The following is a 121,896-nucleotide window of genomic DNA, read 5'->3' on the forward strand; positions in this document are numbered from 1 at the left end:
TTTACAGCTTACTTCCAACTGGTTTGTTCATATTGACATTGCTTCACTTGACATTGTGATGCCAAGTGATGCCAGAAAACCTTCTGGGACGCTACTAAAACGTAAACCCTTCGATCAACCCCAGCAAACAGATGCTGTCTTTAAGAAATGCTGTGTTGGTCACCAGGTGCCTGCAGGCATCATGTTGCCTGACACAGTTATGGATTGTGTGTTAGTGTTACTGCCTGTTACACTCAGTCTTACACTAATGGCTGCAGTTATCCATTAAGTCCATTTGGAATCTCGTTTGCCAAGTCCTAGCTGTAGAACCTTCTCCTCCCTCCTTTCTGGTTTCCTCAGTTGGCAAGAGGAGTCATGACTCCAAGGGCAAAATGGCTTGTGAAGGAGTGACCACCCACTGGGCTTTTTGTAACTGTGTGTGTGTCTGTTGACTTTGATCATTTCCTTTCTCAATGACATGGGAAAATGAAGGCAACTGCAAAGATCATACATAGCCCTCATCTTTTATGTATATATTATCAATGTATGTGGCATCTGTTAAATTGAAATGATTGATATAACAATTATAGAAGAGGTTATCCTTCAAATATCTTTCGGGTAAATTTTATCCAGTAAAATTATTCACTACTCTTACTGAATGACTACATCATCTGGTTCGTTCATGGTGAATTATGCTGAATTAATGAGACAACTGAAACAAAAAGGAAAATACCTAAGTTGTACCTTATGAATTTGGTGGTGGTCTATGAAGCCTTTTTGATTACCCATAAATACGATTTTGGCACAGTAAACAAAACATTAATCAGCATTATAAACAGGGTTTGGGCTTTATAATAAAGTGGTGATGGTTTGTGGTGTTATTACCTTCTCTTTTTTTGTTTGTTTTTGCCAGCTGTGTGCAAGTAAAAACATAAAGCAATAGCAATTTGGACTACTGACATAAGGAGTTATTCCCAAATGTGTAATTCATAATGACAGAAATTGGCGATTAAATGATGACAGTTTTAAGGCATAAAAAGACGAGTTTGTTTTAAACAGAACTTTAGAAGTGTATCTGCTTTTTAAGTGTTAAAAGCAGACCATCTAACTACAATGAAAAATTTAATAGAAAAAGCTTATACATTATTTTACCAATACACTGTGGACAATTATTAGACAACTGATTATTTTGACCATATCATCAGTTCATCCATAATTTCCAACTCCAAACTATATTAACTTCAATGATATTTGGATTTAATGCATATCAGGTGATGTGTATTTGTGTAATGGGGGACGGTATGGCCTAAGGAGATTAACAATCTATATCAAGGTGTGCATAATTATTAGGCAAATTCTTTTCCTCAGGAAAAATGGGCCAAAAATGAGATATAACTGACTCTGAAAAGTCAAAAATTGTAAAAAGTCTTTCAGAGGGATGCAGCACTCTTGAAATATCCAAGATATTTGGGCATGATCACAGAACCATCAAATGTTTTGCTGCAAATAGTCAACAGGGTCGCAAGGACTGTGTTGAGAAGAAAATACGCAAATTAACCGCCAAAGATTTGAAAAGAATCAAATATTAAGCTACTAGGAACCCATTATTCTCCAGTGCTGCCATATTCCACAACTGCAACGTACATGGAGTGTCAAGAAGTATGAGATGTTCAGTTCTCAGAGAAATGGCCAAGGAAAGAAAGGCTGAAACCCAACCACTTCTGAACAGGACACATAAGTTGAAATGTCAATAATGGGCCAAGAAATATCTGGAGACAGATTTTTCAAAGGTTTTGGGGACTGATGAGACGAGAGTGACTCTGGACAGACCAGATGGATGGGCCCGTAGTTGGATTAGTAACAGACACAGAGCTCCAATTCGACTCAGATGCCAGCATGGTGGAGGTGGGGTACTGGTATGGGCAGGTATTATTAAAGATGAGCTAGTTGGACCTTTTCGGGTTGAAAATTGACTCAAAATCAACACTCAGACCTACTACATATTTATAAGACACTTTCTTCAAGCAGTGGTACAGCAAAATGTCTTCATCTTTCAAGAAGACTTTGATTTTTATGCAAGACAACACTCCATCACATGCATCAAAATACTCAAAAATATGCATAAAAAAAAACTGTAAAAATTGTTTATCAACATCACTCACTAATGGAGCTGTATTGTAGGTGTTCAATTTTTGAAATGACTGTCAAGTAAGACATTTTCAACCTAAGATGAGCTATTGTGCAAAATAAATTACATATTTGAAAGGGAAAATTGTCTTTCACTTCTCTTATTATTAATCATGTGAATGAGCCCAGTTTCATTTATTGCATAAATAGGGATTTTACAAATTCTGTCTCTCTCCTTTTTAACACAAACATGTGTCCTTACTTAGTTTGCTGCTTTTTCTTCACTTTCTAGAGAGCACTGGTGTTTCCTCTCCCTTTCACATACCTGAGTGTGTGTGCACAAAGATGCACACACACACATACACACTCTGATAACAGTGTTACCTTAAGGCTACTGAATCAATCACTGCATCATTTCCCATAGAAAAGGCAGCACAATAGTTTCCAGGAGGCAAACCAGTAGCTTTTTAATTACTAGCCCAATGAACCTTTCCTTCCAGCCTTGCTGACCCCACAGAGGGCATGTTGAACATTAATTAGGATGTTCAGTTTTTGATAAGTTTTATTTATACACTTATTTACGCAGCAGGTCATATGGTAACATCGTAATAAGCAATTCTACTCAACATTGCAAGGTTCAAGGTTACATGTACTATAAATTATGGAAATTCATTTCAACATGCAATGCTTATCCTTTATATGAATATTAGCAGAATACACATATTGTCCTGCAAAAAAAAAAAAAAATGTTTATACAGTAACAGGAAATTCAAGGGTCTCTGGGAATTGTGTCTGAATTCTGCTCACAGCTTATTATACCAAATGAAGAATTAAACAATGAGTATGTTACTTTCTTCAGGGTCCTCAGCTATCACATAAATATTGAAAAGCTCTTCTGATTTTGCACAAATAAAAAAAATATATATCTACAGAATATCTTAATTTAATCTCGAACTAAACCTATGCACTTTTACATGATTTTCATCGTTTGTGCTGAACCAGAGTGGTCTTTTCTGTGGATTGTTATGCAACCTGTCTTCTTCTTGTATCAAAAAATGAAGACTGTTATCTAAATACAGCAGACTATATCAATGTGTCATATAAATGTGTTAGAACTGTCAAGGTAAATGTTATTTTCTGATGAGAAAATATAAACTCTTGCCATGTTTTGCTATTGGGCTTTCTGTATTTCAAGAGCAAAGTCAAAAGGCATAATCTGATAGCCTCCTAGATAGGTACTCTCAGGCTGGACAACTTTGGAGTATCTTTTTCCAAAAATGGCTGCTTACAATATTCTTCATACAACAACCTGATGCAAAATTGTACTTTGCTCTTTCTCCTGCTACTACTGCCATTAGATTCCCCCAGGTCCAATTTGGTTTTGAAACATGTTAAGCCAGTTTAAAAGCCCCCATAAAGGTGTCTTCTCCATCAAGGGACAAAAGGGCTGATTCTCTGGGGACCAGCAGCTCCAACTGGTCCATGACCTCCAGTTTGACAATACCTGAGAGATGCACAGAATACAGGTCACATCTTGAACTTTAAAATTCCATATATTTCTCTGCCAGAAATATCAATCCTCAATGCAGCTGAGAAGCGTACACAGCTATCTCACAAATGCACATGCTTGAAAGAGCCTGCATCAAAAGGAAGTTGCATGGATCCACCTTCAGATCAACTGGATGTAGACTGACACAGGCTTACCTCCTGTAAAGCAGGTGTTGAAAGAATCCTGCTCACTCATATTCTGGACACAGCGGAACAGGATCACACTCTGAGGTTCATCTCCGACCACGGTGCTCTTCCTCCGGATCACAACATGGCCCATTGCAAATGTTTTGTCTTTGTAGAAAACCTAGATCAGTAAAAAGGGGATTGAATTATACAATGGATATGTACTTGCCTTTTTTTTCAATGTACATAAATGTACAAGAATTGTACAACAATTATGATTTGCATTTCCATTTTACAACACAGCCTTATTTCAAGGTTCATTAACCGAATGAATGCTTTGACAGAGCACGCCCTTTTTTTCATCCCTTGTACAAGGATTGGTGTTGAGTAGAAGGATTGGTCAGCGGCACCCCCATGTGGATATAGACTGAAATGCTAGAACAAGGTGCCTTACCTGACTATACACGAAGTAGTAGCCACCCTCTCTGACTACCATGCAGTCACCTTCTGTGTCCAAAGAAGACCCTCTTTTCAGACCCGTCAACCAGGGGATACCTGTGTGTATCTCCTCTTCAAAGTCTAATCCATAGCAAAATATGATCAAATATTGATTTTAAGAAAAATGATTAATTCAATGTATGCTTCCTTGAGAAAAGGAAATATAATTTCAACTGGTGAAATGTCAAATGATCACAACATTGCTGTACCTTTACTGAATGTTCTCCTGCTATTGTTTGCCAACATCTGCAAGCATGACTGAGAAACTGTAAAAGAAACAATGTAGAAATGTGGAAAAAATCCAGAATCAATGTCAATTTACATGCTATTGTACCTTGTCTTTTTTCAAGTGGCTCTTCATCTGTGCTAGACAGTAATTAAATTATTAGTAACTGGTACAACAATTGTTGAGTTTGAGCACACAGGATGCTTTTAAACTAATGATTTGGAAGTGTTATCCGTATGGCCACAACAAATGAAGTGTCATTTCTGTTTTAATATTTAGAGGTATATATAGTGACACCTGTATTAACGCTGAATTTGAGAACATTAGAACAAATGAAGTAGAGTTGTGTAATTTTCTTGTCTATGTCCTGTAATTAGATACTTGAGATATTGCAGATCGTGGTGGAATTGTTTTTTTTTTTTTCCAGTTTGTTGAAATAGAATTAATCTGGTTGAAACTGAATTAACCAAACATGACTGAGAAGTAACTTATTCAAATAACTTGTTGAAAGCATAATCAATAAAATCGTACTGGTAAAAGGTCAGATCAGGGATTCTGTGCTCATTGAACACTGCATGCAGAAACATGTGATACTCCAAATCACCATTGTGCTTGAACAGATTTTTATTGTGCATCTGATATGACTTTTCATACATGAGCAAATCAAATTAAGAGATCATTCACTAAAAAATAAATCACTATGCAGAAGCTTCTTACCTGATGTCTCGTGGGACTGTCTTCTCCTCCTTGTCAGAGTGAATGTATCTCGAGAGTCAAGCTGGGTGACATAGTCCTGGCTATTGATGTTCTTGGTCTCAATAACAAAAAATAAAAATAAAGATAAACAAAAAAAGTGAGTTCATTGTGTGCATGACTATAGCTGGTGGGATATTTGATATTTCTCTCACCTGACTTCCTTGTGTGGCCTTTTGTCCCTCCTCTCTTCTGCGACAAGCTTCTGATTTGAGTCCCTCAACCTCAACTCTAAGAGCCATCAGGTGGTACAGTGACAAAGCTGACAGAGAGGAAGAGGTAACAGCAACTAGTGTTAGCAAAAATACCGGCCAGGACAGCCTCCCAACGCCTGCCTTCTGCCCAGTACTGTCATCAAAATCCGTCAATACTGCCATCGCTGGGATGTATAGTATTAACACGAGCTCACAGTGGCAGCCTGAAAGATCTCATGTTTGAACTAGACTGACTGACTGGGAATGGATGCCTCCAGGTTTGTCTTAATTCTGCTCTGTATGCTCAATTGGTAACTGTAGCCCCCGTCCTTCAGCAGTCAGTTCCAGTTCAGTCTGAGGAATTGCGCAGAACAAATACATTACTAAAGAGGGCAGCTTCCCTTCTGTTGTTCCGCTCAGCTAACCACACTAAGCTTCCTGCCCAACTATCAGTCCTGATAATACTCTCCCTCTCCTCATTCTGCTACTTTAACCTGATAAGCCGAGTTTCAGCTTCTCTCTATTGTAGTGAATAACAAAATCATAAAAAAAAGAAACAGATGAAAGAATATGAGGCAAGGACATCTGTATGTTTGGGGACATCTACAGAACTTTTTAGTGTTTCTCAGCAAAACATCAGACGTCAACAAACTAAAAACATAAGAGGTAAGTAATAAAAGAAAAAAAAAGGAAGTACAAATGGAAAGGAACACAAGTGAAATGACAACCAAAAAAACCATACTCAGAATACAGAGGGAACTGATAATGGTAAAAATCACAAAATGTGACAATTATACGCATGTTTCATGTATCAATTTTATTGCATGTTAGAGCACAGAAAATAGAAAGTGAAAATGTGTGCATACAAAAGAAGTCGTATTGTTTTTAAATAGAAAAACTCTAAAATGGACAACCCACCAAACTGATTACTTTGCACCAAGAGAAAGATAATCATTCAGATGTCTGACCATTCATGTATTCTATAAAGGTTTCCTTAATATGGACCCAATGTGTAAGCAATGATAAATGTACAAAATGTCAACACTGTGCAAGTTCAGTACAGACATTTGTCAAGACTCAACGCGATCACATGCCAGCTTCTGAAAGCAGCACATGAATGTAAAATTATGCACTTTCAACTTCATTTGTGTTACTGTATTCATGTCTATGAACATGTGTTTTACAGTCCATTCACACGATACCTTGCAAATGATTTCATTTCTAACTAAATGAAAACAACATTCAGTTTGACTCAATTTCTTTTCAATGGGATTTGCCTGTACCCATATATTAAGCTAATAATCCAATATATGATCTATTATCTTTTCATTTGGCCAGAAACCAAAATCAAATAAACAATGTCAGCTTTCCTTGAGGAAGAGAGTGTGCCAAGCAAAATAAAAGTAAACATAAGCAAAACAAAATAAATACGCACCCACTAGTTTTAATTCAGACTGCACAATGTTCACTGTCAACAAACAGAAGAAAACAAGATAAGTGAATGGATCCAATGCAACTTATGAGTTTGATCACAGGGCACTGTGCAGTGCTACTGGTAGAAATATTTTACACCGAAAAGGGACAAAAGATTATTTGTACATAATTTCTTATAATAAAGACATTGAAAACCAGAATTTACATTCATAGTAGCCAATACACCATTTCTGTAGTTTCACACTGATGCAGACATATTTGGACTTTTGGTCTTCATTTTCATACCGTTTACACACAGTATCAAATATGGCTATGGAATTCTGTTTTTTAATGGCTTTTACAACTGCAGTTTTGTGTTCTGCACTTTAAAAATGAGAGCAGGTAACAGTGTTTGATCAGGCATTTTGCTCCACCCCCTGGAAGACATAAATTAGCTCATTAAAAGCCCTGTATGGATTGATGTGATAGTCTAGAATCCTCCTGTGACAGCTATAATGCAAATGAAAATCAACAATAAATCTATATGATCATTTAAATAAATATTAAGAAACTAAGAAATACATTACTACAATAATATCATGCTGATATGTATCTGCGCTGAAATAATCATTGGTTGGGGAAATCAATGTTCCCCAATGTTCTTAAACTTGAAATGTTAAAACAAAAAAAAATCAAAGTAGTGATGAAAAAATTAAAAAAAAAAAGCTATGGAAAAACAGTGATTCACTTTTTGATTTAGACCTGCTGATTTTTTTTTCCTCTCTCAGGAAGCCTCAATGTTCATGATCATTCTGGAGGGGTGGAGCCTGAGCCAAGGAAGAACACATGAAATTTTGAGCCAGATCTAGATCACAGGGTAACACTGTTGTTCAACGTATCCTTTCATTTCCAGGTGTGTATAGCTAAGGGTTAACAATTGTACAGATTCAGCATAGAACCTGATAAACATTTGGAGCCTGTGGCTTTGGTAGAGGTTGGCACACAACCAGCACCCTTGGTTATATTGTAAGACATTTCGATTGGAGGATTTACACCTTTACTGTAGTTCGGTTTTCACATACTCATTATTTTACTTTCAAATGCCTTAGTTTTGCGCATCAATGACATTTCTCACCATAAGCACGCGTGCTCTGGCCACTAAAAATATTACAAAGCATGCATTCAAGCTGAAAAAACAGTAACTCAGGTGCAATGAGAATGCATCCCTCTTTTAAAACCTTACATTGGTCAATTAGGTCAGAAATAAATGTTAATAGTACATGAAGGGAAAAGTTAAATTAAATCAACAAAAGGAAAAAGGCTTAAAAAAATGTACATTCTTCTGAAAAAAAATTAAGTCAGTCTAATAAATTTTGTCAGAGTATTTCCTGCTACCTGGCAGTAATTTCAGATAATGGTGACACTAGCAGAGGGCTGAGCACTCTCCTCATGGGCATGGCTCTTTAGGAGGTCTTTTATGAACTGCTCCAAAGCAGCAAAGTAGCCCTGACACTGCCATGTGTCATTGTGCGTGCCCTCTGGGAATATAGCGAGACGCTTAGTCCGTGCAGGAGAAAGCTCATACAGTTGTTTCATCATGACTGGTGGGATGAGCTGATCTGAAAGGCCTGACACAAACAGAGAGGACATGCGGCATGATGCCACTTGCCGATAGGACAGGAACTGATTCCTGTAGCACCACAATGGCAACAGCCGCATGGGCAAGAAGGAAAATAATGTTGCTGCCATGTGAGGGATGCTAAGGAAGGTATTTTCAACGATAATGGCAGCAACACGATGGGGGTTGACTGAGGCCAAACGCACAACCACAGCACCCCCAAGTGAGCGTCCAAATAGAATCACTTTCGTTTTGTCCAGATCTGGACGGGTCATGACATAGTCAAGTGTGGCCTCAGCATCCAGATACAGTCCATCCTCACTTGGCTCACCCTCACTCTTTCCATACCCACGATAGTCCACTAGCACCACATTGGCTTTCAGATTAACCAGCATCAGCAAAGCATTTGGCACCCTGTGGCCAATATTACCTGCATTGCCATGGAAATACAGAATAGTTGGTGGTGCGGAGGAGGTGGGATTGCTTTGATTGCCAGAGGTGACACCAGGAGGCATGTCCCCTCCTGTGTAGCGAAGTAGGATAAGGTTTAGCTTCACACCATCTTTGGTGCGAATGTACACATTCTCATGTGGGATTCCTGATGGCATTGGAACATAAAGGCGTGAGGAAGATGGTTGGTCAGGGAAGTAGAGAAGCACATCTTGAAATTTATACAGGATGCCAGCAACAGAGGCGAGTATCAGAGCAAGGAGAAAAAATCCTCCATATAGGTGGAAAGTTAGGATTAAGGCCAGCAGAGAGACACGACAGGCACCCCAGGACCAGGACACCAGTGCCAGGGTACAGCGCTCCATCGCCCCCCACAGCCTCCACGACTTCTCCATAGCTTGACGAGAGCTCAGTCACACTCATACAATCTGTGAATACAGAAAAAGAGCTACTTTTATTAGCCCCTAAGAACTTGTCTGACTAAAAAACAGACATGTAATGTTTTGACAGGGTAAATGGTAATGCAAATTAATATTATAATATGTCAGTTAAGTCATACCAAGTTTGCCTGGAGATTACTTTCTGATTTTGCATAGGGTTTTTTTTCTGAATGATTATACAATTTGTCTCTGCTACTCAGAACGCTTGACTTTTTCCTCGCTCACCCTCAATTTATATATTTCCATCTTAATCTGTCAGGCTAGCAACATTACCCTTACATTTATGTGAAACCAATGCCTGCTATCCAAAGTATGTACTATAGTCTTAATACTTAACCAGAGGCCCAACACAAGCCAAGGGGGTGTACTGAGCTTGCTTTTCATCAGGGGACCGGCGCTATTCTTACATTCGGAGTAGCGGGGGCGCCTGCTTGGTAATGATCAGCTGAAACGCCTTGGATCGCAGAGTGTTCAAAAATACAGGGGGAAAAAACAGCTCTCCGTCATACGAAATTAATACCGTTAGGCACAAAGATGTTGCGACCCCCGACGAGGAATCATAAAATTTCACAACAGCAGAATAAAAGCTTACATGACCGACGTTAGCTTGTAAGATATATGAACGTGCTAGCTGTGGTTTGACGTTGACGTCACACACACACACACCACTTAATGTCTATGTGGATTTCAAATTGATCAAACTAGCCAGTGAACGGCACCTACCCGAGCTTTAATTTTGTGAAAAAACAGCGACCATACCCAGTAAAAATATGACATATTCTCTGCCATGTAGTATATATATATGCTAAATATTAGGCAATTGTTTCTTTTCCTAGAGATGTCAGTGCAGGTCTAGCAATTTTGCTAGCGACCTAGATGTTGCTTATCAGTGGTTAACAAGCTATCAATGTACTCACCCTTCTCTCATTTTTAAGAGTCTCAACTGCAGGAGACGTTTGCAGCACCGTGGCACACAAAGAACACCGTTTCTGTCATCCAGAACGGTTGCACCAACATGAATTAAATTAACTGGGAAAAACAGGCAAGGCGGGTTTGAAAGAACCGGCGAGACTAGCTAGCTACACAGCTGGTTTCACTGTCGCCGTACAGTTCCGTTCCGTCGACCTCAGGAGAAAGAACATGGTTCCGCGATAAAGTAACCCCCCCTCATTTCAATGATATCTCGTACAGGGTTTTTAAATATAGATATAATCACAACAGCGCCCGCCAATGTCTCATATGAATCGGATATAGTTCAAAACATGTTCTATAAGACGATGGGTGTTTAACGCTGTGGATTGATCTATGAAATGTCTTCCATCGCACCTGATGTTCCATTTGTGGCCACAAGATGCCCCTGTAGGAGAGAAAATGATGCAATTAGTGGCCGCAAATTTTCGAGGTTAATATTAACCGATGTTAAACAAGGTTCTTGGAGCATTTATATCGACGTCAGGTTTCAATGCGGGTACTTAACATACGGAACGTATAGTGACGTGCGACCGATGTAATTTTTAGGGTTTAAATAACTCAATGATGATATAAATCTGCGGACAACCTTGTTTGTATGCTATCTCAGAAGTATACAAAATAAGTTGACGCGTTGTAAGTGGTAGTCATTTAAATTTGCTGACTTAAAAGCAAGTAGTTATTTACACTGTTCAGATGAGCTATTGAACACTATTCAGGTGAACAGCTGTGCTGTAAAAGATAAGTTCAACTTAAAAATATTCAGCTGTGGAATTTTAGTAGAGTGCGAAAGCTATTGAATGAACTAAGACATAAAGACTCAACATTAAAAGATATGAAAGTAATTTTAAATATGCCAGCACTCATTTCTTTTGTTTCTAATCAGTATTGGTGTATTTAACGTCTTGTTCACTCTCCGTGTGACCTTGGCAGAGTCAGACAGATAATGTGCAGGCAGCACAGCTGTTGGCCTTTCAGTTCTGCCCTTGACATCCGTTGATTTGATGCTTTCGTGTCACAGTCAATTTCAAATCCTGCCTTAGGTGGTGCAAGCCATTGTTGTCATCCATCAAAATATCACGGAGCAAAATATTAGAGAAAAAAAATCAGTCAAACTACATGTAATGAAAAAAATGAACTAAAATACATGCATCTATTAGAGTTTATGTGTTGATTACTGTTGAGACATGAAAGTGGATATATCTAAACCTTGAAGTCACATTACAACTGTAAGAGGAGGTTGGTTACTTCTACCACGTGCTATACTGTTTGTGAATGTAGTAGTTCATATGCAGTCGATATTTGACATTGGTGTGCGCATTGTAGTAAAGCAAATTGGAAAAAAAAATATTTTGACTAGTTCTTTTTGTCTCTTGTTGTTAAAACATCATAAGATTTTATATTTTGGTTATAAAAGCAAACTGAGAGGGGAAAATTTTCTGTTAAAATTCTTTGGACTACAATGAGAAACTCCATTTTTCTTCTTAAATAGATTGACTTTGCAATCATGTCTGTTTTATTCATCCACTTATTTTTGTGTGTAATTTTTTTTCTATATGGCTCTCTCATACAAACATAAATGCACACACACACACAAATGCAGGCACACACACTTGCATTTATCTCCTTAGTTTACTAGAGATTATTGCATTCTGATGGGCCGAACACATACACACAAACACATGTACCTGTATGCCATTTACACTTACAAATGGCGGCACTCTAATCTTCCACTTAAGTTCAATAACTCAATTATTTTAAGTATGACACTCTAAACAGTTGGGGGACCATAGCTTTACATTCAAAGCTGCTATAGGACAGGTAGTGATTGTGATGACCTGGCTGGGAATATCACATCATCAGGCCAAGGGACATGTTTATCATGCACCTCACACCACCCACTCAGTGCCCTCCTCAGGACACCAACACAGCAGAGTATTTCTACAAGGGACTACTGCCAGATAAATGAGTATTTGCACATTTTCAATGCAGATTCCAAGCAATTGACACATAATATCTGTCAGTCAGCATTTTATGATCAGTGCTGTGACCTTATCTCGTCATGCTCTAGAGTTGACATTATTGCATTTTTGTTGCCTTTGTGAAAGGGATGGCTTATTTTATTTTACATCAGCCTCTTTGATTTGTAAGTAACTAAATGCCATGCCCAAAGTGATGAATTGGGTGTCCATGGCTACAATGTAAATGTGTTGTCACCTTGGAGACAGAGAATTGCTTTGAGTCAGAAAGGACAGCAACAACTTTTTTCTTTTCTGACTTTATTTCATATGCATCACAAATGGTGTCAATGTTTGTTATTGGTCAGGCTATTAGAATATGAAACTAACAGTCTGTGCTCTTATTTTTTCATTATTATTCATAATAAATTAAATACGAGCGCCACCTCTCCTTGTATTTTAGTATCAGTCAGCAAGGTTATCCAATGATGACTACATCACACAGTCAGCTTGTCAAATGAACATACGTACGAGGCATTGTTGGCATGCAGTGAAGCAAACTGGATATACTGTCTCTCAAGAACAAACTGGGCTGAAATGGCTGTATGTTATAGGCAGCAATAAGAAGGCCCTCTGCAGTGAAGAGGCAAACATTTAATAAAACTACATTCCCCTCATTTCCCTTGATAATGAGCCATCCTTTGTACCTATGATGACATTTATCACAGAAATTAACATTGTACATATAGGTTTGTGAGTATAGTTTTGTCATTGCAATCATAAGACTGCATGAAATTTGTGACCTATTTGTCAATTTGCACAGCACAGTGGCGCAATGGTTAGCGTTTCTGTCACACAACATGAATTGTGTGGGGTTTGGATTCTCACCTGGGTTTCCTGCAGGTTCTCCAGTTTCTCCCTACTGTCCAAAAACATACAGAAGGGTATTTGGAAAAAAACATTGGGAAAGTGACACTTGTTTGTGAAAGGGAGAGTGAAAAATTGTTTGTCTCTATATGTAGCCCTGCAATCAACTGGGGACCAGTGTAGGGTACATTTCGCCTCTCACCCAATGACAGCTGGGGTAGGATGAGTGGTAGATAATGAATGATTGCCAGTCTGCACAAAGAAGCCAAGGGGCACCCTTTGGAGCAGATACCACTGTAAAGGTCCTTAAAAATTCTTGATAGTTTCTTGAGGGGATACAACAATGACAACAACAACATCAAATGTTTTAATAAATAAATTAATAGACAATCATCATCATTTAACGCCCATATTTGTGTTTGAAATAAATATTATTCGAAGGTGTGGTTGAGACAAAGGTGTGTTTTTACCAGTTGGATCCTTTTGGGTCCCCAAAAATCTTATAGGACACAACACTTAATTGTCTTGTATCAGGGAAGGTCTTGAACGCCAACATTTTTCTCCAACATTTGTAACATTCATTATTTTTTGAATATTTTTCACTACCTTTATATATGCCTCAAATTTACATGGGACTTAACATACTTGTCTTCCCTTTTAATGATGGTCCAAGGGAGCTGTTCCTACATTGGACACCTGGAATTTGCAATTAAATCTAAAAGCAATTTGCCCTGTGTGTGTACAATTATTATTGTGCAGGTGTGATTTGTGACAAACACACTCTGCATGGGTGGGCAGTAATGGCCAAAAGATTCAGCAGGAACATATGGGAATTGGATTAAAAGAGCCCATGGAGTGCTCTAGCACTTGAGCTATAAGACATTAAATAGATCAGGGCCATAATTAGTTATAGCAATTTTATTGCCATGACATGTCAAAATGGCTGCTGGGAGTGTTTGTCTGAATATAGAGGCAGCTATGCCAGGGCTAACTCCCCACAATGATGTCTTGATTACAAGAACTGGACTTCATTAGACTTGACACATACCTTGTTGTTTGCCAGTGAGGGAATCCCCATTTGACGAGTGTTGTTTCAGCTCTCAGGAAAAGTCAAATGAACTCCTTGATATCGACCATTGTAGTGCAAGGGAGTTTGATCACTGATGGTCACCCAGTGCTTGAGAACATATTTTGCCTTTCTGTTTTTAGCAGTTGTGCTAGATACCTTTTATTTATTTATTAATTTATTTATTACTCCAGTACATATGTGAATTGTAAGCTGTGTGCCTCTTATTTGTAGCTCCCCTTGTACTAATCTTTTTACATATCTCCCAGTATCAAACTGTTCCAATATGGAAAAATTAAGAATAAAAAATTTTTTTATTGTTGTTAACTTTCCCATATCAGGGGATCCTGTATCCCGCATCAACGCACCTATTATCATAATAATTATAGTCACATTAATTTTAGATTCACTGAAAACACCCTCCTGTCTGTGAAGGACACCACTGTTGGAAAAGATGAGGGCCAATACCTGCAGCATGGTGTTTCAAAAAGTAAGATAAGGAGGGCATAATCCAATTGTATTTGATATAGCCTTTGTGTCTATACGGATGCAGAATGCTCTGTCCCAGAAAAAGAGGCAGCAGTGTCTGAGTTAAGCAAAGGGGTTTCTTAAAGTAGGGTAGCTTTGGAATTTGTGCACATACAGGTCCAACCGCTACTCACTTTAAAAAATTCACTTAATCCATTGGAAGTTGGGTACTCTGTTCAAGTCAGCTGGACAACTAATGGTAAATAGTTCGTGTTATTTTGGGAGGGCACCGCTGACTGAGAAGATGACAGAGTACATGTCAACTCTGGTTGTGAGTAGAAACAGACAGGCTCGATATTAAAGGTTACTGTTTTATCCCATGCAGACGGAAAGGCCAGCATTCATTTCTCATTAAATAACAGTGTATGTTTGTGCATATAACTGGGTTTCTGTATATGTGTAATTGTGCGCATATTGGACAGAGATTTTAAACCACTGTAATCCAATCCGAGCTATGTTGATATTTAAGCCCAAACAGAGAGCAAAAATACATAACGTATTCATAACACAGATACATGACACAAGTTCAGATGAACAGGGTGCTTACTAAATGTGTCTTAGCCTTTAAAAATATAATCTCAGTAATAAAGTAAACTTTGTTGACAGAAAAAGATATTCAAGACAACTAACCCCTAACCCTAAACAAAATGTTGATGCTGAGTCTACTCTGACCTTTGGTCAGAGTACAGACCTGAACCTCTTTGGAAGGGCCTGGACTATTGCGTTCTTATAATTATAAACAACCAACCAGGCAAATAAGTGTTGACAGTCAGGCAAAGGTGTGATGCTAATCTTCTAGACTGAAAAATATCAGGTTTGGTGGCTGTTACATCAAGTGAGTGGAATATAATGATGGTTTTATATGAAATAGTTCTGCTATATACAACGTTTTTGTGATTATAACGTTGTCTTTTTTATGCATGTACTTATTAGAGTAAATGTGTTCATGTTCAATTTGCCACTGTCATTCACCTTCACTGAATGAATTGTTAGGTTTAGCCAAATGTAGCATCCATGAAAATGCAGCAACACTTATGGGAGCATAATTAATGGACACACAAGACTGGTTTCTAATACGTCAAAGGTACAGAGCCATTGAATAAGACACACCTAGCAATATCAGTATTACCATTGTTATCATGCTTCTGCTGTCTATCTGGCCATACCCCTGGGTGTATTACATGTGAGCTCAACATCGTGTATGTCGATGGAGTAACAAAATCTTCTTCTTCTTTTCCTTTTGGCTTTCCCTTCAGGGGTCGCCACAGCAAATCAACCGTCTCCTCTCTATTCTCTGTATCCTCTTCTCACACCAACTAACTTCATATCCTCTCCCATCATAGCCTGTTTTTTACATCTCACACAGACTCCTACCCTGTTTAAGAACAATGGGTAGAGATCAATGTATGAATTTCCTGATGCTGACGGGGCCATCTGAAGGTTAGGTGTCAGACCCTTCAACTGCCTCAGTAAACCATCCAAGTCCAAATTCTGGTAATTTATAACTGTTACAAGACAAGGTTGAAACTGTCGCCTAACAATGGTCAAGAGTTGGTTGTTGCATTATGCAAAATGATAAGGTGCTCTGTGGAGCACAGAAGAGAAAACGATGAAGCAACAGCGTGCCACTTCCTTTTACACTGAGGTTGGTGGAAAATCACCTCCTGGCCTACTGGATACATATTTTAGAGTTAGGCGCAATTATGTATTCACTGAATTACTTTTCAGTATTTTGTCCACCTTTGACAATGAGTTGCAAAAGGTTGTGTCTTCCTGTAATTCGAGCATGTAATTTTCAAAACCTGACATATACTTTATAACCATACAGGGTCGATCCTCTAGGTCGATATGGGTGAGAGAAATAGAACCCAGATGTTTGACTCGAAGAGGCAACATACAAACACACATACTATGATATACACATAGGGTATCCCTCGGTTTCAGTCATATGACCCTGTAGTAAGGCAGTGTAATAGCCATTGCTCTGGGAGCCTTGTGATTTACAGATGAGAGTTTCAACCTCTATAATCTGAATAAATCACTGCCTCTCCCACACATCTTTCCCTCTTAATCTCTGCACTTGGCTCTTAGTTGTATTTCTCTTTCTGTCACTCTCTGCCCCTCTTCCAAGTGCATGCACACAGCCAAACACACACACACAGACAAACACAGACCCAGACAAACACACACACACACACACACAAATGCACACAGAGGCAAAAATATACTCCCAGACACATCTCCTCCTCACCCTTGAGGCACACACATAAGAGCTTAATGAAAAGGATGCTGACGGCTGTTCACTGGGGAGATATCTTTAAATGCCACTGTTAATGGAAGGAATTAGCAGAGAGCAGGAGGGTTGTATCTTTGTGGTGATGTGTACATCTTGATGGCAATGTGTGATACCTGGCTAAACGACCCATTGGCCATTTATTCCATTCTCTAGGAGGTGTGTGTGAGTTCACGTCTAATACCCAGTGGTATGCGGTGGCAGTTCAAAGTTGATTTATATCCACCAGTTCCCAGCTGTCTGTTTGATTACAGTGTATGATTGCAGCTACAGCCATGACCCTAACATGACCTCATAAATAACCCCAGTGCATGATGGTAACTTTCAAAATCAGATGATCCTCATATTCTCTGAGGTAATTCATTTAACTGTAGCAAAAATGTTAGCGTATCATTTATTCACTTTAAGTCTCCCTCCTGCAAATCTGGTATCACACTGCTGCCGTGCATCATAGCTCAAGCAAGCCTAGGGGACCATGATGAGAGGGATTGATGCTCGTCCATGGTTCATTGCTAGGAGGGCCTCTAAAATTGTATAGTAATGGTTTACACACTTGAAAGAAAGAGCTGTGAAAAAAATAGCCTCTGATGATGTTAGCCCTGACTCTAATCTTAGCAAAAGAAAACTACGCTAAGGCTGAGCACACTGTATCTTCCCATGCTGGTTTGTGAGACAGTAGGCAAAGTCAGTAAAGATTGTATCACTTTTGACCTTTCACTGCACTTTACTCCTGTCTGTGGCAGATATTTACAGAGGATCACAAACAGGGGCATGACGAATGGAGTGGAAGGGTGGGGTGTAAGTGTCCAACACAAAAAAAGACAATAGTTGTGCAAGACGGGAGGGGATCAAAATGTTTCTGTTGTATATATGTACTGTATTGTTGCTGTAGAGGGGCAGCGCATTTTTCTTCTTAAAGTAGATTTTAAGCTCAGTTACTTATGCTACAAATGGGTATTTAATACATTTTGATATGGATTAATTTGGAATTTGAACATCTCAGATTAACAGATTTCAACAGTGCTTCCTAAAACAAACATGTGAATAGCCACTTCTCTCTCACTTTTGGTGTGTACTTCCTGGAGAAGCAAAGAGGCAATGATCAGAATGAGAGTAAGCCACCCCAGAGAGAGAGGGAGAGATTTGCACATGACCGGTAGACTGCAGAGTGTGTCTGCAAAGTCATCTGAGGTCGGCTGGTCTGTGTGATCAGATAGATGACGCAGAATACGGGCTTAGGCTGAGTACAGCACAGGGCCACACAGGCCCAGACTCACACAAAGAACACCATACCTTGCATACACAATTAGCAAGTCTGTAAACCATAGCTGTGTATGAAAACAAATTGTCCAATGAGAACCCTGAGTTAAGAGCTACTTTATAAAGTCAGGATATCACCAAGTGGAAATTCCAATGTGCTTATGTTTAGGAGATATAATGTATGGTTATGTCCGGATCTCAAATGAAGGTCACAATTGCAATTATTTTTCCATGAATACACTAATGTGTGTGTGGGTATGTGTGTTTGAACTTAAATGGTGGCTTACATGAAGTATGTACTTGTTCATATATTTCTTCTTTTTTCTTTAGACCTCAACCCTCTATTGCCATATTTTGCTGTCAAAGGATGGAGAAACTCAAAGGTTTGACTGAAGAAAAATCAATAAATTGCAAGAGGATTTTCTATGGCACCAAGTCAACTCATACAAGCTATTACTTCCAGAAACGTCTTCGGCATCCAATCTTTCATTTAGCTTTCATTGTCTTTACTCTCACAACCTGTGAATGTAGTGTAATTAAAATGCATGATGTGGATTTACTTCCTCATCCAAATAAGCCTGAAACAGATTTGAAAATCTCAGATTTCATGTTCTTCTTTCTTGATAATATGTTCATGTAGCATATCCAATCTGAGCCCCATGAGGGGGAAAAAAGCAAATTGGGTCAGTTGAACAGTATACTTGAGGTGCATTGTGATGAACGCTACATTGCTTCCATTTGCTACTTGACAATAAATGTCAGCCGAGGGTCATTATGATGCCTGTCTTTTTGCGTACCTGTCAGGGTACCTGTCAGGGTCAGTCTGTTTCTTTTTGTCTGTATACTTCTCTGCTTCCTTTCCGTACCGTATGTTCATGCCTCAACATACCATAGATTCCATAGATCAAGAGCAGAAAATGTTCTCAATCTGTCTGTGTGTGTATTAGGAGATGGACATGTCTATTACCTCATTTAACCTGCACAGTGGGATCTTAGGCAGTAGCATAAACCCCAGTTAATTCATCCAGACTCTTCCAGTAGATCATTATATCAGCTTAGTATTCATATTAGAATTAGAACTTCTCTGTGTGTCATATTTCCTAAGGGTTACTCTGAGTTTCACTTTTCTTCTGTCATACCCTTGATCAACCTGCTCAATTGGATAATGAGTTCTAATGAGCGAAGAGGGAAGATCTCACCACCACACTCTGTCACACCCTTCAGTATTTTGTGAATGTATGTAGAGAAGAACCACATTGTGACAGTAGCTATCTATGTTAAGTTTTGAGCAGTCCTTGACTCAACACAGTCCCAAAATTACCATTATTTTTTTCCTGTCTTTTTTGTTTGTTTTCTGAAAATCACCATCAAAAAATGACTACAGCCTACAGGGTAATTCTTAATGTTTAGAATGGTGTAACATAAAATTCTAATTCTTAATAAACTTCCAGTCATTTTGATTTGAATGTCCTCACCAATTCAGGAAATACTTCTACCTTATAATATAATTTGTATACGTCTACATTCAAAATCATCGAGGTTATCGTTGTTCATCCTGTGGAACCTGTGAATGTCATGTTAATGTAACTGCTAATCATACAAGTACTACATGGCATTTTCATTTTAGAGTATCTTGTTGACCGACCAACCGAGGGATAGCAAAGGCAATATTCTTATAAATGCATGCTACTGTATTTACCCTATAAGTCTTTAGCAGTGAATCTGTAATGCAATGGTGACAGATGTAGAGATTAATAAAAGGGAACTTGTATCGGCACTGTGAGGTATGCTTTAATGCCCAAGCAGGTATTACTTACACATGTGGTAAGGTAAGGCATAATGACAATCTCAACAGAGGATTGGATAAGAAATGAGAGAAAGGAGACTTGGAGATTGGAACAGCAAAACACTGGCCTTTCTCCAGCATCATCCAAGGCACAATCTGGTTAGGAACTACATGTTATTTCTGTGAACACACCACTCCTACTGGATGAGAAATGACAGCACTGCATGCTGCCTGGATTCCACATTAACCAAGATTGGACCTCATTCCTTCTTCTTCAAAGGCTTCACCATACATTTTTCGACTTTCCTGCTGTATCCAGGGCAGGCATATCCTTTCATCATGAGGTGCTTTTCTCTGACAGCACAGATTAGTGCGAGCAAAATGCATTTAGAAATGCCAGGCTCGTTTTCCTTGCTCATACACTGAAGCTTTACCTTTCTCTGCATTACAAAATTGTTCTTCTAAAGTATTTTTTTCTCTGTTCATATCATATCATATCGGGAGTATACAGTAGATATCAACAATTGTGTGAAGGGGCAGTGGGCTACTTAAAATGTTTTGGTATCTATTTTTAAGTCCCCAAAGTAATGTAAGATATCTAAGGGACAGGTAGATAATGGATCGAGAGGATGATATAGTAAGAATAGATCCAGCTCAGCACGGTGTTGAAAGAGGGGATGCTTGGTGACAAAAACCCTTTTGGCTGAGCTTCCTCTCACCGCTGTAGTGTGGAGCCTTGGCCTCAGCCTGTAAATCCTGCCTTCTGCTGTTTGTACTTAGGCTAAAGCTGATGGTACCGGGGTCTGCTCCATCCATCTGGAGGAGGCAGGCCCATGAGTTTGGAGTCTGTTCAAGACAAAACCTACTTCTACTGGGACACATCTTAGATTTTAAAGATTTCAATCTCTAAAAAGAGCAGTCATTAGCTGAAGAGAGGCAAAGCGTGTGTATAACCAAACCATACATGGATGTACTTAATTTCAAGTGTCACAAAATCCAAATAATACAGATTGCCCTTAAGGTCTTGTATAATAAAATAGCATAACTTTAAAGGGGGGTTGTCCTCATTCAGATGTTGACAATGAAATAAATGACAAACTATTTTTAAGGACTTCACAAAAAAAATGTGGAAATTGCCCCGAGTGAGTGAGTGAGTGAGTGAGTGAGTGAGTGAGTGAGTGAGTGAGTGAGTGAGTGAGTGAGTGAGTGAGTGAGTGAGTGAGTGAGTGAGTGTCTGTATATGTGGCCCTGTGACTGACTGGTGACCAGTCCAGGACTTACACCGCCTCTTGCCTGATGATATCTGGTACAGGGTCCAGCACACCCCACCAGCCCCGTGAGTGCAGGATAAGCGGCAGATGATGGTTGGATAGATGGATAGACTTATTTATACTTCATGTTTGACATGTATTCATTGAAACTGTTGGCGGTGTCAATATGACTGCACCCTTTTTAATGAAGCATAAAAATACATGGTGATACAGGTTATGCAAATCATTTTACTTGATGTAAAAATAGGATCAAAGAGAGGAGGAGTCAAACCCATTTGCAGACTAAGAGGGTTGCAGAGACAAAGAGCTTGCAATCTCAATTATGTAACACCAAAAGTAATGATCAACTAATAACGAAAATAACAATGCAAAGGCTTTGAGATGAACCTGTTATTCCAGTATCTGTTTGTTTTCTGGACCAATTCTTATCAGTGCTGCCTTTTCTGGCACTCCTCCACTGAAGCTGAGTGAAATCGCCCAGCAGTTCCAGGCCATTTATGGAGAAAGGCATCATCCATGGGATAGTGAGTTGTGTTGATATGCTGCTAAGGACTTCCTGGAATTGAAATGGGTTGAGTCAATCGATCAGAATAGTCAAGGCCTGAGGCAAAGGGCGGAGAAGCTGGTTGGGATTTTAAGCTTCATGATGGCATCCTGATCATTTGTCCAACCCTCCTAGATTCAAGTTATCAGCTGAGCACTGATCATTCTGAATCTGATACAGTGTCAACATACCTTAGTGTACTCATCCTGCTAGTTTTTCTTAATCCTTTACTTCCAATAACTGGAAATTTTGTATACCTTACCTCAATACTTCCAAATGCTTGCTGCGCATTTGTAAATAATGCCTTTCATCACCTCAAGGCATTATTGCATTCCATTTATTTCTGTGTGGTTGTAAATCAATTGACTCAGCTGTGTAATCCATCATGGTAAACATCAGGAAAGCCCTTTTTTCTTATTTTTTTCTTCTTCCAGTGTAAAGAGTTCCGAGGCCATCCAGGTTGTTCAAATTAATCAGCGGCCAGCCTGTAAAATATCATTGCATGTTTGACCCTTTAACATTTTGAGTAGTGATTATTTTTGCTCAGATTCTTGGAATCGGTATACCAGAATCTGATCCAGAATCACTTTATTTGTTCTGAGGGGAACTGCATGTGCAGGTGTGGTAATGAGGCCTTCACCTTGACGTCAGTTGCAAATCCCAAGTCATGTAGCAAGTCCATTTCACAAGGCATGTCACATAAATGCAGTACATATGTTAACTCGTGAAATTCTGACTATATTGCCAAATTAATCTAATAAACATTCATCAAGAAAAGTGTTGATTGTGGAGTGGAGAGAGTGAAGTTTTTTTTTTTTTTTTTCAGAATACTCTTTTTGGTAGTCAACAATGGAGAGTAGAGTTTCAGAGTTATATAGACCTAAGCACCAAAAATTTGCTGTATTATGAAAAATAAAAAGCATGTCCACTACAGTAACTCCTTCTCAAGAGGGTCATTAGGAGGGTCATTTACCAGCTCTGCTTTGCTTGGTGTTCACCAACTTTAGAAAAACATGTGAAGACTTTGACTTGTAAATTGTCTCAGAAAACTTCCTCCCTTTTGTCTTTGACATCAACAATAATGTTGCCTCTCCTCAAAACCATGCACCGATAATTTGCAATAAGTTGCCTCAATTTTTCCAATTACAATCTGACAAATCTTGCATTGACAAGACAGCTATTCTGATTAAGTTTTGCTAAATTAACTGTAAAAAAAAAATATTTTACTCAAGTTATAATTTTGTCCAGCTACTACAATAAAGTAAAATATACATACATTGTTAAACAATTATCATAGCTGGTAAACAAAGTCAGTGCATTACATGTGCAGATATTATCAATAATCATTTATCATAAACACACAAACAGATTATTAGACACAGACAGATGCATGCATATAGTGCAAGATGTAAACAGCAGGTATGTACAGTATGTGTGTAGACTATCTTATCTATCTATACATACTGTACATGTGTGTGTGTGTGTGTGTCTGTGTCTGTTTGTGTTTGCGTGTGTGCAGGAGCACAAACTGACATATATTTGTGTACAGCAGTGCACTGCATAAAATCATTTTTGACTTCTCAATGAACTCCAAAAGCTTGACCTGAGGGTGTCGTCTTTTCTGACCAATCAGAAAAACTGAGCCTGTCTCTTTTCCTCTCCGACGTCACACAATGTCAGAGGGAGAACAGAAGGAGAATGAAAATGAAGGGAAAGCAAAAGCTCCAAAATATGTCATATCAATAGATTTGTACACCAAGAGTCAAGTGACAAAGGAAAAGGATGAAACAAATAGCTAAGAGAAATATGCATATTGTAATAGATCACCTAGCCATTAGGCAAAGGCAAAGTAAACTGAGTAAACTGCAGCAAAAGATAACATGTAAATATGAATGAGAAGCAAATGACAGCACAGAGTAGCTCCATTGTAAGGGGTCATTACTGCACAAGGGTGCAAAGGGGACATAGTGAAAAATCCACTTAAAGAGGTCAATTTTCATACTAACACAGTATATAGGAGTTGTGAAGGTTGTGGATTTGATGACTTGGCAAAAGGCCACAGGCACAGTTGGATGATGTTCTGCTTTGATTATGTGTTGGTCCATCACCTCGCTGCTTGCAACTTGGGATGCTTGTGAAATATTGAATTTTGGGATACTTCCCTAAAGAGGGAGCCGTTCTAAAGTCTATTGAAGGCCCTTTAGAAGTTAAATAATAAAATTTTGTGACCATATCTGAGGCAAGGCAGCTGATAGTTTTGATGACTTTCATCAGCTTACTCCATCTGAATCTGTGTTGGTTATGCTACAAATCTAAAAATGAAGCGCACTTCAGTTGTAGCTATAATAAAAAACTGCTGTTAATCACCTGAAACGTGTTTATCATCTCTGAATGATTTGTGTGACTCATCAATCACTACTAACATAATTCAAATGTACAGTGAAGTGATTTAATCAAGTTGCGTTCGGTGGATTCCAGAATTTTTAGAGATAGAATGAGGAATGCAAGTCTGCAAATACCACTGCTCTATTAAATTTGATGTTTGTTTTTTTAACTGTGGCATCTCAGTCTGACTGGAATCTAATGCTTAATTAATTGAAAAAAAAAAACAGTCAGCATAATTTTAAGCTTGGCGATCCAAGAAAAACAATTATTGTACTCAAGAACATATTTTTTTTCCAAAATATCTGGATTCATTCAGTAAAACTTATTCATTAAGTAAAACAATAAATAAATAAATAAATAAACAATACATACACACATATGTATATAAGAAAAGGGACTTAACAATATAAATAGCCATCAGTATAACAACATAATACAGTTAATTCGTCAAATATAACTGCACACCAACGTGCTCACACAAATACACAGGTGCGCACGTTACCCCACATTGATAGTGGATGAGTCATGTCTGCCAGCCCTTACAGTTGCTCTGATGGCTCCAGATTTAAGGGGCCCATGATCTGCATTCATTGCACGTACATACACACACACACACACACACACACACATGCATGAATACAGGCACGCATAATCTCTATCTCTCTCCCCATGACTCTCTAAAACACCACAACACCTCTCTGTCTCACTCACTCACTCACTCACTCACTCACACACTCATTCACTCACTCATACACACACACACACACACACACACACACACACACACACACACACACACACACACACAATATATATAGAGAATTACTGGCAAGGGGTGAAACTGACAACTCTCTACTGTGCCAGACAGACTCCATGTGTTGTTTACTGGCCACCTTTCAGGTGCTGACATCTGTCAGGTGTTCAGTTTAAACCAATTAAATTGAAATTCTAGAAATAGTAAAATGACTCATGACCATTTAGCTATATCCATATGCCCACCAAAACAGTAGGTAACAGACTATTGCAGAGATGGGAGCCGGCAACAAAAGATTACAAAATCATTGTTTGAGTTGAGCATCTTTGCCATACTGCTTTAAATTCATTCAAAACAAGGTGAACATGGAATATCCATTCTGATTTGGAGCTCATCTCAAAAAAAAAAAAACATCATGAAGCAAATGAAATCATCTTATATATAAACTGGTGTGCAATTCATAATTGAAGAATTTTGTTTCTCCATCAAGAATACTGCAAGCAATTTGACCCGCATTGTAACTCAATCCTTTCTAAAAATGTAATGCAAATCACAAGAAGGAAAAAGAGGGTTACAGATACAAAAATATGTGACACGCTGTCAAGTCAAGTCATACAGTGCACTTATCGTCTCTCCATTATGACGATACTTGGAAATAGAAACTGGGTCATCCAAATTTTAAAAAATAGTCACTGTTGATGGTTACATTTATTAAGGAGGGTAACAAAATGCATGTTCACACATGTGTACCAAGGGTCAATTTGTTTGAAAGAAAGACCAGATAAAGCATCACCAGTTACTAAATTACTCTAGTGAATGCAACGCTGCATCAGGATACCTTTGTTAGTTGCAGCTTAAGGTCAATCAAATTAAGAGATAAATACACAAATGAATAAATAACGAGAGATTGAGAGAGAGAGATCACACTGTAAGCAAGACCTATTAACATAGACATTGCAATATGAGTGAGCAGATCTCTGGAAAAAAATGTAAATAAACAGTGAATAAAAAAATGTATATAATGTTATGACAGTTCAAAGTCATAAAGGGCATTTTTTTCTGACTTACTGTTCAGTGTCTGAGTTGGATCTCTATTTTTAACGTTCCATTTTTTTCTGTCAGTCTCTTTTTGTGATCTGGTGATCTGGTGACACCTCAAAGGGAACCAAAATATGAAGTTACACAAGCACAAAAGCTAAAAGGAAATTACCCATAATGAAGTATATTTGGCTGAAAAAATATTTGGGTGACGCTGGAGGTAGAGCAATTGTCTTTGGAACCAAACATGCCCGGTTCAATTCCCGTCTCCCACAAGTGTGTTGAAGTGTTGTTAAGCAAGACACTGAACCTCTGATTGCTCCTCGTGTGCTGACAGACGGCAGCCAACTGGTCATGGTTCATCTATGATGGGTTAAATGCAGAGAACTAATTTCCCCACGAGGGATTAATAAAGTATACATTATTATTATTATTATTATTTATATATAAATTGATTCTCCATTATTCCTAGTGAAACCATCAGGAGCACACTGTGTCACTGCTGCTCTATCCTTTCCTGAAGACCTGGCAGGACACAAAGAAAGTTAACTGATCCCTGCTTTGCTTTTGGGAACTCAAGGTTAGCAGATGGGTAGGTTTATCTGACCTCTAATGAAGGAAATTAGTTGGTAATTAAATAATGTTTTTCAATTATGCAAACTGTAAAGAAGCCACTTTAAGAAGGTTTCAAGAGTTTTTGCTCAGGGCAGAAATAGGTCGCCACCGTGGGTGCATGTGACCCAGACCATGGATCTCAGCTGGCTTGTACTGTATACAGTTTGTGCCTTTACTGTAGTGACGTAAACAAAAGATCTTTTCTCATAGTGCTCTCTAAAACATTGGAGTGGAGTATAGACCAACATAATTTTGTAATAAATTTAGGGTGATAAATAGATGAAATAATGAATGCATTCATTTAACAGACTTTAATAAGATCTTTTTTTGTCTTGTGTCTGACAGAAGGGTCATAAAAAGTAGCCTTGTGACAAGAAACTAGAAAAAGCACCTACCTTTATCTAGACAAGAGCCAACTTATGGGACCATCCATGGGGCTAAATTTACAGTGTTGTTTCCCTACAGTTGCACATTGCAAAGATACATTTTAAACCGAACAGTTTTTTGCTCTGGCTAATCATCTATTGGCCAATTGGAGTTAAATGAACAGTTCTAATAACAAAATGTAGAATATATTGCCCCCCACTTGGCCCTAAGCACAAACTAATCAGGTAATCACCCCCCTGTCTTATCATCATAAACAGTCAATTGACATTAAGGAACACCTTTTCTTTGTCTCTGGTATCGCTCCAAGCTACATTCACTGACAGTGATTAATGGCTTACAGGAAGAGGATGAATACTGTGATTTACTTTCAGCTCCAAAGAGAAACAACTATATATCTTTCTCTCTCACTCTGACTTGCACAGATGTACACAGATTGATAACAAAAGAGGGGGAGAGAGAGACAGAGAAAGAGAGAGAGAAAGAGAGAGACAGAGACAGAGAGAGACGAGTACATAGGAACATGATCTTAAGTCATGTTTGTTTTAAACCCACTGACCAAACAAAACATTACTGATAAGATTGGACTCCTGCTGGGAACATCCACATGATATTGTTAAGCCTCCCAACGCAAGAGCTTGTTCAGCTGTTTTCCACTTATCCATAAGCTTAAGCTTGATTATGGTCCTTGTGTTGCCAATACATTACAGCTGGAGCAAGAAAACCTCACTGTGGTTTCAGAGTTTACTTAATGATTGCATGTAACCTGAGTGTTACACTGGCAAGATCAATGGATCTTGATGACTGTTAGAATTAGTGGATTCAATGATTCGTGGATTTTTATTGTTATTCCACTCTAAGAGAATGGAGCAAAATCTGTTTCCTGAGGCCTGGTAGACAGCCAGTGACAGCGTCTCATCTTATATCTAATGTAAGATATAATGCGATAAGTTGAGTATAAGATATGCACAGACTGACAATAATAGACAGTAGAGTATGTTAAAAATATGAACAAATATACAGTAAATAATACAAAATGAGCATAGCTGATAACAATGGCTTGTATGTACAAGTCATTGGTAGAGTGTGATGTACAAAGTTTGGATTGAGCAACTTTGGATCGTGCAATTGTGTGTGCATCAACTGTGTTGTGCATGTCTACCTGACACTTGAGCGAGCTGTACCAAAAGAAAGGTGTTGCCAAAAGTACTCGTTTACCACAAGAGGTTTTCACCACATCAGTCATGGAAAACCAAAACTTTACATGAATCTGTAACTGTGGGTTACGTGTTCATGTCTCTCTCTCCCTCCCTCCTCTCTCTCTCTCGCTCTCTCTCTCTCGCTCTCTCTCTCTTTCTCTCTCTCCCCTCATTCGCACACATACATACACTTTCTCTCCCCCTCTCTTTCTCTCTCTGTGTGTATGTGTGTGCGCGCATATAGATAGGTAATAAGCTTCTCCGCCACTGCGCAACGATGGAGCTATCGCAACGATGGAGATGACGCAAACCGACTGTGCTCTCCGAAAAAGTGTTTCAAGACGAACATGGCGGCAACTTAACCGAGGTCCAAGATGACAGTGGCCAACGGGAGAAATGATTCTAGACTTCCCGCCCAGGTACGAGACACAGAACGCAGCCAGCGTGCAGCGGAAGGGCTCGTCGGCGTCCTTTAAGCGATTCTGCAGTCCGAACGGCGGCGGACGCTCAGCATCACCGTCGAGAGGATCGCAACAGCTGGCGTCCCTGCGCCTGTGACGAGGAGTCCGGGAAGGACGGGTGAAGGGGGGCATGCGGTCAAAGAGGACGCCGTCCCCCCCCGCGCGGAGAGCCATGGAGAACCGGGATGCTGCAGCCCGAAGCGTAATCTCTGGAATAGCACGGATTGTTGCGAGGCGCGTTTAAAAGGAGCGTCCTGGGCCGGCGGAGGCACAGAGGAGAACCAACCGTAGTCCATCTCCTCCAAAACTCAATGAGTATTGTGGCAGAGCAGCCCCCGCGGTGGAGTCGGCCAGGGCAGCGCTTTCCTAAAATATGACCAGGGGTGCTTGGATACGTCGGCAGCATGATGAAGGCTTAAAATACTGGTTTGCACCCCGAGACAACGAAAAGCCATTCGCCGAGCCGGAGCGGGCCCAGAGATGGCGATTGTCGCTGGCCTCTCTGCTCTTCATCACCGTCCTGCTCTCTGATCACTTGTGGTTCTGCGCCGAGGCGAAAATGACGCGAACCCGAGACAAGCGGTTGGACCAGGGGTTTGCAATCACAGACACGGGCGAACGCTCAAACTCCCGCCACCGACAGAATAGCCCAACGTCAGTCGACCCACAGCGTCTCGCCAGAGAGCGAGATGATATTTTTCTAGGGAATTCTACCAAGCCTCTGTGGCGAATGGACACCTGTCACCCCGACAGCCTGTTCAAAGACTGCTTTACTTTCACGGACGCGCAGACCGTGTGCCTGGGCCTCTCCGGTGGAGGGGAAAGGGGGACACAGTTGGCGTACGTGAATTTGAGCGATTTGTACCTTTCTTTTTGTAATTCCTACTCACTTTTGGATTTGTTTTACGGGTTAACGAGTCCAGGCGATTTAAATTGCACCCTGGATATGGCCATGGGGGTGGATCTGCTGGGATGCAGTAAGTGTGTCCGGGCTTACCAGAGTCTCGACCAGCAGGCGGAGGAGAACTACAGGGAGTTTGAACTACTGGTTCAAAAATATGAGACGGATGCATACTCGGTCAGGACGTGCATGGAGGAATGCAAGGTACACACATACACGCACGCACACACATACAAGGGGGTGGGCTCACAGTCGTCATGGCAACCGCTGGGTATATCTGTCAGTATATTAGAATAATCGAATTTTGTTTTATAGAAATGTGCAATAACTGCTGTGTTTTGCCTGCTAGCGATATCCATTACCATACAAAAAAAGTGCATGTGGCTCCAAGAGGGCAGGTCAACAGTATTTCATTAGCCCTCTTGCCTCTTCCTCTCTGTTTTTCCTTTCTGGACCACTTTGTGAACTATGGCTGTGGAACTGACGTTTGACATTTGGATTGAGGGGCAGGCTTGTGGTCCAGCTCTTTGAGATGAGAGGGCTGCTGAGTGGTACTCATTGCAATATTGTTAATAGCATGCAAGTGACCTAATCCAGGCTTTGCATTGTCCCTTGTTGATTTGTCTCAATAACGTAGCTGCACTGTATCCCGCTATGTACATGTACATGCATGCATGTCAGCAGCGCACAACGCCACAATTGCTTCCACATGTTTACTTATTCAATGCACACAAACATGCATTTGACTTTGTGCTACATATTGAATTCAAAGCATTTTAGTCTGTGCTAAACATTGGATTTCTAGGTGCTAATAACAGCACAATGGAGAGTCATTGGTTCACTTATACTGCTTTAAATTGCTAGGCTCTGGACAATTGGAGAGGCACCGTCTCCCACACAAATGTACAGCCTCAAGTGTGCTCTGTCCATGGTGCTGAAAGACAAACCTGTAAGAGCCCTTCCAGATAGTTTCTGTAGATGTTAATTTAAACGTTACGTCCTTCGCAGTGCTTGGCAAAGAATCAAACATTTATGAGCATTTATTTTTCTGCACCAATATCATGAGAAAACTTTACATTTTGATGTGGACAAAAGTGGACTTAAGCTCTGCAGCTTGTTATTTTCATTTAACTCAGGAACTGTTCCCTTATAGACTTCACAGAGATCAAGCAAAAAAAAAAAAAAAAAGTGTGTGTTTGTGTGTGCGCGCACGTGCAGGTGCATGTGCATGTGTGCAGCTTCTTAACAGGAAGATATAACATGACATGAAAAATATTGATTTGCTATTTATTTTGAGCCACATTTGTTTCGAGTCATGACGGGTGCAAATGCCTATGAATCTATGGCCCCTTGTCCTATCTCATCAGTGGTGTGCATTTGCACTTCTGCCCTTTGCTAATGTAAAAAGGCTGAGGCAGTGCTATAGCAGCCGTTTAGCCCCTTTAGCTTGATCTGAATTGCTAATCTGCTTCAGTGTCCGAGTGACCTCAGCACCCCAAACCGATTTCAGAAGATCCTCTTGCTGGATATAATAGTCAGGCTTCAGAATACTTCTTGCTACTCATTCACTTTTCTGATGTTTCTCTCAACTCACACCATCGCTGTCTTCTGAACTAATCATTAATATTGTCAACAACTGCTCAAGGCTAATTTTCAAGCAGTTTCACTGCACTGCGATTGATGGATTGAGAATCTGAGGATGGTTTTGAAATTGCTTTGCTTCCAAAGCAGTTGCTTCAGGATGCGAGCAGCTTTTTATTTCTACGTACAGTTCAGGTTGTTTTGTCATGTTCATTTTAAATCATTCATCTGACTTCATCTGTATCAGACATATACATAAGGACACATATGTGCCCTATTTGATCAGGAAAAATAGGGTATTTCGCTAGCTGTTACAACTTTCAAATTGTGGAATGTGTTTAAGAATGTAGGCTGCAATTTTTACACGTATAGTGGATAGACAGATATTTGCTTATGAACAGATCCTCAACATGTGGAATTTGAATAAAGTGTCTAATCTAATATTGGCCTAATACACCAAATAGACTCCCTTACCGTTATTTTTTTTACTTTTTATTTTTGTACTTGAAGTACAAAATGTTTCCATGTTCACACTATGTATGTAAATAAAGATGATTCAGTTTCACCTTTGAACCTGCATTTCAACAACATTAGTACCTTATAACCTGATATAAAAATACATTAAGAATTCATATGAGATGTGATGAGGTGGACTCTTCATGTAACATTTTCTTTCAGCAGCTTTTAATCCATGCTGGCTGTTTGGTTCCTTTCTTAAATGGCATTTGGATTCCTTTTTTATTGTATATATTCAAATATTTCAGGTGGTCTTATGTGTGATGTTTTCATGTGCTGTTGAAACACATACTATATGTACATTGCATGGTATGTTTGTTTTTATTTGATATAATTTATTTTACTTAACATGCTGCATATGGAGGAGCGAGGGCTGTATCAGTGATGATATTTGAGCGAATAGATTTATTGTGATTTTTTTCTTGATTAAAATTAGATTAAAAAAACAAATATGAAGAGGTTATTGTAATTACTTGATTTTTCGAGATATGAATCTATATATTTGTGTGTCATTTTAAAGTTTATGTCTCAGTAAGGGGTCAGGATTGAGAACAAGACACAGGCTATGTATAAAGGGTTACCTTTTCACTGACTTTAGCATATTAAACACCACTTTCACCACATAGCAGATCCAGACGTTCTATGAACCTCAAAAAGATAAAGAAGAGTTTCTTGTTTTGCTATGTTTTATTAATCAATTTATATTTGTAGCACACAATCTGGCACACAACAGAGGAGATACACAGATAGGTGAATCACAAAAGAAGGACTTTCTGCCTCAGCGCAGAAACATTAAAGCAGTTGCATCCATACTAAGCAGATGGGTCACTGGACAGCTGGATCAATGTGAAAATGATGTGGGGTTTATGGCCCTCAGTCATTGGGTCACAACGCAAGTTGGAGATATTTGAGAAAGCGCTTTCTGCTTTAATAATCCAAAAACCTTTTGTGAGAAAAGATTTCATCTTCCCTGGTAGACAAGAGTTCGTTACAGTTCCAGCAAGCTGTGGAGTTTAGATGCTCTGACACTAGTAGCTTGTGTCAGAGGTATTTCAAATATTGAGCATGTGTCATTTAATTTTAAAGACCCAAATGATAAGTGGGGCAGCACGGTGGTGCAGTTGTTAGTGCATCTTGGTTTGTTTGTGAAGGGGGGGCAGCTTTCTGGATGGAGCCTCCTAGTGTTTGCATGGGTTTAAGTTAAGTTAAGTTAAGTTAAGTTAAGTTAAGTTAAGTTAAAGTTTACTGTTCCCCATAGGGAAAATTATTTTGTTTCCTTTGGGTTTTCCGGTTTGCCTCCACAATCTAAAATATTCAGTGGGTTCATTAGAAATCCTAAATTGCCCAGATGTGTAATTGAGAGATTGAATGATTGTAAGTCTCTTTATGTGACCTGTCCTGCCTCTTGCTCAATGACTATTGAGACAGGCTCCAGCCAGTGTTGTGGATAATGAAGGAAGGAAGAAAGGAAGATAGGAATGATAAATAAATCTGCGTTCTCACTCACAAACGTCAGAACATAGGTTTGGGTATCATTTTGTCTGTAAAATGGATTTAATCAAAAAGAAAGTAGTTAGGTGAATTTGTGTAAGGAGGTTCTCAGTCATCCAGGTCATGGTGAATTCTTGTTGAAATCTTCTTGTCGTGACAACTGGACTTGAATTTCTACACTCAAAGATGTTTCACCCTTCATCTGAGAGGCTTCTTCAGTTCTAATCACCTGTGGGGTGTCTCCAAATATAACCACCAGGGTTTTGGGCGGGTCTAGATTATGGCGCCTTGTTATGTATATATAAGCGTTGATCGGCAGAAACTAGGTCTAAGGGCATCGATATGCTAATGGTGGTGTTGTTCATTGGGGACAAAAGAGCAACTTTTGTGGGACTACCTGGATTGGAATGTGAAAAGGTAAAGCTAAACAAACGAGTAAAACGTGTTGGGTCAGACAAACTGAGGCTCATGTAGAAGTTACTTGGGGCTTGTTCTGGTGGTGAATCTGTCTTCTCTGACCAGAATATGCCATTGCTGTCTTCAAAAGAATGGCCCTTGTCCTTCAGGTGTAGGTGGACTGCGGAGACCTGTCCAACTACACCTCAATCAGTGCATTTGATTAAAACAGAAGGGATATCAGCAACATTTTAATGAGGAATACTGTTTCTAATCTCTTTGTTGGTTGTGATTTTTGTGAAAGTCTTTAAATACCCTGTCCTCATCATGTGAACAATGGCAGGATGATATAACATTGCCTGAAATAGGATAAGTCACCTGATGGCCAAAATGCTCTGAATCCATTTAGGAAAAAAACAGTGCTGCAGACATCGGATATGCAGGACTAGTTCCTACAGTATGACTTACATATCCAGAACTGCGCTCATACCCTTAAACATTGACATGAAATATGTCATTTACAAGTATATAAATGGTGTCTTCTTTATTCCGCTTGTAAAAATATTTAATCAGTCTCAAAGATGAAGTTGACCAACATTTGGAGTCGAAGAGATTAGATTCTCATAGCCATCATACTGAAAGAAATCAGTGTTTCAACATTAGTTTTTCATTAATTTATGCATGCAGTGTGTTGTACCTTCATATTCATATCAGTCATCTAAAACATCCTTAAAATGGCAATTATTTTATTACCAGTTACTGACACAGTGACTCAAATACTGCATTTTTACTTTCCTTTTTATATTTAATTTACATCGCTAGTCACTGTATTGTTTGATAACATCAGCGGTCTGGAGTGTTCACACTGCTTTTCTTTTCTTTAGATGAGAAAAAAGGCAAAGATCTTAGGTAGCTGAAACAATATATATTTTAAATATCATCTAGACTCTTAAGAATTTTGTCTGATGGAAAGAATCATTCATATTGCAACATCAAGTTTGTTCCTTTGTTCCTCTTCCATTTTTTTCTTTCTTTCTGTGATCTATACACCTTTTGATCCACAAATCTATGACTACAAAGCTAAACACATGCACACACACACACACACACACACACACACACACACACACACACACACACACACACACACACACACGCATGCACACACGCACACACACACACACTTAGGCTTGCACACACGCGACCTATGTACAGTGTTTCCTGACCTGACTGCCCCTTCCGGTGTAATTTAATTTGCACTCCCATAATTCTCTGCTTCTCTGGTTGCTTTGTCTCTAGGGCTCTCTTTCTCTCTTTCTTTCTCTTTCCCCCCTCTCTCTCTCTCTCTCTCTCTCTCTCTCTCAGCATGTTGATCTTCTTTCTCCCTCTATTTGTCACTGTCTCACGGTTACTTTCACATCCTCTACCTCTTTGTCTTTCTCCCATCTGTGTCAGGGCTCAGAGGGACCAATAACACATGTACACGTGTCCAGTATATATGTCTCTCGATCACCTCCGCTCCTCCCTGGATTCTCCCCATAGACTGACTTCCCATCAGGTGCCTCAGCGTCGTTCTCCCTCTGTGGAATTATGTGGGTGTTGAGATTTCTCCTCTTGCTGGATTGATAGATACTCATCTAGGTTAAGATCCTCTCTTTGTCTTCAGTTACAGGCCCGTCCACACAGATCTATATATACTACCTGACTGGGCTTTTTGCATTTTTCCTCGTATTTTTCAGTTGTCACTGTCTTAAAGTTCATGCATTAGCTTCTTAGAGGAGATAGGATGTTTTCTTTTGCATCTTTTTTTTTCAGTAGGCTAAAAAAGCAGGATTAGAAAGACTCCTTGGTGGATCTAAACTGTATGTGTCAGCAAAACAACAGTAAACAACAGGAGTGGGGGAGAAACAATGCACTGCATGGTTAGCTAGCAGCTCTGCACTTAATGACGTACAGCATTAAATTTTATATTTCATTGATAAACACAGCCATTTTCTTGACCAAATAGAAATTTTAATAATTCTACATTAATAATTAATCACTATTGTTTATAGTTATGGTATGTTTTTGAAAGAAGTGAAAGAAGACAGTAAAAGACCAGATTACAGAGAGAACACAGCTGAAAAAGACAAACTAACATAAATAATGACTCAGTTTTGTCTTTGTCGCATTAAATGGACTGTATGAACTTTTGTTTTTCTCAGTACTTTGGCTCGGTTCTCATGATTTATGTTACCTTTCACGGTTAAGACCTAATTCATCAGGGTATCCACCACACATTTTATTAGGAATAAACAATTACAACCTACCATAATAGTTACCTTAGTATCAACAAGAGTACTTACTCAGTTTGGATGCATTTGCTGTGTCTTATCTGGTGTATTATTTTGTTTGTAGAATCATGTGACACTCGCAAGGTTAACAGAAGGAGATAAGACATTCTGAATCCAAATTAAAGTGTCTACTGTTTTGCCACGTTAATTGGAGTGTTAAGGATCATTTGCAGCCTGATCACTCCTATTATAGAAGTAGAGAAGGAAGGACAATAATAAGGTGACAATAGTAACCCTTTAATAATGCTATATAACCCCTATTACAGTTTAATGTGTTAGTAATGGATGTAGAAGTAGTGTTAAGGTAAGATCCTTTAATTAAAGAACAATGACAACAACAGCAACAGCAACATCAACAACGTTAACAACAAAAGCACCAGCAATAATAATAATGATAATAATAATTGAAAAAGGAGTAGACCAGTATGAAAAACAATTAAAGCAAAGTCAATGGACCATGAAATATGCACCACTAGAATGTGTAAAATAAACGCAGCCGAGGTAACATCAGCAAGGATCCGCCATAAACGAAGACAGAGATTCAGATTTTTTCTCCTCTGATAGGCCCTCCCAAAGCTTCAGTGCTCCGATGGAAAAGACTGACCCGTCCCGTTTCGAGTTCAACTCTGTGAGTCATTACTTTGAAACAGGAGAGGAAAAAACACACATTTCTAATTCTACGCAAGATATTAATTAAGTTAAAAGGGGAAATGCTGTATTCCCATATAATTAAGACCCAATGACTTTATAAATCCATACCTATCATCTTCTTTCTAGCGTTTATAAGTATAAATTGTAAGCAATTAAGAGTGACTTTTGATAGTCTCTTTTTTTGTAACTTAGAGAAAGGAGGCGAGAGAGATAGAGAGAGACAGAAAGACAGAGAGACACAAATTATAATGATTATATACTGAAACAACAAATAAACCAAAACAAAGCGGCCAAAAAACATAATCTTAAGCATGATAAAATAATAAAATTGCAGCATACTTAGAAAACATGATCAAAGATTTGGTTGTTTGTGTTTCACAAAGTCTTTCACAATTACGATTTCTTGTGAGAGAAGTAGAAGGAGGGGTTAGGATTAGACGGAGGCAGATGGTTCCCCGTCACAACCCATGTAGGGAGCATTTGAAAGGAAAAAAAGAAGCCTTTTAAAATTATGACAAAGAGAAGGAGACGATTGTTGTGATAAGAGTAGCTCCTGGTTCATTATTTGAGCCTAAACAATTGACTCCTTTGTTTATTTTCTAGCATTTATAAAGAAATGTGAATCTTGTATCATGATTGTATTCCTCCTTTGTCATGTCAGTGTCATAGTTCCTCATTTAAACATTTTACACTACCTATGTGAATTCAATTCAATTCAAACTCGGTCAAACATAGCACATTGTTCAGATTGCTGACAAGATAAAGCCACTTTTAGTCAGATCTGATTGAGTCTTAAGTCTTTGCATTGTTAAGTTCAGTTTTGAGTCTCGTGTTTGAATGAGGCTTATGTCAGTTGGATATACAAAGATACATGATAAAACTACCATCTGACATTACAGGTTATTTCTTGTGAAATAATATTCTGTGATCAAGTGTAATTCACTTCTAAACAACGCTTATGCTTGGGACGACAGCTGTTTATTTTTTAGATTTTACAGTGAAATAGGAGACAGAAGGGTCTGACACAGCACATAGTGTATTGGTCCACTGTCAACACAAATCCCCTGTAAGGCCAGTGCATTTTTCTCTCTGCTTCCAATTCAATTAGAGCTCTGTTTCTACCGTACCCAGCTTGAATAGATCCAGGGAAACTCCCCTTCACATGAGCTGCCAGTGTTTGTTTCTCCCCAGGCTGGAGATAAGGGTATGTGTGTGTTGGGAAAGAACACAGCAGCACTCCCATAGAAACGCCCCCTTGTCGTCCTCTATTCCCTTCCTATGCAGCACAATGAGACTATACAGCTCCCTCCTTTTCTGGCTTGGACCTCAGCTCCAAACAAAACACACACACCCATTTCCTTGTCTCCATATTTTTTCTTTTATCTATCCTCCAGGATGCTACTCTGAAAATGTAATTTTTCTTCCCCCATTTATTAGTGAGAAGAGTAATGTCCTGTTTACGTAATACCGATTGAGGAGCTGAAAATTTGAGAACAACTGTCTCTGCTTGACCATGTATGCATGGCCATGTATTACTGTGTACTTCTCCAAAAAAGATACTGCGTAACTTATTCTTGGCCATATCCCTGCTTTATAACTTGAAAATTGCATCAAATCAAAGGGTATAAACAAATTATGAGGATTTGTGTGTGTGTGCATGCGTGTGTGTGCGTGTGTGTGTGTTTGTGTGTGTGTGTTTTCTTAATGTGCATTTCCAGTCTTTTGTCATTGCATCACTGATAAGCTCAGCTGAATGATTTGATGAGTGGGTGATGTGTTATGTTTGGTTTTCTGTGATAAAGTGAGGAGAGAAAGGCCTGGATAAAGAGGAAATAGCTGCTTCTAGAAAACAAGTGTGAGCAAAATGCACAGAACCTCGCAAAAATAGAAGAAGGAAGAAGAAAATCATCATACATTGGTCTAATAATCATCTATCTATCTATCTATCTATCTATCTATCTATCTATCTATCTATCTATCTATCTATCTATCTATCTATCTATCTATCTATCTATCTATCTATCTATCTATCTATCTATCTATCTTTTTGTTTCTTCACATGAAGATATCTATATTGTCATGGATTTGGGGCAACCAACCCATGTGCTGGCATGCAACATATTCAACTAATGTCTCACTAAACAATATATGACATGTTCTAAAGCAAAAGAAAACAGCATGTGACCATACATTATTTACCAGCGCACACATATTTAGAAGGCTAGGAATTGCCATCCTTTTTTAAAATGTTTTATTTATGGCATTTATAGAATAGTGTCGAATTTCACGTGCAACTGCAGCTTCTTGCTCACTGTTTTATTCTATCCAGCAGACTGCCACCACCTCTAAACACCTACAGGTTACTTCAACATGCTTTGCTTCTATGCAAAAAGAAACAGATGAAGAAGAAGCTCCATTCACGAACAATCTCTCGTGTAGTTAACTCCAAAATTAACAATCCTAAAATGTAGTCTTTATTGCTGATTAAAAAGAAATCTACCTTAGACAGTCCTTTTGCAATAACGCAATCAAAAAAACAATTACAACCTTAGTGAAACAGATATGAGCTTCGAAATCCATGAAATTATTATTTTTAGACTATATATATTCATGTAAATTTTGAAGTACATAATGGTGTTTGCATCCTGTTGGACAACTGCAAATAAATAAATGCTTGATAATAATTCTAATCAATGTGTATATGATAAGATAATAGACAATCAGCTGGGTGGTTTACGAAAGAATAAATGGAAACATGACAAAACCCAAAGTGATGTAAAGTATTTTGAGAGCGCTGAAGTCAAAAACCAGCCACCAGGTCCCAGACTGTGGTGACATTCTCACAGTTCTGAGTCATCTTTATCATCTGCAGCAACAATTCACAACATGTCCTTTTTCAGAGTGAGTTGAAGAGAACATTAAGAGAAGGACAACTTTACATAGATACGTCTACAAAGTTTCACAGTTTGATGACATGTGTTTCTAGATATTCCCGTTTGGTGAGGAATCTGGTAATGACAAATAACATTCTAGTATGTTTTTGTACAGTAATGGCCAAGAGTTTTGAGACTGACACAACCATAGGAACATCTGGCAAACACCTAAAAACCCTGAAGGAACAGACTTTGTGAAAGTGTCATTCTCAAAACTTTTGGCCATGACTGTACAAAAAAAATACTAAAATGTTATTTCAATATACCTGTACATTCATATCAACTGCACATAATCAGAAAAAAATCAGTCTGGTGTTTTCAAGCTGAAGTTAATGGTAAGCAGAGGATAATAGCTTCCAATAAAATCTTGTATCTCTGGAGGTTCTCTGTCATCCAGATCATAGTGAATTCTTCAGGTCTTTAGAAGCCTCTCGGATGAGGGGTGAAACATCTTCAAGAGAAGAAATTCAAGTCCAGTTGCCAAGACAAGAAGATTTCGACAAAAAACTTATTACACTTGTTACACATAGATGTGGGCTGGTGAGCAGGTGTACTGATTTAATAGTGTCAGAAAGTTAAAACGTGGAAGAGCTAGACTGTCTTTATATTTGTTATAATAGACTTTGATGTCTCTGAAAATTAATGATATCATCTCTTTCTACATTTGTACCATTTTGTTATGTACCCAGTGTCGAGATGCATCAGACTTTGGAAAAAAAGATTGCCTTGCAACAGTGTATTCTACTCAATATCAGCACAGATAAGGAGTGGGGTCTGATAGCAATAGACAGTAGGGGCAAATATGAAAGGGGGGGTTGTGAATAACAAATGAATGGTTAGATTAGAGGGAATACCCAGTGATGTGTGCAGACAGGATCTGGCAATACATGTCAGATCCCTTGACGCGCTGAACTGTACTGTACTGTACTGTACGATTTTCTCTGGGTTTTGTGCAACAATTCATTTAGGCACCTGGCCTCACCTAATCCTTTCCATTATAATCAGTGTTTCTGTCAATGAATAGAAGTGTGTATCTTTAGAGTGAATGGGTTTGTATGCATGCATGAGTGCATGGCATAGTGAGATATCACATCGTCATGGTTGATAGCATTATATGATCAGCTTGGTTGGAGGGTAAAGGAGCTTTTAGGGAAAAGTTTGACATTTTGTGCTGTATTATGCGCTTCTTTTATGGGTTAGAAAAGAGGAGCATCATCTCTCTTATATTCCCTATGAAAAAAACTATTGCCAAGAAACCAATATATTAGTCATAATTTGAGGAAAGTCACGAAAATATAGCAGTTATGTGAAATCTTTGTGCAGTGCACAATTATTGCGTCAACTAACAGACAAAAATGAGTTTACAATCAATTATGCTTTTTTTATCTGCTTATCAAAACTTGTATTACTTATTCAGTATGATGTGCGTTTGCAGGGGATTCAAAATTTGAAGTCCATTGCAACACACAGTCACACACAGCAACGTATTTTGAGTATGAAAACTAAAATTTTACAATGGTAATAGATATCAAAGTTTATACATCACACCAACAATACCTCAGCGAGCTTTGGTAGAAATTCTTTGGCTTTTAAGTTGGTATAGTGGTGTGCTTTCAGGTTGTATGTTCTAGCAATACAACAGACTTAGTCTATATCCCCTTAAAGAGAAACTGTGCATTTGTATATTCTCTTCAGTTATTTATATTTTATATTAGAGGTTTATGATGACTGTAAATCCTTTCATGAGTTTCATAAGAACCTGCTTCAAAGAACAGGCAGAAAACAATTACATTTTAAGTTGTGAGTTTGACAGCAGAAGAGATTTTTCCTGGGGTTGGTAAAGAGTCAGACCCTTGTCTGAGAATAATCCCTGAGGGGAAACAAAAAACTATTTATTTTACCACATGAAAACCACTGTCAGAAAAGGAGGAAAAAAATTCTCCAGTCGAAAATATTTGCATAAGTGATCTAGACCAAGAACTAGATTCTTTTTAAAAGGGAAACAAAATCAAGGTATAAAATGTTCAAACCAGATTTTATAGACCAGTAAAAAAGCAGTTCAATTGTAAAATGGACCAAATGAGGCATATGCTTATAAAATAAGATGTAGTACATTAACAATTTAGCAAATAACTAATATAGCCACTCAGTAACATTATACATGACAGATATGGCTTTGGTTTGATTTAAAATATATATCAGTAATCTCTCCCGAATACTGTTCCAGAATGTTGCAATAGTAGTAAAGTGAACCTCTGCGATAGGTTTTCATTCAAACTTCAGGGGCACTTACAAGACTACAACCAGAGGACATGACAGTTCTTGAGTTTATGCGATAGAAGCAAATTTAATGAGTAGCTATAAAAAAACAAGAGAACGTATTGGATAAATGCAGATATAATAGGCAGGGCCAATTGGAGCCTGTCAAACTCGTAAAACAATACTCCTGGTGTCCTTTTTCCAGACAAGCTCAGCTACATTTTCATGCAGCTGAAATTTAGATGATTCTATTTTTTAAGGGAACGGGAAGCTGAGCACTATAATAATTTATCCTATTGGTAAAAATATAAGATGCAGTAAAGGATACGGCTTGTGAGAGAATTTCACATAGTTTTGCAAACATCTTAATATGATGATTGCAAACTTAGCAATGGTTTTGATGTTTTAAATACATCTTAGATCTCATATATTACTCTGTTGACATGTGATGAACATGCCTGTAGTTTCAGTGTCTCCTCTCTTGTATTACAAGCGTATATCAATGCTTGTTTTTATCAATCTATAACTGCATATTTGATATATAGCTGAAAGGAATTTTGTGATTAAAAGGATTAAAAGGCTTTTTGCCCTAATGACCGGAAACAGACTGGATACTTGATAATATTATTTGATGAAACTGCAAAATATCAAGACTGAAAAATGTTGGATCTAAAATAGAAATGTGGGTACCACCACAATTAATAGTGTAGCATTTGATTTTTAACAAATATCATCAGTATCTATCAACACTAGTCTCTATCGCTGTACAAGATAGAATTTAAAACTTTAACTACTTCAATACAGAGACCCATCAGTCTTAAACTTGTGCAGTTCAGCTAGTATAACAGGCAAACAGTCCTCACTTTTTCATGATAATAAACTGTATTTGATCAGACTTTTATTTTATTGATTAATGTTTAATTTATGTAATCATTTATTGTTTTTTTCGGGAGTGAAGAATAATGAAATTCTCTGACCCCCATATCTCTTCCAGTTTGACAGTAATTTGATTGTGGTTAGAGCTGGGTGAGAAAAGAAGAGGTTATTAATGGGTAAAGTCAGTGCAAGGAAAAGGAAGAAATTGAGAGAGAATAGGAAGAGAGGCAGTCTTGACCTGATGATGGGGCTCTTATCTTTTCCTTGTAATGGTTTTTCGCTTTTACTTGTGTATGTGTGTTTGGATAGATGGTTGAAGGTTTAGTGGGGTTTTACACTTATGATGTTATACTTATTGGCTAAAACTCTTTGCATCTAACATGCGTCGGCTGCTACTTTGTCATCCTTTGTCTCCCATTACTCTGCTCAGGATGAAGTTTCTGCTTTTCTGAAAACGGTTATGTTGTCTGTACAATCGTCAAGGTTTTTTATGTGTTTGTTTCTCTGCAGAACATATATATTTTTAAAAGTCACATATTATCAGAAACATTTTTGAATTAAGGGTTTTAAATTGATAAGTTGAAAAGAAATTCAGAGACGATATCAAGCTGCACTCTCTATTTTATTTCTTTCCATATTTTGGAATTGTCTGTTCAAAAACTCTCGTCTTCTGTTTAGTCCCACTGCATCTCTTTTGTTGCCGTGTTGCCCCAGAATGCTATTGACAGCCCATCAGACTCTGTAAATTATTAATTGGTCATTGACTTTTCAAAAGCATTGAGGGGGAGATGGAGTGCTCCTGTTCCCTGCCTAATCCATTTGTCACTCTTTGCTGCACCTCCTGTTGGTGTAAGCACATAAACACCCAGTAAAGCAACTGCATGCCTAAACATTCACTAATTTAATGCATGGGAGCAAAGAGACAGCAAATGCCATGTTTGCTTGTCTCCTGTTTGGCCCCTTTTTTAACACTTTGATCTTCACCAAGAATCTAAGGAAACTTTTCAGTAAGTTCAAATGGTCCAAACCTGGTTTAGGCCTTTTCTTATATTACCGGTAGCTAATATCCCAAAGGGAACACTGACTAATATCTAAAATGACTTCAGTTTAAATCAGCATTCATTCACAGATTCATTCACAGAAATAGCTTTATGTGTATACAGTAACTAGTAAACTATTTTTCCCTTTTTGACTTCCTAACTTGGGCAAAGGGTAATGTAGTTGAACTAAGATTCTAATTTGAATTCCCTTCCATTTTGAGCATCATCAACACATATAGACACAAAATGCAGTTATGGGATCACCAGTAAATTAATAAAAATATACGATGAGTAGTAAATTAGCCTGCATTAATAACCCATGGTTATCTAATTCAAAAATGTCTTCAAAATTTAAGCATCCTGCTAATCAAGATACAAAACAAACTGAGGGCTCAGAGTAATGTGTTGACTTATGTGTGTCATGAGACATGTTCTTATTCATCTTATTTCTCTTGCACTGTTGATGATAGAAGCTTTATGTTAGAGCAGAGTGCAGGAAGACCATATAGATAATATATATACAGTAGATACAGCAGGTTCTCATATAAGTCGATTTATCTTTTTTGATTATGTCCCGTTCTCACCATATTAACTCCTTTCCTTTGGCAAACCTTCATTTCTGCATTTCATTTTGTTTGATTGGTTACTTGTCACAAAATTGTTGCCCTTCTTTGACAGTTTCTTTTCCTCCCCTGTCTTGCTCCCATTCACCCTAATCCTTCTGTGCTGGGTCTTACCTGGATAAAACAGTCACCCATCCTATGTCTTTATAGCAGGATCTACAACATTACACCTTTATATCCACATTTTGGCTTTTTGGAGACCATTACATTCAGTTGCATAATGGATTCTCTTGTAATTTGTATTGCTTATATTTTGATCCAACTCAGTACTAAAAGGACCCTTTTTATTGTACATTAATTAGTGCCCAACATTTCAAATGTTTTGTCAATTAGGAATGTCGTGTCTGCAAACTCATCATTGTTACACAAATGATAGAAATGCCATAACAGTTGTAAATATAGTTGTTTTGCAGTGTCTAACATTGAGAAAACCAATGACCAGCAGTTTTGAAATACATCAATTTAACTGATAATCCCTCTGTTGCGGGGAAAATTCTGATGGGAAAGTGGGAGGTGATCCTAAGAAATAGAGGAAATAATGGGTCGGAAATTGACAACAGAATTACACACACTAGTTAGATTGTCAAATTAATGGCAAAGCATGAGGAGGTGTGGTGGGCTGTTCAGAGGTTTGACCTTTCAACCCCCACCTCTTTGTGAGCACAAAGCATGCAAATAGTGGTCGCAAAACTCTAGGAAAAGAAAATTATGGTGATTGATTGATTGATTGATTGATTGATTGATTGATTGATTGATTGATTGATTGATTGATTGATTGGTTGATTGGTTGATTGATTGGTTGATTGGTTGGTTGATTGGTTGATTGGGGAGAGGGGCAGTCATTACATTTACAGAGGACAGCTGGACTTTGATCCCAATAGAATGACTTCATCTCATCTGAATACCCTCATCACTCCAACCAGCTTTCAGCTCCATCTCCCAGCATTGTTCAGCAGTTGATCTTCTTGCAACTCTACAGAATGCCCCACTATTACACAAACCTTACATTTTCCAATGAAATATGATTTTTTTGGAATTCTGTGGATTGAAAAAATTGTTTTCAACGGTTTCATTCGTTTACCTAATATATAACATGCAGCAACAATGCTAGTTTCCAACAAACCTATTATCTGTAGTCACTTTGTGTAGAACATGTGTATTTTGACATCACACCATTTATTATGACTTGTCACCTTCATTTATGCAAAACACTGACAAATACAATAATAAGAGATACATACTACCTGTAAAAAAGAAACTAGATGAGGAATTCAAATAATTGAACTAATTCTTTCTCCCCGTTTATTGATAGGAGCTACAAATCTGAATACATTTGACGTAAATTATATCATTCTTGTCCCTCTTTCTTGTACCAATTCTTTACATACTGTCAGGAAGCAAACTCACTACAGGATTGCTTTACAATGTAACCTGATACATGGTGTCTGATAAAACTCCGGTGGAGAAGAAATATATGTATTCTGACCCTTTTCTTCCACCATTCCCTCTAGAAATAAAAGTCATGTTAGCTTTCTTGCTGCATAACATTCACCAGCCATCACTCTGAACACAGCTGGAGGATACTTCACTCACTTGAAACCCCTGAGAACTCATATTGTCCAACCACTTGGTGTGCTTTTATTGAAAACACTATAAAAAGGATGCTGTGGATCATATATGATATAACATTACTTATCAAAAGGACATTATGCAAAAGATGGATTCGGGTGAAGATATAAGTGAGATGCACATTTTTGTTGATTTTTACTGTTTCTCTTGCTCAGAAAACAAATCTAAGAAGAGATTGAATGTCTTTATCATCCAGAGTGTATTAAGAAGCAATATTTGGCACATCAAAACCAACATGAAATCCAGCGTCTCTGACGGTCCGCTGAGCTATAATTATTCTGTTCTTGTTGCCAATTTATGTAATGTATAGTGATTTATATAGTACCATCATTGTCATTATAAACTTTACTTATAAAGATAAATAAATACACCAAGTCATAAATCAAAGGGTTTAATTATGCACCAAGTAGTCCTCAGTTTCTGTCTCCAAGGTTGTAAGGACTGAATTCATTCAAACCCTCACTCCCCTCATTACCTCACATTAAAATAAATGGCCTTGGAGTGTACTATTGTGGCGGGCACTTAAGAGCATGGCCTCTCACCCCACAGGACTAGGGGCTGGGGGGTTTAGAGGCCAGGCGAGGAAAATCAGCTTCCGCTTGCACCTTTAAAGGCAATGGGACTGTGCCTTGTGGCAAAATGCAGTGCCCCAAGAAGTCAATCATGTGTTATTAGTGTTTGAGGAATAAAGTCAGAACTTGCTTTCATCTCCGCAATCATTCCTTCTCAAACCACATTCGTGATCCCTATCTAAATGTCTGACTCGGACTGAGTGTGCGACTACACTTCAGCCACGTCACCCCAACAGCAGCCGTGGACGCTGGTGGACATACCTAGCTGCTGTTCATTAGGGACTCAAGGTCAGGTAGACAGTTTCTGGTGGACTGGCAGAAGAGCCTGTTCCCTCCGATGTGAGTGGAAATACGGTGGCCCGCAACTGAGCACTGCTAACGGGTCGTCCATTGCGACCGAGGTCGGTGTCTGTTCTTCTTCATGGCCGCCATTTTTAGTGGGGTTTTGTGATTGCCTCCATCATGGTCCCCATCCTCACCGCGGACTTCCTGTGCGCGAATGGTCTGCTTGTGGACCACCGATTGATTGACACATTGTCTTTCACCACTTTTCAGTGTGTGACGGGGGAACTGGGCTGTTAGCTCTTGCTAACGTTTTGGCATCGGAGAATGTTTTTCAACATTTGCTGTGAAATTTCCATTGCTCACTATGCCCACCTTTTCCACCATGTCTACAGAACACGAGGTGGAGAACTTCTTTCCCATGGTGGGACTTCCTGTTTTTGTTTGGGGATTATGAGGTGGTCCAAAAGCCTGTAGGCCTCCCTCCTCCACATGGTGCCCCAGGCCAACAGGTTATGCTACAACACAAGCAACTGCTACCCCATCCTCCACATTCAGGATTTCTCAGGCTGTCAGGCCATGAAAGACATCCCTAAGACCACGGTGATCACCCCATTTGGCTGTTTGTTTTGTAAGGAGCCGCTCAGATCCTCCAGAGGCTTACGGACTCGGTGCTGCACAACCTTGCATTTGTGTTTGTCTATCTCGATGACATTCTCGTGGCCAGCTTGTCGGCTCATGAGCACCAAGAGCACCTGACACAGGTTTTCCGTTGTTTTGACGACCATGACCTCGGTGTCAGCTCAGCTAAGTGCCGATTTGGACTGCCGGTGATTGACTTCTTGGGGCACTGAATTTCGCCACAAGGCGCAGTACCATTATCTTCAAAAGTGCAAGCGGTAGCTGATTTTCCTCACCTGGCCTCAGTCAAACAGTTGCAGGAGTTCTTGGGCATGGTAAATTTTTACAATGGCTTCCTCCCTCACCCTGCCCACCTCCCGCATGGGGCTTTGCGGCCCAGACAGGACCGCAGGACACAGTTGACTGAACTCCCGAATGGAATTGGGCTTTTGATGGGGCTAAGCAAGTCCTGGCTGACGCAGCCCATCTTGCCCATATGGCACCTTGGGCTTCCGTAGCATTGACGACCGATGCATCTGACATTGCTGTTGGGGCTGTGGTAGAACAGCGGGTGGCAAATGCATGGGAATCCCTTGCATTCTTTAGCAGCAAGCTGCAGGATAGCGAGCAGTAGTACAGTGTTTGACATCTTTTGTACCTGCGGAGCTCATGTTGGCCTGGTTTTTGTTTGTGCGACAAGACGGTCACCCCTTGTGCCTTTGGCCCCTGTACAATGGTCTGTTCTGGGTTCTTGAGTTTTGTGCTGGATGTAGGTGGACGTAGAGAGTGGGCATCCCTCAAAAGGCTGAAGCCAGCACACAGAGTGGCTGGCGAACTTTTATGCCCTCCCCAGATTCCCTGCCGAGGCGCCCTCCCTCCAGGAACCTGCCCACACTTCCACAGCTCCAGCGTCCCGTGTCCCCACCTGTTTCAACCGAGGGACATCACAGCTGTTACGGCAAGCTGATCAGGCCTCCTGTGAGGGACTAGTTTGTGTTCCTGGGACCCTTCTGGTGGGGGGGGGGGGGGGGTGTCTGGGGAACACTAAGGGGCATGGCCTTTCACACCACAGGACTAGGGGCTGGGGGATGTGGTTTAAGCCGAGGATATATTCGCCGCCGCACGTTCACCGTGTTAGTTGTTGTTGGTGTTGGGAAATAAAGTTAGAACTCGCCTTTATCTCCAAATCCATCCTCACACACCACACTATATATATATTTTAAGACATGTTGCACCCTTATTCTACCTGCCCACAATATTTAGGAGCTGAAAGACTTTCATCCAGTGCCTTTCTCTAATCTATTTCCACAGGTGAACTTGCTTTTGTAGTGGTAGCCCTTCAGCTTTGAAATCAGTGTCTTGTTTTTACAGGCACCGAAAACAGCATGATCATTTGTCTATGATTTATGTCCATTCACCTTGAGTCTTCTTTTCCCAACATTGTTTTGATTGTTCTCAATGTATAATGAGCTCACATGTATTTTATATTATATGCAAAGCTATATCTAACTGTATAGATAGATAGATAGATAGATAGATAGATAGATAGATAGATAGATAGATAGATAGATAGATAGATAGATAGATAGATAGATAGATAGATAGATAGATAGATAGATAGATAGATAGATAGATAGATAGATAGATAGATAGATAGATAGATAGATAGATAGATGGGTTGTTGTTCTTTTTTCTACTGTGGGATCTATACATGTGTAAGGCATGTTATTTTAGTGCCCTGTATTCTTGGGTTGTGACAGGGCTCAGAGTAATCATAGCTCTAATCTGTCTGTTAGAGGTCTGTGTGTGGGTGACATTAAAGTTCTCATTAGCACTGTAACTCAGCACCAATGTCACTGAAGACACCATCGCCACATCTACTGCGGTGAAATCTACCCACCATGTCTGTGTGTCTATATTTGAGAGAGTGACTGTGTCTGAGGGAAAAAGTTTAATAGCTGCTGAAATGAACAGTTTGATTAATTTCATGCAGCCATTCTGCTAATTTCCTACTCTTATAAGTTAGAGCGCATGTCAGTGTCATTACTAGTATTAGTACTACTGGGATATGACAAGAAAATGTAGAAGTGCATTGTTAAATAGTGAACACGATAAAAAAGGATATCATACCACTAATATAGTAGGATATACTGAGTGAAATGATGGGTGTCTTGCTGCACTACTGTTTCATTAAATAAGACAACAATTCTAAACTATTTTATGCTGCGAATGCCAGTATAAAATAGAAGAAGAAAAAATAGTTGGGAAAAAATTAAGAGACAGGTAGCTATGGTAACAGAAGGAGGTTGGAACTAAATGAAATATGTAATGTAGACCTTTTTGTAGAAACAATAGTACATTATTTTTTTACAAAACTCACTCAAACACCTCAACCACAGTTGCAGTCTTCATCACTTAAATACCTATGTCATCTAGCCATCTCTTGACTCCCTTGTTATTTCTGAATGCTTCTTGAATACACTGCACCAATTTCCTCTTGTTTGTGTCCACCCTTTATACCAGAAACAAATAAACAAACAAACAGTTAAGTAGGTCAGTGGAAGATGGCGTAGTCTGTATTCAGGCCGGTCCTGTATGATTTCACGCATCACAGCTCACCTTACACTCACAACCCTGGCCTTCCCCTTTATGCAAAGGCACAAACCAGCTGCCTGACTTGTGGCACTATATGGATAGGATAATGCTTAAATACAAAAAGAGAGCCATTCATCTCTCTTTTACAGAAAATTATTGAAGGCAAACCAGTAATAGCTGCATTTGCATGCTTAATGATTGCCAGATGTGTCTATGAAAATAATGTAATGTATTTGATTTGGAAAACAATAGTTTCATAGCTTAGGTTGGTCTCACCCCAAGCTAAGGGATTTTTTCAGGAAATTGTAGGTATACTGAAAAAGGGAACAAATTGTAAAACCAAAAGGGGGGGTTTGATGAGATCAATTACATCCATCAGACCTGTTTCATGTGTCCTTGGAGAGTATAACTTTTTCTGTTCAGTAGGAACAGTACTGAGAGCAGAAGAGAATACATTGAGAGTCAGGGTTGAGACAGTCCCTGAAGCCTAGGGAGTGAATACTCACCACCTGCTTGGGGACTTGGCTGCTGCAGTAGTTCACTTTATTAATGTATTTATTTTGAAGAAATGGGGCCTCTGATTTGCATTATGCAGCACCCTAGATGCAGTGGTAGCCCTGCTCCAAAGTTGACATGTGTCAGCTGTTTTATGTAGCAGGTCTTGACTTAGTACTGGTGTTGAAATGAATAACCTTTCTTTTCTTTGATACTATGTGAATGTGTGCAAGGGAAAGGAAGAAAAGGGATTTATTTGTCTCTATCTGTATTTTTAAAATCTTAACATGGCCATTATAGCAGAAGAAAAAACACAGAAAAGGAAGTCCCAATAATCTGATTCAAAGTATTACTAGCTACATCTTATTCTTTTCCTTTTGGCTTTTCCCTTCAGGGGTCGCCATAGTGAATAAACCGACTCCATCCATTCCGATTCTCTGTATCCTCTTTTCTCACACCAACTCACTACTCACTTCTTTCACTACGTCCATAATATATATGTATATCAGCTCTTTGCTCTATATATTGGCTTTTTGGTCTTCCTTTAGACCTCCTGCCTGGCAGCTCCAACCTCAGCATCCTCCTACCATTATATTCACTGTCACTCCTCTGTACATGATGGAATAATCTCAGTCTGGCTTCTCTGACCTTATCTCCAAAATATCTAACAAGCTGTCCCTCTGATAGACTCATTCCTGAACTTATCCATCAGTATCACTCCCAAAGAGAGCCTCAGCATCTGCATCTCTGCTACCTCCAGCTCTGCTTCATGTTTGTTCTTCAATGCCACTGTCTCCAAACCATACTGCAATGCTGCTCTGACAACTGCTTTGTACACCTTTCCTTTAATTCTGGGTGATATTCTTCTTTCACATTATAACCCTGACACTTTTCTCCACCCGTTCCAACCTGCCTGAACCTGTTTCTTCACTTCTTTTCCACACTCTCCAATGCCATGGACTTGAAATCCTTCACCTTCTTTATCTCCACTCCCTGTAGCCTCTCCGTTCCACTTGGGTCCCCCTCATATACAAACATTCACACACATATATTCTGTCTTGCTGCAACCAACCTTCATTCCTCTCCTTTCCAGAGGATCCCTCTACCCCACTAGATTTTCCTCAACCTGTTCTCTGCACTCACTGCAGATCACAATGTCATCTGTAAAAATCATAATTCATGGCTAGTCCTGTCTGACCTCTTCTGTCAGCCTGACCATCATCACTGCAAACAAGAAAGAGCTCAGAGTTGATCCCTCATGAAGTCCCATCTTCACTTGAAACTTCTCTGTCACACCTTAAGCACAACCCACCACTGTCTCATATCTTGCATACATGTCCTGCACCAGTCTTACATTCTTCTCTGCCACTCCAGACTTCCTCCTCTGTACTTCTCTATTGTATTCTCAAAGCAAATACTGTATCTGTAGTACTCTTTCTCGGCATGAAGCCATACTGCTGCTCACAAATACAGGCTTCTGCTTTCGGTCTAGTTCCACTACTCTTTTCTGTAACTTCATTGTATGGCTCATCAACTTTATCCCACTAAAGTTACCTAAATTCTGCTCATCCAACTTATTCTTTAAATAGACACCATCACACTTCTTCTCCAATCCTCATCTTCTCACTTTCTAAAATCCTGCTAAAGAATCTAACCAGAAGCTCTACCACTGCTTCTCCTCGACACTTCCATACCTCCACAGACATATTATCAGAAACATCTGCCTTTCCACTCTTCATCATCTACAATGCCCTCCTTACTTCACTTTTCACTTTCTGCTACTTTATGGTCCACAAGAAACAGCTCTTCTACCCTTACATCTCATTCATTTTCCTCAGTCATCAGCTCTTCAAAGCACTCTTTCCATCTTCCCATCAGTTCTCTAACATCTGCCCTTAATCACCTGAACCTGCAGTACATCCTTTCCATCTCTATTTCTTTGTTTTGCCAACCTGTATAAATCATTCTCTCCCTCCTTACTGGCCAGCAGAGCATCCAAGTCTTCGAACACCCTTTGTTTTGCCTTTGTTACTTCTATCTTTACCTTGTGTTGCATCTCCTTCTACTCCTGTCTGTTCTCTTCAGTCCCTGTAGTGTGCCTCTTCTTCTTTGCTAACCACTTTCTCTGTATATACTCCTGCACTCCCCCATTCCACTATCTAGTCTCCTTATCTACTTTCCTTCCAGATGACACAACAGGTACTCTCCTACCTGTTTCCCTGATCACATTACCTGTGGTTGTCGTGTCATCTGTCCCCACAGTAATCCTACAAATCACCATTCTATGCTGTATGGCTACACTCTCACCTACCACTACTTTGCAGTCACCGATCTCCTTCACAGATCTCTCTCCTTACATCGTCTACACAAGATGAAGTCTACCTGCGTGCTCCTCCCTCTCTTCTCATAAGTTACTCTATGTTCCTGCATTTTTTTGAAATACTATTCACATATCCATTTCCGTTCTTTTTGCAAAGCACACCATTATCTGTCCCTCTGTGTTTCTATCCTATACTTTAAATAATGCATCCCTGAGGCTGCATTATTTTAAGTATTGCTAAGACATTGTAATAATACACTGTGCTGTAATATAACAGATCAGACTTAGAATAATATTGAAATAGACCTAATATAGGTAACATTGCTAAGTCAGTGCCAATTACTGATATCTTGGATCTCTGACAAATGTATTCATTTACTTGATTATTCAGATGTAGTGTTTTTTCTCTCTCTGGTCTAAACTAGTGAAGCTCTGTCACTGTGACACTGTTGTTAGTGCTGATGAGATGAAAGTTGATGTTCACAGACTGCACAGGATTATGATAGCTATCTTTGCTACCAGGGAGATTTTTTGCATATCATGCTGATTTTTACTCTGAAAATAGTTGCTGATGTCTTGGAAGGTCTTGAAAATGATAGATTATTTTAGTTGGAGTCAGATAGTTGTTAAGGTAAAAATGTGCTGGGTACTACTTGCTCTAAAGAGAGTTCAGTATCTGGACAGTTTTTTCTTCAGAAAGCAGCAATGGTGTGGCCATTATTGAGACATACAGTATTGTGGAGTTCCATTCCATGCCAGTGGAGCAAAAGTCTTGCAGGGCAGCTTAGCAATAGAAACAGGAATACCATTGTGTAGGCTAAATAAGTGGCTGACCGCTGGCATAATCACAATCAACTCTGATAGTGAGGACTGATCAGTTAACATACATCTGCTCACAATTACAAAATAAGATTGACAGACTTAGCCTGAAAGTTGGAAAGAAGGGCCAAGACACCAGACCTACCACACACAGCCTTGAAAGTCTAGGTAGCATCTGGATGCTGTGGTGTATAACACTCTCTTTACAACAAGATGGTTCTTGCTTTGATTCCACTTGTAACTAGGCCAAAGAGATGTGGACTTTGCATGCCTCTAATATATGTCACAGAATACAATGGGTTCAAGTTCTGCATTTAATCACATTTCTATATAGTACTACTGTCACTTTTAAAACAAACCAAAAGAAAATTGCACCTCAACCATAGCAACCTCAGCATAATTTGTTGTTTTCTGTGACATATTGCTTATAGATTTTTGAACTTTTGCACCCGGGGTCTTCAAGTAATGCTATTTCAATGCTCTGTATGTGTGAACGCATGGCAGTATTGACAATAAAGTCGACTTTGAAAAAAATTAAAGTAAATAAAAATGAAAGATCAGTTTCAGCCAATCAGTAGTTGGCATCGTATGTAACATATTAAATTAATTCATATATAACATCATGATCACTCCAGAACTTTAATGACTGCCTTGACTGTATTTCAATTTAAAATTAAGATTTCTGGGTTAATCTACATACTTTTGAGAGGCTCAATTTCAAACTGTTGTACATTTATAGCTATTATTAGCATTGTGACATCAGGACTTTGTTGTTAGGTTTACAAAAGAAGATATAACATTTACTATTCACAACCAATGATTGATTTGTTTAACTAAGATTTAAAAATGTGCTGTAAGATAAATATGGTGTTATTTGACATGTTTGAGGACATCATTTATCATCGTTGAAATTTGAGCAGGTTGTAGTGTTTACGTTGGTGAGTTTTTTAATCTGTTGTTCTAGAAAATATGAAATAAGGTTTATCGATTCATCTGCAATGTAAAGGGTCCATCTGTTAAATCCATAAAGTGCAAACAGACAGTAAAGCTGGATTTGCAGTAACGATTCAGTTTTATGTCTTGTACAGATTAGGCCAATCACAACATGTAATGACACAAATACACACACTTACTCCCTCAGCTCAGCTAATGCTGTTATGCACCTTACGTAGTTCACTGTTTCAATGGAATGGTGTTGAGATACTCGTCTATTTGACGCAATTCGCTGGTTGCTCAAGGTTTCCTCAGTCTGTCATTGAAATGTTGTTTCTGAGCTGATCCATTAAATCAAATCAAAACTGCAACTAAATATAGGAGGTGGCTGTATTTACTGACCAGTAAGGTTTCTTTTGTTACATTCCTTATTGATTTCTTGATGCCAGCATTTTTTTGTTTGTTTTGTCTTTTTTTACCCTGCTATAATAAATTGTGTACTGTTCCTCAATATGTCCTCATTTAAAGCACTGAACCTGTGACTGCTCCTGAAACTTTCACTGCAAGTGTATAAATATGTTTGCAAGTTGGCACACTGCAATGCAACCTCTGCCAACAGTCAATGAATGTGCTTGTGGACGGGTGAATAGGCTATAAAACACTTTGATTGGTCAGTAGAGTTGAAAAGCATTACATGAATACAGTCGACTTACCCTGTAAATTTTGTACTTTGTGGAATTGAGTTTAATAGAGGTATAGTCAAAACTCCAAACTCTCACACACCTGATGAGATCTTGTAAGCTCCTGCCTGTCTTCATTCTCCTTGTCTGCCTTCTAGTGGTGAAGACTGTTTATGTACTGAAACCTCTGGGAATTGATTGTTTGGGGTTGGAATTGTCTGAAATATGATAATTGAAATTGGGCCCACATATGTGGTTATTGTAGTTTTAAGGAATCTTGACAACTATTACCCTCTGAACCCTGTTATTCACTCATAAGTTCAATAGATTCCCCATTATCCTTCTAACATCTACACAAAAAATTATGTGGGCTCATACATTTAATAATTATATATGTATATATTTTATGTCTCTTTAAAATAATTGTCACTTTATGTCAGCTTTACGTTATACCTGGTTTGGAACAAATGGCTCCTCATCATCTACATGACTTATTGAACTGAATTGAAATGAAATGAATTGAATTGAAATGAACTGAATTGAATTTAATTGAATTGAATTGAATCGTCCCACAGTGGGGAAATGTCAAGAATAGCAAGGAGAACAGGAGAACAAGGGGAAAGAAGGAAGAAGAGGGAAAAATAAGCTACTCCCAAACTAGGCTCCTGTAGGGGGGCACAGTGTGGGATTAGGCTAAAACACCTCAGCATATAAGCAACATGATGAGACATTACAAGTAAGACATTATATGATAAAAAGACATTATACAATGTATAAAGTATAAATGGTTATCAGCATTTGGGTTGCAACTGGACAGTGATACATAAGAAGCATACATTCATCATTACCTAATTATTTTCAGCATCCAATGAAAACGAATAAAAATACATATCAAATGTTCAACTTCCCTTGGAGTTGGCTCAGCCCAACCTTCAGTGAATGGCTTCATATGATTTGGCTGGCAATCACTCTGTCAGTCACACAGGACTCTGACTGTCTACAAGCAGAGAAACTATAGTTTCATTGCCATCATGGACTTACAATGAACATGAGGACAAAAAGCAAATAAACGTTAACTGGCTTGTGCATCTGATTCCAACTAAACTACTTGTTTAAAGTAGAACTGTGTTATTGGCGACACACAAAACAGCTTTGTCTTTCAATTTTTTAAGTCCTTTCATTTAGCACTTTAGCACAGTTCAGCTGTGGAAATGCAACAGCAGGTTCTTTTGAGTGTAATTTGTTGATGACATTCGACTTTTATGTTTGATTTAATCTGTTTGATCAGTCATTGCTCTTATTGTTGTATGAAGCTGAGGCTTGCTTTCATCTGTTGCATTTTTTCTGGATAAAATTTCTACTTTACACTGCTTTAATTCTTTCCTGCCACATCGCTTCCAAACCAAAGACAGAAAGACATCAATTCAAGAGGAGCTTTTCTGTAAGATGCCTAAAGGAGCACGTGGATATTTGACCCCTCTAAACTGGAGCATTGATCCTCTCTGTCAAACACCCTGGTGACCTTGAAAAGGTTTAGATGTTAATATATTCATATTGGGTGGTTTTGGCTCAGTTAGTAGATCAGCTGTCCCTCCAATTGTAAAGTTGTGTGGTTCGATCCTGTCTGCATGCTGAATTATCCTGCGGCGAGACACTGAACCCTCACTCGCGTCCAATAGTTTCCACCTTGCATGGCATTGGTTTGTGAGTGCCTCTGTGAATAATAATTTATCCTTTGTTAATCTCCATGGGGAAATTAGTTGTCTGCAATTAACCCATCATGGATGAACCATGAGCAGTTGGCTGCTCTCTACCAGCGGAGCACTTTGGGGTTCGGTGTCTTGCTCAACAACACTTTGACAAGCCAGGAATTTAACCAGGCGTGTTCAGTTCCAAAGACAATTGCTCCTGCACTCCTAATCTAGCACTTTGAAACCACAAGGTGATGAAAGTGCTGCAAAAGTAGAGACTATGTACCATGACATCCATTGCTTTCTGGTGCAGAGTTGCTCTTGAGCATAAGGAATAGCAGTATTCAGTGTAGTAAGCTAGTGTAAGTAAGTTTTGCACATCTAAATACTGTGATGTGTTGAAAAGTTTTCTAATTGTTTGTCGATAATTGACATGGTCTAGTAGCCTCAATCCTGCTGCCAAGCAAGAAATTATAATTTTCAAGAAATGTAGTGGGAAACATGCAATGCGCATTAATACTTCCCAGTCTTTACCAACCCTTTACTTACAGATATGGATACACATTATTATCATTACTTATGTACTACTTTGTTTGTTTTTTTTATTTGTTTAAACATTTTACATCTAGACAAATTGTGGCAATGTCATTTATTTTGTGTCAGTGTAAGGAGGTCTCCTGGTCCTACTATTTTTATTTCTTTGTCTCCTTTAAGTCCTATTTTTTGTTCCAGTTACTATATTATCAGAGGTCTGTATGCTGCCAATATCCATAGTCTTTTCCATTTAAGTTGAAACATTTTCTGTGGAGACCTGTGATATCACCCCGTATTGTAAAAGCCAGTTTGGCACTTTTTAATTTTCAATTTAGAGGAATTCCCTTTGACAATAAAATCAGTTTGATTTTGTCAAATGCAGTTTAGGTGTCCAACTATTTTCAGGGATTTCTGAGAAGAAATAATTCCAAATGTGCTTTTGACATCTGGAAATAAAAATCATATTCTGACTCGAGATTTAACACATATAGGTTCAATAAAATGGTGGGTCCCTCAAACTTTTAAACAAAACTTTAATATACAAGTCAGCAATAGAAGACTGTCTAGCTAACAAATGCAAACACAATCTTAACCAAGAGCATAGTGAGTTTTCATTCATATGCATTTTTAAATATTTTTCATTTGCAGTGGCTTACTGCCCTCTTTTGTCATACTAGCACTCACAAGTATGCTTGTAATGCATATTACCAGAAGCAGATGAATGATAGCGCTATTGTTCAAAAGCTAGTAATTTGTGACCCAAGATACTTAGAAAGTGGTTCTAGTTGATGTCATTCTTTTTATCAGCGCACAAATTCAACAGTGCTTATACTTCTTACTTATACTTATACTTATACTGTTCATGTTCAATGTCATCCTCTTCTCACAGTTGACTATTTTCTGTTATTTCTGTGAAAGAGCTTAGTTTTTAGTGCCTGGTCGAATAAAAGCGATAGGGCTAAGATTGCTTTTCTGTTTTCTGATTTTTTTTTCATTGATTTATTTATCTGTTTTTATGAACTAAATGTGTGGAACATGAGAAAGAGGTGTATTTCAAGTTATTTAAGTAGAGAAGGAGACACAAAGACTACAGTTTCCAGAATACCTGCAGGTTAGAATAAAGGACACGTGACTTTTTGGTAATTGATTTGACCATTGATGTGTCATGAAAATTTCTTCAAAATTAACATTTTAGAAACTGAAAATGCTTTACACTGCTGAAAGTTTTCAAACTTTGTACAGTTTTTTTTCTTTTTATTTTATTTTACTGAAAATTGGACAGCAACCACACATTGGACTCTGCACACTAGGTGACTCACGTTTAGTTTTTTATGATTCCAATTGACAGCCACTCTTCTACTAAGAGATCATCATACCACTTCTTCCATTCAAAATTTACAAATTTTCATAAAAATTTGGTGCTAAGGGAATTGATAATCTAATTTACTAACCTCCAAAGATAGCCCTACATACTTTACTAGTTCTTTCTCATGATGTGTTGATTGGAATATAGTTTTGACTCTAAGCTATTCGTGTTCATTTTATAACATGTAATGGTCAGAAATCCTTACCAAATTAATGTTTTGTTGACTTCAACATGTTGATGTTACCAAAGGAAATGATCATGCTGTCTCAGTGATCAAACTACCTTTTGATTGAAAGTGGATTTTCCTCATTATGCTTCTACATTCCTTTGCCTTTTTTCTGAGAGAGACCTGTGTCAGCGTGAAGCAAATGTCTGTTCAGGCCACTTCACCTCTATTTGCTGCGTACCTCCTGCTGATTCAGCTTGTTTGGAAACCCCCCCTAATACACTGTAGATCAAGCACCTGGGGGAGCTGCATGGGGTCCTGCCCTTCTGGCCTCTACCAGAGTGTCATTGATAGACATCGGACTTGGCTGCCAATATCACAGCATCACAGAGACCTGGTGGCTATGCTGGGAGAGAAGAGCTAAACTGTGACAGTTTACTTTGCTCTTTTTTTACTTCTTTAATCTCAAATAGAAAAAAAAGGTTTTTGGCATTAAATTATCTGTGCCTCCAGCAAAATGAGAACATGGCTTAGTAGTGCAATTTGTAACGTTGCCTTGCGTTATGGAGTCTTGATTTCATCCGTATAGCATATAAGACCATGGAACATTTGTGAAAAATGAGGGTAAAACGGATGTGTAATAAGAAGAAAAGTGTAGAGGAAGGCAGACAGAGAGGAACGAGAATGAAGAGGTGGTTAATATTTGATTAGTTAATTAGAGCCTGTTCTACTTTCTAACCGAGTGCACTGTGGCTCTAGGCTCCTGGATGTCATTGTGGATGGCACAGTCATCACTTACTGTACCAGCCCATTTCCGATGGTCTGCACTTCTCAACAAATACAGTACTTGGAGTTTTGTAGTACTCGGGCACTCACTGGAGTAAAGTGCTGAAATGTAAATGGGTTCAAAGTTCATGTCATGAACCTTGGTGAGAGCGGGTGGGGTGTTAATGTGTCTTTGCTCCGTGTGGTATATGTGTTATTGCTTGTGTCATATTGCAACTGAACCCTTTATTTGTTTTGGGTATCCAGTCCAAGCATCCAGTAGTATCATCTATCAAAATTCAGTAAGTAATGGAAAACAGTTAAAACTTTCAGACCATTTAAATTGTTGACCCATCACGTCATCATTTGAATTTTTGGGGTTTGCGTCAGCTGTAATGTGAACAGCTATGAGGCATGATTTTACTTCTGCTTTGGATCTGTTTGGACCCTTAGGATATGAAGGTAGTAGGATATGAAGGTAGTTGGTGTGAGAGAGGAGGATACAGAGAATAGGGTTAGATGGAGAAAGCTTAGTCGCTGTGGCGACCCCTGAAGGGAAAAGCCGAAAGAAGAAAATGAAGATCTCTTTGGACCCTCGGCCAGATTTGTCCTTGGGTGGTGGTGTGTCATACTGTAATGTAAAGTGTAAAAACAGCCACTGTCCTGTGGCTGTTTTTAGATTGTTTTGATAAGATCGTCTTGAATTTCACGCCAATAAAAATTGAGCAACATTATTTGAATAACTGATTTGTTAAAAAAAAAAGCTGCACCCAAAGAAGAAGATGTGAAGAGTAGCGTGGTGAAATACACTGGAGGTAATGTAATTTTATAAAGCTCCAGATAGAGGAGTTGCAGTTTGAGTAAAGTTGCAAGTTTACATAGATGAATTTCAAGAGAGGTGTATAGCTTTTATATTATTTTGTTGCACATGTTTATATTTTGAAAGGGAGTTGAAACATCCTCAAGAACCAGCTTAGTTGCCTTTCTGTGGTATTTGCAATACCCCCATAGTCTAATCTAGGGATTCATGTTCCTAACCCACACATACAGCCAGAAGGTCAACTACAAATGTGTTAATTATAAATATCCTTTCAAAGACAGATGATACCTTTTTAATGTTGAGTCTTACTGATCCAGTATGGATGGTTGCTGGGACAAATGTTAGAGTTCCTTGATAAATCAGCATAACAGTGATGTTGGAGATGTCCTTTTGGATGGGGTTTGAGGTCTTGAGTGCAGTTGTCTTTTGTTTTTTTTTTTGCAAAATGCCAGTGTGAAGATTGTGCCAAGACATGATATGTGAATTGGCACCTAATTTATTTATACTGGATCAGTCAAGGCCCAGGTTGCCAACAATCGCCACGGGTGCATATTACCTGCCATCAAGGTACCCGTTGTAAATGGGCTACTGTGGCTCAAAGATGAGGAGGAAGGTGCGTTCAGAAATAGATATAGAATGGCACTGAGACTAAAGCTTAGCTAAGCAGACCAGGAAACAGTCATAGTGTAACTGATTACAAATTAAACACATTAAATGCAGATGATGTCATTTTGAAATGCATTGGTTCCAGTATCAGCTATTATGCAGACATGGTGAGGTGCGAGGTTTATGTGCGTGTGTGTGTGTGTGTGTGTGTGTGTGTGTGTGTGTGTGTGTGTGTGTGTGTGTGCGCGCGCGTGTGCATGTGTCTATGTGGGGGGTTGAGTGGGGTTGTGGGGGGTGGGGGGGTTGAGCTATTTAATTATTTGAAGCTTTTATTGTTATATTTTCTTATTTTGACATGTTATTTTAGAACATATCCTCTATGATAACTCATATCTGATTAACAATGTCATTATGAATACCAAATTGTGTCTTATAGCCAGATTTTTTTTTTTTTTTCATGTTTTTTAAATTCATTAAGAACCATGTGGTATAGCAAGAGGATGAGTGATCACCACCAGCAATCTAAGAACCATCTAGGAAGCCGGATAAAAAATGAATGCATTTTTTAAGAAGTCGCAAGCCTGTTTGGAAAGCTAATGTAACCCAAAATGTACATTTTCATTTTTACATCTAAATTTTAAATTAGAATTGAATTATTTTATTTTTGTTTTACACAGCATTCCTACTTTATTGAGTAGCTGTTGTGACTTTTTATTATTTATTTTGCATATAGTGAAAGTGGATGACAAATCCCAACATACATTCTTTTCCAAAACACTTGAGTTATCTGTTTTGAATTGCTGGTGATGCATACAGTCACAACTTAACCCTGGATCAGCATTGCCATTGTATCCATTACTGTTGTTTTACCACTGCTGTTGTACAACAGAGTTTTCAAAATAAATAAAAGACTGACAAATAAAACAGAAAATCTTCTCAGATCTTCAAGATAGGCCATTGTGTAATAGCTACTTCTAGTCTGTATTTCCAGAAAAACATTATCTTGGGACCCTTGTTGGGAAAGAGGTATGAAGTCTGGGTGATCAGGGACAAAATGGCAACACACAGGAAGCAATGGTAAGCTTTGGTTTCCTCCGAGAGAAACCATAGAAATGCCACAAGTTACCTCAGGCTTCTGGGACGCATCACTGAGAAAACACAGCGTTTATGTGTGTGTATGTATGTTTGTGTGTGTGTGTGTGTGTGTGTGTGTGTGTGTGTGTGTGTGTGTATGTCAGACAGAAAAGAATATTTCAAGAGAGCGATTCACCATTTGACACATATTGCTGCCGAAAGCAAAATAGAAACATAATTTTCTGCTGACCAGTTTTAAATAAGTATGTCTCATTGCTATTTCAGGAATTAATGTGATGTTGTGACATGTAAATTTGTCTTCTCCTTTTAGCACAAAAGGTTTGGATGTGAGATTATCAGTTGGAGTCAAAAAAAGGAGACAGAAACATCTCAGTGATGAGCTGCTGATAATAGCAAGTGAAAAAACGGAAATAGTTATATGTGAAAGAAAAATAAGGACTGTTGTCAGTGGAGACTATAAACAGTAATAGAACAATGAGAAATATATATATATGTGGAGAAAAATAAATAAAGAAACATGGTTACAAGTTTGAGCAGGGCCACAAAGTAAGGAAAATTTATGACATATATATATATATATGTCACATATAAATCTATCTATGTGGCCCTGCGATTGGCAAGAAGTCCAGGGTGTAATATGACATATATATTATCTTGGGCCACAAAGCTTATATAGTATACTTTTTTCTTATCAAATAATTATATAGGCCATAAATTATATGGAAAATGCAGTGATGGACAAAAAATTGAGTTATGTGCTCTGCAAGCAAGCCAAACATAATCTTCATGTTTGTCTTCAGAACAGAATTGCACTGCTCTCTCTTGAATTATTGTACAGCTTTTAAAGTATATTTTGATGGATCTCTTGGTGTATTTGTTTTCTGAAGTGTGTCACATCACTGCTTGTCATATCTTTACTGCTCAGCCTGACTGCATTTTCCAACACACGAAATTCTAAATGATACAGCGATTTAGCAACAGCTGGTCTGAGCAAATCTTTTTCAATCGATCCCACATCTATTTTGTGTTGCATTTTATAATCCAACAATTTTAAAAACATTGTATGTGTCTTAGCTTTTGCAAAGTATATGTTTGAACATCTTGGCTTAATCATTTTCAGAATGTCTGATACCACTTTCTTTGCAATTAATGCACTTTACACTGATTACAATCTCTTGTATTCAATGCTAAGTATGCAAATGTAAATGAAGTTGAATTAATGATATCTGAAGATACGAGGTAGCAGCTAATTTTTGATATCATTTTTCAACATACGTTCCTGTGAAAAATAACTTTCTTTTAAACATTTTAGCGACATCATTGCTTGTTAGTGTTGACACCTCCATGTACTCTCAAAAATCAAATCAAAAATCAAAGTTTGGAAACACTTTGAAGAAAGAGATCCACAAATAGAACTGAGAGAGGAGGTTCCCTCAGAAATGAATAAATTAATGTTATTTGCATTTTTACATGTACAGATTCATATCCAAACAAGGTATCACTCTACAGAAATATTGAGTACCGTACGTAGTGGTGTTTTGGGTATTCTGACCAAGCAGTCATACATTTAAATGCCTTACTTTACGCTGTATCCTTCAAAAAGTATCCTCTGCACAAATCTGAGTCCCTTTTGCATTTCGATGTTCCCCTGAGATGAGCTTGGAGTTTTGCAGTACTTCTTGCAATGTTTCACCGAGAACAAATAATTTCATGAAGGAAAATTAGCATTCTGTCAAAGCTTCACCCTCACATCAGGGTGTTGTTGCTGTTTTTAGCAGCTTTTGCTCCTACACTCCTGGTTCTAGCCAGCTCTGAGTCAGGAATACTAATTGTCTTTGTGGTATCAAGGAACCCTCGAGGGTATCAGAAAATAACCCTGAGTGATAAGTCATGTTCATATATTTTTATGCCTTTGGCTAAAGGCTATGTGTTTTCAGGTTATCCATCCCATTGTAGTGAACACAATGTGTCTGGAGTGTCTGAGGAGACAACCCTCAAATCTGGATAAACTGATAGACTCTTGGACGTCATAGATCAAGGTCAATTTGACCTCACACAGCCTACCACACAGCCATGATTCAAGATTTATTTGGTTAATTTCACCATGAAAACATTTTTAGAATCACAATATTATTAAATGACGACATGTCCTTTTAAAAAGGTCTTGAAAATAAAGGTTCTGCAGGAACACAACTAGGGAAATCGATCAGTATTTTGCCGTTGGTTTATGCATGCGTATTCGTATTTTGGCAAACGTTTCTGTTTCTGCATAATGCTGCATTTCTCATCCACAAAGATATGTTTAAATTTCCTTCTTAGAACTGTTCCTGTGTGTGCATGTAGCATTTGCACCAGTGTAACTGAGATTATTTCTGCTGTGCAAGTAGAAAGTGATGACCTGGCAGTGATGTGATTCAGCTAGGAGGAGATGCCGACCTCCTCAGACTCTCCGCTTTGCAGATTTTCTGAATGTTGACTCCTGGCACACAACTTTGAACTATTGGCCAGGACAGCCATAATCACTACTGATTACTGATAATCCAGTCAAGGGTAGAAAACTGGCAATGTTTGGCAGTGAAAGGAAGATAACATTACTCTCTTTTTTTTCACTCTCTTTTATTGATGAGGCAAGAATGAGAAAATGATAGGAAAATCTTTTGACACCAGCCTTGGTACGTTTATGTGAAAATAATTGTTGGGGCATTTTTAATAGATGGGTTATATGCAAGGAATTTGATGGGATTCTCTTGTTCTCCTCAGAGTTGTCGTTTTTGTAATATTTCATGAGCTCAGGTATGACTTCATGAAATATCTTTGACAGCTTAAACAAGAGCTTACGGTGTGGTTCTATTTACATTTCACATCATAATTTCTCTAAAAACAAGAGAAATATTGCTGGCAATTTGGCAGTTTGATAGCATTGGTTTTGCTATTTACTTTGTAGTCACATGACTGGTATCTGGAGGATCACCCTCAGTCATTTGAAGTGTGACAGGGCCACCACCCAGAGTTCTCTTTGATCAACTGAGTCATGAATGACACCAACAAGGAACCTCAGTCATCACTGAGACTTTATGTATTCATCCTATTCAACTTATATCAAAACTATGGGCTCAGACTCTGATGTGAAGACTTTCTTTATGAACCCTAAACCATTTACAAAGGTCTGTCACACTGTTTGGAAAAAAAATTGACATCAGAATAAACATGAGTTGTGTCTGACTTTTGAACATAACTGTCCTTCCTCCTTACTTTTTCTGTAACTAAGCAACTGACCTGCATGTGCATGCTCAGAGTATGCAACTAGCTCTGTGTGTTTGTACAGACATATTTTCTGTACAGACATATTTTGTACATTTTTTGGACAGACATATTTTCAATTTCAAAATTCTGATTATCAATGTGGATAATGCCTGAGATAGCAGTATAATGGAATCATAGCACACAACTAAACTCATTGAAATGAGCCAGTATGGACTATAAACGAGAACACAACAACATGTAATGCCAGAGTGATGAACACAGTTCTTATCATGGAGTGTAAACTGACATCGCAGCCATCTCAACTATTGACTCAATGCAATACCAAATTGATGAATACAAAGATCAACATCCCAAAATCGAATTAATAAAATCAATAGTAAATGATCATCTCTAGGGTTTTAGTTGGGGGAAGAAAAATGATACAGATGGTTTACATCTGAGAATTGGTGAAGCTGTGTAATTGCTCAATCGGCTGGCTTTCCGTTGACAACGATGATACTGTGAGAGAATATAGATGGACTTCAACAACCTCTTAGGATGGTATATTTTCGATATACCTCAGTCGCCTCATCTTTCTTAATTGCCTCATTGTGTATGGCATATATGCTGTCCTGTGGTTTGTTTCATGGTTTGTCTCCAAACAGTAAGGTTAGTGGTTTGATGGCAGGGTGTCTATCTAAATTTGCCTGAGCAAATGCTCAAACACAGTGAGAATTTGTATGAATGCTTAAATATGTCAGTGCAGTGAAATATTAATTAGAACATTTGATACATGTAATGATCCAGCCTGAAACTGGTACCTTTTTCCTGTACTTGCCATCCTTGTGCAGTCCCTGTATGAACTGTGCTGGGAAGCAATGTTAATCCCACCCAGTTATTCTCATTTCAAGTATTATTCATCTTTTGCAAACGTCTCTGAAATATATCCAGCGTTACGTAATATGTATCATTTTCTACCAAACAACAGACATGAAAGAGAATATATTTCTTTTAAAATGCTGCCAGGAAGCCACCACTCTACTTTGTACCCTTCATTTGTTTTACACATGCAGATATTTTTGGCTCATTTCACCAAAAATTACCTCACTCCCTTGGATAAGCAAATGATGGCCAAGCATTTTTATTCCCCCCCCTACAAATGAACGTGCGTAAAAGTTACAAATAGCCACTGGTTTGGACAAAGTAAGGAGCTTAAATGAATGTAAAATCAATCAGCTGTGCATTTGAAAATGAAAAGTGACCATATTGGCTTATGTATTTGCCACAACTGTATTTAATATGATTCAATTTATTTCTGGGAGGCATTTCTTGGATATACTCTCAAAAGATGAATGGCATGATTTAGGTGGTCTACATATCTTGGTGAAATCAAAATGTATATATCTTTGTGTTTGTGGTTTGTAGTAATTCTGGTTGGTTGGTTGGATGAGATAATCGACATTACAGTCTGGCATAGACTATGATGCAACCAATGATGCAATGATGTAACCAATGATTTGTTGTGGTTTAAAAAGGAAATACACAAAGAGAATTTACAGTATGATGCTTCCTCCATTCCTGGTATAGTACATATTCTTTGGAATAGGCTCAGTTTTGTGTAAAAGCCTGGACTGTGTGGGTGATTATATAGTGTGTATGGGAGGAGGGAAGGTGTTGGATGGAATCATTACTATATATCTGCCATGAGAAACTGTTTATACATTCACAAATCTTCTTCCTGGTGGTTACTCCTTCATATTCAAACTTTCAACATCTCATGTCTTTCTAAAGATATCACCCATGTTTTAATGTCAAAAACCCATCGGATCCAGTCAGAAATGCAAAAAGGCACAATATGAAAAGGGCTGTCATTGTAAGACTGCAATAGAGCCTGCATCATCTATGGGATTCAGCAGCCTTTGACAGTTTGATATCATTTTGGAGCACTGTTTAAGAGAATCAGATAAAACGGAAACAATATGAGGGAAGAGAAAGGGATAAGAGTGAACAGTAAAAAAGGAGGACAGATAGGTTAAAAAAAAGTCTCAGTTAATCGGTTGTGTGGGAGATAAAGAGAAATAGAGAGGTGCATTGTAGGTGTGATGTTGAAGCATTAACAGATGTTTTGGCACAAACACTTGAGTGTTATATCATACTGCAGGCTCATACAAGTGAGAGTTCAAACTCTCTGAATGAAATGTGGAAATAGGAAGCAGAAAGTGTTAACACAGAAAATCAAATAATAAAAATCATTACATTTGACTTTGGGTAAAGTCAATCTATCGTAACAATATCAATCTATTGTAACAATCTTGACGTAACATCCTCTGTGCCTCTCTGGCAAATGCCCACTGATCAATGGTGATTAATGAGACAAAAAATGCTCTGAAACCAATCCAAAGTTCAGTGTTAGAATATAATATTGAGAGTACATACATATGCAGGTTCTCTGAGACATGATCCTGATAACAGCTGAATGTGAGAAAGCAGCAATCAGCTGCAATGTATGCCATAATCCTGGCCATCAACTCCCACGCTCTCTGCATCTCCACAGCATGGAGCATCCACTGTCTGTCAACATTCTAATGGGAGGCAAACCAAACAACCCAGAGGGAAGGATACAAGAATATACACAAACTGAAAAAGGACAAATGGATATTGGACACATTGTGAGTCAGGAAGATAACTGATACTGCAACTGATCTTGCTTGCAGCTCCAGACTTTTTCTTGTCTCACATTTCAGGTTTATTGCTTTTGTGTTGTCTTGTGGGCGAATTAAAGGAAAGAAATACAGAGAATGAAAAACATGTTCACAAGCATATCTAATGATTACATTACTATGTAACTATTATATTTACTTGTAATTTGCTAAAGATCAAGTTCTGAAATATGAATTAAATTATATGAATGGACATACACACTAACACACGCTCACACACACACACACACACAGACACACACACACACAAGCCACTTATACCACAGAATGGACCAACATTTAATTTTTATGTGGTATTGACCACTTATAATATTACTATGTGCATTTTCAAGCCAACAAACTAATATGCTTACAAAAATCACATAAGCAGTGCAAAACCCATTTTGAATCAAATGTACAATTTTGCTCACTGATCATTATTATATCATGATATGCTAAAATGTACACTTGAGAAAAGTATTAAGTCATACAACTCAAACCTGAGTGAAGACACATGTAATTTAAGTATAAGATACAACCTTTTAGGATTTTTGGAGTTGAATTTGAAGTCATCCAAATCTTGTGAATTTAGATTTACATAAGATAGTTAAAGTCACAGCTGCGTTATTACAATGCACATTTGAAGTCATCAAACTGAATGCTATACTGTAGCAGGCCTGTAATTGTCCTACCTGTTCTCCAAACACGGGCCTCTCTGGAATCTGAGGGCAGAGATGGCAGCTAAGTGGGCTTTGGATTGATGATCTCCTTCAGCAAAGTACTGCAGAGGCCTGCCTCTCACTCCCCTCTACCCCCCGTGAAACCCCCTCTTCACTCACCTGCATTGCACCAGTTATTTCTCACCTCCAACTTAATATCTCCTCATGTCCTATAGATTTGGTCGTCTGGAGGCTTCCCGCCTCCGCCTGTCCCTCTAGCTTTTTTCAGTAAACACTGCAGGATTTTCTTCACATGTACTCAGTTGTGGGTTGACTCTGAGACTCATGAAAGCTCATAATCCTTCTTAGCAAAGACTCTGAAATACTAATGTATAATATGAGCTAGACAGGATCCAAAATGTCTATGACCCACATGACCAGTAAACTGGATATTCTCTAATATGCGCAGCATATCTAACTTGCAATTTTGCTGTTTTCTAAAAACACTTCTGATTGAAAAAGTTAACAGCTATACAGTTCACTGTCGAAAATGCAACACTGACAACAGTTCAGTCAAGACAGATCATAGCTAAAAGTATAATTACATGTAAGGATGACAGCAACTATTGAAAAAACAGAACAAATGAAAGCAAATACTCATGTCTTTATGGTGGAGGAAAAATATGGCTGAAGTTGTCTTCCCTATGAGTGTATCAGGAGTGTGTCAGACAGATAAGCTTTGAGTGAGAAGTATCTCCCAGTATGCAATGAAGTGACAGGTGATGTACCTTTCATTTATCAAGCCTGACTTTTAACAACTCTGTCCTCTCCCCCGGATCTCAAGGCTCTAGGTACCTAACTGGTATCTGGGGTTGCATAAAACACGTCAAAACAGCATCTACTATATATAAGTCATTATAACTTCTTCCTTCGATGAATAACTTAAAATTCAAAATTATGATATCCCCAGTTTCAACATAATTTCATGTGTTTTTCTTCTTTTATTTGTTTTGTTGTTTGTTGTCTCCAAGTACCTGAAAATGAAGTTGTCATTTTATGAAATACCACAACAGTGTGATTGTTCATCCTGACCATGATCTTAAAGATGTGTTTGAGATGCTTAAAGGATTTCAGGAAAAAAGCAAACCTATAATAATAAATCAAAATAAGAAGATTTGAAACAACAATTAATCCTTTTCATTTTACAACAAATTTTCAATTGGTGCCTTGGAAAAAGGAAAAAAGCTAGTCATTGTTACTGATGTCAAAACAGTTATCTGAACTTGAAATTGTGAATTGAAATTGAGCTTACTTTTTGCCATTCGAGTATTTTGAATGGATATAGTTCAATATTTTAACTCAGACTATCAAGTTTTGACAGGGTTGACAAATTATCCGTGAGATAAAAGAAAGCTTATATCGAAGCTGAGTTTACTGCTGCAGTGACTGAACTTAAGTTGAACCACATTGATTATTTCTACGGTGCATTTGTCTGGCAGCCTAGTAGTGTTTGGCTCTGAGCCACTGACACGCTTGGATTTCTGGTGCATCTCAAAAATGGTCAACCGAGACACTTGTGAAGATGCATTGTAATAACAGGTGTAGAAGTACTTTGACCTGTCCACTTAAGGTAGATCAAGATGAAATGGTCCCATTCTGAGCTTCATTTAACACTGAAGCAGTTAATGGTTAACTTTTGACACTCCTAATTTCCTGACACTTAGTTATAGTGAACTTTAAAGTATAATTGGAATATGTAATGAGTTCAGCAGCATATTATTTTTGAAGCACACACAGAAGTGAGAAGAAGTATCTGCTGTGTTTAGAAGGCAAGAACAAGGCATTGTGAGCCTTTACTACTGATTTGATACTGCATTACATCGAGATGCAAAAGAAGAGCAAAAATTGTGGTTAGATTCATTTGCGGTGTCATGAAATATAGTTTTTGGCTACTGTACTGCCCAAACTACTAAATCAGTAGCAGAAACTACCAATGGAGTCTCCATTGCACTGCATTAAATTAAAATTTTGAACAGAGAATTTAATTAACATATGCCATGTTGCTTTTCTTCCATATTGCTTTTGCAGACAGCACAGTGAGACTAGTAAGATGTCCTGAGAACTGCAAATATGTATTTCCAGAAAATCACAAATAAGGCAAAAAATATATAAATATCAAGCAAAAAGCGTTACAACAGATACATGGCAGTTTATGTTTCTGTTTCTTCTATAAAGGTTACTCAGGCGCCAGCCACTACATATAACAAATAGCTGATGTGGCTGATTTCCTCTAAACCAAACAGTCTCCTTGTTCATTCTCATCTTATTTCAGGACCAGAGTATGTATGATTCCCCCAGCAACTGAAGCATGACAGGCGACTGGCGGCTGTTCAAGAGCTCTGTCTTGTGAAATAGAATCCAGCTTTACACCATCAACTCTGAGATTACAAGGCTAAGAGGAGCAATACCAGGACAACCCGTATTTATGTGTGTGACAATAGTGTGTGATTGATCATTATAGTAGGATTTGTTTACAACATTTTGTGAGCCTACTGCAAATCAGGTATCAGTTTTTCCCCAGTCACTATGGCAATGACTTCCTGAGCCTCTCTGCTCTGATTAATAGTCTTGGGGGACCTTTAAACATATGCTGCGGATGCTCTGTGGTTTCCATTTACCAGGCTTTAAGTCAATGTTGCCAGTTAGTACATCAGTGTATAACCGTGTGTGTGTGTGTGTGTGAGTTTGATTGCATCAAGATTTGAGGGAATGATGAGCAATTATATCAACCCCCTACCCCTTTATCCCCGAGCCTGCAGGTGTATGCCGAGTGTAGCTGCAGCTGAATAATATACTGTAATGCAGGATGAAATGGTACTGACAGGCAAAAGGAATGTTTAATGGGAAATATGCAGTTAGAATAAACTCGCAAATTGGGAATGTATGATTGGAAATGACGTGTGGAGTGAGGCATGTGACGTGTGATAACTATGCAAAGCTCATACTGACTGCTCGATCTTCCTTGGAAGCTGATCAGTAGGATTATGGGCCTTTTTCTCAGCGGTCGTAACAGGTTGACTACATTCATCATGCTATATTTACATACCATGGTTAACAAGACAGCCCTTCTCAAAGAAAAATAATAGGTTCTCATTTCAATCTCTTGCAATGTAGTCATTAAAACCAAAGTTACACAAATGAATACACAGATTAATGAGGAAAATTCTCCTAATAAAATTTCAATAATGATATACAGAATGACTTTAACTTTATGACTTTAACATAAATATTAGGGAGCACTTTCAAAAATAGCAAAATAAATTGTGATTATATATTTCTACAGAGACCCAAGTATCAAGAAATAGTGTGTTGGACATATGGTGTTGACTCCACTCTTGCCAGAACTGTTATAAAGTATAAGTATTGTTATAAAATAAAATGTTATATTTATAAATATAATTTAAAATAATTTCTAGAAATGGTATGGGAGTTTTTTTGTTTGTTGTTTTATACGTAACCATTGTGTGGCCTTGTGGTGACTCATTTTAGAACAAGCCATTTCTATGGTAATAGAATAATGCCTACCACACAAAGCACTTTCTAAATATCCAGGATCTTCCTTGACCTAAAATTCACAAAAATTAAATTTACAGATAAGCATCATGCACTCACAAACGTTACAGACTGGTCTTTCAACTTGTTACATGATCTATGTTCCGTCATGACGTGACTGCTTCCATCCAAGCTTTGGTGTTTTGCCAACATGTAGAATTAGAAAGACTCGTTAGAGTTCGAAGATTTGGAATGACGTTCAGCCAAATGTATGAGTGAAAATGCAGTAAATGTTTGGCATCCAGAGTTTTGAATGCATCCGTTCATAAATACTTGATCCTATAAACGGAAATGTATTTCCTTATTGGAAGATTTCCTATGATATGCCTACACTGTACTTATAAACATGTCAAATAACTGGATTACTTTTAGGAGCCCCTTTATCATGTCATGTCCAGAGATGAGATTCTATTTAGCGTGTAGGTGAGCCACTTTAACCTATTGTAAGGGACACACAACTGTCCCTTACAACAACTCTGATGAACAAATTCAAGTCAAAAGTTTGGAAACGTGTTATTTTTCAAGTGAGATTGACAAGCCAAATGCAATTTACACAAAGTGCTGTGCTTCTGTAAAGTGCAATGGCAGAATTGCTAACCTTATTACGTACTTGAAGCAGCAACATGATGTGAGCTAGTGGAGACACCAGCTCACATCCCGGCCCCTGGATTCAGACTGAACTACCAGCCCCAAGAGTGATGAGCAAACAACTTATTTTTCAGGCCATGCTGGCCAGAAGCCACATCCAAACCACAGGAACAGTTTTCTTCTGCTCAAAATTTGTCTTCTGCGATCATGGCCATAGCGCTGAGACAAAGCATTTCAAAGTATTGACCACTTGTTTATTTGATATCCTCTAATAGGCAAGGCTTACATGTATCAATTTTGCCGCTTCCGGTAAGAATATCATACTCAACTCTGTATTATTGTTAACACTAGGCCCTATAGATTTCCCTGATTCAGAAGCATGTGAATATGTGAACCATAGACTCAATTTGAGAGGGGCAACAAATGCCTGCACAAGAATAAAGGCCAGTTTGCAAAAGGTCTTCAGTGAATTAATTCATTTTTACATTTGAATGTTAATAAATATGGAGTCACTGAACTGCACAACATTTTTACTTTGTCAAGTATTGGCTTGGATTTCAGTTTTATTCTGCATCTAGGAGTACGGTATGTGTAAAATATAAATGCATTGCATCACATAAGCGGAGTAAACAAGAAAAACAAGATGATATCTCCCAAAATAAGTCCTTGGGTTGTTGGTGTATAGGTTTCATTGAGAATCCAGGTTTTACGATATTTTGCCAGGCTAGTACCGTCCGGAGTCAAATAATGGCTCATTCCTATTATTATCCTATTGCAAACTCAAAATAGTATCGAAGGGGCGCAGGAGCAATATTTTCTTTACTAATCCTATAGCATTATCCGCTCCTCTTGCTATTGTCCATCCTACTGGTATGAAATAGAGACTGCCCTCTGGGGGTGCATTTTCTGCACTACAGTGTATTACAATCCAGGTTCTCACAGAGTTTAAAAATATATGTGGCACCTTTGCGTTTCTTGCTGTGACTAAAAATCGAACAAAGTTATAAACTAAACACACTTTCCTAATGGCCTTATATAACAGTATATATCCAAAGCACTCAAGATTTGTATAAACACGTGTATATGAATATAATAAAACACATTTAAATACTTCTACTTCTACTACTACTACTACTACTACTACTAATAATAATAATAATAATAATAATAATAATATCAAAAAATTATGATAATAATAATAATCAAAATAATGAAATGATAAAAATAACACTTGTTGTTGTATTGTTATCATTATTATATATGCATGCAAGCAAATGTGTATGGGAACCACCATGTTAATGATTAAAGGCTTACTGTTTAAGTTGAGGATCCAGCATCCCCTTGAGTGCAGGATTAGCGGCAGTAGATGGATGGATGGATGCATGTTTAAGTATGAAACGAAGCTTTTCTTACATTAATGCATCTCTTATGAGTTACTTGTGCTTTAGAACACCAGACATTGATAAATTCTTTACATTTGATCGTCTTCTGCATAAAAGACACTTTAGAGCCCCCTTGTGAGGCAATTTAGAAATTAATACCCAGCAAATAAAAAGTATATGCTTAAAAATATATTTATCTAGAAGTGCTAAACTTCTGTACATATATTTTCCCATCCAGATAAAAAGAGAAACACTGAATTTTAAAGCAACTCTGGATAGACTTGTTTCAGGGTAATCAAATATTAAACTGAGTAAAGGTGAGAAGATAAACTGTTTCATCTTCTTGGTGTTTAATCATTTATATCACTGCCCTCTGCAAACTATATTTTGTAATCAGTGCTGGCAGTTGAGGAGTTAACAAAAATGGGGATCCACTAATCACAGGTTTCGGAATAACTGTCTGAGAAATACAGTGGGGAGAACAGGTATTTGATACACTGCTGATTTTTCAGCTTTTCCAGCTTGCAAAGCATTTAGAGGTCTATAATTTTTATCATAGGCACTCTTCAATTGTGAGTGACGGAATCTAAAACAATAATCCAGAAAAAAACATATAGATTTTTAAGGATTTGATTGGATTTTATTGCATGACATAAGTATTTGATCACCAACCAACCAGTAAGAATTGCAGCTCTCACAGACTTATTAGTTCTTCTTTAAGAAGCCCTCCTGCTCTCCACTCAATACCTGTATTAACTGCACCAGTTTGAACTCGGTACCTGTATAAAAGACACCTGTCCACACACTCAATCAAACAAATTCCAACCTCGCCACAATGGCCAAAAGCAGAATGCTGTGTACAGACATCAGGGATAAAATTGTAGACGTGCACAAGGCTAGGATGGGCTACAGGACAATAGGCAAGCAGCTTGGTGAGAAGGCAACAACTGTTGGCACAATTATAAGAAAACAGAAGAAGTTCAAGATGATGGTCAGTCCCCCTCGGTCTGGGGCTCCATGCAAGATCTCACCTCGCGGGGCATCAATGATCATGAGGAAGGTGAGGGATCATTCCAGAACTACACGACTGGACCTGGTCAATGACCTGAGGAGAGCTGGGACCACGGTCCCAAAGAAAACCATTAGAAACACACTATGCCGTCATGGATTCAAATCCATCATCACACGCAAGGTCCCCCTGCTCAAGCCAGCACATATCCAAGCCAGTCTGAAGTTTTCCTCTGGAAGATCCAGAGGAGGAATGGAAGAAGGTCATGTGGTCTGATGAGACAAATTAGAGCTTTTTGGTCTAAACTCTACTCGCTGTGTCTTGAAGAAAAAGAAGGATGAGTACAACCCCCATGTGAAGCATGGAGGTGGAAACATCATTCTTTGGGGATGCTTTTCTGCAAAGGGGACAGGACAATTGCAACATATTGAGGGGAGGATGGATGGGCCCATATATCGCAAGATCTTGGCCAACAACCTCCTTCCCTGAGTAAGAGCCTTGAAGATGGGTCGTGGCTGGGTCTTCCAGCATGACAACAACCCGAAACACACAACCAGGATAACCAAGGACTGGCTCCTTAAGAAGCATCTCAAGGTCCTGGAGTGGCCTAGCCAGTCTCCAAGCCTGAACCCAATAGAAAATATTTGGAGGGAGCTGAAAGTCCATATTGCCCAGCAACTGCCCTGAAACCTGAAGGATGTAGAGAAGAACTGTATGGAGGAGTGGGCCAAAACCCCTGCTGCAGTGTGTGCAAATCTGGTCAAGAACTACAGGAAATGTCTGATCTCTTTAATTTCCAACAGAGGTTTCTGTACCAAATATTAAGTTATGTTTTTCTGATGTATCAAATACTTATGTCATGGAATAAAAAGGAAACTAAGCACTTACAATGCCTTTTACTGGATTTTTGGTTTAAATTCCATCGCTCACAGTTGAAGGGTACCTATGATAAAAATCACAGACCTCTAGATGCTTTGCAAGTGGGAAAAGCTGAAAAATCAGCAGTGTATCAAATACTTGTTCGCCCCACTGTATATATCACTGAAATTAACCAATTTTGTTTTGCATTTTTCTAAGATTTTTTGAAGCTGAAAGAAAAATATTGTCAGGTTTTTGAATTAAATTTTCATTTATGTCCAGCCCTAAAACTTCCCATAGCTTTTCCAGATTTTGGTAACGCAAAAGAATTTCCCATTAAGCAAATTTGCATCATGATGATGATAAATGAGGATTATATTTTGGAGATGTTTAAACTGCTTTTATTTAATTCAAGTCCCATTGTCATGTTGGTTCCAAACAATACACAGAAAATACTGTCTGCATGTATTCCCCAACCAAACACTCCAATGATCAACACTGGCAAAAAGAAATGGGAGCCCATCAGAAAATTCCCATGCTGACATATTGGGCTTCAGAAGTGACTGTTGATTCCTCCTTGGGCTCATGGATGGAAACTTCCAATTAAAACACAAAAACAACTTATTACCCTGTCAGAATATCCTCAATCGGAAAATTTGTTTTTTTTAGGAGTGACTCTGGTGAAAATAATCTTTCTCCTACCCTGTAAATCTTTTACGCAGCTTGCAGAGACATCAAATAGTAAACTTCCCATCAAGAATATCTATTTAGTTTCTATTTGTATTTTTCTTGGTTCATGTAAATGAATATTTTCAATGCAAAAAGGAAGGAATCCATACATCAGACTGAAAGACCAAAAGTACCCAGAGGGCATCAATATCCAGTTTCTGGCCTTATTGGGTGGATGAATGAATGGCACTTTTATACTGTTATGCACTATTTATTCTGAGTTAGAAACACTTTGATTAATGTTTAAGGCTTGTTTGCAGACTGCATATTAATAGTATATCAAATAGTCCACATATTGTTGCTTTTTACATATAAAATTCAATGTTCCGAAAATGTCTGTTCTATATGACAACTTTGAAGTTTTATTGAGGTGCAGGAAACGCTACATCCAGAAACAGAAGTAATTCGGTCCATGTTGACGCAACCTTGTGGAGAAGTGACAGTTCTGGAGAGTCAAACTAAATGGTAGGCATAGTATTGATCCATATTTTAAATGGTTGCACCCCAATATCTACCTATAAGATTGGCTTAAAACAAATCAGAATCCTATGAGTAGCACAGATTAATATGTTTCAGAACTTCACACAACCACAGCTGGTAAGGGGGAGGTGGATGTATCTTTGAAATTCAATGAAATCCTTAAACTGTTATCATTATTCCAAAAAAGTTATCAGAAAGTTATGCCTTCATGTCAGCAAAAAAATTGTCAAAAAAAGGAAAATGTGATTTAATACCATTATTCATTGAATTAATCACTTATCTATTTATTTTTACCTATTCCTGTATTGAATTGCTGTACACAATATCTAAGTTTATGTTAACATTCTCTGATTCACGAGAAATTTTGAAAAAAAAGATGTTATGATATGTAAATACAATGAGATACTACTCTCTGATAAATAACAATAACATAACCTAATTTCATTTTATTGTATTCTGTTAAAATATGCTGTGTGAGATATGCAGCTTATATAGCATTACAACTTTGACCTTCTAGTTGTTTTAATGCCTATATTTAGTCTCCATGGATACCCTTGTCCACTGTAATGTATGATAATAAGCCTTTAACAGAGAATCGCAGCCAGGGAAAAATAAGCAATTTCTTTTTCACCACACATACTTCCTATCAAGTGACGGTTGAACTAGGTCTGGAGTTGTCATGGAAACGGTTCTAATGATATTGGGTGATGTACAAATGCTTCCTCTTTGGTATCTTCTTCAGACAATTCACCCAAATCTCCTGGAAACATGCCAAATATTAAAAATTACATGGCAGATTTGAGATTATTTTACAAATGGTTACATTGTGCCATCATGTAAATTTGTGGTTGGGAAGTCTGTGCTCTGGAAATACTATTCTCAGAGATGAATGTCTGCTTTTTTCTGGCATCTTTTTCTTTCATGTGCTTTTTAATTTTCATCTCCCTGCTCCAATGTCTTGGGCTTTGTTTGTTATTTGATTTCACTTTATTCACTTTTTCTCCAAGCTTAGTATTTGTATGCTGCCCTGGGTGTTGTCTTACTTATGGGAGTGAATGTTTAATTACAAAGTCATTACTTTGTGTGTGTGTGTGTGTGTGTGTGTGTGTGTGTGTGTGTGTGTGTTTGTGTTTGTGTGGTTGAGCTATCTAATTCTTTGAAGCTTTTATTGTTATATTTTCTTACAATATCATGTGCATTACAATAGAAGTTCCATTGATTGGCTGAATTATTGATTTTAGAATAATACATCACTACGCTTCACATCAGAAGGATAAAGTATGTTGAACTTTAATTGAATAACCACTTAGACGACTTTTCTAAGTTAGGGTTACAGAGACGTACACACTAGTCCATACTCAGTACACACACAATACACTAATGTTTAGCTGTTTACCGCTTGATTCATATAATTGTTCAAGGTCCAAAGTTCCAAGCTGAGAAATATCGTAGAGCAATACAATACAATAATACAATTATATTTAATGAATAAAATCTAGGCAAGTCAGATATTGCTTCAGTTGTTGCAACAATTTGGTCTTTGCAGGTAATTTGCTGAACTTAAAGTGATTGAAAAAAGGGAACGTGAGGACATTAATGATTGAAATAATTTATGATTGAAGTCATTTGCAACATGATGTTATAACAATGAAAAACATGTCCATTGAGAAGAATATAGACATAGGTATTAATGATTGCCAAAGTAAAACCTTGCCATTTAGAGGTTTTTTCAAAGACATTCTGAGAAATGTAGATAATCAATACACAGCAGGAAAAACCCATGACATGAGCACAACTGAAATAGAATTAAGACACGTAATCACAAAATAGCTTCTGGTTTCCATTGTCGATAACTAATTGATGCTATCTGTAATAGTCCCTGCAATGCATTGCTTCTGGTCACCCACTCATGCTTTGACATCTGACCTTTCCCATGAGGCTGCAGTCCAATCACAGAAAAAATAGGAAGACTATTGCCTCTGACAGCAGGCGTTACAAGTGGCCTCATGGGAAATGTAGTGCTGACAGTCTAAAGTGGGGTATGAGTCACCACTCGTCTTCCTCACCCCATCATTACAAAGATGCCCGGCATGCATGTTCAGGTGTATCTGTGTCTTTCTTTGAAGAAATTTTACTTGTTTTGCATTACTGTGCCTTAGTTTTTGATGAAAAGGAAATCACTGATGATTCACATGCACACACACCCACAGACACACTAATGCACGCACACATGCAGACACACACACACACACACATGCACCCATAACGCTGACCCTCAAGGATGAGACTGTCCTATTGGGTTTCTTCTTGGCAGCATGTAAGTATTCCAGGCAGTGCTTCTAGGGTGTATTGACATTCTAGTCTCATTGTTTCCTCCATTGTGCATTTAGTGAGAGTATTAGTTTCAACTCCTATTCTCTCCATTCCTGTCTGCCTGTCCATCTGTCTGTCTGTCTGTCTTTTACCTAACCTAATTTCCAAAAATCAGGAACATTATTATCTGTCTGAGGTTGTAAACTATGACTCCTTAGATCAACCGATCATAGCATGTTGTGAAGTTACCGGACAAAATAAGACTCAGCCTATTCTTAAATAGATATATATATATTAAAAATTTTCATGTAGTCGTAAGTAGGGTCTGGATTTGGGCTTGTATTACTTAGCAAGTTCAACTATTACAGTATATTTTTAAGGGTGTTGACAGGCTCTTGAAAGGCACTACTTATCTATGATAAGTAGACCCATTACACCTATTATCATAACAGGAAATATAAATTATTAAATAAGCTCAGGTTTGCTCATTCATTTATAAAAAGAAGCGATTATGTTAAGTCTAGCTTCATCATTGACAATTAACTGACAGTTTAACTACTGTATTTCGGGTTAGTTACCGCATAGTTTTGTCTCTCTCTTACCCAGCCTAAAACAGTGTGGTCACATGATTTCACACGCTTTAATGCCAAGAGAATGATCAGGGATAGTCTGATTTCCTGTGTTTTGGTCTGAAGGAGCACCCGGGGCTGCATTTGGGGAAGTCCCCTTTTCCTGTTCTGACACACATTCACTCGGCTGGATGTGCTCTGGTATGTGTGAATGATGAATTTCCACTCCTTTTCTTTCTGCCACTGCATCCGAGGTTGCTGTGTCTGCCAGGAATGAAGATAAGGCATCTGCACGCCACCTAATACATCCTGGCTTATACTTTATCTCAAATTGAATATTTTTTTCAGGGAAGCTGACCATTTATTTTTCAAGCTGAGTTTTGCCAGAGAATCAAGCACAACATGCAACAAAAAGAGTAACATTATTGTTGCTGTTGTTGTGGTCATTATTGTTATTATTATTATTATCATTATTAGTGGTGGTGTTGCGAGTAGTAGTAGTTAGCAGTAGTATATCCAATTTTTTTAAAGTAAAATCAAATAAAGTCAAATATACAAAGCTGGAGAATTTATTTCTGAAGGCCAGTCATTGTAAAAATTTCATTTTTCCAGAATTACTTAATATAAGCTCAGGTCATAAGCCAAATCCTCTAAAAATGCAGTACTATGTTGTTCAGTTTGACAAGTGAAACACATTGAGCCGAAACAAGAGGTGTCTCTGGTTACATATATTACACAAAAATATATTTTTAATGTTTCCTTTTTGTGAATCACTCTTATTCTAATTGTACAATATAATCATTCATTTTTTTGAGATCAGTTAAGATTAAATATTATACAGATTTTAACTTCTTGAGTTCCATACCATAAACAATGACACTGCCACAACTGAAATACATAAAAATAAAGTGAACACAACAATTTTCAACAAATCCAACAAAGGGCCTAATTAAATGTAATTTTCCCAGGATGCCATAAGGCAGAGATATAAGTGACAGCTTTGTTAACCATGATCAATTCTTGATAACACAGCAGTAGCAAGAATATGAACGTGAAACCTTATTGGTTTGGATGCTGTACTTCAGGAGCTCCGTGATTGCTCCATTTTTGTTCATCCTCAATTCAGACAAATCCCAGCTCATTTCTCATCTGCTGCCTCTTCATCTTATCCACAGGCACTGGAATGCAGAATGCATATGTTTGTACTCTAACAGACCTTTCTGAGTAATAGAGTCAGATTATGAAAAGGACCATTACGTATAAATTGGTATATTTTAATGTAAATAGATACATGTAGCATTAATATGGCTATATTTTTGAGGCTTGTTTAATACATTAACGTCAGACACTAAATTATACAGTATAACCGCTGATGAATTTGGATGACCTGAAATGGAAAGAAAGAAGCATGACACATTGTGTTCTACTATTTTATTCACATATATTTGCACATCTTCAGGTACTGGCATTATCGCTCCTTGTATCAGGCTGGCCCACCTGTGATGCTGCTTTGTTTATGTTTGCAGAGGGAAAGAAAACCCGCTACAGTAGCTTGTATTTCTCAGTGGCTCCAGCTGCAGCTTTCTTTGGAAGGATGAATTTGTAGATTTTTCCCTAGCTTTTTCCCTGGAAATCCTGGAATGATATAGTGTGACAGTTGTGTGTGTGTGTGTGTGTGTGTGTGTGTGTGTGTGTGTGTGTGTGTGTGTGTGTACACAAATGCACGCACATGCTGGCTGATTGCCTGATGCTGCATTTACATGGACATGGGCGGATACATTTTAACAACTAGGTGGTTTCTATATTTTGTGTCTGTAAAAGTTTACAATTTTGAAGATGCTGTTTTTTTCTTCACAACTTGCATTACACTCACAAAATTGTGAAATCACTACCAAGTCAGTCCTTGATTATGCTGGATTCAGCATTTTTGGTTCTTTGTGCATCCAGCTTTCAAATACTAACTAATGCAGGTATGAAGAATACTGTGCACTGCCAAATTTATGGGCTCAGGGCACATTTTGTAGCTGTAAAGGCCCCTAGTCCCTCCAGTCCCTACAAGCTTCCCGTTTTATTACTGAACATGAAAGTATTTTTCGAAGACACACTGAAAGGTGTTTTTCTTATCCATTTTCTAATACCACAGTTCATGGTAGAAATATTAAAAGCAGGAAGAGTCACCTGACCAAGGTGAACCACAAAACAGTTGGGCAGATAATCCAAATGATCAGTGAAGTCCACTTGAGATATAATGGAAAAATGGCATCAAAACAAGCAACCATTACATTACATTACATTACATTGCATTTGGCAGACGCTTTTATCCAAAGCGACTTACAATAGAGGACATAGGGACTGCAAATACACTTGCAAATACACGATGCACAGGAAATATACAGAACAGTAAGCTTGGGTTAGTGAGTTGTTTTTTTTTTTTTTGTTTTTTTTTTTGACAGAGACGCACAAACACGTACACACGTACACACACACACACTGCATAGCCTAACTTGCTGCCAACCTGATCTGACCATCAAATGAAAATCGAGGTATAACTTAAAATGGGTTTTGACCCGAAATACAACATGGGGGGCGGGGAGGGCACAACAAAATAGCAGAGATGGCAGACAAGAAATATTTGTATCACAGTGAAACAAAGAACAATACTGAATTGAGTCCCCAGCTGAGAAGTGTGAAACAATGTTTGCTGAGACTTTAAATCCCTCCAAAAAAGGAAAAGAACTTTGACAGGCCGCTAGTTGTTGCTCTTTCAACTTTTATTTTTGACCCCCCTTTCTAGTCTGTCCTCCTCTCATTCACACGATACCTTTCAGCAGTTGTCTGTCTGTTTTCTCCGCTCTCTGTGTAGGAACATGTACTGAACAATGTTATCTTCCACCTTCTATCTAATTTCATACCAACTCAATCTTTCCCTTATAAGATGAACCGAAACTTTACTGGTGTTGTGAGATACAATTTATTTCTAACAACAAATCCTAAAAGCTTCTAATTATGCGATGTAGACTAAAAGAAAAATGTATTCTGTACACGAATTTTAAATTTTAATTTAAATGCTTTCCAAGTTTTTGACTTACACTGATGTAACCCCACCCTCACAAGAATTACCAAAGCAAATGAGTTTACTTTCTTTCCTTGACTCAAGTGAAATCGAAATTTCCTAATTTTCCCTACTGAAATGTAAGAGTAGTAGAGGACAGATGGTGCTTTTGATTGAGGAACAAGCCAACTGGGGAAAAGACACGGATAGCAGAGGAAATAAATGACTTAGAGTTAATTATATCTTCAAGCAGGCTTAACTTTTAGGAAACTATTGGTTCATGCCAAATCATTCTTAGAATATCAGGTGGACCTCAGCAACTAGAAAGCAAGGAAGCCAAAGTGACATACTGTACATACTTAGACAAAGTGACAAACATAAAAGTATTAAAGTCTGCTGCCCTCTGAAGAAGTATCCAAGTAAAGATCCCTATTGTAATAAAACTTACTCGCACCTTTCATCCAAAATACTGAGTCTGTGCAAAGCAATAATGTATTTGATACGGTTTAATATTTTGTGCTTGGCATCTTTCATTGCAGCATGCCTGTCAGTTTAGCAATAACAAAGCCCACTTATCAAGAGCAACGGTATGATGGTCAGATAAGTGTCATTTGAAATTATAGTTTTGCTGAATAACTTTGACAGCAGCTTCTATCGCAATGATTGAATATTTGCCTTCCATAATGCTACATAATATTGAATCATTCAGGCATTTACAGAGTCAGCTACATTCTAATTCAATACAAAATGCACATTCACTTCCATAACACTTGGTATTCCAAAAATATTTTTTTCCTGGTTGACAGGATTATTCCACTAGAAACGTTTTGCTAATTTCTTAATTGTAAAATAATGTAAATGTAATTACTTAAAATGTTTATATACAGATAAACTATAATGAACTTTTACAATTAATGAACAAATACATTGATTAATTAAGAAAAGATCCTTGCCGACTGTTGGGCCCAGACAGATGCAAGTTTTTATAGATGTGCATTGATGTGCATATCATAGTCTTTCCTGTTAACTTCCTTATATAGCGCTGGTTGTATTTTCCTGTATCAATCATAAGATATAGGTGCTAAAGACCTGCATTTCAGCGTAAATTTACCATGCCATACTTCATTTTATCTTTTATGTCACGATAGAGCGCTTTTGTTGTATACTGCTGTTTTTGGTGGCTGTATTTTCTTCGTTGTCACTGAAAACAAACCGATCCAGAGTCTGAACTTAACAAAAGCAAGCAATTGGAGACTACCTTGTCTTGCCAGTAAGATTGATACCTGAAATGGTCAGATATTATCATATAATTCAAAATGAAATTACTTTAACAGTGCAAATTGGTTATTAAGGTTCCTTGTTGATGTTCATCATTTGTTTGCCCCTGGAAATGAAATTAGTTACCTGTACATACTTTGAATGAGTCTTTGTAAAAGTGTACAAAATTAAAATGTCGAAAAATTCTTAGACAAACCAATCCTGAGAAATGTCATTCAAAACCGCACAAGAAGTTTTATTTTATTATTTTTTAATATCTGAGTTTAATAAATCAACCTACACAATCCACTGTTCCCTGACTGGGAATTTTTGTTCTGCTGTTGGTTAGGGTCAGGGTCCAAGGTTGATCTGAGGTGGATGTCAAATCCAGGTCCTATATGCTTCAAATGAACACAAAAGGACTCCAAAATTTAGGTTATAATCAAACTTACCATTGCATTACTTTGTGGAGTCAATGGACCAAGATATACAGTATCAATGGTTGCATTTGAACAAATTTGCTCCATAAAATGGAAAGTAATGCCAACAAAACTTTGTTTTCACATGAGTTTGTCAAAGATCAGATCATCACTAAAATCAGATTCACCTTGTCAATAAAAAACACGGAGATCGCCATCCATGCATTTGTCAGATCGCAGTTGCATTATTGAATACCCTTTTTTTCAGGTTGCCAATGAAGAGTGTCCAAGGCTTGCAAACTGTTCAGAATGCAGCAGTATTTTATACATTTAAACATTGTTACTCCGGTGCTGGCCTCGCTTCACTGGCTTCCCGTTGAGTTGAGAGCAGACCCTGAAGTGTTGCGCCTCACCGATAAAATAGTCAATATCATTGCGCCATTTTATTAATCCGACTTGGTAAAAGCATACGTGCCTGGACGCGCATTTCACCTCCGGGGTTATTCTACACTTTTGTCTGTCCTCAAGGTCTGGAAAAAAGACTGTTGGCGAGTAAATAATTTGCAAACAGAATTAATAACATTGTTATTAAAACACCCACAAAAGTCTTTCTACATATATGAGTCGAAAGAGAACGAGCATTCTATTGTTCTTGCTTTTGGTAAGCTTTTCTCCATATCTGTAGCTCGTTTTCATTAAATCTTCCCCCTAAGATATTAAATTAAACGATTTAGATAATGGTTGTTCCTTCTTTTCTGAAAGACGCAGCCTGCCTAATGTATAGTGTGTTATATATGGGCCCAGGTCAGGCAGTGGTGCTGGTCCAGATAGTCTATAGATTAACATCTTCAAATGTATCCCCAGTTTTCTGTCATATCCTTTGTAAAATCTTTTATACTTATCTCCTTCAACTTTTGTAGTTTCATTATACCGCAAATGAGCCAGTATGACCCCATTTTAATGAAGGTGGGGTTTTTTCATATCAATAAATATTAGAGCAATTTCAATTCTTAATGGCATTTGAAAAAAAAAACTTGTTCCAGAGCCAACTTCTTGACAAATATGTATTTTTATAATTAATCAATGACTACTCCTCCAAAAAACATCCCAATCCTACTTTTACCTTGCATGTTTCACATGTGTTTAAATGTTATTTCCACCACAGCCATTAGTGCCAATGGAATCAGACATTTGGTCATGAGAAAAGTTGCACCTCAGGTTTCTTTTATCAAATCACAATATTTTTCCATTATAAAAGTAACCACAAAATCTATTGTCAATCCTATTTGCATTTCTTCATCTAAACATCCAAACATCAAACATTATTGTTCCACAAATTTACATCAAATTAGTGTCTATTTTTAATGCTTTTCAAAAAGCTCGGTCTCCAAAATTTTACTTTTTTTTATCCTTGGCTTGAAAGTAAATCGTAGCCTGATAAAATTGTATACATTTATCAACAATTTCATGTGGCAGGTCAGGATTTCCACTATGTCACAGTTAATTTGATCAGTGTCTGATCGTGTGTCAGCCAACCTGAGTTACAAATCTTGGTCCTCTCAGAGTTGTTCCATGTGGTCTGTGAATGGTTTACAGGTTCCTTTATTGAATACAGAATGTGTCATGTACAAGTCCTCAAACTGGTTATCACATAAATATACATTAGAAGACTTTTCAAAAACATTTCTTTTTTTGTCTATATACTTCAACAACTTCTTACTTGCATTTATGTCTCGCTATAAGCTCTAATCACAGTTATTCCTGAAAATGTTTGGAGACTTCACCCCAGTTTACTCAAATTACTGGTCTCAATTAATCCTCTTAACACATTTTCTTCAACCTTGATTCTGAAATATTTAAATAACTTACTCTAACCTGAAAGACCAATGACTGCAAAGCAGCTGTAGGTGAGTGTAGCCAGACAGTATAGAATGGTGGTTTGTAGGATGACTCTAGTGACAAGGAAGATCAAGATGACAAAGTGATGGAAGCTAAAAAGGGAGGAGTGTTGAATGGTTTTTAGAGAGGAGTTGAGAGGCTCTTGGTGGTCAGAGAGCGTCCAGATGACTGGACAACTACAGCTAAGGTTATCGGGCAGACAGGTAGGTGAGTATTTGGTGTATCATCTGGAAGGAAAGTAGATAAGGAGACTTGGTGGCGAACTGAGGAAGTGCAGGAGTATATACAGAGAAAGTGATTTGCAAAGAAGTGGGACACTGAGGGAATTGAAGAGAACAAGCAGAAGTAGAAAGAGATATAGCATAAGGTAAATATAGAGGTAGTAAAGGCTAAACAAAGGGTGTACGATGACTTGTATGATCGGTAGGACAGTAAGGAGGGAGAGAATGATCTATACAGGATGTTGAAACAATGAGATAGAGATGGAGAGGGTGTACAGCAGGTTCAGGTGATTAAGGATAGAGAGGGAAATATACTGACAGATGCTAGAAGAGTGATGGGAATATGAAAACAATACGTTGAAGAGCTGATGAATGAGGACAATAAGAGAGGCAAGGGTAGAAGAGGTGACAATTGAAGACCACGAAGTAGCAGAGATTAGTAAAAGGGAAGAGAGGAAGGCATTGAAGAGGATGAAGAGTGAAAAGGCAGTTGGTCCTTATGATATACCTGTGGAGGTATGGAAGTGTTTAGGGGAGGCAGCTAGAGTTTCTGTCTATATTATTCAACAGGATCTTAGAGAGAGAGAGGATGTCTGAGGAATGGAGACAAAGTGTCATGGTGCCCATTTTAAGAATAAGGGAGATGTGCAGAATTGCGGCAAGTATAAAGGGATTAAGTTTAGCCATATAGTGAAATTATGGGAAAGAGTAGTGGAAACTAGACTGAGACCAGAAGTCAACATTTGTGAACAGCATTATGGCATTATGCCTAAAAAGAATGCTACAGATGCAGTATTTGCTGTGAGAATGCTAATACAGAAGTACAGAGAAGGCTAGAGGGAGCTACATTGCGTTTTTGTAGACCTAGAAAAAGCATATGACAGGTTGTCAAGAAAGGAACTCTGGTATTGTATGAGGAAGGCTGGATTTGCAGAGAAGTATGTTAGACTGGCGCAGAACATGTATGCTAGCTGTGATGCAGTGGTCAGGTGTGCTCTCGGGGTAACAGAGAAGTTCAAGTTGGAGGTGGGACTCCATCAGGGATCAGCTCTGAGAAGCCAGGGTGAAATGGTTTGGTCCTGTACAAAGGAGGGATAGTGAATATATTGGTCGACAGATGCTGGAATTGGAGCTGCAAAGCAGGATGTTCTAGAGGAAGACCAAAGAGAAGATTTATGGATGCACTGAGAGAGGATATGAAGGTAGTTGGTGTGATAGAGGAGGATACAGTGAATAGGGTTGGATGGAGGAGGTTGATTTGTTGTCACGACCCTTGAAGGGAAAAGCCGAAAGGAGATGAAGAAGAAGTTCAATAATAACTTAAGTATTATTTGCAATTCAACCACTTATGATTTTTGTATCAGCATTTGCATAATGTATCCAGAATTAAGAAATGAGACAACAAAAATTTTTTTAATGCAACAAGAGTGGGGATGTTGGGATCATCAGTCCAGCAGATGAAATTCAATAGAGCACATGAGAATGAGTCCAGCAGGATGAATTGCCTTTCTCTTTCATTTCAAGACAAAACCTGCCAATGACATGTAGATGTTCAGGAAAAGGAGACCTAATCAGCTTATTGAAAGAAAAAATATATAGATATTTGAATTTTTTTTAATCAAATTCTTTAGATAAAGTAACTCTGTTAGCGTCTGTGTTGGTTTAGTATTTGTCACTGCATTCACATCGGTATTCATTCCTCAAACGCCCGTGACATATTCCTACTACTGAACTAGCATTGTGGAAGCTATTGAAGACCCTGCAACTTTTCCATGAATGTAACCAGTCCTGTTACCCAGATTCATCTTCCCCTGCAGAAGCCCGCTCAGCAAACTTAAGCCCTTGTGTTTTCAGATGGTGCCTCAAGAAGATTTCTGTTAGCCGAAAGGAGAAGACTCTCACTCTACTCAGCTACATGTAAATGTACATTAATATTGCAAATGTTTACATCAAAATATAATTGATGGATCTTAGAATGTTACGTAATTCCTCTTAAAGACTTTAAAGTTGCAAGTTATTAAAAAATCTGCATTGTCATAAACTTCTTTAAGTTATTCTACATTTGTGTGTGTTCCTTATGCACTGTCATAATGATTATTTGCTAGTAATTTGGCAAATTTTGTCCTTAAGAAAGGCCAAAGATGATCATATATTCTGTTGGAGATATTAATTTGTTTGTGCTAGGTTGAATAAGTTACACTGAAGTGATGAGATTTATTTTACTCGAACTTATATCTTCAAATGTCATAAGTGCCAAATAATAATGAATGGGCTAAAATTTAGAATTGCTCATACCAACTAATCAGTGCATCATACTACAGAAAGAAAAGAAATTGTTTCATATCTGCGCTACACCATTTTACTACTGGGCTGAAATTCAGGTGACAACACAGATGACACTTTAAATCTTCTCTCTGCTGTGTATTCAACTTAAAGTAGTTACCTAAAATGACACATCAAATGTTGCTGCCAACAATTCTTTTGAATCCTTTCCATAAAATTGTCAAGTATATTTTTGTTTATATAGCCCTCAAAATTCTTTGCCGTTATAAATTCATCCCAGAAGGGCATGATGTCTGTGTTTCATGAGCGTTCATGAGACACACTTAAGATGACATTTGGCAGAGGTGATCGTTTGTATGTCTTTATACTGAATGCCAAAAATAGTAGGCCTGTAATACCAGCTGTGCTGTGTTACTGAGTCCTTGCATACGTTTTTGTGGTAGAAATGCCCTGGTTATGTTTTTGTGACTTAATTCAGTCCTCCTAAGCATCATTCCCTAGTTGATGGAATGCAGTAGACAAAGGGCTGTCCTCAGACAACAGCCTCTGCTCACATAATAGACTAATCACTAAGCAAGCAAAGAGCTCACAGCAGCACAGGAGTCATTGTGTTCACCCTAATGACAGGACAAATCCCAACATGTCCTCTTCTGGCAGTGACGTGGCTTTGGGGCTACATTTGTGTGCTCTGTATGTTTAGTATCATGTATATACACGAATGCACGTGTATGTAGACTCTATTGTGCATAGTATGCGAGGGAGGAGGAGGAGGAGGTGTCAAGCACACAGTGGTATCCAGGAAAAGATTGTTCTGTTCTTCTAGATGTATGTGGGAGGACACTGTGGAGTGGGGTCATCTGGGACTGTGGATACTCGGGGAATTAAGGATTTACTTACTCTGTTTTCAATTTAAATGCAAATGTTGGGAATTTGAATTCTTAGAAGAGTACAGAGACATCAGGAGAAGAGATGGATTGAGCTATTTATATGTAGGGTGTTTAGGAACCTGAGTATGTATATATCTCCTGATTGGATGTAGCCAATAAGATCATAGATGGAGAGTCCAAGGGGAATAAATAGAGTTGCTAGTTATTTGAATATTAGCCTAGTCAGCATCTAAAACATATGTGAAGGGTATTGCTGGGATCACCCATACTCATGGAAACTGTCACCTGAAACAGAACCATCTCTGCAGACAGATCAATGGAGGAAGATGCATTTGTAGATTTTTTTTGTAAGTTGAGCTCGATGATTTACTTGCATTTTGATTTATTTACCAGGATCACCGGGGGTTGTGATCCTGAAAAATAAATGAACTCTTCAGAAATATTACATTAATGCACTCCTAATACTTCCACATAATTAATATAATCATAGGTATTGCCACTACTACGGGTATTGTTATTTGGAGACCATATCAAATGGTCATGAAATATCAAATAAAACCTAATAGAGAATATTTCAAGCTCAAATGGCTATGAACAGTGGGTAATCAGTGGGATGCTTTGGATTTAGATGGCAAATTAGGAGTGGATTATTGATGGCATCATGGAGCATACCTGGTCTCTCTAGTAACACTGTACAGGCCATTTGTGAATGCTTCATTCATTGAATCATTTCATACTGGCAGACTTATTGTGTAACAAATTTGTCTCTTGATAACACTAATTCAAAGCATCAACTCACAGGCAATTGCTGCAGACAATACTTACACAAAAACTCCAGTCTACAATATTAAACAAAGATCTCAAATGTGTTGCCTATCAGTTACAGCACAGGAGGAAAAATAAGGAACTCCTCATGTCAAGTACTTTTTGAGTTTTTTTCATTTTTGGGAAGTAAGATAGAGAAGTGACCACTATTGCAGATCTAGATATCTGGCCTTGTTGCAAATTCATACGTTCACACAGCTGGAGGAAGCCAGGACTCAGCTAAGATATTTTTTATGTAATGTTAAGACAATACTTTGTGCTTGATAACTCCTATGTGGGATCAAACACATTTTGCAGAAAATAGAACCCATCTACATTCACTTAAATATCTTTTTGGAAGCGGAAAAATGCATTCTTGTCCAAGAAAACCCACCAGAGAAGTATAACATCAATTTTTCAAGCTTTTTAGCATGGATTCAGGGCTGAGGTTGTCTCTCTCAGAGCAGGACATGTCACCTAGTTGTACCATCTTTTTGAAATGCTGGTTTAAGTACTTTATGTTGCTGTTTTCATTTGTAAGAGTCAAAGTTTACAACAGGAAGTGGTTTGGTCAAAAAGTGATGGAGCAAATTTAACCAATTCCACATGAGCAAGGTGATTGTTTCCCACAAGTAGGAGGGATGGTGGGTGGGGCATAACTGTAATTCATAAAACAATTGATTTTGGTTTAAAAAAAAGCAACTAATAAAGTCAATTCTTTGCCAAGCTGTTTCAGTAGCTTTCGTCATGAAAGCCAAACAATGATTGTATGACCTCAGAAGACACAAAATCCACAGGGACTTTTATTGGGGCACCATTAGTAGCCTTTTGACACATTGCTTCACCATCCGATTTTGCAGCTACACCAGTGTGTTGCATGAGCTACTAAGAAGGGCCTTGCTCTCTACCACACTCCTGGATACAAGTTGGCCAGGACTTAAAATATGTCTCCAGCTTGTAGACACTGAGAATCATATGCAATCCAACACTCCATCCCTATCAAATGTAATCATCAGTAGACAGAGGAACAGTTTCCAAGTTATTAGACATCTAAAAAAAAAAAGTGTTTCCCTTGTGATGTCTGTTTTTTTCTTCTATAATATTCATAATACGTTTGAATGTATTTATATACAAAATACAAAAATCCTGTTTTTGTTTGTATATATATATATATTTATTTATTTACATATATATATATATATATAAATCTTCTTTTTCTCCTTTCGGCTTTTCCCTTCAGGGGTCATCACAGTGAATCAACCCTCTCCTTCTATCCCTATTCTCTGTATCCTCTTCTCTCACACCACCTACTTTCATATCCTCTCTCACTACGTCCATAAATCTTCTCTTTGGTCTTCCTTGAGACCTCCTGCCTGGCAGCTCCAGTTCCAGCATCCATCTACCAATATACTCACTATTCCTCCTTTGTACATGACCGAAACATCTCAGTCTGAGATATATATATATATCTGGGGGAACTGAAATTCTAATTACAATGATAATTTCATAACAATGCTAGCTAACCCCATAACTGATCAGCAAGAGCAACTGGACAGGTCACATTTTGGTGTCCATTGCAGAATATCGCACATGCACATAAGCAGGCGCTCACTCACATATGCTTTTGGTGACACATGTCAATACCAGGTATGAATAGGGCCTTTGAGTGGGTGATACTGATTAGTACTGAAGAGGACATGCGTAATTGATGGAGCTGAAGTGTAGTGTCAGCCTTGTCAAGGATGGTGTGTTTGGAAGTGGAACAGAGTCATCCAAGTGCCCCTGTACTCGCTCCTCTTCACAACTGAGGCAGCAAAGTAGAAATTACAAAGAGCTTGACCCAAGGAAATAATTACACATGCACACACACGCACGCACACACACAAACCCGCCACCCTATTTATGCAAAAGTCTGTTTCCTTTGCAACCGTCCTTTACATACTACACAGTGATTGTGTCTATGGCAGGTATTGTGATGTTGTTATGGGAAGGAGAGCAGCTGTCTCCAACCTCTGATCTCCCATTATCCCATCATATATCAACTCATTTAAGCAATAGTGAGCCTTGCCAGTTCCATTTTACCCAATGATGCTATTATATAGACCATTTGGTTGTCACAACCTTGTTGGATAAATATTGGATATGACAAAGGAAGCATTGACACACCCTTGTGCCGATCTGTCTTCCAATCATACTCTTAGTGTGAAGTATATATTTTGAATGTGTATGGTGTGGCATACAACATGGGCAAGCAGGCCTGAGCCGTACTGAACCTGTAAGGAATGGATTGTGTCCTACAAAGTCTGTGGTAATTGAATATGTGAGACAAAATATGTTTGTGATACACATAGGGACATTTTCACCAAAGATACATACAATGAATGTTAATGCATATGCAGTTTGAAATCATTGTAACAAAATCCTTTTCTGCAACAGTCACTGACTTTTGAAGTAAAAAAGGTAGCTGTACCACTCTTGAATCTTAGGGACTCTATTGTTTGTTCTTTTATTATGGCTATATCCACTTAATCAACTTACACACAGCACATACACTGCAGAAACAGATAATGTATTTAATAAGTAAGGGAAATATTTGTTAATTTCTGCACAGTCTGGAGCAAATTTCAGTTTCAGGAGGGTATCTCCATTATAATTCTGTTGTAATGCACTACTTTCTTTCTTCATTCCTCATTGTATCAGTACATCAGATAATTAGTGTTGTGTTTTCCATGAATGCTCATCATTGTCACCTTAGGATATATGTATATGTACACACAAACACACACACACACACACACATATGACATTAAACATAACATATATTATACTTAGGGAGAGCAGTAACACTATCAAGATCCCTTGATAGTTCTGTGTGCAAGGAAATACAGAGAGACAAGTCTGCCATCCCTAGTTACAGTTGCTAAGCTACAAAAAAAAGACAATTTATATTTTTCAAGTGGTTAAATGAATTGTGTTTCTGGTGTTTGCTTTTTGTTCAGTGTAATTCATGCCTAGCATGTTTTTACAGTATTTTTTGGTGGAAGAGGTTGTGATGTGTCACAGATATATATACCATATGCATATTTTCAGACATCAGCTCAACTTAGCCATCATAACATTTTCAAAGCTGCCGTGATTGTGAAAACCTGATGCTTTCTCTTCTAGTAGGAATAACAGTAGTGTGGGGGCTGTGCTGTGCTGTTCTTGTCTCCTCTGCCGGCTCAAACCCTTGTCCTTGCAACAATACAGTGTTTAAGCATTTTTTGGCAGCAGCAATCAGATTAATAAGTAAACAAGCTAGTAATTGGCCTCGATGAAATATTCACATTATATGGGTGTTTACTAAAAAGATGCTCACCTTGGAATTTCAAGAATTAACCATCCATGATTACATGACATGTCATTACAACTGCCATCTCCCTTCATGCCTCCTTCAGTTTTTTTCTGTTATCTCACCCCCCCCCTCACTTATGAGTGCATTTAGGCTGTCTGTTTGGCATACATGTATATTTGCTTTTTCAGCATCATACTCTGCAACATACTCTGCAACAACAACTTATGGATGATGTCATACTAATTAAATGTATACAAGTGTGCTTTACAAAATATAATGTGTTCTCTTTGCTTTCATAAAACATCTTTCCACGTGCTGGTGCATGCATTATATTTCTGTGTTAATCCCTTCATCTTGCTTCGTATGTGTGTGTGTGTGTGAGCGCCCATACTTGTGTGCCTCTGCGATCTTGCTTTCTATCTAAGCGCAGCATTGCAGAGCACAAACTGCATACTAACCCAATCATTAAGACATAAATGAGAACATCAGAATCTATCTGCAGTCTCACATACAGCAGTCCTGGGAGAGAGACACTGGGAGAGAGAGGTGGGGGAGGGATGAACAATTTATCGCCAGTTCTCTCCTCTTCTAATGTTTGCTTCTCCCCATTTCTCTTTTGCTCTCCCACTTCCTTTCTTTCTCTGACAGTTAGAAACGCAGGGCAGAATGTGGCCTGGTTGAATATATCAGACTGTATCAGACTTTCTGTGGTTTTTAGCCTAATTGGGTACAGCAAAGCTGCTGCATCTCAGGCTCAGCCCAGACGATGTGACCCCATCGGATTCTGCCATTCCTTTCTAATTTTGTCCTGCATTTCAAACAGCGGCCAATGCTGGCCCACTTATCCATATGTGTGATGAAAAGATAACATCAGAGGGAACATGAAAGGACTGAAGCTATGACAGAGGAGCTGGAGAAAATGGTGGCAACAAAAAGTACCTGTGTTGCAACAGCCTCATTTGCAGTATGTGTACAAATATGTGAGGCCAAGGGTTGGGAATAGTGGAGGCTTAAGTCAATCTTTATAGGTGACTGAACCATAATAACATTGGAGCATTTCTCTTGTTCTGGTTCCGGTTAATTGTGAATTAGCAACATATTAACAACATAGTGAATTGCCAGTAGCTCTTACATTACATCACAGTTTCTAACAATCACTGACGACTGGGGTTTGACCCAGTAACTATCCAACTGCAGCATGCCAACATCAGATGGATAACATGTTTGTTTAACACTAACGGGGTCATCTGAGGTCTTTAAATCATTACTTCTTTCTTTTTTTTTTTTTTCTTTTTTTTTTTTCAAGCTTCACCACAAGACTTGACCAGGAAAAATCAGTATAACTTAAACCCAACCAATTCTCATTCAGAGTCTAGACATTATAAAAACATTTGGGTAACAAGATTGCTAAAAGTGTCGCCCTGTGCAACCATTGTTTACTGTTGAAAGTGAGAGTGTGTTGTTGAAAGTGGTTAAATGCATTGTGTTCCCCACACTGTGTGCTCGAGGTTGATGAGATAAAGGGAATTACTGAAAAGTTCCCTATCCCTTTTTACTTAATTGGGATGTTGAGGATGCAGTGTATTATATAAGTTTTATAGTTTTATGTAAGTACATTAGCCCCACAATTGGTGCGATTCCAGGACCGCCATGATGTAACTTGTTCAGCATCATAGTGCAGAATACTGCCTTCTTTTATTATCACATGTTGTTCCCATACCCCTTTGCCCCAAATATTATGGGCACAAGCTGTGCCTGGATTGTGTCAATTCCCAGAGAACAGTGCTGTCCCATGAGGCTTACAGTTATTTCCTTAGATTTCAAGACAACATCCCCTGGAACTACAAAAGTCTTAATAACTTTTTTCAAGAGACAAATAGCATATATTTAATACAATGTGCAAAGACCCTTCAACAATATCTGAGGCTGCATTTACAGTGTCAAAGTACTTTTGTCATCCAGAGTTTCTTTAAAGTAAAACTATTATAAAGGACATGAGCAAACTCACTTTCACTAACATTCAACTGCCTAAAGGAAAACTGTGAAGCTAGGTCATAAGGTGCAACTGTCAATCATAGAGGGTTCCTGACACTCAAAGGCAAATCCATTGTTACTGTGCTTTCTGATATAAATTGCATTTAATTATTAACTATGTTTGTGAAGATTCTCACTTATCATGTTACTCATTGTTAAATCTTACTTTGGCAAGTGGACTTGTATCTTTTTTCTTCACACAATAAGCTTCTTATTTGTGATTTATTGTTCTCGCTGATCTGTGCACAAACTTGTGATTGTCTCCAGTGTTGCTCTCAGTGTTAATGTTTTTTCTCCTCTGTTTAAATCACATTGAAATAAATAGTCAGCACAATAATAAAAAGACGGGAGCAAAATTCATATTCATCATTTTTTAAGAAACTTTATGCAAAAGTGATGCATACATGGACTTTATGAAACTAGCAGGACAGAGGAAGCTCACCAGGAGAAAAAGAGTTTATCTTTGAACTTTCGGATTTCATTAAAACGGGATGCGAAAAAAGTCCCTGATGTGATGTACTACAATGTAACGCAAGGGAGGACAAATTGATCGCATAAACTCTCATCCAAGAAAGACATATAACTTTATCTTTGATGCCTTTCTCAGATCAACTTGGATGGAATTCTTTTTCATTTATGATGATGTAATTAGCAAAACACGTGCAAAGGGGACATTGCTAGTAAGTGCAAGCATAATTTATATTGAGACGTATACATTTTAAATAAAATAAAGAAATAAATAAAATTACCATGTAAGATAATTGACCAAATAATCTGAATAATTTAATTTTATTAAATCACTGAAATACTTTGAACGTCATCAAAAAAATAATTATATACTCTATATAGGTTAAAGTTACCTATTTTCAAATAAATGTTTTTTTGTGGGTATTCCTTGTTGCAGGATTTAATTTACAGATTTGCTTAAAATATGTAGAAGATCAGTGAAAAAAGTCAGATGCTCCCAGTACCCCGTGTGTTTGTGTGTGTGTGTGTGTGTGTGTGTGTGTGTGTATGTCTTCACAGCCCAGCACCTTTGCTTCAGAGTTGACAATGACTGGGCCAGCCTGGACAAAAACTCCATTAACAATTCCCCCTCAATGCCAGCAGCTACACATCTGGTAATTAAACATGGATGGTGCTGATTACATGCTGTGTGTCAAGAGACTGTTTTCTTGCACATGTCATCGGATACACGGTTTGTATGCTGAATAAGAATGTTCTCAGCCATCACTATTTGCCTTCCATCACAGAAGAACAATATTCAGTCGACATTTCATGTTTAAATCAACCTTTCTGGCAGGTCAATACCACAAACCTTTGTTTAACCATTCATTAATTCATTCACTCAGAACATTAAAAAAAAATGTTACACAAGTTTTTAGTGATTTCATTCATTCATTCATTATCTATACCCCTGTGGGGGGTGTACAAAGTTTTACTGCATCATACTATACATATATCCTTATGTGTCCACTGATTGACTTACAGGACCTGATAGGCAGTTCTCTTTGAAATAATTGATTTAAGAGGTAAAAGTCACTTGCTTGTTTGATGAAAAAGAGATTGGAAAATCCTTTTCCCTTGACATTCCACTGCTGCTGTGACATGTGGATTGCTATGATTGGATGAGCAACACAGCCAATTACACCACTGCCTTATCTTGACAGGGTTATGCTGAGGAAGACAATAAATAAATAAAATCTTGCAAATGAGCAGTATGTGATATATTTAATACATATGAGAGAAACAGAAGTGACAACAAAGAATCCATTGCATCTCCTCTGAATTAAGTGAGCCAAAAAACAATACAAAAAATTAGGAAAATTGCTAGTTCGTGAATAAGAGAGAAAATGGTTATTTATCTGTGTATGTGGCTCTGCGATTCACTGGAGACCAGTCCAGGGTCTCGCACAATGACAGCTCGGATAGGTTCCAGCATCTCCGCGACCCAAGTGTAGGATAAGCAGTAGATAATGGATGGATGAATGGAAAAACCAATACAATGTAAGGTTCTACCCTTTCCCTAATTTGGAATGTTATATTTTGCAATATGCTGAAGGTCTTTGACATTCACAATTAACATATCTTAAGAATATTGGATTTAAGTTCATCAGTACCAGTTAGTTTACGTTCTCCATCCCCATTGCTCACTGATGCTTGCATCTCTGAAGAGATGTAAGCATCAGTAAGCAATTAAAAGAGGATGCGCTTTTTATTTTGCTACTCTGTTGCCTTGAAGATAGCTACGATTCTACTCCCCCAAACCAGGTCGAACAGATACTTCAGTGACATCCTTTGAAGATACCTCCTTCCATGTCTCTCTGACTTTATCTTTGATGCCTCTCTCAGATCAACATGGATGGAATTCTTTTTCATTTATGATGATGTAATTAGCAAAACACCTGCAAGGGGGACATTGCTAGTAAGTGCAAGCATAATTTATATAGTAGAGGAGTAGGGTAAAGATATTTTATTGATCCTGAAGGAATATAATACAGCATTTAATACACAATGCACATGTCAAATATATTGCACACATCTGCATTCATACAGCTGGTCACTTCGCAGGACAAAAAAATATATAATACTAATAATCCAATGAGGTAGGGAAAGTGTCCTGATAAAGTGCCTTGCAGTAATCCGAGTTGGGGGGGAGGAGGTCATGCAGTCCAGTCCATTATGCTCAACTCCTTCTGTGTGTCATTGAACAACTGTATGTCCCTGGGGACAAAGGACCTCCGCAGCCTGCCTCTCCAGCAAAAAAGGGACCAGAGTCTGTAGCTGAACAAATCTTCTGATTGGTGAAGATGGTGTTCAAGGGGTGGCGGTTGTTGCCTGGTATAGAAAGCAGCCCGTGCAGGGTCCTCCTCTCAGATGATGTAGTGACAGTCTCCAGCTCCATGCCAACCACACACCCTGCCTTCCACACCAGTCTGTCCAGACATCTAGTGTCTCTCTTCCTAGTGCTACCACCCCGGCATACCACAGCATAGAAGAGCATTCTGGCCAGCAAACATCTGCAGAACATCTGCAGGAGTTTTTTGCAGACATTGAAGGATCTCAGCCTCCTGAGGAAGAAGAGCCTGCTTTGCCCTTTCTTGTAGAGTACATCTGAATTAGCAGACCATTCCAGCTTATTGTCAAAGTATACACCCAGGTACTTGTAAGTGCAGACTGTCTCCACATTCTCCCCATCAATGGTGACAGTGGTGGTGTGGCTGTCCTGAAGTCCACCACCATTACCTTGGTTTCGGTGGTGTTTAGCTGCAGCCGGTTGGCCCGGCACAACCCAACAAAGTCCTTCACAAGGAACCTGTACTCCCCCTCCTGTCCATCCTTGATGCACCCCACAAGAATGAATATCATTAATAAAGGATAAATTATTATTATTAATGTTGATTTAGGAACACCCTTTCAGTAGGCTGTGCTGAGCTAAACATGACCTCAGAACAGAGCCCCAAAGCCACTGAGCTACATTATAGATACTGTATACTGTTTACAGTAGATTACTCTAGTGTCTTTGACTGTATTTTTTTTACTTCAGTGTCCTCTGTGTGTGTGTGTGTGTGTGTGTGTGTGTGTGTGTGTGTGTGTGTGTATGTGTGTGTGTGTGTGTGTGTGTTTGTGGTAATGGAGGTCAGAGACAAAGAGAGAACAGCAGAACTAGAGATGCCTGTGTTTGAGTCTGAAGGTGAGTGTGTATAGCTATAATGACTCTGCTATGAGCCTTGCACCAGCTACACCCCCAAAGCACCCCCACCAGGTCCCAAACACACACACACACACACACACTAACACACACACACACACACACACACACACACACACACACACAGCCACTTTCCATCCCATTGCTGCAGTGTACACTGCAGAGGGAGACAAAGGTGTTGGAGTGGGTGTGTGAGGCAGAAGACTATGGCAGGAATTTTGCTGTACTACCGTGTTCTTATAACTTATATTATTTTTCAGTTTTGCATGAATGTGATCCTGCCCAAACAGAACAGGCTAATGCATTACAGCTACAGCTACAGCTACACACACACACACACACACACACACACACACACACACACACACACACACACACACACACACACACACACACACACACACATACAAGCATTGGCCTGAGAGCCGACAGCAGGCTGTATGACTGCAGTTGGTGTTTATTCATCACTCTCACTCACAGTGGGCCCATCTTGCCGATAATTATCTTTGTCAAATTAATTCTCAGTGTATGTGTCAGCATGACTGTGCCGATGAATTACATACAGACCTCGATCAATCGACAAAATTAGTTTTTGGACAAGTTCTTTGTCTATATGGCTGTGCCCCCTGTTGAACAAAAACGTCCTCTTTTGCTCTCACCTATCTCCATTCTTATCTTGTCTCTAATTTTCATTGTCACTGCTCTTGGCTTCATTGTCTTATCCTGCATTCTCTTTTCATTCCAATGGTAAGGCTACAGTTGGTCGAAAAAAGGGGCAAATGGGACACATCAGCAAATGGGCACCATTCCATTCCTTTGTGCCCGTACAGCCAATAACAACAGTCACTAACAGTCACATTGTGATGTTTTTTAATGGGAAGAATATATCAATCCGAAAGATTCTTTATTGATCAATCCTTGGACTGATAATCAAATTCTCAGAGAGTTGATATTCGTGGTTTACCAAGTAGTCTTATGAAACCGATCTTTCCAAATACTCTTATGGTGAGTGTAGGAGCACTGTCTGAAAACATTAACAATTGAAGTAAATACATTTCCCATTTGTAATCAATTTTCAAACCTTCTCCTCCACTCTACACAAAGTATACATATTGGTTTTATTATAACGTGTGTTTTTTTTTGAAAAGACACAACAAAATACACATAAAATTATTGTTCCTCATTTAGAACTTAGATGCACTATGCAACATACAAACCACCAGGAGAATATTTTTACAAAAAAAAAAAAAATTTCATACTGATAGTGTGTTACCTTATGTTTAAATTACAGTTCCACATGTTTCACATGTACTGTATGATCCTTTTTTTTTTTTAACTTTGCGTACTTTCAAACAGTAAAAAAAAATCATCCACCAGTGTGAAAGATGAAAGACTTTCATTGCATGATGATGTTATCTTCTGTGGTTGCCCCTGGTTTCAAAAGTAAATGAAAAAACAGTAAAAAGAAGTAATAATAATTAGTTCCACAGTTTTACACAGTTTGTGTAGCTTTACTAAGCAACATGAGGCCCAGTGTCATGGCACCGCATAAGGTAATAAAGAGAGCACCTGACATTCTACAAGACAGTGAGAACCTCCATGCAGGAAATTTATTCTGCCATTATTCATTAAAATACTGTCACGACCAACCCTTTCATTCAGTCATTCATTTTTCATGGAGCCGTGTATCTCCGGTCTTTTGTGAGTGAGTGCTGCGAATGATCACTGCGTTTTATTACCCTTTCACTAAGAATCAGACCCTAGTTAAGCATCTCGGCTTCACAGTAAACTCGGTTGTGTCCTTCGCTTTCGGCTATTTATATACACGTCTGTACCTCCTTCTGTTAGGATCTATATTTTACCCTCAGTCCTTGGTGTTTGGCAATAAAAGAGGAATTGTTCTTGTTTGCCAAATGGACTGGTTTCAATAAAAAAAAAAAAATTGTGTTTCACTGCCTTTGACCGCTAAGTGTGTGTGTTTTTCACAATGCGTGAATATTTTGGTTGTACATCTGCCACAAAACAGGTGGTCATTACTGAGAAACGGGTTCTCATGTGTCTGCACAGTCATTGAACAACATGAATGTGCACCATGGATGTAACTGAATAGGTGCCTCTCAGGGAAATTCATGAGTGTTCTCAGTTTCCCTTCACATTCATTTAACGCACTGTGTTATTGATTCAATATGCCAGCAGTCTCATTTGCCTTTTTATGTCACTTTTTACATTTCATTAGCTCCACCAAGCATCTTCATGAAATCTGTGGGTTTATTTTATGTCAGTCTTGTAGTTTAATTGTAACACTGTTTATATAATCAGATTAATTGTTGCTGTTGTGATGTTGATGTCAGTATGCTTGCCAGGTGCAAGTGCTTTGGGCTTTTTGATACACACACACACCGTATTCACGATACAAGGACCTGAATATATAAGTATCACTGCCAAATGATTCTTGTTTGCTGAAGTCACCACAATGGTACTAAATTGAATATACATGCATTGGCCATGCATGCATACGGTTTATTTTTTCTTTTGACATTCACCTTCATTAACTTATCAGTGTGATAAGCCATGCATACATATCTGTTTATCAATATTGTGTTTGTGATTATATTTTACATTGTCTGTCTTGATTAATCTTTCAAGCTCATTTTGTGACAGAGGTGCAATTCTTTTGCTTGAGCTGTGGAAAGAAAGCTGAAGGGTGTTTAGTTGGTGCCTATTGAATAGCAACTCTTGTTTGAAATATATAATGAATGTCATTTTGAAATGTATCTTTGTATTTAGGGTAGTTACAGTTTGTGTAAATACATGACCACAATTATACAATCATATCATTATGTTGTGAAGGTACTGCTGGGGACCAGACACACATAAGGAATACAGAAGCTGAATACATAAGGAAATGAAATATTGTAAAATAAATGTTGAAGCAGCAGAACTGTTTTTTACCCAATTCATTTAATACTTACACCTGACCTACATCGATGAATGACACCATCCACCAAGTTGCACATTCCTCATACGCAACTCATCAAAGTTTGTAGTTGGTAGTTTGTATTGTTTGCAGTGAATTCCTATGGACGCACTATATCAAATTAATGGATGGTTTTTCCTTATAGTTAGGGAGCAGTGTGGCACAGGGGTTGAGAGCAGTTGTCCCTGCAATTGAACTCTCCTGATTCGTTTCCCAGTTCCTCCTAGTCCGTCATAGTGTTGTTGAGCAAGACACCAAACCCGAACTGCTCCCCTGGCACTGTATCGTAGTTTGATTCGGCTCATGGTGCATCCATGATGAGTTAAATGTAGTGGTCAAATTTCGCTGATGTTGTGCTCTATGTACAGCTGAATAGAGGCATTTCTTCTTTCTTTTATGAAATTCCAAGCGTAATTATACAGCCCTTAAACAACCTTATCTAATTATTTGTTTACACTTTTTTCAGTTTATGACATACAGATGGATAATTTGTTTGTATCATTTTTCTTATGTTATCATTTGTATTGCTGTAGGCTAGACAGTAGCATAAAGATAGTACATCATAAAAATCACATTTTGCAAAATGAGCCACTGGTTTCTCATTGAAAAGAAACCAGTGGCTCATTGAAGATACTGATAAAAAGTAAAAATATATATTTCTGGAGTAAATTTGAACATGTATATATATGTTTATATATATATATGTGTGTGTGTGTGTATGTTTGTGTGTGTGTGTGCGTGTGTATTCTGTGAAGCACAATTGAGAACTGAGCCGAATCATTATCATGGTCCATTATTTAAGCTGAGTATCATTTAAGTAAATCAAGCAGAAAAGACAATGGAGGAAAAATGGAAAGTCTAAATGCACTGAAACAATGAATGACGATGTTACTTGTAATTGACAAGATGATTAATGAGACTATCTGTGTTTATGTGTATCTGTGTTCACACTCTGTAGCACTGTTTAACAGTAACTTTGCGTCAGAGATGAATGAGGTGAGGGCTGTGGCTATCTAGTGCACTGCCCTCACCTCTCCCTGCTTTTGTCAGCAGTTTAGCCACAAATTCCAGGCCTGATAAAACATTTCAGACAATGTACTGACAAGGCAAGACCATCAGGGGCCGCTTAAGACCAATAGCACAGAGTAGGGTGAAGGCCTTTCATCAATTACAACCTAATTAGCCTAATCATAATTAAATAATCCTATCCAGGAGACAGCGGAGTCTCAAACCCACACATCAACAACTCGCAAGCAAAACCCAGAGCAGCACTGGGATACAGATGTATTGACTGAGCTGCTGACCTCTTTGTTTTGCCCCTTATAACAGTTATTAATCATTTATTCATACATTCTTAGATAAAAATCATTTTTTCTGATTTTTGCAGAAAGATGTGAGTTTCATTCATGGACCTCTACATACATGGCAAAAAGTCCAATACTTGAGAATACAGCTCTGTCTTTTTAATGAATAATTCTAAACATTCTAAAAAGTGAGTGTGTCATAAGATATTATTGATTGACTGTTATCATGGCTTCTTTGCTTGTTTTCTTCTATTTTTTGTTTGTTCTCTTCTAAATTTCTTAGGCAATTCAAGAAAAAAAAATAATTAAAGAAAACAGCTGTCTGTGTGTGCATTGTTTTTGAACTTGAAGTACTCTTGTAATGTTATCCCCTCAAGGTGTTTCACTGTACAATACTCAGACTTTGGGCTGGCCATATCCTTGTGGTGGTGGGTGGTTGTGAGCTGGAGGTCAGTTTGATGAAGTACCTCGAGCCCAATAGGAGTACTTCTTAATTTGGAAAATAATAGATTTCTAAATTTACAAACTTTCTTAAAAAGTGTCTGCATTACAGATCATGGATATCTGAGACAAACATTAACTAGTTAATAGTATACTGGTCAGAATTTTTCATACAAAGGATTTGGGATTTTGTTTTTGGTTTGTTTTGTTTTTTTCAGATAATATCATAATACCGGTTTGTAGTTTCTTACTAGTATGATACGAGGAAATGTAAACGATGACAAAGGCCAAATGTTGCAGCCAGGAAAACACCGCTTTACTCTCTGTGATAAAATTATGAGACACCAGTTTTCATTAAAAAAAAAGAGTAATTTAGAGGACAGAAAGAGTCTATCAAACCACTATTTCTGTCTTGACACTGCCCCTTTAATCTCTCTCATTTGGTGTCTCTGTTCATCAGTGAGCTATGACTGCAAGACGATAAATTACAAGCCATGCATTATTATGCATGTAATATGTTAATGCATGGTTGGGAAGCCATGCAGTAACAGTAGACCAATGGTGGTGGGAGAAGAGACCTTCTATCCAGTGCCAGCAGCAGTAAGTTTCGCTATCTGGGGCATGACTGTTTGGAGAAGCTCCAAAGAGATATGTCACATTTGAGACAGAAGTTGTGCCCAAGGTAGCCCCTAAAGGCTTGCTACCTTTCCTTTCTAGTCTAATTGTTGACTGTCACTTCATTAAACATTAGAAAGAGAGTCAAGGTCAACTGGCGTATCGATCACATATTTTAGCATCTGATTTAGTTATATGTGCATCTCACATACAACAGCACTCTTGTGTTTCTGATGCTAAATTGGCATTCAGTGCGGCTAAGATAAGCTCTTGCTTGACAGCATGTTAATATGTGCTGATATTATCACCGCTTGAATTTTATCACTACCAAATATTGGAAGTGATATCATGTCAAAACATCTACTATCACTGTAGTTTTCACGCCAAATTAGTAGGATGTTAGATTTTGACAAAGACTAGTGTTCCTTGGCTTTTCATCTCAATTTAATATGAGGAGTTTGCAGTAGCTTAAGATAACTTCAGCAGTCACAATGTCAGTGATTATTACCCAAGCATAAACAGAAAGACTTTGTATTTCACTATAAGACATGACATCCCACCAAAGAGGAGAAAATGGTGATAAATATAAAACACGCATTTTCCAATCATTATAACTAAGGTGCATTGCTGAATTGCAGGAAAGGGAAAGGAATGTTAACTTTTTGTATTAACTCTTGCTGACAGCAATAGGATAAGCAGCTGCCTGAATACAGCAGCAGGTTCATGATATGGAAAATTCTGTAAACGGTGTCCTCTCCCACATTTCTTCACAAGTAAACTCATATTCACACACACACATACAAACACACACACACACACACACAAACACAAACAAGCACATAAACTTGCACATATACCGGTACATGTTGCAGTTCAAATATGTGGATCTATTACCTTAATGTGTAGAATGTGACAGAAGGTCATTTTACCAATTTTATGTCATTAACACAGTGACAGCAGATTAGAGAAGACATTGTGTGTGTCAGTGTAGAACCCACCTTATCTTTGATTGAAAATGTAATTATCAGCTTATGGTAATTTTACCATATATATCTCAACATCTTTGTGATTACATGATTGGTCACACAATGCCTTTAAATCTAAAACGTGCACGTCAGATATTGCAGCCAGGCAATTAGCAAATTGTATAATATGGCAACGATATTCATGTTGAGATATAATACTATTTAGGAATTCTGATGCTCTGATGCTATGATCTATCAGTGGGCTAATCACCAGTAGAGGACAGTCTGTCTGAAATATATTTCACGCAGAAAAACAGAATGAAAATCACTATACATTACAATACATAAAATTGTCATTCAAAAATGATATGTGAAAATGATAAATGAAAACCATTACCATCGGCTCAACTCCACAAGGTGTCTGTTGTTTGTAGTTGTGGTATGTATTATTTCTCTCGTTCGCACTGTGTTTCCACACCACGTGCGTCAAAGCGTGAATATCACCATCAATGCCATCATGTTATGACATCATCAGAGGGCACAGCATGTTTTTTTGTCGACACATAGACAACATGCAGTTGTACTGCGTATCTCTTCACATCAGCATTTATCATCAGTTGGCTTCATGGACAAAGGACATGAATGATGCTGTAAATATCCCATTTATATCTGCTATATATAAAATTCATTAATTCATTTCATTTGAGGATTGAAACCCTATCATTATTTAGATTTATGAAAGAGAAAGTGAATGATTGTTTGTCTCTTAATGTGGCCCTGTGATCGACTGATGACCGGTCCCGGGTGTACCCTGCCTCTGGCCTAAGTACCGTTGGGATAGGCTCCAGCATCCCCGCAACCCTGAGAGCAGGATATGTGGTATAGGATGGAAGGATATTAAGATTGCTACTGTGTGTGAAATCTCCAATTGTATATATATTTAGGCAGTGTACCATCCGTCCATCCATCCATTATCTACCGCTTATCCTGCAGTCAGGGTCAAGGGGATGCTGCAGCCTATCCCAGCTCGGCGGGAGGCAGGGTACCCCCTGTTTGCCAGTCGATCCCAGGGCCACATATAGGGACAAACAACCATTCACTCTCTCAGTCCCATGTCTGGCCAATTTTTCCAAAATATCCCAATTAAACTCCTACATGTTTTTGGACCATGAGAGGGAAAGATGATGTACACATAAAATGTGTCGAATGTATCAATAGGGTTTGTGTTTCAAACTAGTAGGTGCATGAACAATCTACTTCATTTTTTGGAACTTGGCAGCTCCACTACGTCATATGGTTTATTTATTTTCCTGCGGTTTGTTTAACGTTTTGATTTTCAAAGTCATGTGTTCAGTATAAAGAGAAAGCTTCTCACCTATGTTTTTCTCTCTAACAAATATACAGCAGCTGCACATAAAGACAGTGCTATGGTGCTTTGCTACAGTGTTTATAGCGCGATGATTACCTCACAGCAGGATCTTTTTAGCTCACAGTCCCTGGAGTGACTCACAGGAAATACCAGTTAATTGCTGCAAGTGATAATACAACACAATAGGGTGACCACGCTGTCTTGTGGAAACAGATAAAAAGGTGCAAAGTTAATGATTTGTCCCCACTCACAATGTTTAAAAGTGGGTAAGGACAACATTAGGAATTATTTCAAAAATTTCTGAAGTGCTTTCTAAAAGCATCAACTTTGAAGCCTTGAACATGTATGCTTTGATGGATAGTGCCACCAGTGACATACTGGAGAGATGAACCGCTATTGTTGCCAGAGAACTGCAGAGATATCAGGTCGGCATAGCTCCTCGAAAACCCACCCTGACACCTACCGGGCAGAAGAAGGGCAGCTGAAGGAGGAGAAAGATGGCTACACCTTCTTTTGGAAAGGAAAACCAATAAATGAGCCAACAACCAGTTTGTCAACGACCTCTCCGAACTTCCTGTGGACATCAGCGAGTACCTCATGACCCTCCGTCTTGTGTACGCCGAAAATCTTGGAGCCATTCTTGCTCCAGTCAATGGCATCTCCTTGACTATGTCATCATAAGAGCAAGGGACTGCCGGGGCATTAACATCATCAGACCTATGATAGACTTTGACAACTGCTGGACAGACCACCGCCTCATCTGTTCCACAAGCAGACCGTTCAAAGGCTAAATCTTGACATGTGGCGGACACAAAGTGGCACGGCCTCTCACCCCACAGGACTAGGGGCTGGTGGGCAGGGTTTAAGCCGGGTTTGAGTTCGCTCCTGGAAGTTCACCGTGGCAGTTGTTTGTTGGTGCTCGTTGAACTCATCCACGACTCAGAGGCTTTCCTGGCCAAGCACCACAGACACCCTGAATGAAACTGTTACCCAGCAGCTACTTGAGGGCTTTCTTGGTGAAGGAGCACAACAGGTATATCCTGACACTGAAGACCACTGGGTCCCCCTGAAATCCAATCATTTTCGACTCATGCAAAACCATCCTTGGGTATCGGTCCACAAAACATCAGAAGTGGTTTTATGTAAGTGAGATAGAACAGCTTATCTTCAAAAAACTGAAAGGTTTCCAAGTTTGGCAAAATAACCTCATATGAGGCCAAAAGGGCAGCACACTCCCTAACCAAGGCTGACATTCAGAGATGGATGAGAGAGTTTAAGAACAACTGGTGGATGGAAAAGACTATAGAAGGCAATGGCCCTAACTACCATGTCTTAAATCCTCTGCACTCAAAAAAATTGACATTCTTTTTTAGATAATGACTCCATCAGTGTGCATTGGAAGGAACACAACCGTGACAGCTTTGTCAAACCAGATATTGCCAGTTATATCCCCAGAGGCCCATCAGAAAAGACATGGGGTACATGGAGAACTGAGGACTCAGGACAAAGCTGTTGGTCTACAACGCTGTGATTCTACCAACCCTCCTGTATGAAGTGGAATCATGTACTGCCTACAGCAGACACTTAAAAGCCTTGGAATTCTATCACATGGCTCTGCAGAAGATTCTGAGGCTGAACCCCAGCATTCTTCAAGAAACAAATATGCCAAGCATATCTACCAGCATAATGCAACAACCACTACATCCACATCCACGTCATCCAACAACCGTCTCCCAAAGCAAATCCTGTACTCCCAGTTAAATGAAGGACAACAAGCCCCTATTTGACCAAACAAAAGAAACCATTAAACCAGACTAAAAAGGTTCAAGATGACTTTCTCCAACTGGGAGGACCTCAAGCTAAGCAGATACTGCTCAAGGAACACAGACGAGGAAGGAGCAGTACAGCCTGAGTCTGCAATCCACTGTGCCACAGAAGGAAACCCGTAAACCTGTAAGGAAATACCGTAAAGGGCCATCACCATCCACTGCTTCAACCTTTCCATGCCCAGACTGCAGCAAGATATGTGGGTCAACAATCGGCCTCCACAGCCACATTAGGACCCGCAAATGAGGCGGCTCTTCTGTGAGAGTACAATCCTTCTCAGCCTGAGTGACTGCAAAAGAAGACGTGTGTGTGAGCACACATTGCTCTACAATATATTCACATACATAATGATAAAATGATGAGCACATCCACTTGACAGTCTTTATGTAAATTTGTGTACTTCACATGTTCAATCCATTTTGTTGGGATATAACAGCTCCGTTATGAGAGAAGTCTTAATATTAACAATTTGTTTAAAACTTAAGTCCCATTTTCCTGTGGTGGTGAACCTGAGTCTGCTATATTGAGATGTATGTCTATATTTCAATAGAATGCACTCCAGTGCAATTTCACCTCCCACGTGATAACTGCTCTGTCAGTGTCAACATTAACTGACGAACGAAAAGCTTAAGCTTTTTTTTTGGACTGCATCGCCATATAGATATTTCAGCCCTATATTGGTACAGTTTACCTGCCTAGTTTTTATTGTTTCTAATTTTCAAGGATAGACTGCCTTCTTCACTTTGATTGGTCTAATGTTGATGCCACTCAGAAGATTTAGCGCTTGGCAAAGTTCACAGACAACAATGACTGTACTGAATTTAATTTACAGTGACAAGAATATTGGGAATATAGAAATTCATCATGTTTTCCCCCTCGCCACTAGTAGTCACTAGTAGTCATTTGTAGTTTGTTTGATGCCCACAGCTTTTCCTGTTCGACTGATGAAGCATTTCTCTTTTCCCATTTGTTCGACACTCACAAATTATAAAACAGTTGCCAACTCTATGCATATCCTCCTTTGTTGAGATTCTAGGGGTCCTTTTCAAGTGATGATAGAGGTCTGATTTATTCAAATTGTGCTTTTGAAGACTTGTCATACTGGTTGCACATTGACAATTATCTTACTCATGTTGAAATAGCAGTGACTTTTTCTTACAGTGCAGTATGCAGTGTAATTTTCTTCCTAAGGTTGAGTGACACTGTCACACAAATTGATGATTTCCCAGCAATAATAACGTTCATTTAACAGCAGCCATCAGGATCAGCAGAAAATCTACTCAGAACTGGAACTCAATAGCAGCAGAGGTCATTGGATGATGCACAGCACATATGTGTGTTTATGTGCACGCACATGTTTTAGAAGGAGTGTATCATCAAACAAAATCTCCCCTAACTCATCAATATCTTCTCCACCTGTCTCTCCCTTGCCCTCATCTCTATGTCTCCCACCTAGATGGTTTATAAGCCCTGGCTGTGTTCTCAGTACTTCCAGACCACCCAGATGCACTGCAGCAAGCGAATCCCCTGTGGTCAATACTGCCTGGAGGTGCAACAGCGATGCCCCTTCGTATTGCCCGACAATGATGATCTCATTCATGGAGGCAGCCCCAGTTTTATATGTACAGGTACAAAGATAGTCCTCAGTTTGTTTTTTGAATCTACTCTTTCTTCTCTCATCAGTTAAATTTTCGAGGCTAAAACAACTAAATTTCCCTAAATCCTACCAGTGAAAGCTTCTCAAATCTCCCCTCTCCTCCTGACCTGTGTACTGGAGATCAAACCTGCCTCATAGCACAGCACAGCATAGCACAGTGAGTGAGCACAGTGAGTGAGCATTTCAATATATTTCAACAATACTATTAATTCTTTGGAACACAACAAATGTCTCATCTCAATGGAAAAACCACAACAATCTTCTCTGATTAGCTTTAACACCAAGAGGCAGCTGCACGATGGAGTTTGATGTTTATATTAAGCAGCATACTGCACCATGATTGTAAGTGCCAGTAAAGTCTTTACTACCTATATCGAACTCAGTTCTGTGCATTTATTTTTATATTCACATCGATACTTGAAAAGAGTCCCTACAGTGTCATTCTGACACTGTAAATAATTGATAAGAATGCAATTGGAGTAAATGGCATGTTGATGCTCCCCTCTGGTGGACATGTAGTGCACACAAATAAGGGACGCGGGGATTTCCTAATATGTCTGAAGGTGTACCGTTCTCCCATCCTCACCCCACTAAAAGGTATCTGGGTCACAGAGTGCATTCTAGCATGGATTTCATAAATCAATGGATTTGAACATTCTCAGGTGACTTTTATTTTAGTTTAATGACATGGCTATCAGGATGAGTATATGTTTATATAAATATTGATTGTTTTATTCTTTTATTTTTCTATTTATTTCTTTAATTCTTTATGACAGAAAAATCTGCAGAATCTGGCTGGTGAATGGAAATGCTGCCTTTCATTTTTCATTCCCTTTCAGTTTTCTGCAGCTTCTTTAGGCTTCACCATAATTGTAAAAACATGATAGAATGAAAGGTCTGTTTTTAGTTAAACATATGCTCTATGTCACCTTATCTGATTAAAATGTAAAAAGGTCCCTGACATGTGTAGGTTAGATGACAAAGCAGACATGCACCTGTTAAATCATAAAATCAATAATCAGTTGTATCATTAGAGCAAAGAGAATGACCATGCATGTATATATTTATACATATTGTATATATTTATATGCATATCGTATTCAGATTACGGTTAATTTTCTAAATAATTGCTCCCAATAATTTTTCATGTGAGGGATATGTTAAGACAAGCTTGTAAGTCTCATGTCACAGTTAAGACCATCAAAATTAGATTAATTTTAGGAAGATAACATTAATTATAATCATCATGCCACATTTAACACTTGATAATTAGGCATCTGTTTGTTTTTCATGATTTTTATATTTTATGAAGCTCTATCTGATTCTTGACACCTTTATGTTACTGCTTCATGTTGAGCTCCTACTTGCAAGTGTCCACTGAAAGAAGCTATAAAGAAAGGGATACAAATCACATTTTTGTGTGGGGGTTCTTTTTTCACAGTTTTTTGTTAATACCCGCTCCCTATGTCAATAAGTATTTGTGCTTGTAGTTGCACACCACAAGAGACTTCCTCAAGTATTTATATTCATGCGTTAAAATTCATAGTGTTACAATATTGATCATTTATGGCTCAAAATCATTAAAACAGCCTTATGTTTAATAGCCAAAGGCATTGGTGGAAGGATTGGTGAACTGGCAATTTTTTGTATTTGCATTGGATAAAATGAGAACTCAATAGTGATGCACACAGAAGTAAAGACTCACTTGTAATTAGGGGGAATATGATCAAGTTACAAAATCAGTTTAAACTTGTATATTTGATATGTTTGAAGTATGTTTTAAGCAAATGTAGGTACTGTATATAATAACAGTAACCCAGTTGACATCTGCTATGCTCAGTATGCATAGGTTTGTAGTCTGTCAACAAGTCTCCCAGCATAAAATGTGTTTGAACTTACTGTTGTGTGCGGGTTCTCACATTTCAGCTTTTGTCAGTCCCATGCACTGAGTGGGCACAGATCTCCTCAAAATCTCCTTCTCAAACTCCCTGATATCTGCTTAGAATGTTATATCTGCCGAGAATGTTGTGACTTGTGACTTTCATCACTGGCTCAATGTATTTCCTTTTATATTACAAAGATTTTGCTATATGTATATGCTATATATATATATATGCGATATATGCCTGGTAGAGGGATGCTGGAACTGGAACTGCCATTCCAAAGACCAAAGAGAAAAATTATGGATGTAGTGAGAGAGGGTATGAAGTTAGTTAGTGTAAGCAGAGGATGCAGAGAATAGGGTTAGATGGAACCGGTTGATTCACTGTGGCGACCTCTGAAGGGAACAGACGAAAGGTGAAGAAGAATATATATATATATATATATATATATATATATGTATAATAGCCCCTTCTATGCAGTATTGTGTCTCATTCAAGCACAAGGCTTGAGAGTTTGAGAGGTGTGTGTAGGATCCGAGTGATTCCCAGTATTGTGCTCTTCTGGACAGAAATCTCATCTCAGATGTTTCCCCCCAGAATCTGCGGGTGCTATTCTCTAAGCTTTGGGGTTATTGCTCCTGGTAACCAAATCACTACCAGAACCCATATTTTTTCCATCTCCTCCTTGAGGCCCTGTTAGCTCTCCAGCTTTTCCTGCTCTTTCCTCACAATGTTCCTGTCACTTGGGATTGCTAAATCCACCAATAAGGCTATCATCTGCTGCTTGTCCACCACCATGTCGGGCTGGTTCACCCTTACCAATTTTTCAACCTGGAAGTGGAAGTCCCACAGGATCTTGTCCTTTGTAATTCTGAATTACATTCCAGAAGTGACTTTCACCTAGATTTAGGTACCTCCAGCACATATCCGGTATAGGTAAGTTTTTTGTGATGTCAGCCACTCCTTCAAGCTACATGTGGTGTATGCTATGCAGGGGCCATGACAGCCTTTCTGGTTCCTCCTTACTGGGCCTATGCTGCTTGAGGCAATCAATTAGCAGATCATCATTGAGGGCTATCTCCCAGAGACTTTTCTGTTTCCTCCTGTATAGTCGCTTAAATGCCCTCTTGTGTGCTATTTTCCGTGTTTAGCCTCAGGTCAAAGAACTTGGAGCAAAACCCTCCGTGCTTTGTAAGGAGCTTTGTTGTCTTGATACATTTGGCTTACATTTCTTCCAGTGGCCAGGATATTACAACAATGGGCTATCTGAGTATAGGCAGAGCATGATTTATTGCCTAGATCTTGTTCTTGCCATTCAGCTGACTCTTCCAGGCTTGTCTTGCCCTTTGAAGGTATTTGGCTGTAGCTGATCTTTGTAATGCCACTTGATGGTTATTTGCCGGTGGCCAAGTATTTGTAGGTATCCTGTACATCTGCTATGTTGCCTTCAAATGACATCCCGATATCATGGCTGTTTATCCTGCTTAGGTGAATGAGGTAGTCAATGTCACACTCATTCTCCGCATACAAATTGATGTCATTCATATTTGTAGAGGAGGTGAATGATTGTTGTCCCACGTCAGAGATGGTGTCCAAAGCCCCTCTTGGTGCTGATCCCGCTTAGAGGGTTGAGGCTTATACAGGAGGGAGTACAGGGCATCACCTTGGTATTTACCACATCTGCAGCTAGCTCTTATTTGGCTGACGGAGTCGTTTTACATGGAGTTCTTGTTTGAGCTCCAAGTGTCCTGCCGATCTCATAAAGCTCGAAGCACTCCAGTACCCATGTGTGAGTCATAAGCTCTCTTATAATCAATCTGGGGCAGTGCACATGTTGGTACTTCTGGTTCTGCAATCCTGGGAGATTGCCTCGGCGACAAGTAGTTGGCTCCTCTGGTATTATTGCCAATTTTCTGTGCCCTGCTCTTGTATTGATCCATGTGCCTACTCATCCTATCTGATAAAACTCCTGACAGAAGCTTCAATATTGTGCTTGGGTTGATTGTAGGCTCATAGTTGGCTGGTACCAGGCCTGTCTGTGAGTCCTGGATGATTTGGACTGTACAGCCATGGGTTAGCCACCCTGGCTAGATTCTTGATCTTAGCAGTTACTTCATATGTTCTGCCACATACATGGAGCGTGGTTAGCCTCTTGAGCCAGTAAGTGTGGATCCTGTCATGCCCAAGTGCTGTCCAGCTCTTCATCTTCGAAACGCTGTCTTGGATGTCTGCTGGGTTAATTGGTACTGGTTCCTGTTCTGGGAGTCTTCTGTGTGTAAAAGAACAAGACCCAGTAAAGTTAATTCCAGCAGATATCCCTAACAGATTGTCTAAGATATAACGTGAGCCCTAACACACACACACACACACACACACACACACACACACACACACACACACACACACACACAGACACACACACACACACCTATGGTAATTACAAACATGATGATCTTTAATGAATGCATCCAAAACATTAGATTTCTTTATTTTTTTGCTCCTCAGAAAAGTATTTGTAAAATAGTTAAACCAGCAGGAATATTCAAGTTAGGAGAATGAGTAACCATAGGGTTTATATTAGACCTTACCTAATGCTTGAGGAGTATGAAAGCAGTGAAATCATCTTAAGCACTAACTACTGTACTTGTGTCTCCAACCCCCTACTCCCCAAACATTAAAAACCCCAGGGTTGCTGGAGGATTATCCGTCAGGTGTGAATCCAGATGCAGAGTGCTGTGATGTGCGGTGGGACTTGAAAGTGGACAACCGGTCCTTAGCGACCCTGAAAAGAACTCACCCGCCGTGCCAGCATCGTACCTCCCTCAGTTCCTCAGCAGCCTGCAGACTGTGTAACAGCCGGCTCAAACTCTGCCTGCTTGTCCTTGTCCTCCTACACACAGTTGCCAGCCTCACTGCATCCCACAATGCAACAGGACTGGGCCTCCCCACTATCACACCTCTGGAGGAGAGCCCTGCAAACGAGGAGTGATAATGCTGATTGGAGGAGGTGAGGTTGCTGAGGTAGGGGATTCCCTCACCATGGCAACCAGAGTGGAAAAATACAGCCACACTTGCAAGAATGGCTGGAGCTGTGTGCCTGCAGACATCATGCAACACTTTTTGGCAAGTGGAAAATGTTGGATGCTTTGAGAGAAAAGACACGCAAATCAATCAAGACAAATATATAGGTTAAAAGACACACTTACTAAGGGATTGGGTGAATCCCTTAGGTAGAAGGGGACAATGCCACAGCCTTTGTTGAGTGGGGGGGGTCAGCTTCCTCACGGCTGAGTTTCTCTCACTACGCTTTTTTACACTGTGTTCCAATTATTGGTTTCTGTTGCACTGGCTGACTATGGAATAACATAATCATATTCTCTTTCTAATGTCCATTGTTTGTGTTTGTTTTTTGGGTCTCTCATACAGGAAGAATATGTGTTGTGTAGGAAAGATAATGTTTAAAAATTATTAGCTGCAAGTTTGTGTGAATGTGTGATGGTTTACGTATCTAGATTTATGTGTGTTTGCAAGCGTGTGTGTGTGTGTGTGCATGGGTGTGTGCCTGTAATACAAAAATGAATGAAATTGTGTTGCTAAAATTTAATCTAGACGTCTACCTAACAGAAGGGAAGCCCCAGAGATTTTTCTGAGTTCTGCCACATTAGATTGTTATGTTCACCAGAGATTTGAATATGGTTAAGGTCTCATGCCAATAACAGGCAGGTTTATGGTTTTCACTCTCTTCCTTTTGTGAGATAATATTCTGTCAAATTGATTTTTTACTATTTCATCAATGATAACACATCTGCCTAAGTAGCATGGTTTAAAAAAAATCACCAGACAAGCAATGCAATTTATCAAATCATGAGTTTTGTTTTTTGCTGCCCATCTTTATTATCAACTGTATTATAATAATAATAATAATAATAATAATAAGTATTATTATTATTATTATTATTATTATTATTATTATCATTATTATTATTATAGTGATGATGGTGATTATATGTAACAGTCTACAAATTTTGTGATGAATTATGCTGATTTCAATATGCTCAACTTACTCATTTGGATTACCACCAAATATGTTTCTAACTGCTTTATTGCGCTGGCGATACCCTGAAGAGACCCAAAAGATGATTGTGCCTGGTTCATAAGAAACCCAAAGAGAAGATTGAGCTTGGTTCATTATTGACATTGATCAACTTTGTTTAATTAAAAGGATCATTTATACTTTAATCTTTGTCTCACAGAATAAAAATGGTCCATTTCTTAAACCTGCCTTAGCCAAAGAAGTTATTGGATGCATTAAACCAAAACCCTATTCAGATTCTGGTGCTTTGCAGAAACGTGGCTCAGACAATTGTATCCAACGTTGGGATTTTAACACTGAATTGATATATATTTATTTATAATTGTAGTCCAAATGTAAAAGCATACCTTTATATCTTTTTATATAATTTAAAGGTACCACCCAGTCAAGATAAAGCCTGATATATAATGTATACCAATGGGTCTTCAGTCTTCTCTGCCTGAAGAATTGACATCATTTTCCCTCTACTCTGATCTGCTCTAGGGTGAAAGCAGTTTTAATCTCAATATTTTAATGAAACTTTACTTTTGGTTTACACCTGAACACAAGCTGATGTCTATGTCAGTGGTGTAACATTAACCTCAGGCATTTTTATTCACAGGAAAACAAGATGACTGGATGTTACCTTCAATAAAGTTTTATATTGAATAAAATGTATCCCCGTGTGTTTAAGCTGAATATAGAATATCAACAGACCCTTAGGAAAGGTAACATGCTGCCTGTTATAGTGTGAAGCAAAATATATTATGTTATAACCCCACTCCCTGGCCACACAATGTGTAAAATGACATCAGTACAGGGATGATTAATTTAAAATTGCTTCTGTTGAATCAAAGTGTTAAATATATGTCCATGAACTGTATGTCTCCTCATCCCCACTCCCTGTAAACATCACATCTGTTCTTGCCATGCCCCCCATCTGATATTTTTTTCACTTCAAAATGTCACACCAATGTCTCATTAAGTAAAGGGCTTATTAAGATATATAGTACAAACATAATTATCACATTCCATTCTGATACAATTAAACACATGCATATCCAAATTTTGTATGTATACCAACATTAACAACATGGGTTATATCCTGTTTTCCCTCACACACCCGCAGACTGGCTGTTACCTAGAGAGCAGTAACAGATATAAATTCAGAGAGAGGAACACGTCCCTGTCTGTGTGAGCAAAATCATTCAAGTCCCCAGACACACTGCATATATGTTTTAAATGTTGACCATGTGAACAGATCAGAATGATGTGACTTTAAGGGCTGACTTATTCTTGGTATTAAGACTTATTTTATCTCCTTGATGAACTACACTGGCAGATCAGGTATTCAAAAAGAAATAGGTGTCCTTGAATTCATTTTTTTCCACTTTCAAGTATGTTAAATGAGATGTCCAATCCAGTTTCTGATGTCAACTGTTCTATTACACAGCTTATATGAGGATCTTAAATCATTCACACTGTGTCTGCAAAATTTATATTGGCTTATTTTGATACATTTAGTACTTACCCCATGCAACCAAGTTTAGCACGCCATGCATAAACTACATTGCTGATTACTCATTCAGCACAGTGCAGCCATTCCCACTTAAAATGACATTTGATCATAGAAATAGCTGCTAATCTTTTGGCAGCCAGCAGATGGCAATACTGTATTTTTCTTGTTTTTTTTATTGTTTTTTGTTATACTGCTGCTGCTGAAGAATTTCCACAGAGCACCATCAGATACAAACAAAGATAAAATGTAACTGGGGGATTATTGAGGGGTATGTGGCCAAAAGTATGCTGCTATGCTGCTGTGTGGGTTTTACGCAAACTGCGTGCATATACATGTATGTGTGTGTCTTTGTGTGCGTGTGTGTGTGTGTGTGTGTGGGTATGTATATGCTTATAAACACAAGCATTTTGGTTGCGCTGTCTGTCTGTCTGTCTGTCTGTCTGTCTTTGCAGTGTATTCCCTTGAGAGCTTAACAGCTTTGCCACAAATCTTTGGGCAAGTGTGACCAACTTCCTCCGCTGCCCTAAATCTGCATGGGCGGCAAAAGGAAACTATTATTTTCCAGAGCGTAATCATTTTGCCAGTGCCCCCTATCTCAAAGCAGATGATGGTATTGTGTTTTAGAGATGCAACCGATCGGTCCAGAGTGAATTGTCAGTCAATAAAAGTGGTGCCAAAGCAAACCTTCAAGAAGTAACAAAAATGAGCACAATTTTGTTCTGATGAAAATAGTTTAGCAGAATGAAATCATGGTTAGTCAGGGGTTAAGGGATATTCCACACTGGTAATATATCATTGGCACATCACAGTCAGCGAACAAGTAATATCACCACCACTGACACAAGATAACTTGAAGATATTCATGCGATTTCCCTCTGCCTGTGATAGGTGGCCCTGGTGTGATAATAGATACCATCTCATTCTAGCTGCTGGACTTCCAAAAAACCTGCATTGCCAAGTCACGCACAGGTCATGTCAAATATGTTCTTAGTGGCTACGTGAGAGTGAGTGTTGAGTCTCTGTGTTTTTTCACCTCCTTAAGATTCCATTGCACAAAGCATGGATAGCTGTGTTTGCGAGGTTCCAAACAACAATAGAATTAGATTCCGTGGATGTAAATCTCTTTTCGTTGATCATGCAGACGTGCGTGCAACAGCTCCTCTGCTGTGAAACATTTGTTTATTTGTGTGTTTTAATTTGTCCTTTTCTAATTTACAGCATTAAATGGAAAAGAAATTGTGTATGATCCAATAGATTCAATCTAGATCTCCGACAATGGTCTGTAGCAGTTGTAGGGTATGGTCTCTGTCAAATTCCATATCACACCAACCGACAAATACTAATAACCTTTTAATCCCTGCACAAATAGTGCATGTATACCTCTGCCCTTCGCCCCTTGTGTAATCACCATTGAATGCTATGAACACAAATGTTGCCCTCTTTCACTCCTTTGCCTCTCTCTGTTTTCAGAATAGTTCTGTTCTCTATCCTGTGGATCTATGCAGAAGCCCATTCCTTTTCTTGGTTGTAAATATGTTCTCCAGTATGCTGAACAATATATGTCTTTGCATCCAAAGTTCACCGTGTACTCTGAGTTCATGTCACAACATTACTTTTTCTTCAACTTCTTTATTCCATCATTGTTTTGAGCATCTGAAATCATTGATGTTAAAGGAGAATGTGTTGAGGTTCAACAAATATACTTGTCCTCAGCTTCGCAACCTTGTTGTGAAAAGCTGTGGCTGTAGGTGTGTGTGTGTATGTGCGTGTGTGTGTGTGCGTGTGTGTGTGCGTGTGTGCGTGCATGTGAAAGTGAAAGTGAAAGATGTATGATTCTAGAGATGAAAATGTTTCAAAGGCATATAGAAGTACCATTGCAATTCTGATTATTATAATTACTATTATACTACCAGTATATTGTAATATTATAGATGCTTTAGTTCAAGTAACTTCTTTGATTTTTTTACAAACAAATTTGATGAAATGATTTATAAAACAGTATCACAAGTCATGATCTTTTCAAAAAGTATGAAAATTACTGCTACAATGATTAAAACTGTGTTCTGATGAAAATAAATACAGACATATAAGCTGTTTCTCTGTTGTCTTTTGAATGATATCAATATTACAATGATGTACAGGAAAATATTGGTAAATTGAGAAACTGAACTTGATCCTCTATAGCCTGAAATTAGTTAAATCACTGCATTTGAAATGTGTTTTATCTATGGCAGATATTGGCCATCTAGCCAATGGTTTTCCACAAAATGTAAATGGCTCAGAGATTAACAAGCCAGTCACTCCCAACAACATCAATACCTGAATTAAAGTGAACTAACCATTAGCGCTACCTCTGAAGAACCTGTGATGATGACACAAGGAGCAATCGTGACATAAATCTTTGGAGGTGCTGACAGCTGCTGAACAGACCCCTAATGAACCAAATGGATATCAAGTTCAAAGAAGGTAATTTGTTTTCACCTACGATAAAACTCACTACCGGGCTGAATAGAATAACAACTGATCCTCCCCCCAACCAGTGACCGAATATTCATTACAATTGGTTATCAGTATGTAAAAATCAATACCGTGTGTTGAACTCTTTGGAGTCAAGTTGACATTCATTAGGGAAAAAATGACCTTCCAACACCTTTATTGTGTAAGATAATTTAGGCATCATCATCAAAATGTTCATTGCTCTGTCGTTTTAATGTGTGTTTCATTAATAACATTTTAAATGTTAACTGTAGAGGTCATTTTGACTGCCCAGTGAGAGGCAACAACCGCCACAATTTCCAGAAAAACAGCCAGGACACGAAGAGAGAGGCACACGGTCTTCACTGGAAAAGAACAGGTATGTGAAATTATTATCAGAAAACTAACAA

General features: G+C 38.4%; 3 protein-coding genes and 1 pseudogene across 4 annotated transcripts; 1 reads left to right on the top strand and 3 right to left on the bottom strand.

Moving 5' to 3' along the window:
• Positions 1–2,652: 2,652 nt before the first annotated feature.
• On the bottom strand, positions 2,653–5,807 carry tnfsf13b (TNF superfamily member 13b). 2 transcript variants are annotated; one of them, XM_086144561.1, is made up of 6 exons: positions 5,413–5,807; positions 5,222–5,318; positions 4,488–4,544; positions 4,235–4,359; positions 3,811–3,961; positions 2,653–3,610 (listed from the first exon to the last, which is right to left on the bottom strand). In XM_086144561.1, exons 1-6 carry the CDS (start codon positions 5,632–5,634, stop codon positions 3,498–3,500), a joined length of 765 nt encoding a protein of 254 aa, XP_086000687.1. In that variant the 5' UTR covers positions 5,635–5,807; the 3' UTR covers positions 2,653–3,497. The 2 variants fall into 2 exon arrangements, with proteins under 2 accessions (XP_086000687.1, XP_086000688.1); XM_086144562.1 differs by having other exon boundaries at positions 3,367–3,610; positions 5,222–5,312; positions 5,413–5,801.
• Positions 5,808–5,944: 137 nt separating this feature from the next.
• Positions 5,945–10,599, bottom strand: abhd13 (abhydrolase domain containing 13). The gene is made up of 2 exons (XM_086144564.1): positions 10,290–10,599; positions 5,945–9,360 (listed from the first exon to the last, which is right to left on the bottom strand). The coding sequence occupies exon 2, from the start codon at positions 9,325–9,327 to the stop codon at positions 8,272–8,274; it is 1,056 nt and encodes a 351-aa protein (XP_086000690.1). The 5' UTR covers positions 9,328–9,360; positions 10,290–10,599; the 3' UTR covers positions 5,945–8,271.
• Positions 10,600–28,564: 17,965 nt separating this feature from the next.
• Positions 28,565–121,088, top strand: nalf1b (NALCN channel auxiliary factor 1b). Its single transcript, XM_086145206.1, has 3 exons — positions 28,565–29,855; positions 111,337–111,508; positions 116,108–121,088. The coding sequence occupies exons 1-3, from the start codon at positions 29,124–29,126 to the stop codon at positions 116,407–116,409; spliced, it is 1,206 nt and encodes a 401-aa protein (XP_086001332.1). The 5' UTR covers positions 28,565–29,123; the 3' UTR covers positions 116,410–121,088.
• LOC147234634 (uncharacterized) lies at positions 114,958–115,625 on the bottom strand (annotated as a pseudogene).
• Positions 121,089–121,896: the final 808 nt, after the last annotated feature.

The sequence above is a fragment of the Fistularia commersonii genome, chromosome 4 (assembly GCF_037954325.1).
Source record: "Fistularia commersonii isolate RoL2024-O1a breed Wild chromosome 4, RoL_Fcom_v1.0, whole genome shotgun sequence".
Taxonomy (NCBI): Eukaryota; Metazoa; Chordata; class Actinopteri; order Syngnathiformes; family Fistulariidae; genus Fistularia; species Fistularia commersonii.

Bases quoted from the DNA above. Each gene is read 5' to 3' on its own strand.
- tnfsf13b (XM_086144561.1), bottom strand. From the start codon at position 5,634: ATGGCAGTATTGACGGATTTTGATGACAGTACTGGGCAGAAGGCAGGC. The intron at 5,319-5,412 runs GTGAGAGAAATA...TTTGTTATTGAG, and splicing joins AGGCCACACAAGGAAGTCAG to ACCAAGAACATCAATAGCCA. The intron at 3,611-3,810 runs GTAAGCCTGTGT...TGCATCTCTCAG, and splicing joins CAACACCTGCTTTACAGGAG to GTATTGTCAAACTGGAGGTC.
- abhd13 (XM_086144564.1), bottom strand. From the start codon at position 9,327: ATGGAGAAGTCGTGGAGGCTGTGGGGGGCGATGGAGCGCTGTACCCTG.
- nalf1b (XM_086145206.1), top strand. From the start codon at position 29,124: ATGACCAGGGGTGCTTGGATACGTCGGCAGCATGATGAAGGCTTAAAA. The intron at 29,856-111,336 runs GTACACACATAC...TCTCCCACCTAG, and splicing joins CGTGCATGGAGGAATGCAAG to ATGGTTTATAAGCCCTGGCT. The intron at 111,509-116,107 runs GTACAAAGATAG...TAAAAACCCCAG, and splicing joins CCCCAGTTTTATATGTACAG to GGTTGCTGGAGGATTATCCG.